This window comes from Pelobates fuscus, chromosome 5 (assembly GCF_036172605.1).
Source record: "Pelobates fuscus isolate aPelFus1 chromosome 5, aPelFus1.pri, whole genome shotgun sequence".
In the NCBI taxonomy this organism is placed as follows: domain Eukaryota; kingdom Metazoa; phylum Chordata; class Amphibia; order Anura; family Pelobatidae; genus Pelobates; species Pelobates fuscus.
Window position 1 is genome coordinate 155149558 of NC_086321.1, and position 144179 is coordinate 155293736.

A 144179-nucleotide genomic window follows, 5' to 3' on the forward strand; every position below is an offset into this window, starting at 1 on the left:
AATGGATAAAAGGGCAGAAACCTCCTGTTCTGAAATCATATATCCTACTCCTATTTTGTAATGCATTTTGTTTGTCATCATGATTCACTCTTTGTGAAATAAACCCCTAAATCATTACCTCTTTATAAATGATGCTTTAAAGTTTATTAAAATAGCACAGGATTATATTTAAAAAAAAAAAAAAAAAAATGAAACACAGCTGATCATGTTTCTTCTGCTGGCTTATTTCTAAAGAGTACATTTCCATATTCTGATTGCTAATCCGCATTAATCTACCACACTTCAAAAGAACTTAAATCAACATGTAAAATATGGCCTAATTCTCATGACAAGTAAAGCAGGAGGAGGAAGAGAGAAGACACCAAGAAATGAACTATAAATAGAATAAAAGCTTACTGACGTATCTCTTCCTCAATAAAGACATGTTTCCAGTGGCTATTGTACTCCAGATAAGAGTCTGCAGTTCTTCTCCAGATGCCTAGTATTGTAAAATGGATCTGCTTGTATTTGCGAAAGCATGTTCCTCTATATCAAATACACGCTCTGAAATATCCTCATGGCTGAATGTATATAGAACAGACAGAATATTGCCTTTTCAAACATCAAAGGATTCCAGTGGACAATAGCTCCCACCACAACTTCAGACATTTGCTTGACATTTCATTTTAAATAGCATTTTAATCACCGGCACTTTCCATCTCTAAAGGAAAGTTATTTAGCATATCTTATGCCTTATGAATGGCTAAAGAAATTCTCTGAAATGTAATGAAGCTTGTAAATTTTTGTAAAAGATAGTAACAAAAAAGTGTTCTTTGTGCAGAATAGACGTTTTTCTTTTGCCTATTTGAAGATCCCTCTCGTGGACCATTACAAGCAATGCCAGATTATCATCATAGTTGAATCTTCAGGACCCCACTTTGAAATAGGCCCAGTCTGTCTTACTTGAGAGGTAAACTATAATCACCAAAACAACTTTAGCTTAATGAAGCCGTTTTGGTGTATAGAGCATGCCCCTGCAGTCTCACTGCTCAATTATCTGCCATTTAGAAGTTAAATCACTTTGTTTATGCAGCTTTAGGCACATCTCCCAGCATTTGACTTACACAGCCTTCCTAAACACTTCCTGTAAAGAGTCATCTAATGTTTACACTTCCTTTTCTGCAAATTCTAATTAATTAAAAAAATATATATTTCCTGCTCTATTAATAGCTTGCTACACCCTGCAGGAGCCTCCTGTATGTACTTAAAGTTACATTTATAGAACAGGAAATACAAACTTCTAAAGTAAGTTACATCTGAAAATAAAACCATTTTGTTTTCATGCAGACTGTGTCCAGGGGCGGTGTGGCTAGGGCTGCATAAACAGAAACAAAGTGATTTAACCCTAAATGGCAGATAATTGAGCAGTAAGACTTAAGAGGCATGCTCTATACACCAAAACTGCTTCATTAAGCTAAGTTGTTTTAGTGACTATAGTGTCCCTTTAATTCTTTATTTTACTTTGTTTAATGTGCTCAGTGCCTTGGTTGTGCAACGTGGGACACAATACGCATAAAGTGTCAAAGGTAAATTTCTGTTCCATGCTCATTGCACGTAGGCTTGCTGTGGCCCATAATTCATAAGGATGGATTCCATGTGATCATTGACCTATAGCAGTAACCCCTTGTAGCCGTTGCTCTCTCAGGAGATTTCTCTGTGGTTTAGCTTGTTAGTGAATGTTGATTTTTATGTGCTTGATATTTACTGTTTAGAAATCTGTGGGGATGGTTTCTATTTGGCTGCAATTTCTAATTGCAGACAGAAGTCTGGCCTATGATCTTAAGTGTTAAACATGAGTATCATGATGAATACAAATGTTGTAATTAGACCTACAGTATTTTCAGCTCCACACTCCTATAACCGCTAATCCAGCACTGATTGTAAATAAAACAAAAATTTAATTATTTAAGATTGAATTTTTGATGTGGCATGCTAGGCGGCACACCTCCAAAACAGCTTCTGTGAAATGCAGTAAAGAGAAGATGTGAGACGTTAATATGTTTTGTGCAAATTTGTAATTCATATTTTGAGCACCAGTATTCTGTACCTCAATATGTCACTAAAATGATAGATGCATCAAAAAACATCAGGTTAGAGTAGAGCGCATCATGTTTAGTACGTGGGTGTCTAGGTGAAGTACCATTTATTTATTTATAAAATATTTTACCAGGATGCGTACATTGAGATTTTTCTCGTTTTCAAGTGTGTCCTGGGTCCACAAAACATTGCATTGATACAATAGGGTACAATATTACAAAAATTCAAAATACAAACATATATATATATATATATATATATATATATATATATATATATACACACACACACACACACGGACCTCGGTTTACGAATTTAATGCGTTCTCCGGGACATTTCTTATTGCGAAAAATTTGTAAACCGAAATGCGGTTTCCCATAGCAAAGCATTGAAAAACAATTAATCAGTTCGTTCTGGAGGTAAAAAAAAGTCAAAATGAGCTGGCATGGAAACCAACATACAATAAAAGGCATGCAAACGACAAAGCTCAGCTCCCTACCTTTCCACAGCTTGAGAAATGCACCAAAATGTCTCAAAACAACTGCAAACAATTTCCAGAATGGCTCCAAAACTCGATGCAAAAGCTGCTCCAACACCTCCACACGCAATGTCACGTGCTACCCATAGGCTCCAGCATGCAGGGGGCGGTGCTATAAACCTCCCAGGCGCAATGTATCCTGGGGAAACTTGCTTTGTATTGCGAAAAAAATGTGTGAACCAAGGCATTATTTTCAATGGATTTTCATTTGTAAACCGAAAATTGTTAACGGTGTCGTTTGTAAATCGAGGTCCCACTGTGTGTGTGTGTATATATATAATGTCCTTTGTGTCCTTGCACACACACCCTTTAATGTAGTAATGCCTGGTGCACTTTAGCCAATGCCATAATTCATATACAAATATTGAGAAAGAGGCTTGCACTCACGGTCTTTGTTTCTTTAAAACGATTCCTTTTTATTTCATTTCTTTAAAATATGATCGACGTTTCAGCCAACATCCGTGGCTTTCATCAGGATCTTTACAGTTCAAACACACAATACAAATGTCATGCTTATATAGCTAGTCAAACTAATACTTCAATCAATAAAACACTCACCACCTGTAAGGCTGTTTCTCCTCCTCGGCGTCTTTCAGTTGCTACTATGCATGCGCCCATATGCCGCTACCCGGAAGTAGCGTATCGGCGTGCCCGTTGCTATGGTTACCCGGTATGCTTATCCGGCTCCATAGCAACTTAGCGATACAACTTGTCTCTATGTGCCGATCGTTCAGCCTTCTAACCTACTATTTCATATACAACATTTAAAACATTAAAATTCAATACTCCTGTCATCGAATCAGAGTTCCTCTACTCATGAATTTCTAATTACTTAACTCAACTCACACTGGTCTATATAAAGTATGTATAATTGCAAAACAATTCATAAAAACTAATCTACCATACTCTCCTTAGTTCTATTTTAAATGGACATAGCTTTACTCCATGCTTGGATCATATTCTATGTGTTATATGATAAAGTGATTTAGGTATTGTTATATACATTTAAGTGCAATATAGTGTATGTATTTAAAGTGATACATATGCTCATATATACATTAAAGTGCCAACGAGTGCTACGTGATCAATTGTATTTGCAATAATATGCTCAAAACTTATCTCATTACTTAAAGTGATACACGTGCTCTATATTTACATTAAAGTGCTGAAAAATGCCTCACATCACATTTATGTTAATATAATTGTTCTATTGTTTTTTCTTAAAGTGATGCATGTGCTGTTATGTACATTAAAGTGCTTGAAAGTGACATATTTCTAAAAGTGATACACGTGCTTATTATGTACAATAAAGTGCTACAAAAGTACTTCACATCAAATTTACATTAATATAGTAAACCTATAGTTTTATCTTAACGTGATGCATGTGCTGTTATGTACATTAAAGTGCTTTCTTAAAATAAAAGTGATATGTTCATATATATATATATATATATATATATATATATATATATATTGCTATTTACATTTACATTTAACCTAACCTATCCATTCCTTATATTTAAAGTACTTGATAGTGATAATCATATATCCAAGTTTATGGAGTAATACGTCTCTATAACTCTTACATGTCACTTAAATTAGGCTATTATTGCTCTATACTATACTATTCCACATAGGTTCATCTATATATATTAGTTATAATGTTCTCACTCCAATATCATGATATTAGAACATATATGATTCCACATACTGTCTTCCTCTAATCCTAGTAAAAGTATTTCTAATAAAAAAATAATTTTCTAACTCAACGGGGCCAGTTCATTCACTTAAGTTTGTTCATATAAATGGATGATATGTAATCATTTCATTTAATCCTCTAGGTGCAACAGTGTCCAATTCTTGTATCCAAAATGTCTCTCTTCTCAATAATGCATTGCCTCTATCTCCTCCTCTTCTGGAACACGGTATTCAATCTATTGCTACAAATTTTAACGTAGTCAAGGGGTGTTTGTGCTCTAAAAGGTGTTTTGCCACTGGTTTATCCGTATGTCCATCTCTGTACGCTGTCCTTATACTAGATCTGTGACCCCTAATCCGGTCACATAGTTGTTTCAGTTTTTCCTATGTAGACCAAGCCACACGGACATGATATTTTATATACTACTTAGGTCATTCTACATGTGATGGTATATCGTATCCTATAGGTCTTGTTTTTATGTGGATGGTTAAAATTTCGTGCTGGAACCATGTGGCTGCACGTCACACACCCTAGGCAGCGTACACTGCCCCTTACTTGTATTTTCTTTGGCTCAATGTAGCTCTCTTCCGGGTCTGTCCTCATTAGTATATCTTTTAAATTTTTATTTCTGCGATAACAAATTCTCGGCAATTCTTTAAATTCTTTCGGTAAGCTATTATCACATGCTAACATGTTCCAGTTTTTCTTCACAATGTTGGTTATTTTCTGTGATTTATTATGGAACGTCATAGGAAAAACTAGTTTGGGAGTTGTGGTGATGATGTCTTGTTGCGCATTCTTTTTTGCTTCCTCCAACGCTTTATTTAAGACTCTTTCACTATATCCTCTTTCTAGGAATGTCATCTTCATTTCAAGAATTTGTTGTTGTTTTGTTGTTTCTTTTGAGTTGTTTCTCATAACCCTGAGAAATTGAGCTCTAGGTATAGAATTTTTCAGACTTGATGGATGTGCACTGGTATAATGTAATATAGTGTTCCTATCCGTAGGTTTGGAGTAGAGACTATAAACAATTCTGTGATCTTCCACGGATACCTCTACATCTAAAAATTGCACTTTTTCTGTGCTTATATTTGCTGTCATCCGTATAGGTGTTGGTAGTTGGTTGATATATTCCACCATTTCATGGGCCTGTATTGTAGTTCCTCGCCATATTATCAAAATATCATCTATGAAGCGAAAATATTTTATAACATTTTGTTTAAATGGTTTCAATATATATTCTGTTTCAAAGACGTACATGTACGCATTGGCGTACATAGGCGCCATGTCATTTGATCCTGAGGAAGGTCCCTGTGAGGACCGAAACGTCGATTTTGCTACAACTTATGGAATAAATTTATATTTTTCTACTTAAGACCGTGAGTGCAGCCCAGTTACTTCTGCTTTTGCTCTATCTACATCCCCATGGGAATTGGCACCCGGCAAGTATCATTAATACAATTTATTAACGTTAAGCAAGAGTGCATGGACTTTTCTATTTTTTGTATATATATATATATATATATTTGTGGTCCAAATTTAATCGATTATGGAATGTGGTAGGTGGTGTAGTGTTGGTTGAGGTGTGCCGAAACCAACGAATGAGTAGGCCTGTAATAAAGCGGGCCTACTAAGGTAATTATAATATAATAAGTGAAGGGGGAAGGTGGGTTGGGTCAAACAGCGTGAGTGGCATAGATAAGTAGGAACCAGTTTTGCTAGCACATGTACAGATTATGAGAAAAACCTATTCAAAAATGGATTTTTCTCACAGCTGTCAGTCAATTCCTCACCCTTGCTGGGACATTGACTGACAAGGAAGAACAGAAAAGACCTCCCACAGGAAGTCCCTCTTATCTCCACCCATAGCAACCACAGTGCATGCGCTGTGGTTGCTATGGAAACTCAAAGAGCCTGCTAGGGAATGTACGGTGTCACTTCATTCCGACGCTAAGCTGGCGACGCTAAGCTGAGGAGATGTGCCCTGCTTGGGAATGCATCCCAAGAAGGGCAAATCAAAGAAGACTGCAGAGTAACACCCACAAAGCAGCACTGGAATGGAGGAAAAGTAAGTAAATCACTATATTTTACTTTAAGTACATCGTATGCAATGTATATGGGAGTGATTTCAGGTAAGTTAATTTTTTCATAACTGGTTCACTTTAATATCTATCCTTTATTTGTGTGTGTGTTAATTTAATAAAAAGCCAGTTTGCATGTATGGGAGAGACTAATATCAAGAACACACGACACGTCACGTTGTCTGTGCTGTAAATGGTTCAAGATATTTCTCTGCAGAATTAGCCATTTCTGTGGGAGCATATGTTTAGCTTAATCCATGCAAAAGAAGCAATTAAAAAGTGTTCTGTAATAACTAACAGATGCAAAAAAATACACAATGAAAAACATTGTGTGGAATTGAAATAAATATATTTATTTATAAAATAATTTACCAGGAAGGATACATTGAGATTTCTCTCTTTTTCAAGTATGTCCTGGGATATATGTAAAGACATAATAATTATTGTTAAAATATTATCAACCATCAGCAGAAAATATGAATATTGTTTTGTTTTATATATAGTGCATTGAGGGTTGAAAACTAATATAGGAATAAGGATTCATTGTCACTGCTATAATTTGAGCAGCCCATGACTATGTACACTTATCAGTCACAACGTTAAAACCACTGACAGGTGAACTCATTATCTCATTACAATGTTACCTGTCAAGGGGTGGGATACATAAGGCAGCAGGTGAAAAGTCAGTTCTTGAATTTCATGTGTTGGAAGCAGGAAAAAAGGGCAAGTTAAAAGATCTGAGTGATTTTGACAAGGACCAAATAATGATGGTTAGATGACTGGGTCAGAATGTCTCCAAAATGGCAAGTATTGTGGGGTGTTTCCCATTATGCAGTGGTTAGTAGCTACCAAAAGTGGTAAACTGACATCAGGGTCATAGGTATCCAAGGCTCATTGATGCAAGTGGGGAGAGAAGGCTAGTCCGCCTGCTGCGATCACACAGAAGAGCTACTGTAACTGAAGTTGCTGAAAACCTTAATCCTGGCCATGATAGTAAGGTGTCAGAGCCCGCAATGCATCACAGTTTGCTGTGTATCGGGCTGCGTTGACGCAGACCAGTCAGAGTGCCCATGATTACCCTTCTCCATCACTGAAAGTGCATTCATTGGGGACATGAACTTCAAAACTAGACCATGGAGCAATAGAAGAAGGTTATCTGGTCTGATGAACCACGTTTTCTTTTAGATCAGGTGGATGGCCAGGTGCCTGTGTGTCATTTTCTTGGGAAAGGTAGGGCAGCAGAGGATGCACTATGAAAAAAAGGCAGGCCGGTGGAGATAGTGTTATGCTCTGGGCAATGTTCTGCTGGGAAACCTTGGGTCTTGGCATTCATGTGAATGTTACTTTATTACATACTACAGACATCCCTTCATGGCAATGGTCTTCCCTGACCTTTTTCAGCAGGATAATGTACCCTGTCACACTGCAAAAATTGTTCAGGAATGGGTTGAGGAACATGTCAAAGATATCAAAGTGTTGGGTTGGCCTCCAAATTGCCTAGATCTCAATCCAATTGAGCTTCAGTGTGATGTGCTGGAACAACAAATCTGATACCCAGAGGCCCCACAATTCACAACTTGCAGGACTTAAAGGATCTGATGGTAATGTCTTGGTGCCAGTTAGCACTGGGCAAGTTCAGAGGCCTTGTGGATTCCATGCCTCAATGCATCAGAACTGTTTTGGTAGTATGAGGGAGACCTACACGATATTGGGCAGGTGGTTTTAATGTTGTGGCTCATTAATGTATTCAGTGTGTGTGTATGTGTATATATATATATATATATATTTTAAATTAATGTTTGTTTGTATTTAAATATATCGTATGAGTCAGATCAATAATTTAAGTCTGTATTAAAAACAGATGACATTATAAATCCTTGGTAATTTTTTATATATATATTATATATATATTTGTAAATGTCCCGCTTTTTTTTCTTTTTGTTGTTAGTTAAGTCATGGTGGTGCTGTGGTATTTTCTGTTTTCCTTTTAATATTGTTCTTGTTGTGTATGTATATCTATATAGGCTTCCTTGCCTTTTTCTTCTCTGTACCACATTACATCTGTTGGCTATTAAACAGTCATTGCACTATATATTCTCTTTTTGATGAGAGCTAAACATATGCTCTTGAGGAAACAGCAAGTTCTGTTGAGAACCGCGTTGAGCTGCTTATATCTTAGTTACCATGACAAGTGTGAAATTTAGAACAGATTCTGCAATGAGGTTCAGATGGTCCCTGTGTGTGCTGCCTTTGTATTTTACTTACATGGTGAGCTTGAGGTATTTTTAAATCTAACTTTTGCTATAGTAGGCAGAGATGTGCAATGAGTAAACATTTGTTTTCATGCCTTCTTGAACTTTTCACTCACATTCTGTGGAGGCAGAAAGTCAGACCCATATGCTGTTCTAGAATAGCTGGTTTATTTCTTTTCTTTTTTATAATATGTTTTGGATCATATATTTGTGTTTTTAAATCGAGTTCTGCTTTGGGAATGAGTTTAGAGTATTGTAGGTGACAATTATGAGACTTTGGATGATAGAAACATGGATTTCAACTGCAGATAAAAACAAATCTTATTGGTCTATCTCAAGATGTACCGTATATACTCGAGTATAAGCCGAGTTTTTTAGCACATTTTTTGTGCTAAAAAAACCCAACTCGGCTTATACTCGAGTCAATAGTCTGTATTATGGCAATTTGCATTGCCATAATACAGACTGGGGGAGAGGGGGGTTGGCAGAGCTGTAACTTACCTCTCCTGCAGCTCCTGTCAGCTCTCTCCTCCTCCGCGCCGTCCGTTCAGCACCTCGGTCAGCTCCCACTGTAAGTCTCGCGAGAGCCGCGGCTCTCGTGAGACTTACACTGGGAGCTGACAGAGGGAGCTGCACGGACGGCGCGGAGGAGGAGAGAGCTGACAGGAGCTGCAGGAGAGGTAAGTTACAGCTCTGCCAGCCCCCCCTTCCCCTCACTGAACTGACAATGCCACTGGACCACCAGGGAAGGAGAGCCCCCCTCCCTGCCATATATCAAGCAGGGAGGGGGGACTAAAAAAAATAATTAGTAACAATAAAAAAATAATAATAATTAAATAATAAAACAATAATAATAATAATAATTAAATTAAATAAATAAAAATAATAATAAAAAAATTAAAATAATTAATTAAAAAAAAATTGCCCACCCCCCACCAAGGCTCTACAACACACACACACACACACACACACACTGCACTCATACACACACACTGCATTCATACACACACACTGCACTCATACACTGCACTCATACACTCACACTGCATTCATATACACATGCTGCACTCATACACACATGCTGCACTCATACACACATGCTGCACTCATACACACACGCTGCATTCATACACTCACACTGCATTCATACACTCACGCTGCATTCATACACTCACACTGCATTCATACACTCACGCTGCATTCATACACTCACGCTGCATTCATACACTCACACTGCATTCATACACTCACACTGCATTCATACACTCACACTGCATTCATACACTCACACTGCATTCATACACACACACTGCATTCATACACACACACTGCATTCATTATACACACATTGTAAATAAATATTCAATTAATATATTTTTTTTAGGATCTAATTTTATTTAGAAATTTACCAGTAGCTGCTGCATTTCTCACCCTAGTCTTATACTCGAGTCAATACGTTTTCCCAGTTTTTGGGGGTAAAATTAGGGGCCTCGGCTTATATTCGGGTCGGCTTATACTCGAGTATATACGGTATTTAAAAAAAAATACAAAAACTGCTGATATGCATGCTATTGCCTGGTTCTCATGCAAGACACATCTTGCAGGCATGGCAGTCAGGCCCCGCCCCGAGAGATTGCATTTTTGATGTTTGATGGCTTATAGTGTCTGTCTTTTTTAGAATAGTACCATAAAATTATACATCATTAGAAAGATCATTTAATGTAGAATGTAATGTAGCACACTTTATTGAGACTCTTATTAAGACTTTATACACAGAAAAAACATCATATTGTGATTGTCAATTGTCTTTTATTCCTTGGTTGGTTCTGACTAACAAGTTTCTTTAATCGGCTTCACAGATTTTCTGTTGGATTCAGGTCAAAACTATTACCTAGCCATTCTAGCAGTGTAATATGATTTTTCCTGAAACCATTTTATGCACACAGGAACAATATGATAAGGAGCTGAATCCTGTTGAAAGAGTTACGTTTTATTATCCTGAAAGAGATCAAGAGCGGAAACCTTAATTTTTTTGTTCAAGTACAGTGATGGGAAAAAGAAAGTGCACCCTCTTTGAATTCCATGGTTTTACAAATCAGATATACCATTTTCCCCCGAGACCGGGTCTTATAGAAATTTTTGCCCCAAAAAATGCACCATGGCTTATTTTCGGGGATGTCTTAATTTTCTGGGAAAAACTGTAGCAAGCATGTGCAAGAAAGCAGGTCTACATTCACGGAAATTCCCCCAAACATAGACCAGTTCACTAGGGCTTGTAATTCTTCGAATCTATGTTCGGGGGAAATTCCCTGAATATAAATTAGCTTACTATCGCATGGAATCTCGCAAATCTATGTTCTGGAAACTTCCCCGAACATAAATTTAGTTTACTAGCGCATGGAATCCTGCAAATCTATGTTCAAGGAAAATTCCCCAAATATAGATAAGTGAACTAGCGACTAGGGCTTATTTTCTGGGTATGGCTTATATTACGAGCATCCCCCCAAAAATAAGCCCTGGCTTATTTTTGGGGGATGTCTTATTTTCGGGGAAAAACGGTAATAATAATCTGTTCCTTAGCCAATCTTAAGATTAGGTAAATACAACCTCAGATGATCAACACGACATATTACACTGTGTCATGAGTTATTTAACAAAAATAAAGTCAAAACAGAGAAGCAATGTGTGTAAACGAAGTACACTTTATGATTCAATAGCTTGTAGAACCACCTTTAGCAGCAGCAATAATAATAATAAAATACACTTAACCCCTTAAGGACCGAGGACGGTTCAGGACCGTCATCGGCATTTTTGCATTGCCGACCGGTGACGGTCCTGAACCGTCCTAACGGTCTTAGTTACTTACCCGATCGCCGTCGTTCCCCCGGCGGCGATCGGCGGTGCTCCCGGTGTGGGGAGACTGTCTGCAGCCCAGACAGTCTCCCCATGGCGGATTTGGACCCCTGGGGCCATGTGATCGCTCAACAGAGCGACCACATGGTCACAATAGGTGTCCATGTGTCTGCCTGCAGGGGGACTGTCTGTGCTGACAGGCAGTCTACCTGCTAGTGTAAAATCATTAAAAAAAAATAAAGTTAATGTTTATTAAAAAAAAGTAATAATTATATATGTGTGTATATATATATATATATATATATATGATATATAGACATATATTATACCTATATAATATATGTCTATATATCATATATATATAATGTCATGCTAAGCGTATTTTTATATTGATATGTACATATATTAATATAAAAATACACTTATAATTAAATTACACACGTGTATATATATCATATATATAATAACTATATATATTGTGTATATATATATTATAAAATACAAATAATAAGTAATTTAAATTAAATAAAAAAATTTAAAAATAATAAAAATTGAAAAAAAATTATATATCTATATGAAATTTTATTCTAACTGTATTTTGATATTAATATATATATATATATATTTATATCAAAATACACTTAGAATGAAATTGTATATATATCTATGTATATATAAATAAATAAAAAGAATACAAAATATATATATATATGTCCATATACAAAATTACATAAATAATTATATAAATATACATGTAGACTTCAAATATATAAATATGCATATATATTTAAATTCTACGTGTGTATTTATGTAATATTTTTACATAATTAAGTAATTTTATTGATTGAAATTTGAGGGACCTGCCTGCAAACCCAGGTCGAAAGTCCAGAGAATTTAATTTGCTAGCACTGTATTTTACCCTGTAACGTTCTACGACACCCTAAAACCTGTTCATGGGGGGTACTGTTTTACTCGGGAGACTTTGCTGAATACAAATATTAGTGATTCAAAACAGTAAAACATATCACAGCGATGATATTGTCAGTGAAAGTGACTTTTTTTTTGCATTTTTCACACACAAACAGCACTTTTACTGATGATATAATTGTTGTGATACATTTTCCAGTTTTGAAACACTAATATTTGTGTTCAGCAAAGTCTCCTGAGTATAACAGTACCCCCATGTACAGGTTTTATAGCGTTTTTGAAAGTTACAGGGTCAAATATATGGGTCAAATATTTTTACATTGAAAATGGCCAGGTTGGTTACGTTGCCTTTGAGAGCGTATGGTAGCCCATGAGAATTACCCCCATGATGGCATACCATTTGCAAAAGAAGACACCCCATTTGCAATACCTTGGGTTATGTCCAGTCGTTTTTAGTAACCACTTAGTCACAAACACTGGCCAAAATTAGCGTTCAATTTAGTTTTTTACTTTTTTCACACAATATGAACGCTAACTTTGGCCAGTGTTTGCGACTAAGTGGCTACTAAAAAAGTCTGGACATACCCCATATTGAATACCCTGGGTTGTCGAATTTAAAAAAAAAATATGTACATGTGGGGTGTTATTCAGAGATTTATGACAGATAATAGTGTTACAATGTCACTATTAATACATTTTAAAAATTTATGTTTTGAAACCGCAATATCCTACTTGTACTTATAGCCCTATAACATGCAACAAAATAGCAAAAATCATGTAAACACTGGATATTTTTAAACTCAGGACAACATTTTGAATCTATTTAGCAGTTTTATTTTATTCGCTTTTGTAGATAAGTAAAAGATTTTTCACATAAAAGTCAAAAAACATGTATTTCTTTCAATTTTTCATCATTTTTTTTTCATTTTTTTAAATTAAATTACATGAGATTATATAAATAATGGTATGTAAAGAAAGCCCCTTTTGTCCTGAAAAAAACAATATATAATTTGTATGGGAACAGTAAATGAGAGAGCGGAAAATTACAGCTAAACACAAACACCACAAAAGTGTAAAAAGAGGCCTGGTCGCAAATGTACAACATCGCAAAAACAGTCCGGTCCTTAAGGGGTTAAAATATATTTTTTGCTAACCTTACAATATTTGCCTTTCAAGCACTGGATTGTGAGATTAACAAATAAATCACAAATGTTTAAATCAATAATAAATTCTGGCTTTTGTTTCATTATTATTAGCAGTAAAATGGACTGTGAAGTTTGGATTGCATTAAACAATGTCACTCAATTCCAGTCGAAAGACAAAAAACATTTCTAGTACCCCAAAATTTAGTTGTAATATAATTTGTCATAATAAATTGTGAGAACACCTTTATTAAATTCTTCCCAGTGACCAGTGGGTCTTCACTGCATTGATAAAGGCAGTAGTTGCCTTGGTTCTAATGAATATGACGTATCTTCTAAACAAATGGAAATCCATTTATGGGTCCTGACCTTGAAATGAAAATCCACTACACTAATTCATCCAAGATAAAAAACAATTTTAAAAAAAGCCTTTTCCATTGTATTCTTTCTGTTCTTGTGGATCTACTGTTATTAAGATGAATTCTTATGAGAACTCAGATGTAGATGCAACTTTCTAACCTGAGACTTTAGTTCTAAAACCACTGTCTTGGTGGTCAGCCCCCCTTACCTCAGGTTAGACTTGCTCAACTTTTTACAGCACCGTGCGGGACTGCATCTGGTCAGGCCCCTGATCCGGCCCCTTGGCTGACCTCATCAGAATTGATGATCTCAGCCAATCACAATGCTTCCACGTAGGAAAGCATCGGATTGGCTAAAATAGTAAATTCTTAGATCTCAGACAAGAAAGCAGGGTGATGGGCAGAGCCAAACGCCGCCCTGGCCAAACAGCATCTCCTCATAAAGATGCATTGAATCAATGAATTTTCTCTGAAATGGCAGTGTTTACATTAAAAAAAGTTGGAAGGAACAGACTATACTCACAAGATCAACTGCAATAATCTGCAGTTTTTCTGCTGACTATAGTGTCCCTTTAAATATATGATTTATTACTTCATATATGTTGCACGCTTGTTATTCCCTGGCAAACGGTATCTTGTACCGAGAGTACTAACTTATTGATGAGTTAACAGTATAACTACATGTATGCATATTATTATTATTATTTTATTTATCTATACACCTCCTATTTAACTTAACAATAAATTGTGGCATTATTATGCCATTAAATCTGCTACTAACTTTGTCTGGCTCATCATTAAGCTTATGCTGCCAAATTCACTGTCTCTAATCTCCAAATGCTTTTCTTGCTTCTGTTAGGGATTGATATGCATGGCGTGCATATGTTCTGCATATGATAATAAATCTCCAGCTCCCTATCTAAATTGCAAAGAAGCTGCCCTCGGCTATAGACAAAGTAAAATGACAGCTTCATTTTCATTTCTTTAGCTAATTTACCGCTAACCTTGACAACCCAGTTTTTTGTGAACTAGATTTGTCTTAACATTGAACTGCAGTAAGAAACATAAAGGTTCTTTACAAAGCTAGAATTTTAACTTGCTTTTACTCTGCATTCAGGGTAGGTTTACATGACCACCAGATGACCTGTTTACATGATTACATGGCCTGTTCAGTTTACTGCCAAATCTGGATTTTGATACTCTTTACCCTGTGCAGCTGACTCTGTTCTTGATCTCGATTTTCTCTTGCAGATTACTCGCATTTATAGATATGGATTCTGTCTAACCTTCTAGTTCCAAGCCTTGCCTCACTTCATCTTTGTAGCAGTCTCCCTATGATTTTCTTTTGCCCTTTGCACTCAATTCTGGATCGGATAATAATTCTTTTGTGCGGTATAAAGTCTGCTCTGAATTCTAGACCACGATTGTTTCTCCCCTACTGTTTCTTAGGACATGACTTTGCTATTATCTGACCTGGCCTACTTATTCAGTAGTTTGCATGTGTTTGACAAGGGTCACCTGAATCCTGATCAGATCATGCTGACACTGCTCAGCAAACTAGAAACTGAGAGCTAAAAACAATGAAAGTCAATCCAGAGTCATTACAGAAGGAAAGGAGATACATCACATTAGGACACCTTGCAGATGCTGTGAACTTCTCCCATTTATTGATGCATAAATATTTAATATTTAGGTGCAAGGAGCACTGAGGCGAAAAAGCACCAGCATCCAATTTAGCCTTTGTAAAGACAAACTGATTTCAAGTCATTGTTCCACATGTTAATGTATATTGCATCCTTCTAATATGGCAGGTTTATGTTTGAAATATGTCTTAGTGTCAGGTTTCTTGCTCATTGTATGTGTCATTCTAGTACACATTGTAATGCTCTGCTACATTCCACTGGAAATACTGATAAAGGAAACTGGACTAGCCAGATGAGGCAGGTATAGCATTGCAAGCCAATTACGTTTTGGCTTTGCCAGGACTGGATTTATCCTCTCTACTGCCCCAATGCCAGTTTCCATGATGTAAAAGTAAATGATGAGCAGCCAGGAACTCGGGATAACTATACAAGAGCAATTGAAATAAAGGGAAACAAAATCCTGCCTGCTGCTTTTAATCATCTGAAATGTTCAATAAAATTCACAGCAATGTGTGGTGTGTAAGATTGTATCACAGACTTCCACAGCAATAGAACTAATCATGTGCCACACAGCATATAAACACACATACAGCCACAGTCAGACAAACACAAATACAGAGGCTTGTTCGTAAAGAAACATATACATAGTCATACAGACATACATAATATACACGTTTACTTCTGAATTTTAAAACACACAAATGTGAATAGACACAGATTACCCCCCCCCCCCCCCCAACCCCCTCTCATTATCTTCCCCTGTATCAACGTATCAACTGGATCTGCAAGGGAATGTGTGCCATGTTCTAGTTGTCTCACCGTTCTGTTTACTCTATCTCTTGACCTCGGCCTATCCTTTGATGATTCTTGCTTTGTGTTATAATGTTAAGCTCGGCCAGCTCTAAGAACTAGTAATATGTTGTATTTTACTAGCTTTCCTAGATTTGTATGTTGGGACGCTACCCTTCCTGACATTTAGTACATTGCTATTTCTACTTTAGATTTACTGTTATTTGAATATGTGGTTAGTGTCATGGGTGGCAGTCCCAAGATCGGGACCCCTGTACATGATGTAGTTGATGAGGAGTCTTCAGCGTGGTAGTGGATAAGTAGGGCCTGGTGCAGGGTAACCACACACCCCCTGGTGTTGAGCACAAGCGTTTGTGCGGCCACTTACCAAGACCCTGTGCAGCGTATACGGATGCGTGGAGCAGATGATATGCTGAAATGTATCCAGTACTAGAAACAAGGTAAGACTAGAATAGGCACCAAACAAGAAAACCAGACAAAACCAGTAGAACCCAGAACCAGAGAAGGATAGAAAGCAAAACCCAGAACACTTACACAATACATAAGGGAAACGGGGGCAGGACAGGACAGGACTGTACATGGACTAGGAATACAAAATAAAACAAGACAAGATATATAAGGCAACACAAGAGGAGACAAAACTAAGTACTATATATGTAAAACATTGAGATTTAGACATACATAAATGGCCAAGATGTATGCAGCCAACCACTGCGCCAAATGAATATTATCTACCAAAGTCCTATCTACCTAAATATGCATGACTAAATAAACAATAATAAAACACACACAGCACTTACCTGCAAGAAAGGGGCAGAGGACTTGTAGCAACCGCCTGCAGGAACCAACTGAAACAAAAGGGTACATGGAAAAGGAACGGGTGTGGCAACATAAAACAAACATAAAAAGGAAACCAGGAGACTGGGAATTCCAGAAATGGAATAAAAGAATGAACCCAGAAAACCCAGCATAAAGAAAACCAGACATAGAATAGAAAACAAGAAAAACCAAGGAAAACTAAACAAGAATTGTAAAAAGCGTACTGGATGACAGTTAGTTTTATTGTGTTTAGTCTCACCACAATCTTTCTGGGACCTAGCTATATGATCTCAGAGAGACTTCAATTTTATAAAGCATTAACTACGATGGAGATGGAATAGAGACTGAAAAACTGATATGTCCGGAGAAGCTACTAATGCGTAGTTAAAAACAAGTATGAATGTATATGCCCCAGCGTTGGGATCTGCATGAGTATGCATTAGTGATACCGGAGAAACTGACGGAAGCCAAGCACAGAGAGATGGACACAGGTTTCTTCAGGAAGGAAGAGATTCTTTATTGGATCACCGATCGGGACTCAGAGGGACTAGCGTCACCAAAATACAGCAAAGTCTGAGTACTGAATACATAGAGTACATTCCTTATATAGCACTGTAGCTCCTCCCACAATTAACTACACCCACACATACCCTTAACCTATTTAATAAATAGAGTCTAAACTCATCCATCCGGTCTAACCACGTGGCTCATCTGATACAAAGGAGAGGGACGCGTAATTCCAGTTCTTACATTCCTGCACCTGGTCAGTACAGTGATAACAGTATCTTAGCTACGTGTAATTAACTAACTGATACTACAAACACATATACATACATATGCCTTGTGGCAATCTTAGCCTGCTAAACTTGTATTTTACTGGAATTACATCACATTCCCCCCTTTGATGCCTCTGATATTTCACAATTACTTGAGGCATCACTTAACCTTGGTTTGCATATACCTCAGGTTACCATGAACCAGACCAGACTTATCTTATGATGTGAATCTTTTAACACTCATCTTCCTGCATTGGTTCTCCTTGATCTAGAGCCTTATACTTATATATCGCCATTATCTGTGCAGCAGCCTTCCTCTCTGCTATACTTCCTATCAGGCTTTGCACAGACCTAACTACTAAGGGTATAAGACACGGTAGGAGTAGACACAACAGTAAAATCAGTAGGACTCCACCTACCACTGCCTTAAGCCCTCCAAACCACTCATACCAGCTACCAAACCAACTACTTGGATTGTACCCTTTCCATACCTGAGTAGGCACATGCACTAGTTTAACCATATGGCTAGTAAGCTCAGCTATTGCTTGCCCTTCGTCATCTATTTGAAGACAGCAATTGCTCAGGTTAAACTTCCCACATACACCTCCCTCTACTGCCAAAAGGTAATCCAAGGCTAATCTATTTTGGTACACTGCTGTCCTCATCCTGGTATTATGCTTCGCTAGAAGATTGAGTGCTTGTGAGGTCTCATTAGTAATAATCTCAACCACCGCCTGTAATCTTATAATACGGTTGAGCATATAAATTGGGGTTCTATAACCAAAGGTACCATCTTCTGCCCACGTGGCTGGCCCATAATAATCTATGATACGCTGGGGAGGCCATTCATTATCTTCCCAGGTGCCTATCTCTAAGGGTCCCCTTTTCTTCCTATGATTCACATCATACACTTTAACACCTAAAGTCTCACCTGTTTCAATCGGTAACAAGAAGAAGGATGGTTTGAGCATACCCAACACACATGCCCCTTCCCAGTCCTGTGGCAACTCCGAATAGGCTTTCTTACCACAGATCCAGTACAAATTTGCTGGGGCTCTCCAGGTAGATGTGATGGATAAATCAAACCACACATCCTTTAAACTGGCATATCTAGCAAACGGGTTAGATGGTTCTGAGACATTTGAAGCCGACCACCAAGTTGTATTTTTAGTATCATCATCATAAGCTTTTTGCCCTAGACAAGTTAATTCTCCTACAGAAGTATTATACATTATTCCTTTCCTTGCTATGCAAACATAACCTATGATGGAGGTCTTTAATCTCCACTCAGATTTACCTCTAACACTCAAATGATAATCGGCTTGTGTAGATATTAGTTGGTCAACTGCCTCAGAACCGGACATTACCTCCTTTGCTTCCCAAGGCCATTGGTCTCCCATGTTAGTACCTCCACACACATAGCAGTTGGTAACATTAAGACTACCGGCAATACTTTCAGCTAGGTCAATGAACAGGTTTTTAGCGTTATGGGGGATCTTATTATCTATACTCATCTCTTCATAAAAGGAATGGTATACTTGATGAGTCTGGGAGGATACCGTATCAGTCTCTATTCCTATAAACAATAATGTCCCAGGATCTAAACCCGTCCCGTATATCTGAAACCCAAATAAATTTCCATACTTATCTAGGAACTTGTCGGGGTTATTAATAAGTATATGGACTGGGTTGCATTCCATAGACTTACAATAAGGGCTAGTCGGCAACTTAGTCACTATCATGTCTTTATCTACTGTCTGTCCCCAAGTCGCCCACCCCACACAAGACCAATATGGACAAAAGTTATAGTCTTTATTTGGGCATCTAGGACTCACATATTTATTTTTACTACTGGGACAAATATATTTATCATTAGACCCATACGTCCTCTCCCATCTAAGATCCCCACATACATTCCACGGTTTTCTACCACTTGATATCGCCTTACATGCATCAAATAGCAGAACACCCGAAGAATGTACGGATTCTAACACCGTCTTATTAATTAGGGTCCCCTGAGGATCTCCATTCCTGAGAGTCAACCAAATTGTACGAGGTTGATACTCTGGACTGAAGCACTTAGGTTCTCCTACTCCTAAATGGCACACACTATAGTCTATATTTAGGTATCTACATCTTGATACCTCTCCTTTACATTCGTATTGTGAATGCCAAATTAGGGTTTGGGAAATATGGTTACCTGTTCTCGTAGTCTTAATGCATACCTCACAGCTAGGAGTGTCGGTACCTCTACCTTCCTGAATATAAAAACACATATAAATAAACACAATCAAAAGCACATCTTTCGCCGTCATCCTCAGTCTTCGTCCGTGCGATGGAACCTCAGCTTCCAGGATGTGAGGGCTGCAGGGAATGGAGTTCTGCTCGTCTTCACAGGTGTCCCTTCGAGACTTTCCTGGCTTATACACTATGTGTTGGTAAGCGGACAGGCTTTATTATGGCCTTCTCACTCACACCTGTAACAATAAAATTTGTAATCCACAATAATTCCTCGTTACTCCGACTGAGTAGTGCGTTTCAACCGGATCTTGCAGGGATTCTCTGGATCTGCTGTAATTTGCCAAGAATCGACTGCTGCTGGTTTAACCCTGGAGTGATGTATCCACGGAGTTACTTCGGCTACTTTTATCGCTGTAGGGGTAGACAAAAGAACAACATAAGGACCTCTCCACTTGGGCCCTAACGGTACATTATTCCACTCTTTAATCCACACTTGGTCTCCTGGATGATAACTATGAACAGGGGGATAAATATTCACAGGTAATCTATCTTGTACCCATTTCTGTACCTCCTCCATAGTCTTACCCAACTCTACAACCTGCTGCCGGGTAATTCCTTCTCCCAACTGACTCAAGTCCCCCCTTAAGTTACCAAGTACGGGAGGTGGTCGCCCATACATGATTTCAAAAGGAGAGAGGCCCATCCTTCTGGTAGGGGTACTGCGGATTCGCAATAAAGCTATGGGTAAGAGAACGTTCCACTTAAGTTGGGTTTCCTGACACATTTTAGCCAACTGGTTCTTTATAGTTCTATTCATTCTCTCTACCTTACCAGAACTCTGGGGTCTATATGCAGTATGAAGCCTCCACTTTATACCAAGCATATGAGTCAGTTGTTGTAGGCACTGATGAACAAAAGCTGGACCATTGTCCGATCCTATAGAACAGGGTAGTCCATATCGGGGTATTATTTCTCGTAGCAGGAATCTTACAACTTCTCCTGCTTTCTCTGTACGAGTAGGACATGCTTCTACCCAGCCTGAATAGGTGCACACAATTACCAACAGGTAACGATGTCCACCCGATTTAGGCATTACTGTAAAGTCTATTTGTAGATCGGACATGGGGAGTCCCCCCATAAACTGGACTCCTGGTGGCTTTACTGGTCCTTGTCTTGCATTATTCTTAGCACACGTTACACATCTGCGTACAATGGCCTGAGTCAAGTTGGACAATCTTGGTATGTAGAAATGTTTCCTGAGAGATTCTTCAGTACTGTCTCTCCCAGAATGTGTCCCGTTGTGATAATTTTGGACAATTTCTACCGCTAGTGATGCTGGTATGACTATTCTTCCATCTTCTAGCTGATACCACTTGTTCTCCAAATACTTTCCCGGTTCAGTCTTTAACCACTCCTCTTCTTGAGCTGTATAAACTGGAGTCCATTGGGACAGTGGAGTTGGTATAAGAGCAGCTATATGCCCCACATACTCCTGTCTTCCTGATTCAGCAGCACGCTTAGCTGCACTATCTGCCATCCGATTTCCCTTGGTTACATCACCATCTCCTCTCAGATGCGCTCGACAATGTATGATACCGACTTCTTTCGGCTCCCACACTGCTTCCAATAGTTGTAGGATTTCAGCTGCGTACTTGATTTCTTTGCCTTCTGAATTCAGTAGTCCTCTTTCTTTATACAAAGCTCCGTGGGCATGAGTGGTTAAAAACGCATACTTAGAGTCCGTATAGATATTTACTCTTAAACCTTCAGCCAATTGTAACGCTCGTGTTAGTGCTATTAATTCTGCCTTTTGTGCTGATGTTCCTTTCGCCAGTGGCCGAGCTTCTATCACCTTGTCTATTGTTGTCACTGCATATCCTGCATAGCGGATCCCTTCTTTCACATAACTACTGCCGTCGGTGTAATATTGAACATCGGGGTTCTGGATGGGAAAATCACGAAGATCTGGTCTACTTGAAAATACTTCATCCATTACTTCCAAACAATCATGTTGACTTTCAGTAGGTTGCGGCAAAAGGGTAGCTGGATTTAAGGTGTTTACAGTCTCTAAATGCACTCTTGGGTTTTCACACAACATTGCTTGATACTTGGTCATACGGCTGTTACTAAACCAATGATTTCCTTTGTAATCCAACAACGTCTGTACTGCATGTGGGACTCGTACATAAAGTTCTTGACCCAGAGTGAGTTTATCGGCTTCAGCTACTAGCAGGGCGGCTGCAGCTACGGCTCTTAGACAAGGTGGAAGTCCGCTGGCCACTGCATCCAGTTGCTTAGACATGTAGGCAACAGGTCTTTGCCATGATCCCAAGTACTGTGTCAATACTCCCACAGCCATTCTTCTTTGCTCGTGTACATATAAGTAGAATGGTCGTGTGTGATCAGGTAGACCTAATGCTGGGGCACTCATCAAAGCCTTCTTCACATCTTCAAATGCCGTTTGCTGTTCTTGGGTCCATAAGAAGGGGTCGTGCTCTGTACCTTTGATGGCTGCGTACAGAGGTTTTGCCAGTATCGCATAGCTGGGAATCCATATCCTACAGAAGCCTGCTGCCCCCAAGAATTCTCGCACTTGTCTTCTATTCTTGGGTATTGGTATTTGGCAGACAGCTTCTTTTCTCTCTGGCCCCATAATCCTTTGACCTTCAGAGATATGGAATCCCAGATACTTGACAGTTGGCAAACACAACTGAGCCTTCTTCCTGGACACCTTGTATCCTGCCTTCCAGAGAATATGTAGTAGATCGTGCGTTGCTTGCTGACATTTTTCTTTTGTAACTGCTGCTATCAACAAGTCATCTACATATTGTAACAATACACATTCTCCTGGGATAGACTCGAAATCCAGTAGATCTTGACTTAGAGCTGAACCAAATAGGGTAGGTGAATTTTTAAACCCTTGGGGCAGTCTTGTCCAAGTCATTTGGCGTTTTGAGCCCGTTACAGCGTTCTCCCATTGGAAAGCGAAAATACATTGGCTTTCTGCGGCAATTCGGAGGCAAAAGAAGGCATCTTTGAGATCTAAGACTGTGAAGTAAGTAGCCCCGCCCGGAATTAAAGCAAGCAGGTTATATGGATTGGGTACAACTGGATGTATGCCAACAACCGCATCATTGACTGCTCTTAAGTCCTGTACAGGTCGATACTCATCTGTACCGGGCTTTTGAACAGGCAGCAATGGGGTGTTCCAGGGGGAAGTACAGAATTTTAGGATACCATACCGTATGAACTTATCCAGATAGGATTGGATGTTCTTCTTAGCCTTCTGCGGAATGTGATATTGTCTTAGGCTCACTGGATAAACCCCATGTTTCAGTTCAATTTTTATTGGTGGAATATTGCGGGCCAGTCCTGGTGGGTTGTTCTCTGCCCAAACTCCTGGTATGTTAAACAATGTCTCATCACTCCTAGGGTTTTGGCTAGTCAACACTGTATAAAGTCGCCACTCTTCTTCCTTTGGTACGGATAAAGTCATAATACCTGAAGGTCCATTAAACTTTAAGGATGTTGTTCCATTTGGTAGGAACGTAATCTGCGCTTGTAATTTTGATAGCATATCACGTCCCAGCAATTGGACTGGACATTCAGGCATATAAAGGAATTGGTGTTTTACTACGTGGCCTCCCAATGTACAGAGTCGACTTTTAAGAACCGGTTTTTCAGCACTTCTTCCAGTTGCTCCTATCACAGTAATAGTCCTTCCAGATGGAGGAGCAACTAGATTAGTCACCACTGAATGTTCAGCACCAGTGTCGATCATGAACGCACTCCTTTTCCCCCCTATTGATACATCGACCATAGGCTCCGCTCGACCAAGGGGGAAGGAGCCCGGTCGGTATCAATAGTCCTCCATGACAGTGTCAGCCAATCCTACAAAGTCCCTACCTTCTCTATCGCGGGACCTTTGCGCTGCTGGAATATACCTGTCTTCCCTAACACTTCCTCTGTTCCCATTACTCCCTCTATAACCATTACTCCCTCCGGGGCCTCCTCTACCTCTCGCTCTACCTCTAAAGTTTCCGTAGCCTGCCCTGGGTTGGTCTCTCTCGTACTGCTCTCTTTGCGGACATTCGTTCCTCCAATGCCCTTCTTCCTTGCAATACGCGCATTGATCCCTACTCAAAGGCTCCCTACTCCATCTATTATTGCCTCTATCTGGGCCCCGTTTATCTACGCCTGCGATCGCTACCGCTAGCATATCAGCCTTTTTACGCATCTTGCGCTCTTCCTCTTTCTTACTTTCTGTATCCCTGTTCATATAGACCTTATTTGCTACCTCCATTAGTTGGGTGATGGACATACCTGCAAACCCTTCTAACTTTTGTAGCTTGCGCTTAATATCTCCGTATGCTTGGCTGACAAAGGCGGAGTTAACCATTCGGGAATTGTCTGCGTCTTCCGGATTAAAGGGGGTATACAAGCGGTATGCCTCCAATAATCGGTCATAAAAGACACTGGGCGCTTCATCGCTTTTCTGGATCACCTCAACTGTCTTCGACATGTTAATGGCTTTCTTTCCTCCGGCTTTCATGCCAGCAATTATAGCGTCTCTATAGGCTCTGAGTTGAACCATATCAGCACCATTTACGTTCCAATCGGGATCGGTGTTGGGATAGTGTGTCGCGGCCCATGCTGCTGGATTGGCTTGGTTCAAAGCACGGGCTCTATCCTCTAATGCTTTAATGGCTGCTTGATTTATTCTTGTCCTTTCCTCATTGTTAAATAAAGTCATTAGTAACTGCTGGCAATCAGCCCATGTCGGATTATGCGTCTGTACTATTGAGGTGAACAGATCAGTCATAGCTTGTGGTTTCTCAGTATACGAGGAATTATGGGTCTTCCAGTTTAAAAGATCGGTTGTGGTAAATGGGACATATACGAAGACTGGGTCAGCGTGTGCCATTTGACCTGCGGCATCGATATAAGCTGACCCGGGATTCAGACGAAGAGGCATCTGATAGTGCTTTAATTGTTGGGCACCAGTCAACTGTCGGGTTTGGATGGGGCTACGTAGAGAGGCGTCAGTCATGGGTTCCGGTCGGGGAGAGATAGGGTATGGGGATGTGGGAGGTCGGTTTTGGGAAAAGGTCGTAAATAAAACACTTCGAGCCGAGCTAGATGAAGCTTGACCGGAAGTCTGAAGTGGCGCCAAATCAGGATATTCGTTTCTAATGGGGGTGGATTCTGGTTCCGGAAGGGGAGATTTAGTACGAGGGGGGGTGGATCCTGTACTGGAGGAGGAAGCGGAAGTGGATGAGGGTAATGAGGGGAGGGGTGCAGGACTTCCTGCGTTTGCGTCACTTCTTCTTAACGGAAAGTAAGGGGGCGGCAAAGGGATCTCGGACTCAGGGGGCGTGTCCAAAATGGGCCTAACACCAGTCCTAGTGGACGAGCAAGTCCTAGCTACCATGAGGCGACACTGCTCCTCGTGGCATGTCTGGAGCCATTTTGGCGAGTCATTTACGGCCTGTCTCCAACAGTCAATATAAGGAAACTGGCCGTAAAGTTCAGGCCTACCCGATACAGCCACGTGTAAGCGCTGTACCAGAGTTGGATCCAAACTGCCACGTGGCGGCCATGCCGCAACCAAAGTAGGCCACTCCCTAGTACACAAAGTGACCAAACGTACAGGAGACATCTTTACCCCAAAATCACAAACTTTGAATCCCTTTTTAAAATTCTTAACCATACATCCTAAGGGATCCGGAATCGTTGACTGCGACGCACCCATACTTAACAATGGAACGTCGTCGACAACGAATACTATACACGCGTACTATTCAACAGTCACACCCGTTTCCTCTGGCAACAGCACCACGTGGTACGGTTACCAAGTGAAACGTACACAATAACAATAAACACTCAGGGAATTCCCGTACACACACAGCTGTTACACCAGTCACTATATAATCAATATTATGCCCTTTGGCGTAACTATACAGTCACCCACGCTATAATTCTCTATATACGAATTACCCGTCTATAACACACCCCAGTAACATCGTCTTTTACAAATAGCGGTTACAGTACGGTTAGCATAGGTCAAAGCACAAGTTAAGGTCACAATACAATTATTAGTGGTTATGGTGTTAAACATGCAATGGACGACAATGATTAGTACTTATTATATAATGTCAGTAAATATACAGGGTTATGGTACCGTGCACTATAATACAGCAACACACTATTAACACTCTCGCTAGATGGCTGAGCTCGCGCTATCTAACAAGATATACACTTTACTAAAACAATCGTTAACACATTTACAATTCCCAACTAAACTATTGGCCAGTACCTTGAATGGACTACCTAAAACTATATACACCCGTTTTGGTTAGCCACACTGCCCAATCACCACATATATAGCGAGCTAGAGAACCGAATTTACACAGGCGCCTCTTAGTCGCACTATCAAAAGTCTAGTGGGTTCCAAATTTACACGCCTTCCCACTTAGCCCAGATAGGATGAGAACTAGCGAACCGAATTTACACAGGCGCCGCTTAGTCTCCCGGTCCCTCCGACCTAGCGAACGTAATATACACCCTAGAACGCTAGTCTAGACAAGACACCGGTGTCCGGCTAGGGCTATTTACACCAGGACCCCGCCTGACTAACCAAATCAAACGGTCTGACTAAAGAGCGTTCGATCGAGCGGTGCGCCTTCGCTCCTTCCCTCCGACAGAGGGGGCAGATACACAGATTCAAAACCCCTTTGGGCCTACCGCACAATCGGTATACCCCTAGTGGGTCCTGCCGTCTAAAACAGCAGTTGTCTTACCTCCTCGTTCCTGAACCTGAGTTCACACTCATCGACGGGGACACCCCAGCACTTCTCACGTAGAGGCCGATGATCTCCTGGACAACAGACCAGTGGCGCCGAGACGAAGGGAGGTCCACGCAGAAGTTCAGGGGTGCAGCCGTAGAGAACGTGGGCAAAGATAGACCGTCTCACGCCTCTGCCTCTCAGCTACCGTTGAACGATGAGCTTCCCGGCCAACGCACCAAATGATACCGGAGAAACTGACGGAAGCCAAGCACAGAGAGATGGACACAGGTTTCTTCAGGAAGGAAGAGATTCTTTATTGGATCACCGATCGGGACTCAGAGGGACTAGCGTCACCAAAATACAGCAAAGTCTGAGTACTGAATACATAGAGTACATTCCTTATATAGCACTGTAGCTCCTCCCACAATTAACTACACCCACACATACCCTTAACCTATTTAATAAATAGAGTCTAAACTCATCCATCCGGTCTAACCACGTGGCTCATCTGATACAAAGGAGAGGGACGCGTAATTCCAGTTCTTACATTCCTGCACCTGGTCAGTACAGTGATAACAGTATCTTAGCTACGTGTAATTAACTAACTGATACTACAAACACATATACATACATATGCCTTGTGGCAATCTTAGCCTGCTAAACTTGTATTTTACTGGAATTACATCACATTAGCATGAGAAGATATAGACCATGGAGATGAACAACATTAGGTAAACAAAGGATTATTAGGATCTTTATGAATAAAAATAGGAAAGCAATCTGGGAAATTGGAATCTTCCTACTAACTCTTCTCCCAGACCTGGAACATGAGCCACATGCTTTGTTGCCATTATCCCACGATTTGCATGTAATGCTGCATATGCACACTTCTTACCAGATGGCATAAAACAGTACAAATAAACAAAAACATTTTTGTATGGATGTGTACAGTATAGACACTCAATGTATACACAAAATAAATAAATGACTGTCCTCTTTATTTGTTTTACTTTTGTATATTTTTTTTGTGTGCAAGTTTTAGAGGACATTCGCTATAATGAATGATTTCAGGTTGGCAATGTAACGCGAGGACAGAGAGAGTTGTTCATTCTGACCATTGTTAGACAGTATAATCCCGGCGTGGATGGCTCCTTTCCTAGAGCGGCTCACAGATAAACACATTGAGATTATCAGACCAATTGGATAATGATGTCAGAGGGAGACGCTGACCTGCTGGAATGTATTGTAAATATTTCCTCTGTGTAAATCCATGTAACATAGAACTATGAGGTCCTGCCTGGAAATTCTGGATTTTTCAAACCAATGCCACAGACTCGGATGAGTGTCATCTGTTTGGCTTTTTTTTTTTTAAATTCTTTATTTTTCTTGTGCAAAGATGGACATCAGATTTGCAGAGCCACAACAGCATCCGCGGACATTTTTCATAACATTTCAATAGCGTGGCCGTTTAGACAGCACATTTTTATATTTTTTAACATGAGGAAAGCAGGCATTTAGACATTTATGTTTGATATGTTAGCATGTCAGGTTAAATCTGCATATCACAAAGCTAGTTGCGCTGATGTTTAAACTTATCTAGTGTTACATATTTTAAGATGTCCTATTAAATAGGACTAGTTAATAAAATGATGCATGAATGGTTACATTAAGCACACTGAAAGAGCTATAGCAAGAATGTCAAATTAAAGACTGTGTCGGTACAATTAACTGACATGCCGGGAGCAGTGATACATGAAAGCTTCTTATAAGTGTAGATTATTCCACCCCAGGTGAACCCCTCGATAGCCAGGTGACAGTCAAAGGTTTAGTGCCATGGGACCTGCCGTTAGAGAATGGTAGCAGGGACGAGAACTATGGTACTGCCATGTTAGACTCAGTCCAGGCGCATGGCAGGGTGATAGACTCCATGTAGTGTACCTGCGGTTTAGTCCCGTGTTTGTCACTGGTGGGCGCCATGTCCCTGTAGCTATGCTGGTTGCCGAACTGGACCTCGCCTGTGCGGGCAATCAGTCGTCCGTGGTGATCGGTGCCTGGTCGGTGCTCTGAGGGGATCTACTTGCAGGGCTTCAGCGCAGGGACAACGGCTTTTGCTGAGGGGACTCTTTCTGCAAGGACGCTTGTGTGAGCCTGCGTCTCCGTCTCCTCCGCTCATTCAGAGCCTGTGTGCGGTAGGTGCCGGTCTGGGGTTTGAAGTTGCTGGTCTGGGGATTGAGGCGCTTACCCCTGGTGTCGAGCCAGCTCCTACCCGTCAACTGCTTGTGGTGAGTTGGGTGAGGAGAGAGTGCCGGTCTTCCACCTAGCCACGTGGTCTCCGCCATTTTAGTTGCGGCCCTCGGGTGTTGTTTCATCCTGGCTTTATGTGGGGCTATGGAGTGTGGACCGGGATCACCCCCACCGGCCCAGAGGGGGGGGAAACGGGGCCAGGTCCACCCAGCTTCATATTTCTAGCGTGGCCCCAGTAGGCAGGATAGCGGGGCGGCGGCCGTCCACCCCGCTCACCGCCAGAGTAGGCCCCATTGTGGGCGGCAAGGATCACCTCCCGAGGGACTAAAACAGTCTCTGCAAGCCTCGCCTCAGTTCGGGTGTGCCTCCCTGCAATGTGCTGAATCTGTCAGTCGTCAGGTTTTTGCGAAATTCCGAGTTTTGTGCTTTAATCGTGGAAAGAGTGCAGGAGCCGCTCTCTTGTGCGACTGTTCAGCTCGGCGGCCTGGCCCCGCCCCCTGTTTGGCTTTTTAACAAGGTCAGACAGAATGATTTTCGTGACTTGCTTGTCAAGGACTCAAAGTCGGCAGGAATGAAACTCTAGATCAGAGTGTTACAGTTTCCCTTATCTGTACTCCAATGCTAGAAAATATCAGTGGATTTAATACAGTGGCACACAAAAAGTTACTACATATGTTGGGCTTTGGGAAAATGATGTGATAGGATTGGAAAGTAAATTCAAGGTGGATTATTGGAGACGCTAATTAAAAATTGTCATATTGGAGAAATGATAGAGTATCTTAGCATTTTCTCCTGGGTTTACCTCCCTTTGTGCTAAACAAATTATTTGTAGCAATGCAATAAGAAGAGAAAGCGGATTATAGGACAAAGGGAGAAATAACTAGGCATTTTAGACTGTCTCTTAGTATCTGTTCCTTCACAATTCGATTTTCTCCCCACAACCATCTCTCTTTATTTATTCCCAGTTTGTATACTTGGCAGTGTTGTTTTGTTATATAAAATCTGTTGTGATGGGAATCCAGCATGGTCAAAATTTAGTAGGCCGGGGGCGGAGCCTAGCTTCCTAGCAGGGTGGACGTGCTTCACAAGTGCTCCTGCACACCGCCGACTGAAACGGGGGATAAACCCCGATCCATCGCTCACCCACTGCTGGGAGGGTGCCTGCTGAATGGGGGAGACCGAGGGAATCGTTTTGAGGTCAGACACTCACCCGTGCCCCAGCGGATCCCCACAATCCCGACCTGAGGCCTAACTGCGACCGAGCCAGGGAGAGACGGCCGCTCTCCTGGATGGTAACCTCGCAGGTGATACCCACGCAGCACTCACCTCCAACCCCCCCCCCCCCTGGACCGGCGGGGGTCATCCCGGTCCCTGCTGGGGACGATCACCCCGACAGCACAGCCAGCACAACGACGACACGAAGAGAAAGTACTAGGCCCTAATCAAGATGGCGGCACAAGCACGGTCTTACAGAAACCGCATACTCCACACGCCACCCCAGCACATAGGGGTGTTCTTTGACAAGATTGGTGCCAGCCTGTGGACTACGCTACACACTCGGAGACCAGCCTACATGAGGGCAATACAGGAGGTGGCAACATGGATTCGCCCGGCAACACGACGCCGTTTGGGCGGGAATCCCCCTCCACGCAAATACAAACGAGGCAAAGCCCAATTAAGGCAACAGCTCCAGCACCCAAGCCGACTGTCACCTGCCAAGCCCCTGAAACAGCAGGCCGGCACATCCCGGACCGTCTGTCGGTCACCACTCTTATCCCCATCGTTAGGCAAGCAGCAGACCCGCTCATCACGGCGGGCAGGGGCAGAAAGAAAACATAGGATTAAACTCACAGATCCCAAGGACTGCTACTCCCATAACCACAATCTGGACGCTCTCAGATCCAAAAGCCCGCAACATCCGGCCTCACCCCGGGTTCCCATTACAGATCACCGGATTACAAGCAATATGAGCCAGCGGCAAAGCGTCTATACCCCCCTCCATAGACTGGGCATCGGTTAAGCGGGAGAAAAGACCCGGACCGCCTGCCAACCAGCTCCGGTGATGATGCCGTCATAGAAGACCCTGCAGAACACATTTAACCTGGCGAATATGTAAAATGAGCGGACGTTTATAATTTTGTAATTTTGTTTATCATTTTATAATCTTACATTAGTTTATATCACTACAGCAGTTAATCACTCTGCATACACATGTGTTAATTTCAGTCGAGGCCTGTTACCTCACATTGATTATTAATAGGCGCTCAACTAGTTCTCGATCTACTCTGAGGGTGCTGTTTGCGGTTGTAGACTGCCCCTACCGCATAACACATAACATGGAACTACAAGCGATGGCTCGGGCATTGGGACCCGTCATATGTTAGTTTAAGCGAGAATGCACGGTGATACGCAGTATATACAGTATAACCTGGAATGCCTGACATAAATATACATGCATAGTCTAAATACACATTAGGAGCCTAAACGATGAAAACCCTATGCTATTATGTCTGTAATTGCAGCACTCCAACTCTGTGTCTCTCCTATGTCTTTACCTGCTAATGTTAACCAGCCAGTTATCTTCAGTTTCAGAAATTCAAGCATCAGTATTGTTTTTGTTTTTTTTTACCTACTCACAATGTCAGTATATGTTCGGATCTTTATTGCTCTATAGTGCCTGTTACACTGACATGAGCTGCAGTTTAACCCTGAACCAAACATGACACTTATAAAAAAAAAAAATGTGCAGATGTAATCTATGTCGATTTAATGGCCGGCACCTGCTGTTGTGGCAGTGCTGGCATGTCTGTTATCACTATGCACGCCAAAATAAAGAATTTAAATAAAAAATTTAGTAGGCCGAAATCTCCACATGGCAAATGCTAATTAGTATCTGGTTACAAACAGTTGGATGAGTCATCAGTATACCGAGCATGTGTGGAAGTGGATAGTAAAATCCTTTGTCTTCAACAAGCCATGTGGTCTGCCATATAAGGAGATCCTGAATATCCTGTGTGCTCATTGGTCTGAGGAATATAGGATGGGGTTATACTGTATGGGAGGGGATATGCTGTTAACAAAAGTCCTGTACACAATGCTTTCTGCCTCTCAGATATTTTTGGAACAGGAGTTCATCTGAGACCCGATCGGTATGTGAATAAAGGCCTTTTACTTTCTGAAGACCTGTGTCCATATTTCTACGTGTGGCTTCTGCGGTTTGTTCCTGTTACTTCCCTTGTAACACTGTTATATAAATAAACTTGTATGATGCATGCCATTACTTATTTGCTACATACTATTGAACATTAGCTTTGCTGGAAATGCTGCCATTTAGGATGTTGTGAAACAGATGGGTAAGAGTTGCACATCATCATAAACAAGGTCATACAAATTGTAATGAATTCTGTTGGAGTCTATTTGGTTGGAGGCAATGGTTGAACCCTCAGGGTTATTTACTAATGTGGGAATCCAAAGTGATTTTCAAACTTCCCCTGTAACCTTACTTGGTGCATTGAGTCCGGGAACCTCATTGCATGGAAGCCTGTGTAGAGATTTGAGACGGTAATCTTTTACCAAATCCTCTATGCTGCACCCCTGGACTCCTACTGCGTGGACCTCCTTTCGTCTCGGCGCCACTGGCCTTTTGTCCAGGAGATCATCGGCTTCTACGCAGTGAGTACCGGGGTGACCCATCAATGAGAGTGAAGCCCAGGTCCAGAAACTAGAAGGTAAGATTAATACCATTAGAGCGGTAGGCTCACACGGGGTTTGTATTTGGAATTGGTTGTATGGAATCTGCCCTGTCCTTCGGGATGGACGAAGCAAAGGCGCACTGCTTATGTTGACATTAGACGCTCTGTAGTCAGCCCATCTAATACTGTGGTATTGGGTAGGACTGAAATTTGGTGTACATACTTTATGTCGGACACCGGTGTCCTGTCTTGACTAGCATGCTAGGTGTAAATCTTGGTTGGTAAGATAGTGATGGCTCTGATTCAGAGGTCAGAAAAGTGACCAATGAATAAGTGCCAAGAGCCCTAGAGATTACTCTCCCAGAATAGGGAATAACCCTCAAATATTATAAAAAGGAAAAGAAAGGAGGGGCTAGAGGAAGCCCATATGGAGAGTAATATTTTAAAGGGAAGTCCCTACCTTTAATAATCCTAAGGGAAAACAGTAGGTAATAAAATAGATAGACAGGAGGGTAGTGATAAGCCAGTCAGAGGGGAATATCTACAAAAACAGATGCTCACTATAAATGAAGCCAGCTGGGTAGTATCCTAATTTAAAGGTAAAAAGAATCCCCCCAGATACGAAACCTCACAATAAGTGGTTCAAAGTAGTTTTGAGAGAACTTGATAAAGCCAGACTTGAGTAAAAAGAAGTCTCTAAAAAGAGACACTAATAGATCCCAAATTCTGAGCCTAAACAGAGGCCCCTGTAGAGGGTGAACTGTCCCTAAGTACCTCAGCACAGTGGATAAACCACTAGTGCCTACTAGAACCCAAGTCCCTACCTGTCTAAATAACTTAAATAAATCAATTAAATTAATCCATAAGTGCTACCAATAAAGTGCAAAAATAAATAAACAAGAACTAGCTTGACGCGCGTTTCGGCGTTTCAGCACGCCGTCGTCAGGAGCAATGAACTGTTAGTGTTCCCTGTGGTTGTTTAAATACCTTTATGTGTAATGATAACTGTTGCCGGCTGTGTGTAGTCACATGGGCTGCCGCACGAGTTCGTTCGTTATTGGTCGGGCTACTCTCTGAGCTCCACCTACCCGCTGGCCGCGTCATGTGACGCGGTCCCTGTACAGACCGGGAGGTAATGCTGGGAGTAGGGTGTGTGTGTGATCCGTCCTGACGTCTCTAGTCGCGCCCCTTGTCAGCCGCGTCATATTACGCGGTATCTGACGTGGGCGGTGAGGCGTGCTGTAGGAGGTGCTCACACACGGACACGGAATAGTATCCGCCCCCAAAAATGGACTTTGATCGTCAAGATGGCTAAAATAACCTATACTTAATGTGTAGTGCTCAAGTACCATTTGGGGACATAATAGTCAGTACTAATGAGTGTACTTACAACAGTTTATACATCTAAAGGATTTAATGTCACCGCGTAATATGACGCGGCTGACAAGGGGCGCGGCTAGAGACGTCAGGACGGATCACACACACACCCTACTCCCAGCATTACCTCCCGGTCTGTACAGGGACCGCGTCAGATGACGCGGCCAGCGGGTAGGTGGAGCTCAGAGAGTAGCCCGACCAATAACGAACGAACTCGTGCGGCAGCCCATGTGACTACACACAGCCGGCAACAGTTATCATTACACATAAAGGTATTTAAACAGCCACAGGGAACACTAACAGTTCATTGCTCCTGACGACGGCGTGCTGAAACGCCGAAACGCGCGTCGAGCTAGTTCTTGTTTATTTATTTTTGCACTTTATTGGTAGCACTTATGGATTAACTTAATTGATTTATTTAAGTTATTTAGACAGGTAGGGACTTGGGTTCTAGTAGGCACTAGTGGTTTATCCACTGTGCTGAGGTACTTAGGGACAGTTCACCCTCTACAGGGGCCTCTGTTTAGGCTCAGAATTTGGGATCTATTAGTGTCTCTTTTTAGAGACTTCTTTTTACTCAAGTCTGGCTTTATCAAGTTCTCTCAAAACTAATTTGAACCACTTATTGTGAGGTTTCGTATCTGGGGGGATTCTTTTTACCTTTAAATTAGGATACTACCCAGCTGGCTTCATTTATAGTGAGCATCTGTTTTTGTAGATATTCCCCTCTGACTGGCTTATCACTACCCTCCTGTCTATCTATTTTATTACCTACTGTTTTCCCTTAGGATTATTAAAAGGTAGGGACTTCCCTTTACAATATTACTCTCCATATGGGCTTCCTCTAGCCCCTCCTTTCTTTTCCTTTTTGTAAATCTTGGTTGCTAGGTCGGGGAGGCCGGCGAGACCAGCGGATATTGGTGTATATTCCGTCCGCTAGATCTCACCTTATCTTTGCTAAGTGGTAGGCATGTAAATTTACACCACTAGACTATTGATAGCGTATTTAGACTAAATGGGTCCTGTTGTATATTCCGCTCATTAATTCGCTATATTGGTGTCTGGGCAGCGAAGACTTATCGAATCTTTGGTGTAAATTGATCGAAAGCTCTCGAAGTGCTGGCAGTTAGAGTAGTTGGGATTATTGTAAATGTTGTTAAATATACTGTAGTTGGTGAGTTGGCGAATTGGCGAATTGGTTAAATTGTATGTCCTGCTAGAAAGCTTGAGCTCTGCTGTCTAGTGGGAGTGTAAATTGTGTGTATAACTGTAAAATAGAGCACGGTACCATAACCACTAACATGTATTATAATTACTGACATTGTGTATTGTATAGAACTACTAGAAAACTGTTTGTTTTGTGTTATATGTTCAACACCATAACTGTTACTAATTTACCGGTGATTTAAAAACTGAACCATAACCACTTTAAAATACCATAACCACTTTGTAATACCATAACCACTTTAAAATACCATAAACACTTTAAAATACCATAACCACTTTAAAATACCATAACCACTTTTGTAATACCACAACTACTTCAAAGTACCATAACCACTGATATTACATTAACGACACAAATTACTGTTTAACATTGTATGTGTAACCCCTTAACTATTACTAATTGATAATGTAACTCTAACACCATAATTATCTAACTGTACAATTATTACTAACCGTACCATAACCACTGACTGTAGTGACAAAATTGTTGGAATGTTATGTGATCAGTTAGTTTATGTTGATTAATAGTGTGGATAATTGTATGGTTTGAATAATAGTTACATTTGATAAGTGTATAGTCTTTGGTGGTTTTTTGATTTAATTTCGTGTGTGCGACGTTGTGATATTGTTGAGTGTGTGAGGATCCTGTGCGTGTATGTTTGGCCTAGTAACTGTGTTATGTGGTGATGTTGCCAGGGAAAAGGGTGTGACTGCTGGAAGTGTGTTTGTTGTGTTTCTCTGAATTCGACGCTTCGTTGCTAAGTATGGGTGCGTCTGATTCAAAGATTGTTGATCCCTTGTCATGTATGTTAAACAATTTTGCAAAGGGATATAATGTTTGTGATTTTGGGGTAAAATTATCCCCAAAGCGTCTGACTACATTGTGTAGCAGAGAATGGCCTATTTTGGTGACCGCATGGCCTCCACGTGGTAGTCTTGATCCAAATCTAGTGCAGCGTGTACATGTGGCTGTATCTAGTAGGCCTGAATTTTACAATCAGTTTCCGTACATTGATTGTTGGAAACAGGTTGTGGAAGGATTGCCCAAATGGATTAAAGTATGCCACGAGGAGCAATGTCGCCTCATGGTGGCCAGGACTCGCCTGTCCATCAGGGCCGCAACTCCGACCATTTTAGATACGCCCACTGAGTCTGAGCTTCCTCTACCACCCCCTTACTCCTCCTCCAAGGCTAGAGGAGGTGTTGCCAGTGTTGCCACTTCCCCTACCCTAGTGTTTCCTCCCACTCATTCATCCAGCTCAGAGCCTAGCCTTCCTCTTCCGGTACCTGCCTCCATTAGTCCTGCATATCCGGATTTGACATCATTTCTGGTTCCTGGTCAGGCTCCTCCCAGCCCGACCCGGAATATTCTGTTAACTGACCTTTCATTTAGTAAAAATCAGTTGTCCCCATCTCCTTGTCTCACTACCCCTAGACCGGAATTTAATACTAAACAACCTCACCAAAGCCCTGTATTAACCCGACAGATGACTGGTACCCTCCAACCCCGACATTACCAAATGCCTCTCCGACTTACACCGGGCCCAACACACGTTGACGATAATGGTCAATTGCAACATGCAGACCCTGTATTTGTTTATGTTCCCTTCACTACAACTGATTTATTTAACCCCTTAAGACCGCAGGACGTACTATGCCGTCCTTATTTTGGTGGCTCTAAAAGCCGCAGGACGGCATAGTACGTCCTGCGATCTTATGTACTTACCCGGTCGCCGGCGATCCCACGCTGGCGATCGCGGTATGGGGGACTTACCTGGGAGCCCAGGGAGTCCCCCTGCGTCCTCTTCAGCCGCCCAGGGCCATGTGATCGCGAGGTCCTTGCGAGGACCCCGCGATCACATGGATGGCATAGCCGTCCAAGGCATTGCCAGCAGGGGGAGTGCTAAAACAGTGTAAAAATAAATTATATATACTTAGATCATAAATATATTTATTATATATATGATCTAAGTATATATATACACACATATACACACATACACATAAATATGCATACACTGTCTACGTGTATTTTAATATTAATATATACATAATTATATATATATATTAATATCAAAATACACGTACAATGATATTGATTAAATATATATATAATTTTCATTATATATATATATTTATATATAATAAAAAATAAATAAATATATAAATACGTTAAAAAAATAATAAAAAAAAATAGATAAAAAATATATAAACATGCGTAATTTCGTTCTAACTGTATTTTAAAATTAATATATATATATTGATATCAAAATACATGTAGAACGAAATAATATATATATCTATATACATAAGTATATACGTATATATCACTATGTATATACCTATATATAAATAAAAATAATTTAAAAAAATTATATACATATATATACACACATATATATATAATAATTCTACGCATATATTTATGTAATAATTTTACATAATTAGGTCATTTTATTAATTACAATTTGCAGGACCTGCCTGCCAACCGAGGCCAAAAATTCAGGGAATTACATTGTCTAGCACTATATTTAACTCTGTAACTTTCCAAGACACCATGAAACCTGTACATGGGGGGTACTGTTTTACTCGGAAGACTTCGCTGAACACAAATATTAGTGTTTCAAAACAGTAAAATATATTACAACGACGATATCGTCAGTGACAGTGACATTTTTTGCATTTTTCACACACAAATGGCACTTACACTGACGATATAATTGTTGTGATACGTTTTACTGTTTTGAAACACTAAAATTTGTGTTCAGCGAAGTCTCCTGAGTATAACAGTACCCCTCATGTACAGGTTTTATGGTGTTTTCAAAAGTTACAGAGTCAAATATAAGGTTTGCGTTTCAGTTTTTTCACATTAAAATTCGCCAGGTTGCCTTTGAGACCGTATGGTAGCCCAGGAATGAAAATTATCCCCATGATGGCATACCATTTGCAATAGTAGACAACCCAGGGTATTGCAAATAGGGTATGTTCAGTTTTTTTAGTAGCCACTTAGTCACAAACACTGGCCAAAATTTGCGTTCAAATTAGTTTTTTGCATTTTCAAATATTAACACTAACTTTGGCCAGTGTTTGTGACCAAGTGGCTACTAAAAAAGACTGGACATACTCAATTTGCAATACCTTAGGTTGTCTACTTTTGCAAATGGTATGCCATCATGGGGGTAATTCTTATTTCTGGGCTACCATATGGTCTCAAAGGCAACGTAACCAATCTGGCGAATTTCAATGTAAAAAAACTGAAATATGTAACACGCTATATTTGACCCTGTAACTTCCCAAAACACCATAAAACCTGTACATAGGGGGTACTGTTTTACATGCGAGACATCGCTGAATACAAATATGTGTATTGTATTGCAGTAAAAGCAAACAGTATTATGACATTCACAGTTAGAATGTCACGTAGAACTAAAAAAATTTAAAAAATTCTTATTTTCTCCCATTTTTTAAATATTTTTTTCATATTAAATTATGTTCCATACCTAAATATTTGATGTTAAACGAAAGCCCCGTTTCCCCTGAATAAAATGGTATATAATAATGGGGGGTGCATTTAATATGAAAGAGGTGAATTATGGTTGGACAGACATATAGCGCAAATGCCAGGTTTTGTTTACGTTTTTTTGGATCACAACTTGTACATTTGGCTGCGGTCTTAAGGGGTTAATTGGAAGACACATAACTCTTCATATACCGATAAGCCTCAAGCAATGACCGATTTGGTTGCCTCAATCATACAAACCCACAATCCTACTTGGGCTGATTGCAGCAATTACTATTGACTTTATTTAACAATGAGGAAAGGACTCGGATTAATCAAGCGGCTATTAAAGCGCTTGAGGAAGCGGCCCGTGTTCAGAACCAGGCCAATCCGGTTGCATGGGCTCCAGCCCATTACCCGAATGTGGATCCAAACTGGAATATTAATGGCGCTGATATGCCCCATTTAAGAGCTTATAGGGAAGCCATTATTGCTGGCATGAAGGCAGGAGGGAAAAAGGCAATCAATATGTCAAAGACGGCTGAGGTGTTTGATGAGTCACCTAGTGCCTTTTATGAAAGATTACTGGAGGCATACAGATTGTATACTCCTTTTAATCCAGAGGCTCCTGAGAATTCCCGAATGGTTAACTCAGCCTTTGTCAGCCAGGACCAAGGTGATATTAAGAGGAAATTACAGAAGTTAGAGGGATTTGTAGGGATGTCTATATCACAGTTGATGGAGATTGCGAATAAAGTATACATGAATAGAGAAACAGAGACAAAGAGGGAAGAAGAACGTAAAATGAGGAAGAAGGCAGATATGCTAGCGGTAGCTATTGCAAGTGTAGAGAGACAGGGAAGAGAGGTGAATAGAGGAGACGAGAATAGGCTGAGTAAGGGACCTTTAAGTAGGAATCAGTGTGCATACTGTAGAGAGGAAGGACATTGGAGGAATGAATGCCCACAGAGAGAGTATTATGAAAATGATCGACAAGAAGAGAGAAGAGTGCGGGGAGGTTATGGTGGTAACTATAGAGGAAGAGGAAGAGGAAGTTTTGGAAGAAATAGTGGGAATAATAGAGGAAGTGTTCAAGGGGACAGATATTATCCACCCACGCAGAGACCTAGAGAAAGAGAAGATAGAGATTTTGTGGGTCTGGCTGACACAGTTATGGAGGACTATTGATACCGACCGGGCTTCATCCCCCTTGGTCGAGCGGAGCCTATGGTCGATGTAGCAATAGGGGGAAAGAGGAGTTATTTTATGATAGACACTGGTGCTGAACATTCCGTGGTGACCAAATTAGTTGCTCCTCCTTCAGGAAAAACCATAACAGTAATAGGAGCAACTGGGAAGAGCGCTGCTAGACCGGTTCTTAAGAGTCGCACTTGCATTCTGGGAGGCCATTTGGTGAAGCATCAATTCCTATATATGCAGGAGTGTCCAGTTCAACTTCTGGGACGAGATCTATTATCAAAGCTTCAAGCTCAGATAACTTTTCTACCTAATGGATTAACGTCTCTGAGGTTTAATAAATCACCTGGCATAATAGCCGGTATTGGTGCCAAAAGAAGAAAAATGGCGTTTCTATTCTGTAATGACAAATGCGAACCCAAAGAGTGATGGATCTGTATTTGACATTCCAGGAGTGTGGGCAGAAAATAATCCTCCAGGACTTGCTCGTAACATCCCACTGATACATACTGAGTTAAAGCTCGGGGTGTATCCTGTTAGCCTTTGTATGTTGTTCTTTTATCTACCCCAACAGCTGTAAAGGTGGCAGAGGTGACTCCGTGGATTCATTACTCCAGGGTTAAATCAACGGCAGATTCCTGGCAAGCTAGTCCAGATCGTGAAAATCCTTGTAAGATCCGGTTGAAGCGGGTGACTCAGTTGGAGTGAGTGCAAAGTATTGGGACATCGTGGTTGAAAGTAACATCCGAGATCAGCAAGTAGGTGTTTTGACGGCCATAATAAAGCCTGACCACCTACCTACGTTTCATAGCCAGAGTGTCTCGAAGGGACCTCTGTGAAGGAAAGTGAGGATCAGAAGAACGCCAGTCCTTGCAGCCCTCACAATCGGGAGGCTGAGGTGCCATCGCACGGTCAAAGAAAAATGAGGATTTCAAGAATGTGTTTTATTATGTGTCTTAGTATTTTTATGATTTTTCAGGAGGGTAAAGGTAAGGATATTCCAGGCTGTGTTAGTTGTATTAAGACTTCGAAAATAAGTAATCAGATATCCCAGACCCTAATTTGGCACTCACACTATGAATATAAAGAATCTGTGTCTAGGTGTAGATACTTAGATACTGATAATAGTGTGTGTGTCAACCGATATCACTTGAGCCCAAGTGTTTTGATCCCCAATTCCAACCCCGTACAATTTGGTTGGTAATTCGGAATAGTAACTCTCAGGGGACCTTGATAAATAGGACGGTGATAAATACCATACATTCCACGGGTATTCTATTATTTGATGCATGTAAGGCGATTTCGGCTAGTGGAAAACCTTGGAATGTATGTGGTAATCTAAAGTGGGAACGAACTTATGGGTTCAATGACAAATATTTATGTCCCTAGTAAAAGATCTACTGATCCTGATTGCCCGAATAGAGATTTTAATTTCTGTCCATATTGGTCTTGTGTGGGATGGGCAACCTGGGGTAAAACAGTAGACCAAGATATGATTATCCAAAGGTTGCCTACCACACCATATTGTAAATCTATGGAGTGTAATCCGGTCCATATGACCATTTCTAATCCGCAACACTTCATTGATAAGTTTGGCAATCTCTTTGGGTTTCAAAATACATGGTACAGGAGTAGATCCAGGGACCATAATATATGTAGGTCTTGAAATGGAGACAGTAGCAACCCAGACTCATCAGGTTTTTCATTCCTTCTATGAGGAGATGAGTATTGAGGATAAAATGCCCCATACTGTTAAGAACCTATTTGTAGATTTAGCTGAGAGTATTGCGGGTAGCCTTAATGTAACTAACTGTTTTGTATGTGGAGGTACTAATATGGGAGACCAGTGGCCATGGGAAGCAAAGGAAGCATGGTACCCTGGTTCTGAGACAGATGAACAACAGATACTTTCTCAGTCTGATCATCAAGTAAGTACTAGAGGTAAATCAGAATGGCGGTTAAAACCTCTATTATAGGTCGTGTTTGTGTAGCTAGGAAAGGGACAATGTAAAACACGTCTGTAGGTGAGTTAACATGTTTGGGACAGAAGGCCTACAATGCCGATACTAAAGATACTACTTGGTGGTCAGCTTCAAATGTCTCGGAACCTACTAATCTGTTTGCCAATTACACCAATTTGAAAGAGTTGTGGTTTGACTTATCTGCTACATCTAATTGGAGAGCCCCATCGAATTTGTACTGGATTTGTGGTAAGAAGGCATATTCAGAGTTACCACAAGACTGGGAAGGGGCATGTGTACTAGGTATGGTCAAACCATCCTTCTTCTTGTTGCCAATCGAAACAGGAGAGACCTTGGGAGTTAAGGTTTATGATGTGAATCATAAAAAGAAGTGAGCATCTTTGAATATAGGTAGCTGGGAAGATGATGAGTGGCCTCCCCAACGTATCATTAATTATTATGGACTGGCTACTTGGGCGGAAGATGGTACTTATGGTTATAGAACCCAATATATATGCTCAACCGTATTATAAGATTACAGGCAGTGGTTGGGATTATCACCAATGAGACAGCACAAGCGCTCAATCTCCTAGCTAAACATAATATTCAAATGAGATCAGCCATCTATCAAAATAGATTAGCTTTGGACTACCTATTAGCAGTAGAAGGAGGTGTATGTGGGAAGTTTAATCTAAGTAACTGTTGTCTGCACATAGATGATGAAGGGCAGGCAGTGGCTGAACTTACAAGCCACATGGTTAAACTTGCGCATGTACCAACTCAGATCTGGAATGGGTATAACCCAAGTAGTTGGTTTGGAAGTTGGTATGAGCAGTTTGGAGGGATTAAGGCACTAGTAGGAGGAGGAGTATTTATTATATTCTTATGTCTCTTTCTGCCCTGCCTAATTCCATTAGTGGTCAGGTCTATACGTAGTATCATGGAGAGTACTATAGAGAGAAAGACAGCTACCCATGTAATGGCTGTCTGGAAGTATGAATCCCTAGCCCAAAGAGAACATATTCATGATGAGGAATGCTGAAGGAGTTTGTGATGGTGCTAAGATGCTTACTAGGTCTGTACTGGTTCATGGTTACTTGAGTGGTGTTGGCAAATTATGATTAGTGATGCATGTTATAATAATGTTATATCAGATGCATCAAAGGGGGGAATGTGATGGGAATCCAGCATGGTCAAAATTTAGTAGGCCGAAATCTCCACATGGCATATGCTAATTAGTATCTGGTTACAAACAGTTGGATGAGTCATCAGTATACTGAGCATGTGTGGAAGTGGATAGTAAAATCCTTTGTCTTCAACAAGCCATGTGGTCTGCCATATAAGGAGATCCTGAATATCCTGTGTGCTGATTGGTCTGAGGAATATAGGAGGGGTTATACTGTATGGGAGGGGATATGCTGTTAACAAAAGTCCTGTACACAATGCTTTCTGCCTCTCAGATATTTTTGGAACAGGAGTTCATCTGAGACCCGATCGGTATGTGAATAAAGGTCTTTTACTTTCTGAAGACCTGTGTCCATATTTCTACGTGTGGCTTCTGCGGTTTGTTCCTGTTACTTCCCCGGTAACACTGTTATATAAATAAACTTGTATGATGCATGCCATTACTTATTTGCTACATACTATAGAACATTAGCTTTGCTGGAAATGCTGCCATTTAGGATGTTGTGAAACAGATGGGTAAGAGTTGCACATCATCATAAACAAGGTCATACAAATTGTAATGAATTCTGTTGGAGTCTATTTGGTTGGGGGCAATGGTTGAACCCTCAGGGTTATTTACTAATGTGGGAATCCAAAGTGATTTTCAAATTTAAAGACATAGCTGCCTTGGAGATTATTTTCCTGTGCTGCTACTTTGGCCTTAAATTTGAAATTCAGTTTGAATTCCGATAGTTCTCATTTTAGTTAATAACCCTGTCTGAGTACTCGTGGAAGGAATATGTGTTCTGCTGTACTTCTCATGTTTGGTAATTCTGTGTATACTGGCTGAAACAGGCTATTCACCTCTGTGGCAAGCCCCAGAACACATGCCTTACTCAGAGCATTATATAAGAACACAGAATGGTTTAAAATACAACTTTAGAGCAACGTTAGTTATCTGGATAAAACGAGCAGGCCTGATCCAAATAAATTATGTGATAACATCATGTATTTTAAATAGCTTTTCTATAGAAAATCGTGATCGTGAACCAGAACCCCCGAAGGTGTTTTCAGTGCTAGTTGGATACAATATATGCTCTGGCCTGTGCAGAGACAGTACAGATCCATTCTATAATGAATACACAGTGTTGCATGTTTGTATTAATCAGTCCAGTATCCACTTAATTCCTATAACTCCAAACAAACCTTAAACCCCGCACAACCTCCTTACTACTTGTAATGTTAAAGACGCTTTAACCTCCCTCCCCCCGGCATAGTAAGAGCTCCATTGCCTTTAACTTTGCCCGGTATGGCCGCGATAATGCGCATGCGCATCAAACACCACAAACGCGTTAGGCCCTCCCTATAGGAGAGCATTGCTAGAATGCTTTCATATGGGGAATTGACTGCCGTTGGATATCCTCATACAGAGAATAGAAACCAAAAAAATGTAAGTGGATAGCGCACTTACAACAAATATAAAATGTGACAACAGATATGTGCACAGTGTTAGGAAAGTGTAATTACAAATATATATACATACACTTTAAAAAAACAAAAACTGTATCCAGAGGTATTTCTAAAAGAGAAAAGCTCACATAGGGCAATACAATCTGTATAGTGTCCACAATGTGAATCTTAAAAATATTTATTATAATTGCATCCTACTCACATTTTAATGAGCCTGCATAAAAACTGGCTTAAGTATATAAGCATAGGTAGGATGTAAAAATGAAGTTCCTCAGCTTATATAAGAAGCACAACAAGCTGCATGAAGAGATTTTTCCTTAAACAAGCACAACGCGTTTCAGCTGGATGCAGTCATCAGGTGCATACTAATACTGTCCTTCTGTCCCCTTTTTTATTTCAAAGTTTGGCGCCGAAAATCCTGGTAGACCCGTTCACTTCGGACGTGTCACTTCCGGCCAGTACTTCTGGTTTCGTCTATTTATCAGTCCTTCCTCCTGTGCCATCTTTAATGAGTTAAAGTGGTCTGTGTGCCTCTCGTGTCCTTTTAAATTTTGTAAAAAAATGTTCAAGAGATTTCCTTAACACAGCAAGTTTGATATTCATTTTCATTGACCTAGGAAGAATGAAAGTGCTGAATGAACCTGATGTTATATCCAGGCCATTGCAGCGTCTATTCTAACCACAACGCTAGGAATATGTCCATCAGCAAAAAAAAGTATTACAAATCTGACGTGATATTTACAAAGCCATTAAACATTAACAGAAATTATCTCCGCTTTTTGATTGCAGATACAATGATAAAGGATTTTTCAAGGACTTAAGATTGGCGGTGGATTTCATCTTTCCTGAAAGTCTGTTCGATGTTTGCCACTCTCTGTACAGGAAGGCTTCCTTTTTAATACGTGGCATTGGTAAGTGAGCTGCCGATGAACCTGAGGTTGTTATAGCAACATCTTGAGTGAGCGTACTACTCAGAGAGAGCGGACACTTCCTAGATCAGTGTTGATGACACCGGCAAGAAAGGTAAAATGTATATTTTTCAGTTTAATTCCCTTAAAGGGACACTCCTGACATTTATTGTAAAAGAATGCATATCTCCGATGAATAAAAAAATGACACACGGGAGGGCGGGGCCTGACTGTCATGGTGGACAGACGTGTATAGCTGGAGCTCCCTACTAAACCTGGCCAAAATGGCTAAAAATGCACGTCTTGACCGCCCTAAAATACAGCATGAGACCTCAAGCGACTTACTAAAGCCAAGTCCCCACGGTGAACCGGTAAAGCGGCCCATGAGTGGACGATGGACAGCAGATTGTACCCGCAAGGGCATGCGGCCCAGTGAGTGCCGGGCGGGAGAGGCGGCCGACCTCCCAGCCTGGAGCAATCCGGGGACCAACTGCCACAAACGGGCACCCCGCAACCCCCCCCTCGGACCGGTGGGGGTGATCCCAGTCCACCCCTGGGGGTCTCCCCAGACAAAAAGCATGAGAGAAACGAGAGGCCTACCTAAAATGGCGGAAGCCATGCTGCCTTCCAGCAAGCACGAGGCCCAACAAGAACCCGGGTCCAACCTGGATTGCATTTTCGCCGAATTCTGGCTTAAGCTCAAACACCGGCTGCAACAACGGGTCCCTAGACCACCCAGCTCACGTCGCCACCCTAGACAGCCTCCATCCGATCCGCAGCAACAAATCGTAGCACCGGTGGCATCTAAAACCACACCATGGCGGCGGAGAGGAGAGCACACACCTCGCACACACAAGGCGTCGAAGCAGAGGACACCGCAGAAGCCAAACGCAAGCCCACTACAAGCACTCACCGTATCAGGGATGACCCTACGACCCCACCAACTCCTGCCCACATACTGGTCCCAGACGGAGACCCAGACACCTCGACAGTCACCCCCTGATCCTCAACGGCGGGGAGCTGTGCCAGCGAAACACTCGACAAAAAAAAAAATGGCGTCGGAAAAGAAAGCGTGCACCTCGTACAGAACAACCCCACGGCAGAAACCGAGTAAGGGCCCGCTCCGGGCACCCGCAGCCGCAGGAACGACCCCACGAAGGCACCAGGGTACCAACCGCCCCCACCCACTCCCGACCACTTACCGCACCTAAGGGTAGATCCACGGGCACCCACAGCAGGGAACGACGAGGCATCGGGTGAACCAGCCAGGACGCACGGCAAACCGAGACCCATGACCGGGAGACTGAATAGGTTGCATGGCACTGCACTAAGGGAAATGATCTTACTAAAGCCGACCCGGCCAAAAAGGGACTCAATCCTGGGGAACCACAGGGGACTTTATTGTATTAACGTGCCCTGCACTAGATACGCAAAAGTTTAGTCTGCTTACTCAATTTCACTCTATGTATTTATCGTTCCACCGAGCATGCAACATGGCATAGTGCTGCACAAATCAACAGCTACACAACAGAACAAGGTAAAGGCTACACATAAGCAGAGAGTAGAGCATAACGTTGGTAAACCAGTCTGTTTATGAGACACCGATATACAGAGAGCTCAGGGCCCTACGATGCAAACGGTCACACTGCAGGCATTACCACAGGATTAGACACCATGACAAGCAACTCAAGGCCACTCTAGTACTCACCCACAGACCCAGGCACTCTAACACTGCTCAACAAGATATACTTTAACCTGTTATATGCCTAAGCCTGTTTAACCCTCACACTGCTCTTGAATTATGCGAACCCACCTAAACCTTACTAAATTGCTTCATCAGCTTGTTTCACCTATGTTGGACTTCTATTATATACGTATAAAAAAAAAGAAAGTGCAAGACTTAACATATACCCTACTGTTTCAAATGTTAATGAAAAGCATGAGGAATGCTGTCGGGGTACCGCATGCTCGCTTGTTATTTTTTCATGCACTGCAAAAATAAAGATTTAAAAAAAAAAAAAATGACACACAATGACTTGTAACAGGTTATGAATGACAGACATACATCCGAATTTATTTGTTGTTTTCTTTATTTTATTTTACATGATGCAAGATGCATGTTTTCTAATACTAAAAAAAGAAAATATTTTTTCCCATTGCCTGATTATTTCATCATTCGATTGTTTTCGTTTTTCCCACAATGAAAAAAAAAAGCTCAACGTTTCCCCATAAACCTCTGCAATACAACCTGCTCATTGCTCTCCAGCGAAAGCTGTTACTGCTTGACTGCCAGACATCATATTTCGATTTACAGTGTTTTCAACTATTTAACCCCCTGTAAACATGGAAAAACAACAGCTTTCAATACAAGACTGAAAGCTGTATGTTATATATTATAAATACATGCTGTGAAGGTGTCAGGATTGGCACCCAAACCTAGGAACACACAAACCTGGATTAAAACAAGGTAGGCTTGCATACTGGTCCTTAGAGTGTACAGGTTAAAATGAGAAATGCAAGCAGACACACAGTATAAACAATTAACAAGCCAAGGTCATGGATAATGGAGAATCAGGAAACAAGCCAAGGTCAGGGTTACAGAGAGCAAGAATTGTCAGACAAGCCATGGTTAGAAATCAGAATAAGAATAGTAATATTACGCGCTCTTGGGTGTACAGAAACCACGACAGTGCAATGAACTAGGAGCAACCCGGAAGTTAAATACACTATATGTGTAGTGATTGGTTACATGTATGTGTGATGTCATAAGGAGATGACGTCATAAAAAGGGACCTTGTATCTTTAAATATATATAGGGGCAGTGTGTGAGTATTCCGCGTTGTGTGAGTATTCCGCGTTATGTATGAGGTCCGGACTAGACATCGGGATGCGTTTGGAGCGTCGGAGGCCTAAAAAGCTGCAAAAACTCACTTTTGGACAGTGTGCTGGCAGCCGCTGAATCCTTCCATGATGCAGTCAACATCCTTGCTGATCTATGGTCCAATCAGATGCTTCTCATAAAGATGCATTGTGGACATAGCAAACAACACACTCAGCAAATCCAATGCTTCCCCTGAAGGTGTGTAAATTGTACAAGCAATGGAGTAACTTTGCTGTGTAACCAAAGAGAAGTAAAGCCCTCTGCATCTTTACCTCTACTCTCTTGCAATCAAGCTGTAAAACTGTCATATTTTGCTTTTTCACTGTACAAATTACTGTTGCATCTTCTTTTGAAATCGTTCTCCTTTCAAACATTTTCTTATCCGTACTAAAATAATAATGAATATTGGTTGACCTTTTTTTTATTTTTATCAGTTACTGGAGTGTATCACAGCGTGGTGTCTTATATAATGCTGTTCTATTGGTGTTGTGACAGGCAGAATTCTGGAATTAAAAGAAACCTGTCACAGGTTAATCTTAAAGAGTTACGCAAACCATCATATGTAGAATACCCCGCCACCATTCCCTGGTAAGAAAACGGTTTTACAAAGGTTTGTCCTTTGACCTTGGTCCCTCCTAGGTGCCCCTATATCCTGCTAGGTTACAACATCTCACCTTTGCAGAGCTGCAGAAGCCTAATGTCGATCCTGTCACTCCATTCCCATAGCAAGCATGACACATATTGTGATTGAAGCCTCTGCTTGTGTGTACAAGTGTTTACATTCTATTTCTTATTTTACACAGCGTCCCTTCAGCTAAGTACTTATGTGATCTATACCGACCTATTTTGAGCCCTTGTATTTTGTTTATTGAATATACCTTGTCCCCTTTACTCCAGTCTAGAACTTAAGTAATACTCCACTCTCTGTGTTTTACCAGCATGCATTGCTGTGTATCTAAACATTGTTTCCTGATGCTGTCTCTTGGTCCCAGATACAGATGCCTCTGCACCAAAGTCTGATTCTTGAAACGCCTGGGAGTCTGAGGGTTCTGCACAGTATCTTAGCTGTTTCTTACCTTATCTTTTGGACGGTGATCTCAGATGTTCTACATGAAAATTGTTGAAGCCACTCCCCCAATCTTAGGGTTATAGCCCTGAGTGCTCCTATCACAACTGGGACTACTACTGCCTTTTACTTTCCACATCATTTCTAGTTCCTCTTTCAGCCTTCTCATTTTACTTCTTGACGTTATGGCCACATCCACAACCACAGCAGTCTTCCATTTCTTGTTTACCACCACAATGTTGGATTGGTTGGTCAGTCGTAGGATGGATGATATGCTGTGGACTGCCATTGTTGATTTGCTGAGCTAAAGTCTGATGCTTGCATTTTGCCCTAGAGCAGGCATTGGCAAATTTTGGCGGACTACATCTCCCATGATGCCAGGATTATGGTTGTAAAGGCAAAATGTGAAATGTAGTCCAAACCATCTGGAGTGCCGACGTTTGCCTACCACTGCCATAGAGGACAGTGATTTTGAAGATCTGTGTAATATATATATGTATATATATATATATATATATTTTCCCTATTGATTTCACAATGTCACTTTTAGTCCAGACTGGAACCTAATCACAATTCCTTAACTTGAGCGCTATGCCAAACATCAGAAACTGCATTTTAATTCACTGAACCTGTGCCCCCCCCTCATTCCAGAAGAAGATGGATGGAACACCCAAAGCTAAGTATAGCAGAACTATTGACCGTGCTAATGTATTTATTCTATTAAGAAGGTCTAGTTGTGTGGCCAACCAAAGCTTTCAGATGGCATGTGGTTGCCTTGCACCTGGTATTTATAGGCCACTACATAAACTCTGGGCTACTATTCAGATTTTTGAACAGCAGGCATATTCTGGTATTAAATGCTTTATTTGAAAGAACGTAACGCAACTTCAGTTATCACAGCTTCTGATCACTCAGCCATGTTCAATGTGCAAGGCATCTCTTTCTCCCACAACATGGAGGAAAGGAGAAATAGAACAAGAAAAAGTAACGTGATGCATTGGTGGGCCACTGTTATATAGTTTTGTGCATTTATGTTGCTTTAGGCACAGTATTCGAAATGTTTTACCTATTATTTAGCATTTTATTATTCTACAGAATGAGAGATTTTTCAGATTACTCTTAACTGGTATCTGACACGGTAATTTGGCATTTAATATATATATTTTATTTGTAGCTTTATATCCACCATCCGCATTGTGTTATATTGGTTAAATGTTTGAACAATACTTTTTTGTTGTGTTTGTCTCTCAGTTTATATATATATATATATATATGTTAATTAGGTAGCAGTCAGTAGAATACATACAACTTTTCCATTGCAGACCCACAAATACTGATAATGTTGATTATTTATTTAACTTTGTGGAAATTCGGGAAGCACATTCTAATCTATTATTGCACGAATCCTCTAAGAGTAAAGTCACACACAGGGGTCTGACTCATGCATAAAGAGGTCTGCTCTTTTTCATCATTTTGTAGGGATCTTCCTTAAGCCCAAAAGTCACAAAAAGGCCATGAAAGTTACCCCGCTGTTAGGGTCCATGCTGGGTTTGAAACTATATTTGTGGAACAGTACGATATGAATCAGAGCAGTTGAACATACAGCTGGAATCGTTTATGCAGGATTCCATAACCATCAAACAGAACATTTGGAGGTAACATGGGCACAGCCCCTCCAGGTGGGGACAGTATGGGTAACATGGGCACTGCCCATTCATGACAGGGATGTTAGGATACTGGTGCAGGCACTGCCTCTCCAGGGCAGGTATATCATTCAGATAACAGTCATTTATCTTCTGGTGTTCAACGTGACATCATCCGGACAAACTCTGTAAATAAATACTTAAAGTCAACATGTGTATATACACTAACCAAAGAACACAATCCTACCGAACAGTAGAACATAGTAACTCCATATACACTTTTCCTAACAAACAATGCAATAAGTAAACTACAATAGAATTTGTACTCTAGCAATTAGTAAGTACGGAAAATGAGTGTACACTCAGGGTCGGACTGTCCCACCGGGATATCGGGAAATTTCCCGGTGGGACGCGGCACCTTGGCTGACAGCCCTAATCATCACTGATCAGGCTCCTGTAATTTAAATGATTCTCCCCTTGGGTTGTGCCAGCCTGTGTCAGTCCGAGGGGAGTAATGAGGGAGGAGCTGGGGGCTGGAGCGGGCGCAATTTCTCTGCCTGCGGCCGGAGGGAGACCTGTCAGTCTCCCTGCACTATTTACCTTAATTTCGGCCATATATACCGCCTCCACACTTGAGCCCGGCCTCTCGAACACAAGCCCCTCCCCCAGACCTCGCTGGAATGAAGAGCTTTGTGTTTGTGCTAGTGAGTGAGCTTCTGTGTGTGTGTGTGTGTGTGTGTGTGTGTGTGTTTGCATCTGCTAGTGAGTGAGCTTCTGTTTGTGTGTGTTTGTGCATCTGCTAGTGAGTGAGCCTCTGTGTGTGTGTGTGTGTACCAGCTAGTGAATGCGCTTGTGTGTTTGTACCTGCTAGTGAGTGAGCTTCTGTCTGCGTGTGTGCATCTGCTAGTGAGTGAGCTTCTGTGTGTGTGTGTTAGTAAGGGAGCTTCTGTGTGTGTGTGCTAGTGAGGGAGTTTCTGTGTGTGTGTGCTAGTGAGGGAGCTTCTATTTGTGTGTGTGCCTGCTAGTGAGTGAGTTTGTGTGTGTGTGTGTGTACCTGCTAGTAAGTGAGCTTGTGTGTGTGTGTCAGTGAGCTTGTCTGTAGGGATCATGTGTGTGCGTGTTGGTGAGATTGTCTGTAAGGGCATGAGTCTGTCTGAGCTTGTCTGTAGTGATCATGTGTGTGCAGTGAGCTTGTCTGTAGTGACCGTATGTGTCAGTGAGCGTGTCTGTAGGGAGCATGTGTGTGTCAATGGGCTTGTCTGTAGGGAGAGTGTGTGTGCATCAGTGAGCTTGTCTGTAGTGAGCTGTGTGTGTGTGACAGTGAGCTTATGTATATCAGTGAGATTGTCTGTGAGCCTGTGTATCAATGAGCTTGTGTCAGTAATATTGTCTGTGTCTGCATGTGAGTATGCTTTACTGTATAATTTAATTACCCTGAAAGGTCTAATATTTTTAATTAGAAAAAGAAATATACCAATAATATATATATTAAAACACACACACACTACATAGCACAATGACTTATGGGGCTGGCATAGATTTTTTTTTCCAGGGCTGCTTTGTATTCCCAGTCCGGCCCTGTGTACACTGTTGTAATGTATTGATTTTCTTATAGAAAAAACAAAACCAGTGCAAAATGATGACTACTTTTCATTCTTTTCAGAATAGTGTATAACATTTTTTTTGTCAATCTTTGTTTTATTGAGGCAAGTTTACAGGCATTTAGAGTTCACAGAATAACTTGAGAAAAAACACAAATGTGTAACATTGACAATTTTAAGCAGTCAACATTAGCATGCCTCTTTTACTTTTTTTTCTGTGTGTATATCAGTTGGAGCTGTGTGTTATGATTCGTATCTGTTAGCCGTGTTAGGTGTGGGTACCTCTTAGGTGGGTGGTAGGATGATCAATTGACTGTAACGGGCTAGTCTGACACCGGGCCACCATGATAGTGGTGTTCTATTCTCATGTAGGCAAGTCGGGTGTTACTTTAAATGACACCTCTGTTGGCATGTTGGGTACCTGTCATTTGTAACTGGTAGATGAATGACCCCTAACCAAGGGGGACACGGAGGGGGGATTAGTGAACCTTCTCATGGGTCTGGGTACTATCGTAGCTGTGATGGCCCGTCTTGGGGCAGAACTGTGTGAATAGACTAGGCCTAGTTAGGCATTAAATTACTTAACGTTGTGTTAAGGCATGAGAGAAAAGATTAAATTAACGGTTATAATACTGAACAAAAATATAATTAAAGAATACAGTGTGAGACAGAGAGGGTGATTCAGGTTGCTGCACCCGGCTTCTCAGCCCTTCCAGGTATGAACGGCTTTGTTCGGGCTGGATCCCAGGACTGAGTATTGGAGGAGGTATTAGGCTCGTCTGGATGTGGGCTTAGTCCCACTATTTGAGGGAATGATGCAGCATCTGTTATGGAGGTGATTCTCCTCAATCTGCCATCCGCTGTAGTAGCTGTAAGGGATCTCGATAGAGTCCAGCGTTATTCCACTCCAGCTTCTCTTAATTGACCCGTGACTGTGCCAAGGGACTTCCAGCATTGTAGAATATTCCTGGTGATATCTTGAAAAAAATGTCAGCTTGGAAGCCTCAAAGTCCAATGGGGTTTTGCTCTTTACTGCTGCTAAAATGCGGTTCTTGTACGACAATGAATGACCGTGTGGCATTGGACGGAGGCTGTCTGGATTTATTGATCCTGTAGCAGTCGTTAAACTGGAGCTTTTTAGCCTGAGGGTGAGGTAGGAGTGTTTCTGTCAGACGCCTTAAGTAGTGTGGCAGTTTGGCCTGACCTAACGAGTCCCGGACGCTTTGGATTTTAATATTTGCGCGTCTATTGTGACCTTCAGTGTGTCAGGATTACAAGTTGATCCAGCACGCAGTACTGTGTCACACCTAGGACTAAGGATAACATATAACCAGACCTTAGAATCTCCAAGAATAGTCAAAATACTTGCCAATGTCAGGGACACAGAAGACACAAAGATGAGGGAAAGCCAAATATCAAGGATACCAGATATCAGGGAAGTCAAAACAAAGCCAAAGTCAAATACCAGAAAATCAAGATCAGGAACGCACTCTCGGATAACCATAGGCATAAAACCACGACAAGGCAATGAGCAAGAGGAGAATTGAGTTTAAATACCCCTCTTGTGGATCCGATAGGCTGTTACTGGCCTTTGACCCCAAAGGCAATTACCAGGTTTCTATGTGCATGATTGCTGCTCAGCACAAACCCTCCTGTGGATTTGATTGGCCATGACCGGCCTTTGACCCCAAAAGTAATTACCAGGTTTCCATGTGCATGAATGCTGCTCGGCACAACTTTTCCTGTCAGGACGGTAATGTTGCTCGGCACAACTTTTTCTGTCAGGACAGTAAATGCCGTTAACCACATTTTTATGTGCGGGTGAATACGTGACAGTGATATCTACCCTCTGTGTCAGGGAAGTCCTATGTAGGCTCTGCATTTGGTCTTTCAGCCCTTGTACCTCTCGCTTGAGCTCCAGGACTTCTTCCTCTGTAGCTTGTGTGCGTGACACTGTCTGCACTTCGGTGTGGACTGCATCCAGGTCCGTCGCTGACATCTGTCTTAGCTCCCCTTAAGAGGTTAGCAATATCCTGTTTAGTTGCTGGGGCTAGCGGGTCTTTTTCTGCCATTTCTTCTAGGAGTGTCGTGGGAGAGATTGTGTCCCCAGATACAGTCGGGTCTGCTTGGTAATCTGCCCTGTTCACTCCGCTGTCTGACTGGGCTGCCATCTTGGAGGCTGCTGGGCGTTGTAGCACTGCCCCAATGTCATGAGAGTCTTTGCTGGAGCTAGGCTGCGGTTTTTGGGATCTACGTCCCATGGCGTCTATCTGATGAGAGGATTGTCAGGCAGCCAAGGGGAGCTAAAGAGCTCAGCAATCTCGGCCTCAAGGTCCCGTGTGGTGGCCCTTGTGGCTGAATACTCTAAATAGGCCCCGGATATGCGGCGAGCCTTCTTGCCTGATTTCGGGTACAAGAAAGGGGTCTGTTGCTCACCCTCTCCTGATGATGTTGGGTGCAGGTAAGTGCTCAGATGGCGGCGGGGTACCCCAGATTTTGTCGGATTATTAGTCAAATATCTGGAGCTAGGGTTGACAGCGTCTGTTCGGCTCAGGCGCTAAGCTCTGCTCCCTAGTGTAACCTTTTTTGAGTGAAATTATGCATATTCCCTTACTCAATCCCAGTTGATTATATGGGCACCCTAAACTTTCTAAAAGGTTTCCATGCTTCATGCGTGGACAAAGTAAGACATGGTTAACACTATGCATACAAGCATGCTGACATGATCTCTGCAACCAAGTCTTGAACACAGCCTTGCTCCTAAATATCTCATTTGTATTGTCATTTGATCTTCAGTTTACAATTCAGCAAGAAAAAATGCTTCTAGCAAAAAGTGGCTCCACTTTGTTTCTGCTCAATCAATAATGTTTATTGCACTTGATTTTTTTTTTCTTCCAAAATGTAATAATACTTTCTAGATTGCCCAGGCTCCTTTATATTTACCTTCAAAGTCCACCTGGCCATCACCATTGAGATCAACATCACGTATAATATCTTCAATGTCCCTGTGGCCAACCTGTTGTCCGAGGAGCTTTTTCATTGCTTCACGGAGTTCACTTGTACTGATCTCTCCATCACCATTAGTATCAAACTGGCATATTAGAGAAAATACAATACACAACAGTAATTATGATTGTAACAACCTCATTAAAACAAATGGACAAGCAATTCTTAATGATGTCAGATGTTAATTACTAGAGCGTGAAATATTACTAACAAACTACACAGCTGCACTAACTTTCCATGCATTAATTATCCACATAAAATAATTTTCTGTTTCATTAATACTGCAAATGTCTTATTTCCAACAAAGGGGAAGGTGAGCTATCCACACAACCAGGGAACAAACTCTTACATATATCCACCACAGTATTTACTAATGAATGTGGTCACAGCTGGCCTGGGCCTTTTAAGCAATTTTAGGTGGCAGGACCTTTCTCAATCTACAATCAGGATTTATTTAATACTCTGTCTAGAGAGTGATATGAGGTCACATTAAGAATGTTGATTAGCTAGATACGGAATACATATGGTGTCAGGAATTTATGTTTACCTCTTTGAAAGCATCTCGAAGCTCCTTTACTCCAATCATATCTGCTGTCTCAGCAAGAAGCTTGGGTCCCATCAATTCCACAAAATCATCAAAATCTACATGGCCTCCAACTAGGAAACAAGGAAGTAAGTTTAAAGATTGTTACTAAGTTCATGGTTACCAAGGAGATTTCTCCTGAAATTACGATTATGATGGGGAGCTGGACTCACGGTTCATGTTGATCTGCTGTGACAACTCAATAAGCTCCATCTCAGTTGGCATGTACCCCATGGTCCTCATACAGTCTCCCAAGTCTTTGCAGCTTATGTAGCCATCTTTATCTTTGTCAAACTCTTTAAATGCTTCTCTGAGCTCTGCAGAAAAACCCAGAAGTTATCCGAAATAACTTACACTATGCCTCCTGGAGCATGTAACATACTTTCATTCAAAACATACTTCCATTATAACTCACACCCTGACACCTATTCTATATTTCTTATGTAAAATATACCTCTCTTTAAACATATTAGACACCCCCTTTTGCAGACAGCTATCCCAAGCCACATTAAACCCCCACTGTTAACATACAGTATTTTTACACACTTGTCACATTACTATCAGTCCACAATGGTACCCAGGGACGGACTGGGAAAAAGATTTGACCCGGCATTTAAAGGTTGAGCAGACCGATCTCTGGGAGATCTTTTATCTCCCCACCAACCATGAAAGGGACTAAGTTCTTTCTTTTGGCCACACTCACTGAAAGTTGGCCCTGCATGGGCTGGCCAGGGAGAACCTTTAATCTATCTAGTCGGCCTCAGCTCGTCAGCGAGTCTGGGCCTGCCTATATCCTATCCAGAGAAGGATTAAGACCCAAGGCTCAAGGCAGGTTACCAGTGCCAACACTTTCATTCTTTTATAAGGATGGTTAATGGGGCCAAACAAACTCATGCTTCCGGGGACCCTGATACTCCATATTCATGCTCCAGTCTGTTATAGTGATATATTTTATAATATTACTGCACTCTGACTTCCAATAATCAAGCAAGCAATGTAGTCCATAGTTAAAGCATTTACCTTCTATCTCTTCTGGGCGTAATTCTCTGTCCTAAAACAAGGCATATTGAGACAAAGATTAGATCAAAACAATTGTGTACTTAAGACAGAGAGCGAGCAGGATTAGTGGGTTGAACTAAAATAATCTAAAATAATCACACACAAGAGTAACGACGACATAAGGTAAAAGGGCAGGATGGGAGGGGGTGTATGTGACAGCTCTTAGATCGCAATGTCTGTGCACTCATATTCTTTGTATTTTATTACGGTGGGAAGGATTTTCTATTATGGCCATAAAGAAAGCAGCACTGCATCATTAAACTGTTTATTGTGGGCTGTTGCCTTGGGCCTGATAGGTTTCATGTAGCTGTTCCACCCAATACTATGGGAATAGTGAGGGGTTAAGAAACATTGCTTGATTTTGTAAATTAGGTCTTCAGTTCAGAACAATGCACCATTTTTTATTTTTTTTAGCAAGGATTTGCATTTTCACTCAATGCAATGTTTATTTTGAAGCTGTAAGAGGGTATTCCACTTATCTCCACATGTGCCTCCAACTTGCAAAATTCATTTATAATTGCTGAATTTGACGAGAATTCACAGTTTGAAAAGTACAATTAACCTCTTAAGCACTGAGCCAAATGTACACGTTTTGATCAAAATTAAACGTGAACAAAACTTGGAATTTAACTATATGTCTATATGTCTGTTCAACCATAATTCACCTCTTTCATATTAAGTGCATCCACACGTATTATATATAATTTTATTCAGGAGAAATAGGGCTTTCATTTAACATAAAATATTTAGCTATAAAACAGAATTTAATAGGAATAAAATATAAATAAATTTGAGAAATTAAGACATTTTGTTATTTTTTTAGTTCTGCATGACATTTTAACTGTGAATGTCCTAATACTGTTTGCTTTTACTGCAAAAAAATACACATATTTGTATTCAGCGATGTCTCACGTGTAAAACAGTACCCCCTCTGTATAGGTTATATGGTGTTTTGGGAAGTTACAGGGTCAAATATAGCATGTTACATTTTTTAGTTTTTTCACATTGAAATTCGCCAGATTGGTTACGTTGCCTTTGAGACCGTATGGTAGCCCAGGAATAAGAATTACCCCCCATGATGGCATATGGGGTATGACCAGTCTTTTTTAGTAGCCACCTAGTCACAAACACTGGCCAAAGTTAGCGTTAATATTTGTTTGTTTGGGAAAAATGCAAAAAAACTAATTTGAACGAAAATTTGGGCCAGTGTTTGTAACGAAGTGGCTACTAAAAAAGACTGGACATACCCCAATCTGGTGAATTTCAATGTGAATAAACTGAACCACAAGCCTTATATTTGACTCTGTAACTTTTGAAAACACCATAAAACCTGTACATGAGGGGTACTGTTATACTCAGGAGACTTCGCTGAACACAAATATTAGTGTTTCAAAACCGTAAAACGTATCACAACAATTATATCGTCAGTGTAAGTTACGTTTGTGTGTGAAAAATGCAAAAAAGTCACTTACACGGATAATATCATCTTTGTAATACATTTTACTGTTTTGAAACACTAATATTTGTGTTCAGCGAAGTCTTCCAAGTAAAACAGAACCCCCTCATGTACAGGTTTTATGGTGTCTTGGAAAGTTATAGGGTTACATATAGTGCTAGCAAATTAAATTCTCTTGACTTTCTGTCTGGGTTATCAGGCAGGTCCCGCAAATTGTAATGAATCAAATTACTTAATTATGTAAAAATATTACATAAATATATACATAGAAATAAAAAAATATATATATTTAAAAAATAAATAAAAATAAATATATATAATTTTTTAAAATTATTTTTATTTGTATATAGGTATATATATATAGTCATATATACATATAAATTTATGTATATAGATAGATATATTATTTCGTTGTAAGTGTATTTTGATATCAGTATATATAAATATATCAAAACACAGTTAGAATGAAATTACACATATATATAGAGATTTTTTAAATGATTTATTTAGTATTTTTCATTTTTAACGTATTTATATATTTATACATATATTTAATATCATTCTATGTGTATTTTGATATTTTTATATATATATATATAAAAATATTAAAATACACTTAGACAGTGTATGTGTATGTATGTAAAGTGTATGTGTGTATATATATATATATATATACTTATAGATCATATATATATAATATTATATATATGATCTAAGTATAATATATTATTTAATTCTAAACTGTGTTTAAACTTTATTAAACTTTTCTACAGGCAGCAGGAGGACTACCTGCCATTCCTGGCACTCTCCCTGCTGGCACTGCTATGGACTGCTATTCCGTCAATGTTAACGTCAGGTCCTCGCAAGGACCTCGCGATCACATGGCCCAGTAGGGCCGGATCGGCAGCAGGGGGACTCCCTGGGATGCCAGGTAAGTCCCCCCAACACGATAGCCGGCGTGGGATCGCTGGCGAGCAGGTAAGTGGCCAGGACGGTGTGGACATGCTATGCCGCCCGCCGGCATTTAAAGCCGGGTCCCCAAGGACGGCATTGCCATCTTTGTTGAGTACAGAGGCGGGGCTAAAATGCTTTGTGGGACTGCAGCGGCCTGCATTCATTAAAATGCCTCACCGGCCGGCAATCACTCCACGAGGGTGCTGGATGGCAAGCTGACTTGCTTCAGGTCAGTATTTTATAATTTATTTTTTGTGAATATCATTTTTTTTTTTTCGTTATTCAAGTTTAGGAAACCGTGAGACTCGCAGGTCTCCAAGGTGAGTTACTATAAGAAGAAAATGTTAATATCTGTTCGGGCTCGCAGGCCCACAATGTTGACGGACTCGCAGGTCCCTGTTATCGGGTTTTATGCACCTCTTATGATACATGTATTTGTACATGTTATAATTGAAGTAAACCACATTTACAATATCCATCTTTGTTTAAGGTTAGAGAGTAATATGAATGTTTTCGGAATATATAGAATGAGATCCGTTAACTGCGACCTTTAGGAAAAAAGTAAAACTAAGCACCTTTTTCTATTTCTTTTGTCCCCCCCGTATCATGGCTCTTGCCCTATACCCTGTCTTTCTACAAGAGGCCAGGATGGGTTGATGGGATAGAGCCCAACCCCATGCAAGGTGGCACCGCGACATGTACAGCACAGAGCCGGGAGAGACCCAATCCGCACGGCTTAGGAACAACCGGGCTTTGCCGCTCTTTGTGGTATTTAGCAGATAGGATGGGTTCGGCTACAGATCCGGCACCTCCCCCGACTGTACGACAGTAGCAGGTAATGGTGTGTAGTGGGGGTCCACTATCAGTTTACATAACTGAGCAAAGGGGCACCTGTTTCAACCAGGGCTCCTCGGCGTTTTCACAGTATCGCTAATACCTTTCACAGAATTAAACAATGCTCCGGTGCTCATGAGCTATTATTCGGTTCTTATATATCAGTTGTGGTTCGTACTTTATATGTGCTGGGGCTCGCAGGCCTCCATTCCAACCTCTACTGTTAGGCGACTCGCAGGTCCCTTCGCTCTGGGTTGTGCAGTTTTGCCTGGGTTGGGTTTGTGTGTCCCTCACGTTAACTTCTTGTGTGTCGTGCATGTATTTAGGGGTGTGTCTGTGTCGTGGGTTTTGGCTTCCGCGGTTCCGGATGGGTGGTTGTGTGCATTATGTGTTACTCCCGGGATTTTCGTAAGTTATCATGTTTGTTCGTCGTGTGTGCTACAGGGGTTGTATTCCCGTTAAGTCGGGGGGGTTCCGTGCGGTTCCATGTATACCTCTGTTCAGGGCTTGAGTATCCCTTGTAGGGGTAGGTGTATTTGAGTGGGTTGGGGTAGTTGTACAGCGTGGGTCGTTGGGGAGGGGGGGGAGAGGATAGTCGGGGGGATCTAGGTTGGTCAACTGTCGTCCGGAGTGTGGGTTCTGGGTCTTATCTGTCTGTGTTGTGGTATCTGTCGGTTCTGAGTTCCAGTTGGAATCCTTCCTTTGCTGCCTCAAGGATTCAGTACGTCCATATGTCCGTGTAGGTCGTTGGAGTGGTATTGGCTGTCATAGTCAGTTCCTCTATTGTCCTGAGTTCCTCCATTTGGCCAAACCAGGTTGTGAGCGGAGGTGTTACGCTTTGTTTCCAGTATTGGGGGAGCACTTGTTTGGCTACATAGGTCAGTATTTTTTACACAGCGTGACCGCAGCGATCGGATATGGCCACGCTGTATGGAGGTGAGGGGGATGTGACACATAGCATAAGGGTAAATAAAAACTTTAACAATGCCTAGACCACTTGACATTAGTAGTGCTCTCATCCACACAATCTAGTTAAACATATTACACAATCATGTTGTTTCTTTTTTCCTGGGACTAAGCACCCATTTGCCCAAACAAAACTGGAATGCAGAGAACTCTCAGTGGGCACATGAAACATAAGCTTGCCACATCTTTTTATAACTAAGCAATTCCCTTTTGCTTCCTACCATCCTGGGCTAGGACTATGCTAGGTACAGCACTCAGCCTTACTCCACCTCAGGTTTGTGACAGGCATATAGTGAAGCAGTCTGAAGTGTGGGTAGCCCAGAATTTTAAAATGGAAAGGCTGTCACTGTATTGTGACTTCCCACTCCCAATAGCACTCTCCGAGAACATATTCTCAATCCTCTGCCGCTATTTCTTGTCTACATAGTACATAAATACATAGCTCGAAAGAGACTTGCGTCCATCAGGTTCATCCTTTTTCACATTTGTTTTTGCTGTTGATCCAAAAGAAGGCAACCCCCCCCCCCCAAAAAAAAAGTTTAAAGCACTACCAATTTTGCAACAAACTAGGAAAAAAAAAACAACCTTCTTGACCCCAGAATGGCAGTCAGATCTCTCCTTGCATCAAGAAGCTAATTAAAAATTATATTCCTGAATATTATGTTTGCAATTATATATCCAATTGCGGTTTAAACATCTGTATAGATTCTGATAAAGCCACCTCTCCAGGCAGAGAATTACACATCTTTATTCTTACTATAAAAAAAAAACTTTTCCTTTGCCTTAGACCAAATCTCCTTTCTTCAAGTCTAATTGTGTGACCTTATATATAATCATTTATGAATAGATTTTAAGACAATGGTTTGTATTGGCCCAGAATACATTTGTATAATGCAATTATATCCTGTCTCAGGTGCTGATTTTCTAAACTAATGTCATCACATTGGATCTCTGGCCAGGAGAAAAAGGTCCTTTTCATGCCACGTTTCCTGTCACCCTTGGGGCTAGTGATGGGGAGAAAGTGTTAAGCCATGTGTAGGTACATGGAAAGCCTACTTTAACTACTGCCACTGATGTCATTACTTAGAGCTAGCGATCTGGAGAAGGTGTTGGTAAGCCATGTGTTAGAGCATGGGAAGACTACTGTAACCCCTGCCACTTTTGTCATTGCCCAGGGCTAGTGATGGGAGTGTATCCTGTGCAGGAAACAAAGCGTCAAGGGTGCTCAGAAAACACTAGAATACTTTTCCTGCTAGCTATGTATGCACAATAATAAACAGATTCATCAGAGCGCTCAACTATATGGGTCACACAGTAATAGGTATATAAGATCTCTATAGGGTGCTAAATGGGAGAATCCTATGACCAAATAAGGAAAAATTATAGACCAGAAAAAAGAAATCCAAAACACACCTTATCTAATATAGAAACGATTTTCTTTATACATCCGGTCACCCAAAATGGCCCCAATAAAGTGCTTTTTTGGTCCCGATGCCCTGGTCAGTATACCTTCAGTTACATTGTAGGTTCGATATGTATGCACTTTAACTTGATATGTATGTCTGGTATATTATTTTTACATATAGTGATATATTTATACATGCAATATGCACTTTATTGGTACCATTTTGGGGGGAATAATGTATAAGTAAAATATGTTCTATAATATATATATATATAGTGTGCTATATATATTGCTATGTATGGATGGCCTACTTATTTATTGCATTTTCTTATGGAGATAGTTCAAGCTAATAAATCCAGACTGGTTGTTGATCGTCATATTTTAAGATGATATTGTATTTCATGATTTTCATCCGCCTCTGTGTGATTTTCCCTTTATTTTCTACTATAATTAGGACATTTAGAAGTTTACCCTAGATGTATTCCAGCCATGGTGGCCTAGCTGTAAATCTGATTGTACTGCCATTATTCTGTGCTTTGATTTAAATAATAACACTTGGACAGAGCCTACTAGTTTACACGTAGTAGGCTCTGTCCAAGTGTTATTATTTAAATCAAAGCACAGAATAATGGAAGTACGATCAGTTTTGCGTCATTTTCTCTGCAAGTTGTTTCTGCTTCTGTAGACTCTGTGTGCTTTGTTAAAATTTTTGAAAGCCAAGAGTCTGACGAACGCAAACGTTACTAGGCAAATTCCCCCTCACATCCTATTTAAAGGTACAGTGGTATCGTCCCCCCGTATCCCCCCCAGCAATAAACATCTTTATGTTTAAGAGGTGTGTACAGCACATTACAAACTAAAGTAAGAGTTACATTTTAATTAAGACCAGCTGCTACAATCCTCTACATTCCAGAACAATACACTGCCTACCCCTTTAGCACTCAACATTAATGGCTACGTCCAGGGCCGGATTAACATAGGGGCTGATGGAGCTGCAGCTCCAGGCCCAGGCCCATGGAATAGGCCCATTGAAAAAAAAAAATTAAAAAATTTATTTTTTTTTTACATTTTTTTTTTTTTTTTTTACACACACACTACTCTTAGGTTTGCCACCTGACTGGTATTTTACTGGCACAGCCGGTATTTGAGACTGCCTGGCCGTGCCGGTATTGCAGTAATACTGGCAATACAAATGCAGGTATTTTTCTCAGAATAAGTGGAGATTACTCTGCAATACCAGCACCGGCCAGTAGGGGTCACTGTGTGTGGAGAGAGGCTGGGATAGGAAGTTACAGCATATCCCCATAGATATATAATACCTAGACGCCGCATTGACCTCGGGGGGCCATGAAATGCGGGCACCCGGTGTGGTATTATATGTCTATATATTAGGACTTCTGTCCCTATTTTTTTTAATTTACTTTGCCTTAGTGACAAATCTCACTTTAGTAAATAGTGATGTGATTGTTTGATTTCTCCTATTCTCTTTATGCTATCTCCATGCGGACTTCAAAGTGCAAAAGACAGAGCTCACAATAATAAAGAGTTGTAGATATCTATATTTTATTTTGCACTGTTCCAAAATCCATATTAGTTAAAAATAGGTGAAAAGTAAATACATTACAAATCAGGCAAAGATCCAGTCCCAGTTTAAAACATGTATATTAAGATGATAGATTGTGGGGTTAGTTCACTAAACTTATAATTTTAGCAAACCTAAATCCAAATGCAACGCATAGTTTCAATCTGGAAATTCAAATAATTTCAATGTATTGAGTAAACTTAGTCGATAACGTAAATAACCACAGAGGTCTTAAAGCAGCAAATGTCAGTTAATTTTATTTAATATCCCAGGATTAAACATCATGCTACTGGATCTATACACCCTCCAGGTGGATTTTAAGACTAACCATGTTTACTTTCAGGACCTTGCTCTGCAGATCATAGACATATATATTCTATATATGTCTATGCTGCAGATCACACTGTGACCGATCCAAGATGGCGGCCCCGCAGCTCATCAGCGCTAATAGGAAGTAGCAGTCAATGCGGCGTCTAGTATTTTATGTCTATGCATATCCCTGCCTCTCTGTACTACTCACTGATCCGTGGGGACCAGCAACACAGCACAGAGTCCAGAAAGCAGCTCTACAGCTCAGATAAGTGAGGGATGGGGGGGAAAGGCAGCAGGGACACATGGGGACACTGAGACACTAGGGGACACATGTGGACACTGAGACACATGTGGACACTGAGACACTAGGGAACATATGGGGACAATGAGACACTAGGAGACACATGGGGACACAGACACTAGGACACATGGGGACACAGACACTGGGAGACCTGGGAACACTGAGACACTTGGGGACACTGAGACACATGGGGATGCTGAGACACATGGGGACGCTGTTTCTCCCAGTGTCCCCCATCCAGTGTCTCAGTGTCCCCAAGTCTCCCAGTGTCTGTGTCCCATGTCTCTGTGTGCCTAGTGTCACCATGTCTAAGTCCACAACTGTCCCCATGTCTCCCAGTGTCCCCAAGTGTCTGTCTCCCAGCCAGTGTCCCCTAGTCTCCCAGTGTCCCCTAGTCTCCCAGTGTCCCCTAGTCTCCCAGTGTCCCATAGTCTCCCAGTGTCCCTAGTGTCTTAGTGTCCCGAAATGTTTCAATGTCCCCATGTCTCCCAGTGTCTGTGTCCCTAGTGTCTGTGTCCCCATTTCTCCCAGTTTCCCTAAATGTCTGTGTCCCCATGTCTCCCAGTGTCCCCGGGTCTCTCAGTGTCCCCGGGTCTCTCAGTGTCCCCGGGTCTCTCAGTGTCCCCAGGTCTCAGTGTCCCCATGTCTCTCAGTGTCCTAGTGACATGGGGACCCACTGAGAAACTGGGAGAAATTGGGACACTGAGACACTGGGAGACTAGGGGACTGGGCGACATGGGGACACTGACACTGTGATACATAGGGACACTGAGACACTGGGTGACTTGCGAGACTGAGACACTGGGAGCAATCCATCTATACAGCATAATCAAACTGTGAGTAGTTTGTTGGTGATTTTACAGAATTTTCTCTGATGTCACTCCTTGTGATTATACAAAGGATTAAGGCTGGTATTTTGTTCCAAGAAAGGTGGCAACCTTAACTACTCTTCACATACTCTTGCTTAAAGTAGCACTATAGGGTCAGGAACACAATCATGTATTTCTGACCCTATTATGTTAAAAACACCACCCTGCCCCCTTCTTGCCTCCCTAAGTATAGTAAAATATAACTTGTATTCAAGTCTGCAGCTGCTAGCTCTGCCTCTGAACTGACTGTCTGCTGACATCATCAGAAGTGGTGGTCTGAGCAAATTACAATACTTCCCCATAGGATTGTCTGAGACTGTCAACTAGGCAGATCAGGGGCAGAGCCAGCACAAGTCATAGCCCTGGCCAATCAGCATCTCCACATAAAGATAAATTTAATCAATGCATCTCTATGAGGAAAGTTCAGTGTCTGCATGCCGAGGGTGGAGACACTGAATGGCAGTGCTGCACACTAGGCAGTACTGCCCCAGGAAGCACCTCTAGCAGCCATCTAAGGAGTGGCCAGTGGAGTTATTTTCTCTGAAAAGACAGTGTTTACTGCAAAAGGCCTGAATGGAATGATTCTACTAACCAGAACAAATACAATAAGCTGTAGTTGTTCTGGTGACTATAGTCTCCCTTTAAGTTTGGAAGCTTAAGAGGGATGTGTGGGAACAAAACTTGTGTGGACTGGCTGACAATAAAATTAGTTTAGGTAATGCAGACGTTGGTCTCTCTAACACTGTGGCATGTCCCCATTCATCTACACTCACTACATACACCTTTTATCTGTCTCAGACTATATACCAGGAACTTCTGCCTGCTAGTAAGAAGGCAAGGAGACAAGTGGACCAGCGAGTGCTAGGGGACAGTCCTTAGAAAGCATTGAGTGAGCGCATCATTAGACGCATTTATGTTAAGCTCAGGGTGCTGCCTGCATAGTATGCCCTTAGTTGGACAGCCTGCATGATTGGCGGGCAGCCTGACATGCATTCATGCCAGGCTGTCCTTCAAATTCTTTGGACAGACATGCCCCCTTTTTGGGCATGTTCTCCCCTTTTGGCAGGTCTGGTCACGTGATTCGCACCAGTGGCCAGGGGAGGGCTGGCAGCCTTAAGCCTGGGGGGCAAAACCAGTCAAGTGGCCCATTGCGCCACCAAATCAGTTCACCATCCATGCCCACCTTTTCCTGGTTTTATAACGGATATTGATGTTATGCTAATCAGTAGCTCTTTGCCATACCCGCTCCTTCACGGCTCTGACTTTCAATGTTGTCAGAGCACAGGCTGAGAATCTCTGAGCCTGTGCTTTGACTCACTAACTGAGCGCCGGAACCACGAGGGAGAGGATATGATCTGACTGCACCTACTGCTGGTGCGCACCAGTGGACCACCAGCGAATCGTTTAAATTAAATATGCTGGTGTACCCAACTTGTGAGCTGTGTTGGCCGCCGGGCGCCTCTATTGTCATGGCACCCTGCGTGACCACACAGCTTGCCTACCCCAACGGCTGGCCCTGCTGACACACACTGATGTTACTACTTAGACATCCCTCAATATTAATACAGAGATGAGAGTAAACACCAATAAACTGTGGAAACAGAGCTGATCCCCCAAATTTATAAAGGTTTGCTTAGAGGATTTATTCAAGATTAAATCATGCCTCCTCCTCTCTCCCCCATGCGCTGCTCTGTAGGCTGGGAGGAAGTGAAGAGTAATCACAGTCTCCCAGCACAACGCCACCTGTGGCTGCATGGGGAACAGCTGTTTAATGTAATGCTTGCAGGACGGCCAGCTGCCGCAGAACCTCTTTGTTTCCGTCTCTGCAAAGGGCTCTAGGCACTGCTTGTTGTGAGTGTGAGCCACTGTAAATTAGGGGTGGAGGGCACTTGCACTGCGGTCAAGACGGGTCTGGGCAGGAGGAGAGTGCAGTGCAATCAGTGCACTCCCCTCCTGTGGGTCACCAGTAGACTGGTGCGCCTGCCCAGGATCAGAGCCGGTGCAAGGATTTTTGCCGCCCTAGACAAAATATAAATTTGCCCCCCCCATATGATCTGCCATATGAACTAACGCCAGTGCTGCACACAGTGTGTGTTTACATTAAAAAGCCTACAGGGACCAGCTATAGACACCAGAACCACTTCATTAAGCTATAGTGTCCCTTTAATGTGATGTAAATTATAGATTAGTGTCACTAATAATATACTAGATTGCCTACTTACAATTAGATGAGGATGATGATGGGCTGGAGTTTGGCTCCACTGGTCTGGTGTAGAACAGGACCTCTGGAGGCTGTTTGCAACTGTGGTCACAAAATTCAACGTTCTGGGAGAATTTGAAGCAGCTCCATTTTTTGGGGCCTCTTACACAGCTCAAGGTCTGGGCCCCAGTGCCTGACGGTGAGTATGCCCATAAGGCCCACTCATAAGTCCACTTATATGTTCCACCCACCCATGAGCTCGCTCACAGGGAGTGGAGTGTGTAGGGGATGTGTTATGTGTTATCTAATATGTGTGCTTATGGTATGTAGTGTATAGGGATACCAGTTTGTGCAGGTGATGCAGTGTGTTTGTGTGTAGTGGAAGCAGTGTGTATTTGTGTATGAGGGATGTATTATGTGTTTCTGGTTGTGTGTGAGGGATGCATTGTGTGAATCTGTGTTTGTATGCATAAGGGATGCAAGGTGTGTGTCTGTATGTGTGTGCATTGAGTGTAAGAGATGCATTGTGTTTCTGTGTGTATGTAAGAAAAACAGTGTGTGTGTTTGCATGTGTGTGTAAGGGTTTGCATTGTATGTTTCTGTGTATGTGTGCAAATGATGCATTGTCTTTGTGTGTAAGGGTTGCATTGTGTGTGTGTGTGTGTGTAATGGATGCATTGTGTGTTTCTCTGTGTGTAAGGGAAGCATGTTCTGTTTCTGTGTATGTATAGGGATGCATTGTGTGTTTCTGTGTATGTATAGGGGTGCATTGTGTGTTTCTGTGTATGTATAGGAATGCATTGTGTGTGTGTGCGCGTAGTGTTAAAGAGCTCCCTGTCTTGCCCCCTGTCCTATAGAGCTGTCCCTTCTGTCCCTTAGAGCTCTCCTCTCCCCCATCCTCCCCTAGCGGTCTCTTCTCACCCTTACCCACCCTCCCTGTGCTCTTCTCATCCCCCCTCCACCCTCCCTGTGTTCTTCTCACTCATCCCTCTGTGTGTTCTCACCCCCCCTGTGTTCTTCTTACTCCCCCCCCTTGTTCTGCTTACCCCCTTCTTCTTATTACTCCCCCCTTCTTCTTATTACTCCCCCCTTCTGCTTACCCCCCTTCTTCTTCTTACCCCCTCTTCTTCTTCTTACCCCTTCCTTCTTCTTCTTCCCCCTTCCTTCTTCTTACCCCCTTCTTCTTACTCCCCCCTCTTCTAATTACTCCCCACTCTTTTTCTTATCTCCCCTCCTTCTTACTTCCCCCTTCTTCTTAGTCCCCCCTCTTATTATCCCCACTCCCCTCTTCTTACTCCCCCCCTCCCCTCTTCTTACTCTCCCCCCTCCCCTCTTTTTACTCTCTCCCCCCCTCCCCTCTTTTTACTCTCCCCCCCCTCTTTTTACTCTCTCCCCCCCCTCCCCTCTTTTTACTCTCTCCCCCCCTCCCCTCTTTTTACTCTCCCCCCCCCTTTTTACTCTCTCCCCCCCCTTTTTACTCTCTCCCCCCTCCCCTCTTTTTACTCTCTCCCCCCCTCCCCTCTTTTTACTCTCTCCCCCCCTTTTTACTCTCTCCCCCCCTTTTTACTCTCTCCCCCCCTCTTTTTACTTTCTCCCCCCCCCCCTCTTTTTACTCTATCCCCCCCTCCCCTCTTTTTACTCTCCCCCCCTCCCCTCTTTTTACTCTCCCCCCCTCTTTTTACTCTCCCCCCTCCCCTCTTTTTACTCTCTCCCCCCCTCTTTTTACTCTCTCCCCCCCTCCCCTCTTTTTACTCTCTCTCCCCCCCCTCCCCCTCCCCTCTTTTTACTCTCTCCCACCCCCCTCCCCTCTTTTTACTCTCTCCCACCCCCCTCCCCTCTTCTTACTCCCCCCCCCTCTTTTTACTCCCCCCCCCCTCCCCTCTTTTTACTCTCTCCCCCCCTCTTTTTACTCTCTCCCCCCCTCTTTTTACTCTCTCCCCCCTCTTTTTACTCTCTCCCCCCCTCTTACTCTCTCTCCCCCCTCCCCTCTTTTTACTCTCTCCCCCCCTCCCCTCTTTTTACTCTCCCCCCCTCCCCTCTTTTTACTCTCCCCCCTCCCCTCTTTTTACTCTCTCTCCCCCCCTCCCCTCTTTTTACTCTCTCTCCCCCCTCCCCCTCCCCTCTTTTTACTCTCTCCCACCCCCCTCCCCTCTTTTTACTCTCTCCCACCCCCCCTCCCCTCTTTTTACTCTCTCCCACCCCCCCTCCCCTCTTTTTACTCTCTCCCACCCCCCCTCCCCTCTTTTTACTCTCTCCCACCCCCCACCTCTCTTTTTACTCTCTCCCACCCCCCCCCCCTCCCCTTCTTCTTTCCCCCTCCCCTGTAGGTGGCCGAGCTGAACTCCAGTCCGCGGTCCCAGCCGGAGTGATAGGAAGGTGCTCAGTGTGCACCTTCCTGTCAGTCCGGCCGGGTACAGGAAACAGAAACTCCTGTTCCGCGCGGAACAGGAGTTTCTGTTTCCTGTACCCGGCCGGACTGACAGGAAGTGCACACTCAGTGTGCACCTTCCCATCACTCCGGCCGGGACCGCGGACCGGAGTTCAGCTCGGCCACCTACAGGGGAGGGGAGGTGAGAAGCAGCTGCAGCCGTCTGAGCGCTCTTTACAGAGCGCTCGGCGGCTGCAGCATTTAAAGGGCCGGCCCGCCGCGGCCGGTCCTAAAAGAATTTCGGGCGGCCTGGGGGGCAATTGCCTCCCTGCCCCCCGGCCCAGCCCGCCCCTGCCAGTGGCCACCCTTTTACCCTGCCCATTGACTGCCTGCTTCACTGGACACTGCTGTTAAGGGTTATGGATTTAATTGAAAGATGAAAGCATAAATTAGAGAGAGATTAGCATAGAGTATGTGTTTTCTTATAGCTGCATCCTATGAGTTTCCCTCCAGCACCATCTCCATCAGATACATGACGCTTGGGAGGTATGACTGTTTTAGTGTTTTTGGTCAATAAGATTCCGTAATTAGGCCCATCATAATTGTCAGCACCAGGCCCAGTGTGCTCTTAATCCGGCCCTGGCTACGTCAGCTAATACAATTATTCCTTAACCCTTTCAGGACCAATGGCATTTTGTGCCATCATCACACTATGGACTGTACAGACCATTTTCCAACGCTGAAGTTTTTCGTTTTTTTTTAAATATTAGCAGGTATATAGATTCCTAACATTGGTTCCTAATGGGTTAACTGCTATGGCATTTATTTTATAGATTCCATGTAACACAACCCTGGGTGCTTTATAGGGACTGGTAGAATCACCCTGTTTAGAATGTATTCTCTCCAGTTTAGCAGTTTATTTGCCACACATAATGCTATGTTTTAGTATACAAACACAAGCTTCTGTTTTCTGCCCAACATAAATCTGTAAGATTAAAGATAAATTCAACAACACCAGATGTATGGCAAGGACAAAGTTCAGTGCGATCCGGCGTGCTATCAAGCTTGCACTGATTCTATTCTCTGAAATGGTGTGTAACAATGCACTTCATTATATCCAGATGCAAAAAGCAACGTGGAGGCAGATAGATCGATTGCTGTGTTATCTTAAAAAAGGCTATATGAAGAAGAAGAGAGTTTTGCTTTATAAAAGTTATGTATTATTTTACAGGAATTCATGTTAACAAGCTTCACAAAATAACAATTTCACTCTCCACTTGTTCACCGCGGATGGAGTATTGCCTAAACAATAAATGAGAATTTCACAATTGTGTGATCTAGACATTTGTTTCATATTTTTATGTCCAATACTTATTAACATGTTAACAGTGCTAAAATGATTGTGATCCCACTTTTACGATATTTCTTTTTTACATCATGTTCACCATTATGATAGGTGAAAAACCTTACAATAAGCCTGCACGTTTTGGCAATCACAATTAGTTATTAACACAATGAGTTATCAACACTTTAATGGAACCAGTGATTTCAATATTTAAAGAGACTTGAAAATAACAAGTCTTTGTCGATAACAAAAAATCTGCATGTACAATATCTGAGATGTCTGGTTAGTGGTACCTAAAAGAAAAACTCACATTGCAATGTCCATATGGAACATACTGGGTCATTTATGGTACACCTATCACCTATTGGCATCACCAATGCACTTGGCTGTCCATAGTCTAAATCTGTGATGCAATCGAAAACACAGAATAAGTGACAATTTGTTTTCCTCTTTAACCTTATGATAGCGGCAAAACAAGCTTCAAATTGCAATATTAATGATGACATTACTGTAGATGTATAAGCTTTGTTTAAATTTGATAACTCTGTCTAACGTCAGCTGCATTACTATCAGAAAAAAGGTTTGTGACATTTGGAATGTGATGTCACATGATACTGGTCGATCAGTTACTGGCAGATTGTTATTTAGGTCTCAATTTGGCAAAATTGTTTACAACCTACAACATCTCACAGTTCATTAAGCAGAACCCTCAAATATCACATTGCACAAGTGACCAGGGGTTTTCTTATGCATTTTCTTCAACACATTTGCTCAACTACAATTAAACCTAGTTGGTTTTGCTGTAGACTGCATGCACACTATTAAAAGGCAGCTTGTATGAGATACACATGCAATGCGCACATATGTAAATGTGACAATGTTTCAAAAATTGCCAGCAGGGAGATCACACGAGGTGGGGTGAAAGGTTGCATGATGTAGGGTCAGAAGCAGGTAAATGAAAGGTGGCTCTGTTGACAAAATGGATGGAAGGGCAAAAGGGGTCAGAACTCACGTACAGGCTGTCGATTCTCAGCGAATCCTTTGCGCAGAAAAATACAGGCTGGGCCCAGCAGGTTGTGCATCACTGCGCAGTTTTGAGCCAAAAGCATAAGGGGTCCCTGAGCACCCTCTTCCCCTGACTGTGCCGGTCTGAGGCAGCTCCGCTCGTCTTGGTGCATCTTATAACACACAGATTGTTATTGGGACAGTACAGGAGGGGGGGGCAGAATTGTATGGTGGGTGGAGGAATATATGACTTACATAACTTTGCTAAGTGCCCAAAGCATTCAATGGTTTATCATCTCCAACCCCCCAAATTTAAAGTATTATACTGCTATTCCTGGTTCTGTTACCATGAATATCTCTCTGTTCCCTGTCTGTGTCTTAGTTCGTTGTTAATTCCTGTCCTTTGTTTGTTACAGCCACACTGTAAAGTCTACAGATCTATTTTGCCATCTATTTCCCCAGCCACTCTTTCTCCCTCCCTTCCTCTTTCTTACTCTCTCTATATAAGGAGCTGTTTTTAGTATGGTTCTATCGGACCCCACTACATTCCCACGCCTTTATAAGACATCATTCCACTTGCTGTCTCTTTCAGTCCCTTGGGATTGTACTTTCAAGTTCAGAGGCCATACCACAAGCCTAGCATAGTATTACAGCTTAAAGAAGTAAATATTCATGAAACGTAAGTTTAACGAATATATAATAATATCAATAACTGCCCATATAACCCATATGTATGCACACAGCAAATATGAGGCATTTTGGAGAAAGACAGCAAATGCGTCTATTTCTTTTTTTTAAACTGTGGTTTATTTACTGGATAATTTGGATTACATTGTGCAGTTTGGTTGTTAACTCATTGCATCTGACTGCTTACTGAGTAAGACCCTGAATATGTTACTGTGTGGGGTGACAGATGACTATTGTAGCTGATCTCCAGTAAAGGGTTTATCAGCACAATGCTTCTAGATCTCTCCTTTAACTCCCACTATCTCACACTGACTTATGGTCATTTGTATCATCTGTGGTTGGGTGACATACCTTCTGCGAGAGGTTACGAAGAGGTGACTTCACGCAATTGCCCATAATACTCAGAAAAGAGCGGAGGACCAGCTTTCCCGTGGGGAGAGAGTGAGAGGGTGGCATGCATTGAGGCATCCCGCAGAGTGAGTGTCTCTGAGCCTTGGGGGCAGAGAGCAATGTCCCTCAGATTAGACCATTTGAGCCGCAGATTGTTTCCCTGATAGATCCTCTGATTACAGCAGATAAACTGCAGCAGAAACTAGTCTCTGATGAGCTCAGAGAATCCAGCTAATTTGGAGCTTGTTCCCCCTTCCCCCCATGAGCCTTGGAGCTTTTCAATGACATGATGTGGGACAGATCATCTGGAGGCGGACACAGAATTCATGACACTGATGTCGGCTCAGAACAGCACCTAATCTACTGATTTCACAGAAAACATTGTGTCTGGGATTGTTAAACCTTTTCACCAGCAATTAACTATCTTCTTGAAAAGGGTTAAAATTTTATCATTGACATTTTCCCATGATATGTCTTTGACCTTGTTCAAGCCAGCATGACAGCCCACCAACAATGGGAAATATACACTAGTAAATCCATCAGGGCTGTCATCTGAACTACAGATTTTCACTGTGATGTCGATGTCATTTTAGATAAATATATCCATATATAAATAAACTATGCTGTTTGCAATAATATCTATTGAAAGTCAATCCCAGTCCATCATCTCTAACAGATGTAAAGCCACACAAGGCATTTACTAGAATAATGAAAATTCCATGTTTATAGACATGCAAAGGCCTAATCTGGGAGAAGAGATGGAAATAGTCCACAAAATCAGAAATGCAAAGATAACATGGCTTTTAATCAAGCAAGGCATGTGTCAAAGATAAAGTGAAGATACTAGAAACCAAGAAAATTGAACTGCACTCAATCCATTAATAAAAGCTTGGGTGCATTGAAACCTGGGGCCAGCACCAAGGCTCATAAGTAGTTAGTGGTCACCAGAGAAAGGAAAAGGTCCAGGCACTCCAAGGCTTAGATAGGCGTTTTTGTATTTGAACTAGAGTGTCCAAGCTCAAAAAAGACCTTTGGTTCAAAACCTTGCTCCTGGAAACTCTAGTTCAAATAAAAATTCCATTCTAAGCAGCTTGAAAAAAACTCTTTGGGTCGAAACGTTGCTGCTGGACACTAGTTCACAGAAAAAATGCCTATCTAAGCATCTTGAAAAAGACCTTTGGGTCAAAACGTTACTGCTGGATAAAGATAAAGTGAATGTCTGGGAGTTCAAACAGAATCCTAGTCACAGTGGCCAAGTCAATCAGATGCAATCCAGATTGATGTAATTTTGAGATATACTATGAAACTGGGGAGAGCTGGTCATCAAACATCTCATTCTATAATTATAGTCTTGAACCCTGGCGTTCCTACCACGGTCGCAGGGGTCGCAGGGGTCGCAGCTGTGACCGGACCCCTCACTCCAGGGGGCCCGACTGCAGCCGCGACCCCGACCCCTGCAACTGTGGGCCACCTGTATTCCTTATGGGCTGGTGCACAGCCGCACCGGCCTGGGTCCGCGGTTCCCAGAGGTCTGGAAGGAAGGGAGAGCTGCACTGTGCTGCTCCCCTCCTGCTTGTGTGTTGTGTGGCCAAGCGTTCTGAGAGGAAATGCTTACTGTGAGAGCACTTCCTGTCAGACCTGGAACCGCAGCCAGTAAGGTACAGGAGAGGAGGGGGGAGAGAGAGAGAGGGTATGGGATACAGGGAGGGGAGAGGGGAGAAATGAAGGGTATGGGACACAGGGAGGAGAGGAGGGAGAAATGGAGGGTATGGGACACCTGGAGGGAAGGGGGGGAGGAAATGGAGAGCATGGGACACCTGGAGGGGAGGGGGAAAGAGGGAGAAATGATACACAAGGAGGGGAGGGGGGAGAGAAAGATCAATGGGACACCTGGAGAGGAGAGAGGGAGGGTATGGGACAGGGGGGGGGGAGAGGGATGGGGGGTATGAGACACCTGGAGGGAACGGGGGAGAAGGAGAAATGGGGCACAGGGAGGGGAGAGAGGGAACAATGGGACACATGGAGGGGAGAGAAGGAGGGTATGGGACACAGGGAGGGAAGGGGGGAGAGAGGAAGGGTATGGGACACAGGGTGGGAAGGGGGGGAGAGAGGAAGGGTATGGGACACAGGGTGGGAAGGGGGGAGAGAGGAAGGGTATGGGACACAGGGTGGGAAGGGGGAGAGAGGAAGGGTATGTGATACAGGGAGGGGAGAGAGATGAAGGGTATGGGAAACAGGGAGGGGAGGGGGAGGAGATGGGGGTATAGGACACAGGGAGAGGAAGGGTGAGAGAGGGAGAAATGGGACACCTGGAGGGGAGGGGAAAGAGAGGGAACAATGGGACACATGGCACTGGGTATTGTGACCATTGGCATGTCTGTCTGCCTAGCCATGGAAATCCATTTCACAAAGTTTCTCATGAACAACTCTTTAATTGATTTTGATTCCAAAGATAGTGAGGAGCATAGCAATGAGAGCAGCAAACGAGGATAACCAATTTTAGCATCTAGTTCCATGTGCTTGTGTGTCCAAAACATGACTGAGCTGTTGCTTTTAAACGTTTCCAGTTCACAATATCAGCACGTATTTGACAGCTCTAGCATGGAAAATATCTAGTACATTCCCTTAGTTAGAAAGGTAGCATCATATAACCTTGGCACAAAGTCACCGAGCATTTCAATATGAGCCCTTCTACTGCCAATATATATATATTTTTTATCTGTTGATATTGCATGGCTGGTTGCCTCTCAAGCAATAGAAATATTAAGGTTTAAGTACAGATATTGGTTATATAAAAGGACAAATCCAGATATGTTACACATAGGGAAGTAAATGCAATCCAGTACTATAATCTGTGTGCAATAGATGCATTTAGATGTAAGTGCAATTATTGGTTATAGATAAGCATTCGTGTAGATATTACAAGAGTCAGCACAGCTATACATCTTGCTAGCCCACTCTCTCCCCACATAATGTTTATTTTAAAGTATTAAAATGCTTGCTACTGTAAAAACCTGTTCATAATTTATAAAAACAATTCCTGGCCAAAGTTCTAAAACTGGAGCAGTCACCATGGAAACCATAGAGACTATTTTTGTCTGGTCAGTATTTAGAACCTTGACCTAGAAATGCTGTTTATAAATAACCCCTCTATAGCACAAAATAGCACAATGTATGCTTGATTGTGACAATGTACGTCACATCATCGTTAAAGAAAAAAACAAAACAACAGAATTCAGTATGAATTATATATGGGCTAAAGGCCATGCACAACCTCAGGGTGCTCTACACGATTAATACTTCCTTTTAACATAGACAGTAATATAAAGTCACATTATACAAACACGTTTATTAATAGAAGTATAAATATGTATGTGGATGTGGTAAATATGAAATATGCCGAGTTTTATTTTTATCGCTGGAGGAAGTCTACATTTTATAGTACGCAGAAAAATGCAATTATTTTATTCCCATCTGACTGGAAGTTAGACATGAATACTATTGATAAATGTACTAGGATCAAATCAGAACAGAGGTTTCAATGAAAATGTGTCTTATTTTTGCTTTGTATCTCAATGGAATACTCTTTGATCGATTGCTCTAAAACTAGAACTTAAATTGGGATTTTGTTAATAGCAAAACAAATCAGGCAATTTTCTCTATTACATTCATATTTTTCTATTTCATATAAAGAACTATTTGTATTTAGACATTATTGCCCAATTAACAATGCATAAAAAAGTAGTCTTATTAAAGGTGAGTTAACAGTACTATGGATTAGATTTATGGGTAATAAATTGGTAAATGCAGACTTGCATGTCCCCAAATTGATGGATAAGGTCATTTGAGTCATCCAGAGATACAGCAGTGGGCTATATTTAATTAATTCTGATGAATGTTACTGCGCAAATGACAGCAAACTGAAATCCTTGGTCATAGAGAAATATGCTTCGAATTTAAAGAAAAACAGACAGTATGTTAGAAGGTGCCCTTAAACCTGACAGGCAATTAAAATCGTTAACCGATGAAATAAGAAAACAAGCTATACCAGTTTCTGGCTACTTATAGATCGACCTAGTCATTCATTCTGTTTCAGGCTTTGTAAAGAAACGTGTCACATTTCACCAAAACTGGTGCGGCTCTCACACAGTGTATGAGTTTCAGGGGATTGTAAAGAAGCGCTAAATATAAATTCCGAAAATTAGCATCACTTTGAAGTCATTGTATAAAGAGTAATTTTAGAACATGGTTCTAAATGTGCAGCAATGCACAGGTACATTCCATTGTTGCCATGGAGATTGCTACAGATTTACCAATTTGCCCTCTTTCTACATTATAAAGGAGAATTAACTACTAGTTTGCCCAGGTCAATAAGTCTCAAACCAATTGTTAAATTGTCTAGATTAATCAATTCTGTTTCAATAGGTATGTTGTTAAAACCTGGACATTTGTTGTCCTTGAAAGATGAATTGAGAACTGTGAATGAATGATCTGTGCAACTGCCTAAGGTGAGGGTGGGCAAACAGAAGCTCCCAAGATAAACTGGAACTTGATGATGCTTTGCCATTCTAAAGGTGTCACGATTCGGGGAACCCAACACGCTAACACACACACACAGACACAGAAAAGGTGCAGTACCAGACCTTAGAGTGGCCGGGCTAAGCACACACAGAATAGTCAGGAGACAAGCCGAGTAGGGGGAGCCAGAAAACGGGAGAACGAGAAACAAGCTGAGGTCAAAGGGATGGAGAATACAGGAGAGTCGGAGAAACAAGCCAAATAATCGGTAACCAGAGAGAACTACAAGCAAACAGCAATACAGGTATCAAAGACCACAACAGGGCACTGAGGGGCAGGGAAGGTAAGAATATAAACCCTGAGGTTAATTCTGATTGGATAACTTCCAATCAGAATTAACAATCACACGTGGGAGATATCTATACCTCCCACTGTAATTGTTATACTGTGACTTTAACGCCGGGTCACGTGGCTGACCCCGGCGTTTGCATAAATGTGCTGTCTCCCAGCGTGCAGCGTTATACACGCTGCCGCCGGGGGACGAGAAGGAGGATGCGAGCGGCATGCGAGGCAGTGAGGACGCCGCTCGCCGACATACACAGGAGGAGGAGGAGAACCCTGACAAAAGGCTAGAAACGTACCATGGCAGGTGTGTCTAGGCACACCTTATTGAGGGCAATTATCTCCCCTGCCCTGTTTAGGTTTTTTGTAGGATACTCTTCACTGAGTTTGGGTTAGCGTGTTATATTTATTACGTTTATAAAATGTGTATTTTGAACCTTTTTTTTTTTTTAGTATTTTTAAAGTGAAGTTTTTATGGTACTTTTGTCTAGGTGCAAACGCTAATGTTATATACGGAGCACACCTATGATCCTGTGAGTTTGGTAGCTTAGAAGGCACTGTTGCTCTGAGCACAGATTCTGCTCCTGAACACAGTAATTCTGTATGACTGGATGTAAAAATTAACATCAATCTCCACTGACATGTTACAATTATCTCATACCTCTTCGGCTCAAAGGATTACCAGATTCCACATAGGGCATTTAGGAAATTGCTTATTGTATATTACTCTAAGCTGCAATTTATACATTACATACCACAGTTTCAACCCAATGGATTTCCAGTATGGCAGCACAATTAATTGTCATAATTAATCTCTACAACAACACACAATACTGTTTCATATCAATAATCAAGAATCGTCAACCTACGGCACTCCGGATGTTTTGGACTACACCTCCCATGATGCTTTGCCAGCATAATGGGTGTAAGAGCATTATGGGGGATGTAGTCCACAACATCTGGAGTGCCGAAGGTTGCCTATCCCTAATCTACTGTAATGTTGACCCTTTATTGGGGCCCAGAATGAATGTGTCAGAAGCTATATGCCGTATGGGAAGACTTTTTATAGGAACAAGCCTTTGTTTATAAATGGTATATTGAATGTATTTCTCTGCATTTGCACTGGTGACATTAGAAAGACTTAATGATATAATGATATCACATCACTAAAACTGGACACTTCAAATTCCAGTTCTCTCTATTATAAAGGAATGGGCATCAATAAAGCTGTGGATAGCATTTTGTGTTTTAGAGTGACCTAGAAAATGTAAAAAAAATCTAACGATATACTGGGGTGTTCCCCCTATTGTACAACTAACACCCCTATGATGTGTTGCCAACGCGGAGAGGAGAATACATTCTGGCCAGCCCTGCTTATTCATTATTAGTGACAAAATCCCCCACCCCCACCCCCAAATTCTTTTAATGAAACAAAAAGGATGATTCTCTAAACTTTGAGTAAACAGCGTGGGGTGGTGGGGATTCAGATCTAGAAATTGTCATTTCACTCTGACTAAATACTGATGCATTTGCCTGCTCTCTGCTTGCAGAAAATTGTCACTGATAGCTAAATTAGCTAAATTAAAATAGACAGGCATTGCTCGAACCACTTTAAATCCACTGTACCTTTTAATCAACATACAAATCTTGTTCCATATCTAAATGCTTTATGGTGGATGCAAGCACAAAATATTTACCGGAGAGGATTAATTACACGTAGGGAAGTTTCATTACACAGCTCAAATATAGCAATGTGTCAAGCAAAGCGACTCACTGACAATGAACATCCACCATTCCTTCAGAACTTCTAAATAAATCTGTAAATCTAATGCTAGCTGACTTTAGAAGGCAGCTGGGACAGACATATCCACCAGCACACGTTCCTCTAAAATAACATGGCTTGCTCCTGGGGCAAACTGTGGGCATTATAGTATTTTGTGTTATAGATTTGCCTGTGATTTGTTGCCTTTTACCAACCAAGAATCAAAGGATAGGTATGTGAAGATACTAATTGCTTTACTTAGTCTGCACAGGACACACTTTTCATACAAGACATTATTATTCAAAGCCACACTGATTGCAACGCATTTACACATAGACATAGATGTTTATAGCTGAGAACAGCAAGCATGCCCATTAACTAATCTAAATAGACATGATTTATTTTTTTCTTCTGCTTCTTGCTTAATGCAGTATTGTGTCTATCCAACGCTTATTTAACCCCTTAAGGACACGTGTGACATGTCATGATTCCCTTTTATTCCAGAAGTTTGGTCCTTAAGGGGTTAAGCTCTTTAACTCTACATGTGCTCTAATGCTCTTCTATGCATCTACTTCTTTGTAAAAGAAAATTATTTTTTTCCCCTAATGTTTTCCTATATTTCCTCTGTCCCTTTTACAATACATTATTTTGTGCTCTTTGTATAGGGTCGTATTGTGTAGTATTGTGTCAGCCCCAAAATGTTATCTTGGCCAAGTGATATGATTTTTGTCTTTCTGTCTTTATATTATTATTAGTTGATGTCCTTCTGGCAATAAAAGCTTCAGAGTTATACGCAATATTTTACATGAAATTTTACGAATGATCAATAAACTGTAGAGAGACACTTAATTTTCTTGGTACTAATTGCAGTTTCCGTATATACAAAATTGAACTGTGTCACTTTTTTTCAAGCTATCCTCCGTAAACCTCAATATTCAGTTTTTCCGTACATTTAGTTTTGGTAGTATAATCGCACAAATCAAGTGAACTAAGTACAAAGTTAAAGACATATTCCCTGCCACTGCTTCATGTTCGTGATTTATCCTCTCTTATGTCTGTCTGGGAGACAAAGGTCAGAGGAATTGCTAGCCTTCTCCAGCGGTACCCTAAGAAGATTAATGTACTTCAGTTGCAGATTTGTCTGGGACACCCATTTTAACCATCTCTTGTAGAATATTTCTTATTTTATTTACTCATTTCCTGCATTATTCATTCTGCAATTCTTTTTAGATTCCACAGAGCTGAAAATTCACTCAACTAAAATGCCCATTAATTTTATTAACAATCAAAGAAATGTCAGCCATGTGGAATCATATATGTTAAGTTATACTATCATTTTCAAAGTATTTGCAATGTTACTAAAGAATATAATAACGAAAACTGGCCCCAAAACTGATACTTGAAGAAAATCACTCCTAATCTTTTCTCCAGACTACACCTTCACCTCAACTCGTTGTCATCTGTTTTCAAGCCAGTTTTTATCCAATCAGCAATCCTAATTAGCAATCCCAACTGTTACAAACTATTAGCATGTTTCGTGTGTTTATAAACGTTTTAACTTCTTACTGCCAACTGGCCCATTGCATCTGCTATTCTGACGCTGCATACTAGTTTTGTTTAATTTACCTAATTGTTTTTAAGGATATTCAGAATTCTTTAATTTCCCTTAGTTTTCCTTCAATATTTCATTAGAAGGCTGTTTCTATCTCTATTTGGCATAATGCATATTTCCTCATTCTCTGATTCTCAAACAAGTCACTTCGAATTCTACCATTTTCTATTGCTGCATTCTGATATTTTTCTTTCTTTCTGTTTAACAAGATATATTGGCTTGGAATTCACTTCAAAAACAATCTCTTACAATGAGAAAATGTGCTTTTTATGTTCTCGTAATATATATATATATATATTTCCAATATATATTCCAGATATATACAACCAAAGGAAAAAAAAAAAGAAATCGGGGTGGGGCCTGATTGCAGAACGAGATGGATACGTGTTGTGGGCGCTTCTCTGTGTAAACCTGATTTTAAGCAATTTAACCATCATCTTGAGTTATTTTAGTCTGTAATACCAGTTCTATATGAAGGGTACGCTGTAGCACACACGGTGAGTCCCTCTAGTCTGCATTTAGCTCCCTTGACTGGGAGGACTACCACGGCGGCTTACTGGCGGGTTTTGGTCAGAGGAAGTGGCGATCTTCTGTACTGACCCGCGCATGATCGCTTTTGTGCCTTGTCTCCCTTCTGTACCCTGTCTAATGAAGACCGGGGGTTTGCATTTTGGCCACTGGACTTGGGTTGGGCTGTGAGGCCGCAGTTCTGGATCAGAGCAGAGTTCTGGGCTAGTGGGGGGCCAAGCTGGGAACCTTTGGGCTCATGTTCTACCGCTGACATGTGTCTCGCCTAGACCGCACAGGCTGAACTGCCACCTTGGTGTTACTTGACCCCCCCTTATGCTCTCATGGCCTTCTCCTGTTCACATAAATACTCTGTTTTCTTATTCTTTCTTTTTATGCTAGCAGTGTGTTTACCTTCTCGTATATTCTAAGTGCATAAGATTTGCTTGCTTATTTTTCTGCAGTCTCTCAAACCTAGAACTGTGTTTTTCTGGCTGTGCTATTACTTCTACCCGTTTTAACTATGAACATGTCTCTTTATGCAGCCTCCTGAGTGTATGGGACAATAGGCATGTTATTCCTAAGTAAATTAAAAAATGTTAAAAATAAAAATAAATGCTACACGAATCCTGCACTAAAACACAGCTGTAGACATGTACCCAGCTAATGCTGCTTCTTCATCTCTTCAAAGTCAAATCTGTCTTGGATACAGAGGTCAGAAGAATTTTAAATTCTTTCTTGCAAGTGGTATAACAAGCTTTCGATGCATTGGGTGAACTAATTTAATGGCCTCCTGCAGGCTGTCATTTATACAATAAGCTATCAGCCGTTAAAAATACAAAATGAGCAGCCAATTCGAAAAAGCAGACTCGGTATATGCTGTATATGTTATATGCACCTTGATCTTTCAGATCCATAGTGTGTGTGGCAGTCTGTGGATTAATAAAGCACAGCCCGCAGGCATGATACTGCAGAGCAAATGTCTGGCCAGCAGAGAAACATTCCAACACATGTACTGAGGGTGCAATACCTAGAGTGCACGCTAGAGAGCATGACTGTTACATGTTACACATTGCATGGTTGTACTAGTTTCAGAGTGCTGGGATATAGACTTAGGTAATGACTCTGCGTGTAAGAAAAACATAGAGACAAAGGAAATATGCAATTAGATTAATATCTAATGCAAATAAAAAGGTTTGGCAAAACTTTTCCAATGTGATGCTTTTAAGAAAGTTAAAGAGATTACATTTTGGCTAGAGTGTCTTAAAGGGAAACGCCAACCACCATAATACTACTGCAGCATATTGTACTTGCTGTTATAGAAAAATTATATGGATTCTGATCCTCCCTGCTCCCCTCTCTGTAGGTTATTGCCATATCAGACTCTACTGGTATGGCCCTTATAGTTTCATTTTAAAAATGTCCAAGTAATTTTAGAAAAACAAAATTAAAATCCCAAGCACTCAAGTCCACTCTACATCTTGAATATGAGCCAGCTACACCTTCCTCAATTTACATGCAAAAATGCACCACAAATAGTAGAACCCTAGCCATGGAATTACTGCTAATGCAGCTATGGCACGGCTGTCCACTATAGGGAGTCCTGAGATCCGCAGTACCATGCAAGTTAGTAACAACTGACTTACTGCAGCCTATGACTACCATCAGTACACATAGCAGATCACATGGTACATTCAGCTGCGATTTCTCCAAAGGACTAGAGTTAGGCTAAAGGAGATCACATGTAGAGGACAGTAACGGCAACTAAAGGGTATTTGGTGACTTCACTCGGGTTAGAAATGTTATGCCACATACACCTCAATTTAAGACACTTTGCAAATGATTCCATACTGTTCAAAGAACTTTCCAAATGATTAAGTCACCATTAAAGTCTATAGGGATTTTTGTAGATAAATCATTTGAAAAGTTGTTCTAGCAGTGTTGAGTCATTTGGAAAGTGCTTTACATTGAGGCCATAATTAGAAATGGAACCACGGGAGTGACAGGGATGCTCAAAGTTAAAAATAAATACTACAGTCTGGAATAATAGTGACTAAAAATGATGGGAGGAGGCAAGTAAGGTGGGTTTCATCCTGGATATGCCACCAAGGCAACAAGAAGAACCTAATAAACCATAAATGGAGCAGGATAACAAGACCATACAATGGGGGAGGTAGGGCATCAAAAATAAAAAGGAAAAGTGAGATACTGGAGAAGAATTAGAGATTCTAAGAGGGAAGAAAGAGATGACAAGGGGAGATGAGGAAAACAAAGAAGGCATCAGAGGGTTATATGGAGGAACAAAACCCCATGAAACCACAAAGGAGAAACAAAAATAGACCAGGTTTACAGATCCATTGGTAGTAATTATGACATACTCTCTGAGGTTGATCACTTTATATCAATTGCAATTTAAATTAGATTAATTATAGCAGTTAGGAGGCTGTATTTGTATACATGGTTGGTAACTGTATTATATTCTAACAATATATTGTACATTAAAGGGACACTATAGTCCCCAAAACAACTTTAGCTCAATGAAGCAATTTGGGTGCATAGATCATGCCCTTGCAATCTCACTGCTTAATTCTCTGCCATTTAGGAGGTAAACCCCTTTTATTTCTGTTTATCCGCACCGCCCCTAACTGTGACTGACACATTCTGCATGAAAAACACTTTCATTTTCAATCAGATGTTAACTTGTGTTAGAAGTTTTTATCCCCTTCTCTGTAAATTGAACTTTAATTAAATACAGATTGCTCCGGCAGGGTTTAGTAGCCTATTAACAGAGCAGAACATTCTAAATGAAACAGATTGTGCAATAAAGGAAGTTTAAACATTAGATCTCTCATTATAGGAAGTGTTAAGTAAGGTTGTGTAAGTCACATGCAGGGATGTGTGACTAGAGCGTTAAAAAAACAAAGTGATTTAACATCTAAATGTCAGAGAATTGGGCAATGACACTGCATGGATATGATCTATACACCAAAACTGCATCATTAAACTAAAGTTGTTTTGGTGCCTATAGTGTCCCTTTAAAACCTGGGTTGTCAGTGATAGACATCATAGATTAAACATTTATTTGTGCAGTGATTCATTATTAGTTTTTTTTTTCTCCTATTTTAATTTAACTTGTGGCATGGGAAATTATGTATTATTGATCATATTGTGTCATGATGATGATCGAATGTTTTATCAAATTGCAAGCTCATTCGCCAACAAGATACTCTATTTTTCTATTAAGGCTCTGTCTTAAAACTGCATGGAAATAATACAAATCTTATTGCATGCTTAAGAATTTAACTTCATCTAAACTCAGTAAAATGTAAAAGTTCATATTATTATTATTATTATTATTTATAAAGCACAAAGAAATTCTGCAGTGCCGTACAAAGTTCATGCCCATGTCCCTGGTGAACAGGTTGGAGATTATATTATATTGTGTGAGGTGTTATTAAAAACCTGTGGAGCACCTACCCTATCTTGTTCCTACATAGGTACGGTACCCACATCTAAGCATAGCTGACAGGATGTGCTATGGGCATTCTTACACCAAGCCCTAATATTGCTGTGTGGACAAAATGGCAGACAGTTAAGTAAAGTAATACATTATATCTATGGAGTTATAATGTATAAAACAGCACAGGGGAGTGGTTGGTAAAGATAGCTGTTGTGTGAATTAGTAAATTAAGTATTGGGAATTATATTAAGTACTGAATGGTCTTTGTCTCATCCTCATTTCAATGCTAAATGTTCCTGAAAATGAGGAGATGGACAACTTCAAATAAGCTGTCACGTATTACGTAAATGATTGTATACAGAGCAAGGAGAGGGATTATGGGGACTTTTATATGTTGTGTTATTAGGAGTCACAAATCACTTCTATATGGCAAACTGTAAGCTGTCCATAGCAGTGACATGATGTTGTGTGAAGCATGGTCATTTTTGGTGGTTAGTTGTTATATGGAGATATAGAAAGGGTTTTATGAAGATTGTGTTTGTTGTTATAGCTATATGGTTTCCGGAGTAGCAATTAAAAATCCAGGTTGTGATTAATGTAATTAAATTAAGCTAGTGAGTAACCCTAAAGGGACATACATGACAGTAGACCACCAAGGCGAGACTGTCCAGGAGATCAGGTGACACTAGCAGCAGGACTGCTCTCCCTGTCTGGGCAGGTCTAATAAAGGTATTAAATGTGAAAACGTATGTACAAGGACGCTGTCAAACATTCAATGTCATGGATACAATGTGCTTACTATGCAACATGTGAATATGGATCTGATCGACAAGTGCACTTTTACCCCCACCGTCCCCTCTTTTTTATTCTGTACCCCAAGAAAATAAATAAAAATTGTCAAATTTAAAAAAAAAATAAGCTAGTGGTCTTCTGAATGTAATAGAAGAAATCATCTCCCATGTTTTGTTGTTGTGTTCAGAAATACATGTAGAGGAAATGTATTTGTGAGGTTAGAACTCACAGATTATTAACATATATTTTATATAAATACATATATACATGAATTTGGATGTCTAGATAGTTTCAATCCACTGTACATGTCAATAAGAGCGATTGAGATTACATTATTCCACTTGCTGTCCTGATTTACATGGGTTTCCCTGCTAATGATCTTTAAAAAAACGCAAAAGAATGAACTGGTTTCTTCTGGTTTCTACAGGAGAAAGTCATAAACTGAGAATCAAGGGCATTTGTCGAATGAACTATCTGTTCGGCATATACTATAGTCTGACTCTCTCAGAATAATGGCCTTATTTATTACAGCAGATAAAGATCTATCGTTTCTGGTCTTCTCTTATTGATATTTGGACCAGAAATATTCACAGTCTTGTCCTTCAACATTACCAGGGTTATTCACTAATTATTTATCATCCAAATGTTAGCTCAAAACGAAAGTCTCCAACTTGGCTTTTTCCCCCCTAACGTTGCTGGTTTTAACTAAAATGTGCGATTTCCAGGGTAAAATCCAACTAGTTACAGACAATTCCTGACTTATAATGTATCAAAATGTAATCAAAGATCAGAGCTGTGAATCCTTTTGGTCTAGAAGGGGCATGAAAGGGTACTATGAAAGAAGAAAGGATAAAGGAGATTAGTATACTTCAATCAGCTATAAGCAGGAGGGCAACCAAAAAAGCAGTCCGAAACCTAATTTATTACGTCTTGAGCACAGTGGAGGGAAAAAAAGTGCAAATATATAATATAACAGTGTTTTTGGGGCATTGTTAAATACATCACAAAAAGAACATTGTAATAAGAATGGTATCATATTCATAAATATGGAGTAGTAGTCATATAAAAAAATTAACAAGATTTACCAAAATATATCAGTCCCTATAAAAAGGGCAAATATATAGTATTGCTATAAAACAACCTAATGCATTTGTAGCACTATAGCTACTTAACTATAGTGCCCAATGAAGGTGCTATATAAATAAATGGTAATGCTATGCATGAATGCTATATTTGTGTCCTTGGAAAGATAGCATTTTCATCCAATATACAACACTGTACGTAATAGTTAATCATGGTGCAAGGTACAAAAAAAGAGTCAGCATATATTATGTACTCATGGGAAATCTAATAATGTTAAATTTCATTTCCATTAATGTTGATTAATATTAATAATAAAGGATCATTTTTATTTGACATTCTTGTACATAAAGGACACACTCTGGAATTATTGATCACAGCTATCAAACGTCATTATCATGACTCAAGGCAGTGATTTTCAAACCAATCCTAGACCATCAACCATCAATTTTGTCCAAATGACCATACTGCATTAGGTGACCTCTTTACTGGGAAAACTGTTAGATAATTACTAAAACAAGGGAGAATTGCTGTAATAAAGGCATGAGCTTCACGTTGCTGGGTTGTAGGCATCCCAAGGGGTTCCACCAGGAACATCCATCAAATAGTAACAGTGGACTTGGTAAATGAAATGCGGAATGCTTGGGACATGCATAAGACTATCGGGAGGTAGAAACAAGCAGAACAAATGAAATATGTCACTATGGATAGAATCTCTATTTCTGTTCTGTGTTTCAGCAAGCCATGGTCTTTTCATGGTCTTTATCAAGGGTAGGCAACCACTCCAGATGTTGTGTACTACATCTCCCATAATGCTGCTACTGCCATAATATTGACAGAGCTTCATGGAAGGTGTAGTCCAAAACTTCTAGAGTACCGAAGGTTGCCTACCCCTAGTCTGTATGGTTCACTTTTATAAGCACAGTTTTAAAATATTGTATGCTTAATAACTGCCCCATTTATGGTGGACCCACTCTGTCCACCCTGGCATTAAAGATTGTTTGTGAATTTATGTGAAAACAGGTCAGCTGTATGTAGCAGATCAATAAAGTTTGTTTAATGATTGCCCATAATTAAAATTAAAAATGTTACATTTAATATGTTTTTGGGATATGATTATGTGATACCCTAGCATTGTTTAAAATGTTAAATCAGACAGTGATGTTACTGTATGTCCCCTCACTGTGTTAGATGGCCTGTGGGAATGGAATGCTGATACATTTGCTGAACTATGGTGTAGAAATTAGATGACATTTAGAGATGCACTTTAGAGAAAGGTTAGTAGCTGGCAGGCATAGTTTAAGTGGACATTATGATAGAAAGGGGGGAAATAGGTGAAGGGTTCAGGAACTCACCTGGCCAAACACAGAGCTGAGGATAGGGTGCAGCTCCACAAACAGGGGTTCAGCTTCAGGGTCACTGTCACTGCTTTTGGTTGGGGGTAGTTCACTTGGCTTAGCAGACTGGGTGGGGGCTCCATCTGCCCCTTTCATGGACTCTTTCCTCTTCAGCCTCTGTTCCCCTGCAGAGTCTGGCTGTTCCCTGGGGCTATGAGGAAGCTGCCTGGGGCTTGGAGGGAGCTCTCTGGGACTGGGTGGGCAATTCCTTGGGCTTGGTGGGAGGTACTCCCTGGAGTTGTGGGTATGATGCCTGGGGCTGGGAACTTGCTGTTTTGGACTAGAAGATTGAGGTCTATGGCTGTGGGGTGCCATGTGCTGATGAGCAGGGGGGTAGTGGTTTTGGCTGAGATGTGGCTGGTGGTGAGTGGGAGTGTGGGGGTGATGGCTCTGGAAGTTGGGGTGGTGCTGGATGTGGCCATGGTCAGGAGAGGTGCTATGGTGCTGGTAGTTAGTGGAGGCATGCTGGGGATGAATGGGGGGATGCCTGTGGTGGCTGCTGGGGTGCTGGTGGTGGTGTGGGTTGCTTGGGTGCCTAGACCTCCTGATCCCTTCGTGTGGCGGGATTCTCCTGGCTACTGGGGGGCTCTCCTCTGTGCATGGGGACTGGCGCCTCCTGCTGCCCCCTAACCCGCTTTCTCTGGGGTGACAAAGAGGCCTCCTGAAACTGGTATCAGTCTCGTGTGTCAGCTGGTGTCTATGGTGGGTTCTCCTGCTCTCCCCGGCCGGCAGGAGGGAGCTGCTGGTGTCGCTCATGTCCTCCCGGTCCTGCCTGTGCCGCAGACTGCTCAGTGATGGCCAATCCCAGCTCCAGGCATCTTCTGTCGGCCGCGTCTGTTCAGCACCACAAAGCCTGTGACAGCTCCTGAGATCCACTAGTATGGGAGGGAGGAGAGAGAGGACAGTCACGGAGGGAGGAGAGAGAATGGCGGGGAGGGAGGAGAGAGAGAGAGGTCTGCCAGGGAGAGAGAGAGAACTGACAGAGAGAGAAAGTAGACTGACAGATAGGGAGAGAAGTCTGCCAGGGAGAACGAGAGAGAACTGACAGAGAGAGGACTGATTGGAAGAGAGAGGGCTGCCAGGGAGAACGAGAGAGACAGAGAGAGGAACTGCAAGAGACAGAGAGAACTGTCAAGGATGGGGGGGGGGGGGGGGGCGGGGGGACTGCCGGGGAGTGAGAAGATTGAGAGGGAGAAAGATAGAGAGGGGGCAACAAGTGACGGGGGGGGGGGGTGTGACTGCCTGGGAGATTGGAGTGCAGGAGAGGAAATTGGGAGAGAATGGTTAAGACTCACCCAGGAAGGTAGAGGCTGACTTCTACAACCATAAACATTTTTAAACGTGTTCACCTACTGCCCATTCACTGACCCAGTCATTAGTGTAAATGCACTCACTAACTTGTAATACCAATGCCTTAATTTAGTTACTGCACGTACACTGAGACCATCATTCACTTACTGCGCCTAGACTGAATCCATCATTACTGCATATTCCATCACTCACTTACTGCGCCTACACTGAGCCCATCATTACTCTATATGCCATCATTCACTTACTGCGCCTACACTGAATCCATAATTACTATATATACCACCATTCACTTACTGCGCCTACACTGAATCCATCATTACTATATATACCACCATTCACTTACTGCACCTACACTGAATCCATCATTCACTTACTGCACCTACACTGAATCCATTATTACTGTATATACCACCATTCACTTACTGCACCTACACTGAATCCATCATTACTGTATATGCCATCATTCACTTACTGCACCTGCACTGAATCCATTATTACTGTATATTCCATCATTCACTTACTGCTCCTACACTGAGCCCATCATTACTGTATATGCCATAATTCACTTACTGCGCCTACACTGAATCCATAATTACTATATATACCACCATTCACTTACTGCGCCTACACTGAATCCATCATTACTATATATACCACCATTCACTTGCTGCACCTACACTAAATCCATTATTACTGTATATGCCATCATTCACTTACTGCGCCTACACTGAGCCCATCATTACTGTATATGCCATCATTCACTTACGGCACCTACACTGAATCCATCATTACTGTAACATAGAAACATAGAATGTGACGGCAGATAAGAACCATTCGGCCCATCTAGTCTGCCCAATTTTCTAAATACTTTCATTAGTCCCTGGCATTATCTTATAGTTAGGATAGCCTTATGCCAATCCCACGCATGCTTAAACTCCTTTACTGTGTTAACCTCTACCACTTCAGCTGGAAGGCTATTCATCATTACTGAATCCATCATTACTGTATATTCCATCATTTACTTACTGCGCCTACACTGAATCCATCATTAGTATATATACCACCATTCACTTACTGCACCTACACTGAGCCCATCATTACTGTATATGCCATCATTCATTTACAGCACCTACACTGAATCCATCATTACTGTATATTCCATCATTCACTTACTGTTCCTACACTGAATCCATTATTACTGTATATTCCATCATTCACTTACTGTTCCTACACTGAGCCCATCATTACTGTATATTCCATCATTCACTTACTGTTCCTACACTGAATCCCTCATTACTATATATACCATTCACTGACTGCACCTACACTGAATCCATCATTACTATATATGCCATCATTCACTTACTGTTCCTACACTGAGCCTATCATTACTGTAAATGCCTTCATTCACTTACTGCCCCTACACTGAGCCCATCATTATTGTATATGTCATCATTCACTTACTGCGCCTACACTGAATCCATAATTACTATATATACCACCATTCACTTACTGCGCCTACACTGAATTAATCATTACTGCATATTCCATCACTCACTTACTGCGCCTACACTGAGCCCATCATTACTGTATATGCCATCATTCACTTACTGCACCCAAACTGAATCCATCATTACTATATATACCACCATTCACTTACTGCGCCTACACTGAATCCATCATTACTGTATATACCACCATTCACTTACAGCACCTACACTGAATCCATCATTACTGTATATTCCATCATTCACTTACTGTTCCTACACTGAGCCCATCATTACTGTATATGCCATCATTCACTTACTGCGCCTACACTAAATCCAACATTACTGTATATGCCATCATTCACTTACAGCACCTACACTGAATCCATCATTACTGTATATGCCATCATTCACTTACTGTCCCTACACTGAGCCCATCATTATTGTATATGTCATCATTCACTTACTACACCTACACTGAGCCCATCATTATTGTATATGTCATTATTCACTTACTGTCCCTACACTGACGCAATAATTACCAAAAGTCTTGCTAATACAGTGCAGTGCTTGCCTACGATACAGATAATGTTTATTGCTCTTACACTGATTTCCCCACTTATACTCCTACACTGTCTCCGTTATGCCCATCCTCTGTTTCTCTTATATGCTCATGAGTACTCCGTTGTACCATGCTGTGTAATATGATGGCACTTAAGAAATTATAAGTAATAATATTTTACAAAAAAATTGAAATAGAATCCTTAGCACTTACAAAATTTGATGCAATGATGGTTTATTCAGTCACCATAGAGAGGCAATGTTTAGACATGCTGGGTGTCTTTTTAAAGACATGAGTCAAAATGTGGTCTTTTTCAGTTTTATACTTTGAAGTCATGTGGTACCAGGATCTTACCTAAGCTGGCACAGGCGGCCAATACAGGCAAAATCATTTATTACACATTACCTGATTATTTTCAAAAGTAATGTTCCATCAGTATCTCAAAGTATTGCATCATATATTGTAGATTTAGCCATCCACCAAATGGTGCACTTACTTGCATCCTATAGCTGAAATTCCTCATTTACCACAAATGTGAACTTAGTAAGAAAGTCTTTAATCTTCAATTTTATCACATGACAGGAGGCTTCATATTTTGCATAATCTTCCTTTACTACTCCATACCAGCAAAGACATATAGAGAAAAAAGGAACCAATCAGAGACAGGCAGAGAGTATAAGATACTCCTTCCATTGAGTCACTTCCTCTTTCTTTTCTGCTCCATCATAAGTCAGGTCAGAATATTGTGTGCCTAAACTTTGTTGGCTCGTCTTGTTATATTTACTTAATTTTACTTATTTACTTGATTGATTTCTTTCTTTTCTTACTGTATATGTATTTATGTAGGGTTTTATCTGAGAGTGGGAACGCTGGGTTTGTTTTGCAGGGTATAGAGTTGTGATGTCTGTGTACCTACTTTATTCCTTTTATTCCCTGTCAGTTTTTTTTTTATCTTACAGTTTATGTCAGTTCATGATACTGATTTTATTATTAGAGGGTAAGCCCCTCTCATAAAATGTTCTCCTTGTGGCTATGCTTATATAGCATATATGTTCATACTTAGGAAATTGAGCTTACTAGGGCAGTGACGATTTTTACTTTCAGTATTTTCACCTACTGAGCCTCTTTGGTGAGGTCTTTAGAAGTCCTCCTATCACTTTCAAGTTATTCTATCATAGGACGATTATTATCCTGTACTTATACCCCACTTTTTCTCAATTAGGGCGATATATAGATTTTCTACTATATCTATTCCCTGAGGGGACCCGAGATCATTAGACTACGGATTTATTCTCCCGACGAATTTTGGCCACAGATCAAGGCATATTAGTAGTTCTTTGTCTCTGGCTGTACCCTCATTTTATGATAGATATCTACTAATTCAGTTATCTTCCTCTATGGGCGATATCTATCTATATTTAGTATTAACCCTTGAGGGGCTTGTTAGTACAGTGATTTAGCTTCTCTCCCCTGCACACCAAATAGCTACTGTGGTTACTGAGACATTGTTACAAACCATATGATTATATTTCTACATTGTCTGTCCCAGAAACCTACTTATTAGCTTTGTATTAAAAAGGTGCACGGAACATATAGCAAACAATAGACAATTCCTGTATTCCTGATGTTTTGTTTTATCACTGTTTATACACATTTTCACAGATTTTTTCACCTGTTATTATTTATTTTCTCCCTGAGAGGGATTAATAAAAAAATATTATTTTCTTTATATTTCATTCAAGTTCTATACGGGCATTTTTTTTTTGCCATTTAATTATGAACAAGTGTCTCTTTGGGGTATAGGGACTGAGAATTGGGAGGATTCCATTCTAATCCCTGTTCAGTCTCTTTCTCTTTTCTCCCTCTCACTTTAACTAGTGGCTCCACCATTGTGATAACGCACAGGTCAGAGAGCATGGCAGCCATCTTGAGTCAGTGAGTGTGATGCAGTGCTGCACAGAGGATGTTTAATTCCTGTGTTTCTGTCAGTTATAAAAAGACTGATTATACATAACCATAACATCCCGCAAACGCATTTCGCAGTTTTTTCCCGGCCACTTCGGATCCCGCTTTGTGAGATCCGCGGTGGCCATTTAACCTTTGCCGGTTGATAGCAATTAAACAGGGCTGAGCCCCTGATTTATAAATGTACCCTAGCTTATGCTAGCTGCTGCTTTTACTTGAATACATCTCTGCTAATATTACTTGGGGTGAGCCCCACATCCCCCATCATATTGTTACATACCCTGGTACCTTACCTTGCCAGAAAATATTGGCTATTTGATCTGTCTGTCATTGTTACAGCTCCTATGATTTGCCTGTCTGTGCCACTGTACCTCCCTGCGGGATATACTCCTGCAGGTTTTATTATTACTGGGTGAGCCAAGTTATTACAGATATATATATTGGAATCCGTGCAGGAATTGGCTTCTATTCACCTTGCCTGATACAGGGACCTGTCAAGGTTAGTATTAACCTAGAGGGGGATCAGCCGGTCAGGTTTATACCTAGTAACCCGGTTCGGGGTGAGCCCCCATATACCACTGCCGAGTGGAGCTGTGCTTTTAGTCTCCTTTTACCTGCGTGACCCGCAGCATTACCTATACATACATTACTATGGGTCGCATTCTTGACACCATAACCCCTAGCAGTCCCTGCTACCAATTTGCCTATTTACTCACGAATCTATTGGGTGAACCCCAAGTATAATGGGTGTTAATAATGGAAGACTTTAATAATGGAAGACTCAGATGCCCTCACACCTCCAGGCAGTAATCAACTCAGCACTTGCCACTTCTGTGGAAAAGGCCTTAGCCAAAGTGTTCCAACCACTCAAGACGCAACCAAAGCGCCCGCTAAACGCTCCCAACAGAGAGACGTCTCGGAGGAGTCCGATTCCAAGGAGCAAGGCTGCCCTGCTAAGTGCCACTGGATATGCAAAGGGTCAAAAATCTTCATCCACTAAGGGTAAAACTACCCTAAAGAAGGGAAAACATATCCGGCCTGTAAACCCTCCAACTTATGATGCTTCCTCGGATGAGGAGCAGGAGGTCCCACCATCACTATCATTTATCGATGAGTGGCAAGCAGAAGATCCCCATTCTGATCACGGGGCATTGGGGTCCCAACTCCTTTGTGAAGGAGTCCTTTCTGGGTGAGCCCCAGCATGTGGGTGATATGGAGGAAGAGCTGGTTTTGGCGCAGCCAGATGGTGAACTCTTTTTTTACGCCACGGGCCAACATTTTTTGACCCAAGAAATATTCGCCACCCATGCTCGGGGGATTGGAAACATGCACTTCTGGCTATGGAAGGCACTGTACAAGTAGGTCTGCAAGTGACTGAGATCAGAGTGTAATCTTATAAGGTCGCCCATACCCCAGAATTTGACCAGATGATGCTGACCCTCATGGCACGAGGGGGTAGAGACCCAGGGAAAGGGGTCGAGAAAGGGTAAAAGGGAGCCCAGGATAAGCTCCTCGATGTTGTCAGGCCTCTTGCCCGGGTTCTGACCCTAACGGATGTGGCATACACCCAGGCTGACTCCTTTCAGCAGACAACGCGCGTGACGGGCGCACAATGTTCGTGAGTGGACCCAGAGAGGTTTAGCTTTCTGGGCAATGCAAATGTGGCCCTCTTTTCGGAGAGACGACTTATTCCGAATTGATGGCAAATTGGTAAACCTCGGCACTAAAGAATTGGGCCCACAGGCACTAGGAAATTATTCATGCTTAGTCAGAAGAATCTGCTACAGTGGAAAGGCAGCGGGAGATTAGAGAGGTTAATGCGTGGCTGAAGTCTTGGTGCAGGAAGGAGGGTTTTGGGTTTTTAGAGCACTGGGCCGACTTTGCGATTGGGTACAACCTATATAGTAGTGATGGATTGCACCTAAACGGAAGGGGGTCTGCAGTGCTGGGGGATAGGGTGGCTAGAAGGTTGGAGGAGATTTTAAACTAGTAGTAGGGGGGGAGGGTCATAGCAATCTACAAAATGGAGATAGGACAGAAAGGAGATGGGCTTTAGAACAGTATAAGGAGGGTGGAGACGGGGGGAGGGGCAAGCTCAGAACAGAGAAGCTATGTAATGTTGGTAATTCACAAAATAAACAAGAGACGCATGATATTAAATGTATGCTTACTAATGCAAGGAGCCTAAATAACAAAATGGGGGAACTAGAGGCATTAGCATACACTAAACAATATGATATAATAGGCATAACTGAAACATGGTGGGATGAGACACATGACTGGGCAGTTAACTTAAATGGGTACACATTATTTAGGAAGGATAGGAAAAACAAGAAGGGTGGTGGGGTATGTTTGTATGTCAACCATGATTTAAAGCCAAATCTTAAGCAAATTGAATGCGATGAGGAAAATGTGGAAGCTTTATGGGTAAATATCTGCTTGGGGGAAAAGAAGGGAAACCAACTATTGGTTGGGATATGTTATAAACCACCTAATGTTAATATTGACGAGGAACAACAGCTGTTTGAGCAAATTGAGAAAGCTGCAAATCTTGGTAACACTTTAATTATTGGAGATTTTAATTACCCAGACATAAATTGGGACATAGGGACTAGTAGCTCAGCAAAGGGAATTAGGTTTTTAAACTTGTTAAATGACAACTTCATGTCACAACTTGTACAAGCACCAACTAGAATGGACGCTTGTCTGGACCTGGTTTTAACAAACAACGTTGATCTTTTGACCAACATTCAAGTAGGTGAGCACTTGGGAAATAGTGATCACAATATAGTGTCCTTTGAAATAAACTCAAAAAAACAAAAGCACATGGGGTATACTAAAACATATAATTTTAAAAAGGCCAATTTCAATAAGATAAGGGAAGCTTTACAATATATTGACTGGCATAAACTCTTTAGTGAAAAGAACACTGAGGATAAATGGATCATCTTCCAACAAATATTAGAAAGGTACATTTCTCAGTATGTACCATTGGGAAATAAGTATAAAAGAAACAAATTAAAACCAATGTGGCTTAGTAGAGAAGTAAAACAAGAGATTAAAAATAAGAAAAGGGCATTTAAAGCATTTAAATCAGACAAATCAGATGCATCTTATAAAAGATATAAGAAAGCAAATAATGCGTGCAAAAAGGCAATTAAACTTGCTAAACTTCAAAATGAAAAAATGATAGCTAAAGAGAGCAAAACCAACCCCAAAGCATTTTTTAAGTACATAAATTCCAAAAAACCCAAAAATGAAAGTATAGGTACACTTAAAACTGAAACGGGGGTGTTAGTTAATGAAGACCAAGAAAAGGCAGGAATTCTAAATAACTATTTCTCCTCCGTATATATTAAAGAAGAACCCATGGCAATAGATGTGCAAATGATTGCTACTAAAAACTTGCAGAATAATTGTAATTGGTTAACTCAAGACAATGTGCTGCAGCAACTAAAGAAAGTTAATATAAACAAAGCTCCAGGGCCTGACGGTATCCATCCACGTGTACTTAAGGAACTAAGTGTAGAAATAAGTGAATCTCTGTTTTTAATCTTTCAAGATTCTTTTCTTTCAGGAAGTGTTCCGGAGGATTGGAGGAAGGCAGATGTGGTTCCTATATTCAAAAAGGGTTCAAAATCCTTGCCTGGAAATTATAGACCTGTGAGCTTAACTTCTGTGGCTGGTAAAATATTTGAAAGGTTATTAAGGGATAATATTCAAGAATTCCTTGAGAAGAATATGGTTATCAGCAAAAATCAGCACGGTTTTATGAAGCACAGGTCATGTCAAACTAACTTGATTGCGTTCTACGAAGAAGTAAGTAGAAGTATAGATCAGGGTGTTGCAGTGGATGTGATCTATTTGGATTTTGCCAAGGCATTTGATACAGTTCCACACAAAAGATTAGTGTTCAAACTCAAGGAAATCGGTCTCGATGAAAATGCTTGTTCTTGGGTAGAACATTGGCTTAAAAACAGAATACAAAGAGTTGTCGTTAATGGTAAATTTTCAAGCTGGACAGAGGTGGCAAGTGGTGTCCCTCAGGGGTCTGTTCTGGGACCCCTTCTATTTAACATTTTTATAAATGATCTTGAAGACAGCATTGAAAGTCATGTTTCAGTGTTTGCAGATGACACAAAACTTTGTAAAATAATACAATGTGAGCAAGATATTACTTTGCTGCAGAAGGATTTAGATAGACTGGAGGACTGGGCACTCAAATGGCAGATGAAATTTAATGTTGAAAAATGCAAAGTTATGCACTTCGGCGTAAAGAATACACAAGCAACGTATACCCTTAATGGAAGCGAATTAGGGATAACAACACACGAAAAGGACTTGGGAATTGTTATAGACAACAAACTATGCAACAATGTGCAATGTCAATCAGCAGTGGCCAAGGCCAGTAAGGTATTGTCATGCTTGAAAAAGGGCATTCATTCTCGGGACGAGAATATCATTTTGCCTCTCTATAAATCACTGGTAAGACCACATATTGAATATGCTGTGCAATTTTGGGCACCTGTTCTAAAGAAGGATATCATGGCACTAGAAAAAGTGCAGAGGCGGGCTACAAAATTAATAAAAGGAATGGAACATATCAGCTATGAAGAAAGGTTAACAAATTTAAACCTATTTAGTTTAGAAAAACGTCGCCTGAGAGGGGATATGATAACATTATACAAATATATTCGGGGCCAATACAAACCATTGTGTGGAAATCTATTCACAAACCGGACTTTACATAGGACACGAGGCCATGCGTTTAGACTGGAAGAAAGAAGATTTCGTCTAAGGCAAAGGAAAGGGTTTTTTACTGTAAGAACAATCAGGATGTGGAATTCTCTGCCTGAAGAAGTGGTTTTATCAGAGTCCATACAGATGTTCAAACAGCTACTAGATGCATACTTGCAAAGACAGAATATTCAAGGATATAATCTTTCAATGTAGGGTAATAACTGCTTGATTCAAGGATAAATCTGACTGCCATTCTGGGGTCAAGAAGGAATTTTTTGTCCTAGCTTGTTGCAAAATTGTGCTTCAAACTGTGTTTTTTTTTTTTTTTTTTTTTTTTTTTCTTTTGGATCAACAGCAAAAAACAGGTGTGAGGAAGGCTGAACTTGATGGACGCAAGTCTCTTTTCAGCTATCTAACTATGTAACTATGTAATCTACTTAACCCTTGGGGGTCACAAGTTCAATTCCCCAGCAGGGTTGACTCAGCCCTTTAGCCCTTTAAGGCAGATAAAATGAATACCATTAAATTGGGTAAAAGTTACATCAATAGGATGCACTTGGAAACCAGAAAATATCTGAATGTCTCTTTCCTGGTTAAACATTTTTACATACCAGTATCCATCTATTGCAGCACCTCTGGCAAGGAGGAGACTGGTTTACCCGCCTGGACTTAAAGACGCTTACCTGCATGTACCAGTAGACAATGGCAGTCATCCCTTCTTATGGTTCCTCTGGAACGGGACACCATGGCAATTCACCTGCCTCCCCTTTGGGGTCAGTTCGGCACCACAGTGCTTTATGAATGTTTCTGAAACCAGTGATGGCTCACTTACGGGGTCAAGGCATACGATGCCTGGCTTACCTGGACGACATTCTACTCTCCGACCAGAATCGCAACCACCTTCTTTCACCGGTACCCATGATGTAAGAAATCCGACATGAACTTCGATGGTGGCTCGATGGTATACATGCCTGGAATTGTTGGCAGGGGCCTCAGCTATTCGAATCTAATCAAAGGGAGATCCGTTTGTTGTATCCTGCTATGCATGGACAATTTCTCCGCAGTTCGTCACATCAACCACTTAGGTGGCATTTGTTCTCAGACACTGATGCACCTTACGAAGGAAATCTTCGACTATTGCCTACTATACAATACCACATTGATGGCAGAACATCTTACAGGGGAAACCTCTCGATACTGGAGGAACAACAATGATTGGCACCTAGCTCCACACATATTGGCAACACTGAACAACCCGAGAGGTCCACTCACGATCGACTTTTCGCGTCTAGCACCAACCGCCAACTAACTACAGCTGATTACCAGACCTTGGAGGGTGCAGCGGTAGACTCATTCCTGCAGGCATGACCGACTGAAGGGGATATGCATTTCCACCCTTTGCAATGGTCGCAAGAGTGGTTCACCACATCAGATCACTGGAAGTGGCAAGCCCAGTGGTGACGCCCTGGTGGCAGAGTCAACTTTGGTCCCCAGATCTCCTCGCACTGTCATACCAGGACCCTCCGCTATTAACAGACGATGAGAGGATACTCACGGATTCCATGGGGAACCCTCATCCCATGCTACATGAAGGACATCTCTCTTTAGTGGCCTGGAGTCTTTCGGGGGTGTTTGATGCACCGATGACTTATCGTCAATGGCTAGAGATATACTCACAGCTTAGAATTCACGGGTCAATTGGTCGGAATTCGGACATTCGAGCATTCCACATGGACGCCTTCTCGTTTTCTCCGGAAGGTGTTACTCTTTGGGTGTCACAACGTACAAGACAGACTCAACTTTGTTTTTTTACCCATTTTTTTCATCGGAACCCAACTTTTCGTGGTACAGCTATGGCCATGCTACAATTACTTCTTCCCGACAATTATTGGTGTCCTATGTTAAGCCACATGGGCAAATCTCAGTTACCACCTTGACCCACTGGGTACGATGGCTTTTATCTCTTGCCGGGATTGACCCTTCCTTCGGCGCACACTCGGTTCGGGATGCGGCGGCCTCTTCCGCCTTCACAGCAGGGGCCTCCTTATCAGATATATTGCTCTCGGCAGACTGGTGATGAGAAATCACCTTTCGGACATTTTACTCTCACCTGTCCTCCATTGTTACTTTCTCTCTATTACCTTAGCGCTAAAAATGCAAACTATGAAGCCTCCTGTCATGATAATATTGAAGATTATGCTAGCTTTAGTGTACTAATAATCTTAATTTTAATAATGACAGGAGGCGAGTATTTTCTCCCCCTATTGAATTTTCTCCCATTGAGGTGGGTTTGCTTCTCCAGGTCCAGGTAGGTGATGTATGTTATCAATATAGTACTGGTCATTTTCTTGTGACTATGTAATTGACTCTATTCACTCTAGATGAAGAGATGGGGTTGTTTTTTTTATACATAGTTGATATATGTATTGATATTCTATATTAGGTAGCTATGTTATGGTACCTAGGTTAAATTTTATAGATCACGATAGATTGTGATAGTACCGAATAATTGTGCACCTTTTATGTGAGGGTTACTCATATTGTTCAGGTTTACATTTCATATCACTAAAACGGTCTTGGTCTCGTTCAGCTTAAAAGACACAAAGAGATCTTCTACATCAGTTTTGAATGAATCCAGACGTTCTTCATTGTTCCTGGAATTTGAACTGTCTTCGTTATTCCGTATGGTTCTTCAGCTGATAGTGTGACTTGTGATGCCGCCGTTACCAAGAGGAAGTGACGCAGTAGAAGGCATATCTTACTATCTGCTTTCCCTGATTGGTTCCTTTTTTTTCTCTATATGTCTTTGCTGCTAATTCCGTAGCGCTGTACAATGGGTGGACTAACATACATGTAATTGTAACCAGAGAACTGGACGTACAGGAACAGAGGTGTGGAGGGCCCTGCTCCATGAGCTTACATTCTAGAGGGAGTGGGGTATAGTGACACAGAGGGTAAAAGTAGGGGTACGAAGTAGGTTGTTAGAAAAGCATTAATTGAGGGCTTAGTAGGTAATTTTTGACAGTTGCAGGAGAGGAGTCATGGGGGTGGGGGATGAAAACCTGCTAACAGTTTAATTGATATGCTTTCTTGAAGAAGTGAGTTTTCAATGATTTTTTGAATGAGTGGAGACTGGGTGAAATTCTTACTGAGAGGGGAAGGGAGTTCCACAGAAGAGGTGCAGCCCTGGAAAAGTCTTGGAGGCGAGCGTTAGAGGTGGGAGTACGGACAGAGGATATACATAGGTCTTTGGCAGAGCGTAGGGGCCTTGACGGGACATACTTGTGTATTAGGGAGGATAGGTAGGTTGGAGCAGCATTATGTAGGGACTTGTAAGCAAGCACCCGAATTTTAAATTGAGCCCTATATCTTACTGGAAGCCAATGCAGGGACTTACAGAGAGGTGCGGGTGGACAGGAAAATGAACCTCTCCGCCGCATTCATTATAGAGTCCAGTGGTGCAATCTGGGAACACGTAAGACCACTGAGAAGAGTATTGCAGTCGTCCAGGCGAGAGAGAACAAGAGCATGGACCAGCACCTAAGCCGCATCCGGGGTTAAATAGGGGCGGATGTGCGCTATGTTTTTGAGATGGAAGCGACAGAATATGGCAATTGATTGGACATGAGGGGTGAAGGAGAGGTTGGAGTCCAAAAGAACACCCAGGCATCGAGTCTACAAGGTAGAGGTGATGGTAGCACCGTTGACTTGAAGGGAGAGAGACACGGGAGTAGTAACACTTGAGAGAAAGACCAGAAGTTCTGTTTTGGACAGGTTGAGTTTAAGGAAGTGAGCAGCCATCCATTTGGAAATCGAAGAGAGGCAGTCAGAGACACGAGTCAAGATGGGCGGAGAGAGATCAGGAGAGGACAGGTAGATTTGCGTGTCATCCGCATAGAAATTATAACAGAAGCCAAAGGAGCTGATGAGTGTACCTGCCTTCTATAGTTTTGCTAGTGTTTCTATTACTCCCTGTGATCTATTCTATTAGTGTTTCTAAACTCCCTGTGATCCCCCACCCGAATTCCCATTCCTCCCTCCCCGCCAACCCTTATTGATTTTACTATATATTCTAATCTATCGTTTTACTTTATCCCTTTTCTTTGGAGAGGGAGATGAGATCTCTCCAAAGCCAAGAATAAGAGTTGACTTCATCCTTGTGTTGAACTTGAACTTGTTGAATGGTGAGCAAACAATAACAGTGTCTGTATTATGAGGGGTGGCTCCTGGTCCTGTACAATGATCTAATTTTCTATGATATATAGCCATATATATGACCATGATAAAGAACAGACATCAGAACTACTGACTCCCATGGGATCACAGCCAGTACCATTAATGATGCCTCACTCTGTTTAAGATGACATGCTTTGTACGAGTTTCTTTCTCTAAACTTACTTAGACTTATTCTAGAAAATGATTCATCAGGGGGGCGTGTCCTGGACGCAGACCGGAGCAGCCGCATGTAAGTGGAGCTCCGTGCCGCGGCGGCTATTAAAGGCGGAATACTAAGCCCATCACGCGACGAAACGCTACAAAAACTTACCTCCAACTAATATGTCTCAGACTAAAGGCAAACGGGCGGGTGAGAAGGGAGAGAAGGCAAATTTTTTCGCCGCACGGACGGCGCAGGGGAAGGCCCCAAGCCAGGCTGAACATTTCCAAGATGGCGCCGAAGGAGAATCTGAAGCAGAAACGGGCGACCAGGAAAACCCACTGACACACAACTCCCTGAAAAAACTGCTGGAGGAGATGTCAGACAAGATAGTGGGTAAGCTGGACACCGCTATTAAAGACCTGCAAAAAGAAATCCAAGATATAGGCCAGCGCACGTCGCACGCCGAGGATCAGCTTGCAGACTTGGCAGAGGCCCACAACTCCCTAGCAGACACGGTAGAGGCCCTGGCTGGAAGGTTAAATGATCACGACCTAAAGATAGCCGACATGGAAGATCGGGCGCGCCGCAACAACCTGCGGATAAGAGGAGTAGCGGAAACGGTGAAAACTGAGGATCTCTCTGCACACATCACGGGCCTACTACGAGAATTAGCCCCAGACCTGCCGCAAGATTTACTCCTGCTAGACAGAATCCACAGGACAGCCAAACCCACATTTCTACCTCCATCCACTCCGAGAGATATCTTGCTCAGGATGCATTATTATCATGCTAAGGAGGCGATTCTCACTGCCTGCAGAAAACGGAGGGAGATGCCACCGGCTTACAAAGACATAGCCATATATGCGGACATTTCCTCTTACACACTCAAGAGGAGACGAGACTTCAGAGAGGTAACCACCCGACTCAGGGAGAACCACTTGCCATACCGATGGGGATATCCCACCAAACTCCTGCTCAGAACACTACAGATTCCACTACCTCACATATACCTCCGAAAGCTGCAAAACACCCTCATTAGCTTCGTATGGGCGCACAAAAAAGTGAGGGTAGCCACAAAGATCCTTACCAGACAGGTGTCGCAGGGAGGGCTGGGTTTGCCAGAGGTCCAGACATACTACAGAGCAGCACTGCTGACTACGGCACTACAGGCACACACGACACAAAACCCACCACAATGGGTGGAGATGGAGTCCACATGGACATGTCCCAAAGGCCTCAAATATCTCTTCTGGGTACCTCATGGGAAACGCCCGGCGCTCCCTGAGATGCCCACCACAACCGATACCTTACTGAGGATATGGGACAAAGCAAGACCTCAACTGGGCACACCCCAATTTTGACCACCGGGGATGGACTGAGAAAGGGTGCACACTGGTTACTCACCTGTTTAGCCATGGACTCCTAAAACAATTCCCTGACTTACAAGCTGAGTTTGACCTACCACAGCGGTTGATATTCTCCTACCTCCAATTAAAAGGCATACTGTCGCACGACACCACCACAACCATTCCGACACAAGCGAAAAGCATAGAAAAGGCATGTACGACTATGACCATGCCCACAAAGCCGCTGTCACTTATGTATGCCGCTCTCATTGACTCCACAGACCAACCACAAAAGGACAATTATAGAGACGCCTGGCATAGGGAATTAGGCATGACACTTACAGTTGAGCAATGGAACAAGGCATTCATTGCACACAAAGGCAGGTCCAGATGCGCCTCCCACCTAGAGCTCCTCCGCAAGCTGCAATACAGATGGTACCTGGTACCAACCAGATTAGCCAACATATACCCAGGCACTTCCAGGCTTTGCTGGAGATGCTCCAAAGCAGAAGGCACAATGCTCCACACCTGGTGGGCCTGCACGGCTCTCAAAGAATATTGGAGCGGGGTAGAAGGGACCATCAATGGAGCGCTACACTTAGACACCAAGCTAAATCCAGAAACAGCTTTACTGTTCATGTCGCTAGAAACCTACACTAACTCACAAGCCAGCCTAATATTCCACATACTAATGGCAGCTAACCTCTTGATAGCTAGGAATTGGAAACAAACGCAAGCACCTATAAGATCTAATGTCATCCAGCAAACCACACTGAACCTGACGTATGAGACTGGGACCTACCAGGGGTTCCACCCATCGAAGCACATGATACAGGCCAAGAAAGACTGGGAGGCATACATAGAGAGGGACAAAGAGCTGAACCCCTAAGAAGATAGAGACAAGCGTTACCTCCACACAAAGGGAATCACTAAAGAGAAAAAAAAAAAAAAAAAACAGGTAGAAGGGAGGACAAGAAAACACTAAGACAGGAGTAATAGACAAACCAAACAATCAGGAACGAGCGTCCACATTCGGGAGAAGAAGGCGAGGATTATAAGGTCAACGGCCCGAAAGAAAGAGAGGCAGGCAATATACCCACTATGTACACATTTATAGCGAAGTAAGGTACCCCGTTCTCATCTCCCCCTCTCCTACAGCCCCACCCTCCCCAGGAGTACACGGTAAAACCAACTGGGAGATAGCCCACACAGATGTGCCCATGATAAAGCACCAGTAGCATGCATAAGTATATTCCGATTGTGACTTTGAAAATGTATCACTGTAAATGGAATGTCGCATTGTAAGTGTCTTCTTTACCCACCCCTTTTTTCCTTCTGTATCCCAGTTTTGATATTTGGACATGAAAAATAAAAATTGTCAAATTGAAAAAAAAGAAAATGATTCATCAGAACATAATACACTTTTTTCTGCTGCTCAGTGGCTCTGATTGTATGCTTTTTAAAACAGGTGTGTATCTGCATAATTTGGCATTAATAAAGGGTTGTCCAAATGACAGTGTAAAGTCTACTTTAGCAGATATTTATTAATTGATCCCCCAGGATTTAAATCTGTGATATTTTCAAGGATATACCTTTACAACATTTAACAACTATTCTATGGCATGTCTGTCTCTCCTTTTCACCGAGCTTTGACTCATCAGCACTGTTGTTCCTAATGCAAATACAAACATTTTTTAGGCTTTACCCTTCTCTCAAACGTTTTTTTCAGGGTTTTTTTAGTTCCCGTGACAAACGCACCTGCAGTATAGCCTGACTACTGATGTCTTTGGAATTCCATTAGTTTTATGTTAGCTTTGAAAACCTGCATATCAAAGTGTGAAATCTAACCTCTTTTATAGTCGATGCACTCTTTTAAGTTAATATGACTGAAGCTTGCAGCAGATTTTGTAGTTGTGACTTATCTTTTTCAAGGTAAGCAGGTTCACTGTTTGCCAGGATTCTGACATCTGCTGAACTCCTTTCATTGACCTTTAGGTAATTTGACTGAGCGGGTTGGGATTTGCTGTCTGTGTCTGCTGACATTGCTTTCTGGATATAGGGTTACCATTTTCATAAGTGAGAATGGCATTTAGTGGGAAGGCAATAAGACAAAGAAATCTATGTAGCATCTAAAAGCGTATTTATTTACCATAATAAACTCACACAATCCAAGCTGGAATGTAGCTGTACTGGAGAATATTTCCATATTGGCTATTTTGGCGTAAAATTCTATTTTTCTTTGTTAATTCTTGATTCAGTGAATCCCTATCCGTATGATTGGTTACAGAGCTGGAACCATTATTGTCAGTCTGTGCGTCTCGCACTGTTGTGTGTTGTATAATCAATGCAGTCATCTCTGATCAATAAATTCCTACAGCTCATTTATTAAATGCGTCACACTCAGGTAAATATCCCACTTGGGATGCAGAACATTTTTGTCTCTTTGCACGTTCAAGCACACTGGGATGTGACTATATACAAATACCGTTCTAGATGTATCACACACTTGAAAGAAAAAGACTTTTAATGAGGTAGGAAAATGACTGCATCCTTTATTAGAACCTGGGAAGGTTTGTCAGCTATGTGATTAAAGCAATAAACAAAAACAGCGACAAGAGAGATTAAAAAGAATTGACAGCACAGAAAGAGAGGGGAACAGGGAGATGGGCTATGTGACGGCAAAGAGAGAGAAGACGTGACAGTACAAAGAGAAGACTGTACAGAGAGACGAGCAAAGTGACATTTCAAAGAGACAGTAGGGGATGAGTGATGAGACAGCAAAGACAAACAGAGATTACAGAGACAGGAGAAATCTGATAATACAATAAGAAGGAAAGTGACACAAAAGAGAGAGGAGAACTGTGTCCATACAAGGAAATCCAGAGCAGATAAAATGAAAGAGAAAATGTAGAGAGTTGTGGCCGATTGTTGTCTAGGGTACTCTCTCTTTTTCTCCTATGTGTGATTTCGCATTACACATCTTATACTGTTTCTCCCTGTCTCTATGCTTGGTAACATGTCACCTCTTGCGTAACTATCTAATTTCTTCTCTCTGTATTTTTACATTTGTCCTTTCTGCACAGACTCTTTCCTTCATTATAGTATTATTACACTAGTCCTCTCTCTGTGCTGTCTCTTTTCCGATGTCCTTACTGTCACATTACGTCTCTTTCGACGCTGTCTCATTACGGATGGTACAGGCACATACTAGTCATGTCACAATAAGATACTCGCTGTAGATTGCCTGTTCCAATGCAATGGGTGCCCTTATGACAAAGGGAAGATAGTAATCAAGGTGTTTTACATAATTTCTTTTTGTACATATAATATCACAATTCTAGAATGGGTCACCAAGCTAACATTCTAAATAAAATTTGAGTCCATCTGATTTATGCTAGTACTGCTGTTATAATAAAATATTGCTATAAAATTACTAAGATTTACTATTACATGTGTAATGAGCATTGCTTTAGTACCCTCACAGCTATACTTTACAGAGTAATTTTATCTGATGATGTCACTGAAAGTTAGTTAAGATCTACTTAGTCATGTGTAGTTATTAAAGGATCACTATAGTGTCAGGAAAACAAAGCGGTTTTCCTGACACTAAAGTGCCCTGAGGGTGCCCCCACCCTCAGGGTCCCCCTCCTGTGGTGCTGAAGGGGTTAAAACCCCTTCAGCATCTTACCTTTATCCAGCGCCAGGCTCCCTCAGCGCTGGTGACCTCTCCTCCCCCGCCAACGTCAGCTCTCGAGTGGAGCGGAATGCGCATGCGCGGCAAGTGCCGCGTACATTCTAACTGTCTATAGGAAAGCATTTCTCAAAGCCTCCCTATGGGCGCTGTGCGCGATGGACGCGAATTTCGACAGCCACTAGAGGTTGGATTAACCCTGCTTCTCTAAAACTGCTATCTTTACATGTGAAGGGTTAAAACCTGTGGGACCTGGCACCCAAACCACTTCATTGAGCTGAAAAAAAAGGAAAGGATTTTCCAACTTGATCTGATTTCATGGGACACAATATTATTGAATACTGGGATCTGTTTATTTACCACAAATAAAGCAAAAAATAAACAAACAAACAAACACACAAGTCATATCCTCCATTAATGATAGCATTATAATATAATGTAACTTGTTACATTACTATAAATGTAATATTATTTTATAGGCCACTTCTTTTAACAACTCCAAATTAAAAGGTAATGAGGGATGCAGAAGAGCCATATTGGAACAATAAATGTGGGAAAGGCAGATAGAAGAGATGAAGGTACAGATGATGGATATGAGAAAGAGATGTACGGGAGAGAGATAAAAAGGAAGGCAGGTACTGGAGAGAGACTAAAATCGCAACAGTGCAAATTTAAATACAGTAAAGTAAAGTAGACTGATAGCAGAGAGCAACGTACAGGAGACCAAAAGGAGAGTAAGTTTGAGAAGTTAAAGTTCACTGTCACCATCTGGGGAGGTTGCATAATTTGACCCCCCATAGGTGAAATTGCTATTGGTGGTTCAATGGACAGGAGGAGAGGGAGGGCAGGAAAAGGTGAGATTTACTTACCTGAACTTGACCCTCGCAGGCGCCACCATATTCTTCCAGACGGTCCTCCTAAGCACTTGGCGCTTTGCGCAAGCACCAGAGAACAGCATTGAGGACTATGGAGGATCTTGTGGCCTCCACAGATACAGCTAATATGTAGTAAAATATTGAGGAAGAGTAGTCCCTACTTTGTTTCAGTATATCTATTAACTGGGTTTAGAATTTCATTAACATTACAACACAGTCAGTATGGGTATTTCATAAAGATTGTATTTGCATGGGGAGGTACGACAGTGCTGTAAAGGAGACGGGAGAAGAGAGAGGGAGGTAGAGGAGACTGATAAGTCAAAGAACATTAATTGCAATTACCGACGTTGGTTTAGCTGGCAGACTAGCAAATATCAACCTCACTTGTTCTAGTTCCTTATTTCTTTCATATACATTTCATTTCCTATATCCAAGGTTTTATTTGTATCTTCATCTTTACTTAAAGGGAAGTTTTTGTGACCTTGCATTAAATCATCTTCATATTATATATGTTCCTTTGAAGTCATGTTCTTTATACCATTTTGTTCTTATATGGCTCATTTCATTAAAAATGCTAAACTTTGTTTAATCCTTGGTGAATATTAAGAGACTGAAATTAAGTGGATGGTAGGTGCCATAAAAAAAGTATAGCTTAGTGTCATAAAGAATAAAATTGAAAGAGAAGGGATAAGGAAATACAGTATATGGTAGAGGAATCTATGAGCAATGAATATCAATAGGTAAGATTAGGATATTACAGATCTGGGCCCGGGCATTCACTGTATAGGGCAATATGGGTGAATTGCCTCTCCCCAAAAACAGCCCTTTGATTTAAATATAGTGTCTAGAAAACACCTGTAAACACCTCTGGAGGTGGGTAGGGAAGGCATATAAACGAGAGGTAGTTAGGTGATGGGAAAAAAAGAAAAAGAATGTAAGCTATTCAAGTAGGGAAGGGAAGGTTTGAGAGACAGACAGTGTAGAGGAATAGAAAGGAAGGTAGGAGGGGATGGGAGGGTTTGTAATAAAGGCAAAGAGGAAGGAATTGAAACAGAACAGTTAAAGGAAGGGACTGTGGTAAGAAAGATAGGTGGCAGAATGGAACGAATGAGTATCTGATGCGAAATAGGAAGGTAAGATAAGAAATAGAATGGTGGGATAGATAACTAGAGGAGAAGAAGATGGGACAGATTGACAGGAAGCAGTTGAGATTGGGAGCAGGAAGAATGGGACTACATAGGATATAGGACAAGTAATGGAAAAGAAGAATCAGAAATATGAAAACAAGAGAGAAAGGCAGGCAAATTCCAAGATATGGTCCGGAGAACCATAGCTAGAGGAGGAAGTAAAGAAGGTAAATAATTAAGGCAGATGACTATAGTAGAGACTGATTTAAGAGAGTACTTAATGAATACAATAGGATATGGGAGGGTAGCTATGACAGGTGGAAGGAATACCAGATATAAAGGTGAGTTATAGACACATAGCAATGCAGCAAGACAGATAGTATAGAACATACAGAGATGCTTGGAGACAGGATTGCCAGTGCACAGATAGTTAATGAGGAAGTGCCTATTAGTAGATAGAAGACGAGCTAACAATGGGCTGTAGTTATGTGATTTGTATGTATATAATCAGTTATTTAATCCCTTAGTGTGTCATTAGCTACAAAATAGCACAGGCTGCCTGGAACCCTGCCAGCTTCATTTAGCAGTACAGGGGCCGTGCATCGGCGTGTGTGTGCTCATGTCATCATTTCCAAACATGTATGCAATCAGGTGTACGGAATGTGTTCATGCTTTGTGGATATTCAGTGAACACACACAGAGGAGCCTGCGACCTGTACTCATCTATAAATAGTTAGCTGCTGCTTTCAAATCCATTATATAAAGCTCTGTTTTTGACACTTTGGGGCCTCAGGCAGTCAAAGTGACTTTAACGTATTCAGACCTGCATAGCGAGAGAAGGTGAAAATCGAAAAAGGTGTATAGGACGATGGGAAGTCAAATTAATAGTGATTTAGATAAGGACAGAAAGAGACAAGCATTACTGGAACAAAGTTGTACAATTATACCTACTTTAAGAAAACAAACAACCCCCCAGCTTTCTGTTAAATAATGTAAGCGAAGCAAAACAGGGATTAATAAGGAAAAAATAGGTAAAAAGCAGCCTAAAATGAAAAGTCTAAAGTTTCCGTTTTTGGTTTTCCTTACTTACTATGTTGATGTTCTACAAACCGTACCTGATGCAAGGATACACCAAGAGTGCACAGATACGTCATTACCTCTCTATATATAAATAGATATATGTAAATCATGTAATAACAGGTTTTTCTTTGTGCCATTCTTATTTTTTATAAGTCACAGACATATCCGACAGTGCTTTAAAATGGGCAGACAAAATAAACGATAAAAACACAAATATGTAGTAAATGGATCTCACCAATCCAAATAAAGAATACCTTCTTGTCTTCTTTTTAAGTTAAAGTTTAAAGAGTAAAACAGATGTAGATAGAACAGTCAAATAAATCGCAGATCTTATAAAGTTCAATGAATATAACACATAGGCTGTAGTAATAATACAGCATTTTCAGGAAACAGGCAATCACTTATTTCAGTTTTCATTATAATGAGAAAAGGTTAAAGGGGAAATAGACGGTGGAGAAATGGGTCGTTAGGAATGTGAACTGGTAAATAAATTCCTAAAACCAAGAGAAAAGAGCAGTAAGTAAGACAAGAAAAAAGAAAGATTTAATTATTTATAAACTATGTTACCAGGATGGATACATTGAGATTTTGCTCGTTTTCAAGTAGAGAAGAATTACAGGGGACGGCAGAGAAAGAGAGAGCACAATGAGAAGAATGTCAAAGAAAGGACATTCTATGAGAACAGGACATAGATTGCACACAATATTTGTGGATTCTAGGGTAGTCCTTAACAACCAGTTAATAGCTGACCAATACCCTTTACATTGAACCATGGGGATATTTAGCATTATTAGCAGGTGGTGGATTTTTCACAAAGGTGAAAGTGTAAAAATGTTTGTCTGCAAATAGAAACCAATTCAGATTCTTGTGATGTAAAGAAGAATACACACAAGTGACAATGCCATTATAAGTGAGCAGTATTTGACATTTCACCGGCTCCAGCGCTCAACTCCTTCTTTTGTTATGTTCCAGTGAGAGACCAGTAAAGCAAGAGAGAGAAAAACATTCAAGGAGGTTTATAGAGGGAGAGACATCTAAGGGAGAGAGAGACAATTAAGGAAGGCTAGGGGAGAGAGACATCTAATGGGCACATTGCACACAAGAACATATTGATAGTGTGTACACACAAAGCAACACCAACATATATACATTTTGATATTGCACACACAGGAACACAAATATACACAAATGCTGCCATTGCACACACACACAACAACCCCAATATGCACATACGCTGCCATACAGGAACACTGATATTTCTGACAGTTTGCACACATAAATTATATTACATATGTTGACACCACACACAATATGCAATGACATTGACGAAGAAAGACATTCACATGTGTACATTCACAATCTCTACACACAGATACCGTCACATGCACAAATATTGTACGAGTTATCATTTTTTTATTATCTAAAACCACTCGTGACATTTGCATGCACTCAAACCATTTTAAATGTGTGTCTGAGAGATGTGAGCGGGTACATCGGAAAATCGCAATAAAAACTAGAATTACAAAAGCTATTTTACATTACTCTACAATTTTTGTTATATGAAAAGAAATAAAACAACAACAAAATAAAAAACATAAAAGAAGAGAGGTAAACAAAGAAGGAGGTGGAAAAAAGGGTGAAGAAGGGCAGAAAAGAAGGGTATGCAAACATGGGATCCTAATAACACAAATAATACCAAGTTTAGAAAGAAAATAATTTTGTGGAGCAAAAAACGGGGCGCAAGAGAATACTGATGAGCCAACTCGTAAAAAGGCCATACTAGATTTAGCATTAACAAATGAGATCTGGTATCAGATATTACTGTAGGTGAAAGTTTAGGATCCAGTTATCATCAGTCAGTGTGGCTTAATATAAGAACAGTGACTGAGTCACACCACACAAAAACAAAAGTTTTAGACTTTAGAAAAACAGACTTTTCTAAAATTCGGATATGTGTAAAGGTGTCCTTATCAGACTGGAGCAATTTAAATGGAGTCCAAGAGAAATTGGATTACTTAAAAGTTGCACTGCTGAAGGCAACAGAAAATTGCATTAGGCTTGTCTGTAAAAGCAAAAAATTCAAGAAACCATTGTGGTACTCCGCAGATGTGGCCAAAAAAGTAAAAAACAAAAAGTTAGCATTTAGTAATTACAAAAAAAAACCAGAGAGAGGAAAACAAAATGATCTATAAGATTAGGCAGAAAGAGGCTAAGCAAGTTATAAGAGCTTCCAAATCACACACAGAAGAGAAAATAGCACAGTCAGTAAAAAAAAAGGTGACAAAACATTTTTTAGATACATAAATGAGAAAAGAAAAGTAAAACAAGGATTATTTAGATTAAAAACAAAATAAGTAAGGTATGTAGAAGAGGATAAAAGTCTAATTGATTGCCTCAATTAATATTTTTGTTCAGTATTTACAGATGAAAATGAAGGAAAGGGGCCTCAGTTAGGAAAAAGGACAAATTAGTTATTTATTGCACGTGAGTTTACAGAGGAAAAGGTTATATTTCAACTGTCAAACGTACAGATAAATAAGTCAATGGGACCTGATGGAATACACCCAAAGCTATTAAAAGAGCTTAGTGGTGTACTATGAAAACCATTAACAGATTTATTTAACCAATCATTGATAACAGGAGTAGTCCCGGAAGATTGGAAGTTAGCAAATGTTGTGCCCATTCACAAGAAAGGTAATAGGGAGGAATCGGGCAACTATAGGCCAGTATGCCTTACTTCAGTAGTGGGGAAAGTAATGGAAACCATGTTAAAGGATAGGATTGTTGAACATCTAAAATCACATGGATTTCAAGATCAGAGACAACATGGGTTATGTCAGGGAGATCATGCCAAACTAATCTTATTGATTTTTTTGATTGGGTAACTAAAATAATAGATCAGGGTGGTGCAGTGGACATTGCTGACCTAGATTACAGTAAGGCTTTTGACACTGTTGCAGATAGAAGGCTTATCAATAAACTGCAATCTTTAAGTTTGGATTCCAATATTGTTGAATGGGTAAGGCAGTGGCTGAGTGACAGGCAACAGAGGGTTGTAGTCAATGGAGTCAATCAATCTGTACTTGGACCCATTCTCTTTAATATTTTTATCAGTGATATTGCAGAAGGTCTTGATGGTAAGGTATGTCTTTTTTCTGATGATACTAAGATATGTAACAGGGTTGATGTTCCAGGAGGGATAAGCCAAATGGCAAATGATTTAGGTAAACTAGAAAAATGGTCAGAGTTGTGGCAACTGACATTTAATGTGGATAAGTGCAAGATAATGCATCTTGGACGTAAAAACCCAAGGGTAGAGTACAGAATATTTGATAGAGTCCTAACCTCAACATCTGAGGAAAGGGATTTAGGGGTGATTATTTCTGATGACTTAAAGGTAGGCAGACAATGTAATAGAGCAGCAGGAAATGCTGGCAGAATGCTTGGCTGTATAGGGAGAGGTATTAGCAGTAGAAAGAGGGAAGTGCTCATGCCATTGTACAGAACACAGGTGAGACCTAACTTGGAGTATTGTACGCAGTACTGGAGACCGTATCTCCAGAAGGATATTGATACTTTAGAGAGAGTTCAGAGAAGGGCTACTAAACTGGTTCATGGATTGCAGGATAAAACTTACAAGGAAAGGTTAAAGGATCTTAATATGTATAGCTTGGAGGAAAGACGAGACAGGGGGGATATGATAGAAACATTTAAATACTTAAAGGGAATCAACACAGTAAAGGAGGAGACTATATTTAAAAGAGGAAAAACTACCACAACAAGAGGACATAGTCTTAAATTAGAGGGGCAGAGGTTTAAAAATAATATCAGGAAGTATTACTTTACTGAGAGGGTAGTGGATGCATGAAATAGCCTTCCAGCTGAAGTGGTAGAGGTTAACACAGTAAAGGAGTTTAAGCATGCGTGGGATAGGCATAAGGCTATCCTAACTATAAGATAAGGCCAGGGACTAATGAAAGTATTTAGAAAATTGGGCAGACTACATGGGCCGAATGGTTCTTATCTGCCGTCACATTCTATGTTTCTAATGTTAGCTGTCAGTTACATTAAATGAGTATATTTAAATGACTGCTCTAAACATCTAAAGCATTAAAGCTCGCTAAATTGTTTCATGTGTTAATTGTGTCCTCTTTTTAAGGCTGCAAAAAGTACAGATTCCAATAAATTCCCACTTTTATAAATTAACTTGGTTACGTACCCACAGGAACCCATATTTTTAGATTGAGTACATCTTTCTAGAAGGGTGTCATTCCCCCATTATTCTAAATACCAGTGCCCTCAAAGTCTCAACTTTTCCCTTGCAAAAAATATTTAGACCACCTAAAAGGGATTTTCTAGATTACAAACTCATCATTTTAAAGCTATAATTCAATATTTCTGAGTAAATATTAAATAGAAAAGCTAAAATATGCTGTTTGAATAAATCTCAGACTCTCATATTATTATTTAGCCATGCCACCTTTTGTTGTAATAAACAGCACGCACATAAAAATGCAATTTTAAATTTTACTGTGACGTACTGGTGGGCTTAACACAATATGGCCATATAGTGGAACTGAATCCCCACATTTGTTTGCTGAGATAGGGGATTTTAAGTACGGTAGCCTTATAAAATGTAAAGCTGTGTTTTTATGTGTGCGCTGTTCATTAATCTGTATTTTGTTTAAATTGTAGTCTATACGGCAGCAATGCATGTTCCGGGTCTGCTCCCAATTCCCTTTTATTCTTTTTATTGTGTTGCAATAAGACACTGTCTGGGAGTTTTTTTTCCCCTATTCTTCTTGGCAGATTGCCAGGTGGCTCAGATTGGTTGTGGACTACAAATTTAAAATAGTGCCACAGATTGTAAATAGGATTTAGATTCGGACTGGACGTCTATAAGTCTATAAATTATTCCCAGAAAATACAGGGATTTAAAACATAACCTTTAATAATGAGGTTAAAAAGCTTGCATATAATAAGGTCATATTTTGCATTTGAACTTTGAAATGCTGAGAGGGCTAATGTAATCATAGGTAGAGCCATAGAGCTGTATGTAGCAGTAAACAGCAGGGGGGATACATTTAGAAAGAAAGGGGGAAGTATAGGTGGACCTATAAAACATACTAAACTAGTATTTTATGAAAAAATGATATAGTGCCAAAGTAAAGATAAAATAGATAAACTATTTATATCACACAAAGATAACTGTACCTAATGTAGAGGGCACCTATCACAGAGGTGATAGCCACACAGCGTAACTAGATCGAGCTAAACTTACCCCTCAGTATACAATATAAACACAAATTATTTAGTTAGCAAGAAGTGCAATTAGCAAAAAAATGTTGGTGTCAAAAAATGCATCCAAAATATATCTGAACAAAATAATAAAAAAAAGGTGAATTTAGAAAGCAAAAAACCAAAATCAGAAAACCCCTGATTTACATTTCACCAATCAGTTTTTTTTTGTTTTTTTTAATTCTTTATTTTTTTGTGCATTGATAGGTACATGCTTGCAATGCCACATTAGCGGGTACAGGCAATTTGAAAAACAGACATAGTTACAACATTTGTGTGACAGTCATGGAGAAGCACTTTTTAGTATATTTTATAGGACAAGCTGTGTACAGGCTGACTGCATGTGTCGATCGTAACTCTTCGGTTTCATCAGGTTTGTGGCAATGGACCTGTAGTGTTTTCTGAGTGCTTGCATGGGGCTATGTGTAGGCTTCCCAGCCTCATCTATCAGGATGGGCGTCTTGGTGTGGTACGTTTGGGCTTAAGGGAGCGTATGTTTTTATGGTGGAGATGGAGTGTTGAGGGACTTATGGGAATTTAGCCCCAGCTGCTTTACTACAAGAGGTGTCGCTCTGCTGGAGCGTGCTTACTACTATCCTGCGAGGTGTGCTAGTATTTGCCTGAGTGGCGCGGTGCTGGTGGTGTTGTACAGGGTACATGGAGTACATCCTCGGGGTACCAAGCGTGTATGGGTGTGTGTGCTCCGCAGTGAACCTACTTGTTTGGTGAGTGTGTTCTAGATCCTAGGTGTAATTACTCCTGACCAAGGGAGTTCCAGGGGGTAGGAGGGGTGCTTTCGTTGTTCCGCTACAAAGTGTGAGTGTATATGTGGGAGTACTGCCGTGCCCGGTCGATTTGAGGTGGGCTATGCAGTGCATCTAGTGTCAGTTGGTGCTAAATATTTGCAGATTCTATCATGGAGAGTAGTAACCTAGAGGCAACATGTAAGCCAAGTCATTCAACGTTAAATATTAGATAGGGCAGGCAAAGAGGAAAAAAAAAAAGGAAGGAAGGAAGGAAGGAAGAAAGAAAAAGAGAGAAAAGAAAAAAAAAAAAACTTTTGGTGGTAGTAGGATTTGCAAAGATTATGCTTGAGTCCTGGATATGCTTCCGCTGGGGGGATTAGGTGCCCTGCGTCAAACCAGTCTCCAGAGGCTGTCGCTGTTCCGTGATCTGGGAGCTCCCTGCCCGTGGGACAAAGGGAGTGATGTGTTCTGGGTCCCAGTTATTTGTGGTTGTTCTCCGAGGTGGATTGGCAGCGATCGGAATGTCCAGTCCCAGTGTTTCCAGGAACGCGGGTGCGCCTTCCATTGAGGTGAGTGTGTGTTGAGTTCCGTTACGTTTCACTGTTAGTGAACCATTGGTCCCCCACCTGTATTCGATGCTCGCCGATCTCAAGCTACTGGTGAGAGAAGAGAAGGTTTTTGTCCAGGCGAGGGTGGCTCTCGTGAGGTCCTGGAAGAAATTCAATGTAGTTCCCTCGAAAGCCAGTGGTGTTCTCCCTTTGAGAGCCGCCATGAGCTGTATTTTGTCCTGTACTGTTGGACATTTAAGTATCACGTCTCGAGCTATGTTTGTTGGTGCTCTAGCGGATGAGGGTAGGCGATAGGACCAATCAGTTTTTGCCTTCTTAATTTGCTAATTCCCAGCATTTGTTTAGCTGGTATATGTGCTGCAGTGAGGCTGTTGGAATGGTTTAGGCATAGGCAACCTTCGGCACTCCAGATGTTTTTGGACTACACCTCCCATGATGCTTTGCCAGCATTATGAGTGTAAGAGCATTATGGGAGATGTAGTCCACATCATCTGAAGTGTCAAAGGTTGCCTATCCCTGGTTTAAGGCATAAGAAGAATTTGCAAAGTAAACTGTCCAGGCTAAAGAAAATATAAGCAGATTGTAGCACGTGCAGCAAGAAGTAAGATAAGATATATTTCTATAAGCAGAATCCTTCTCAGTAATGAGGATCTTTTTGCCGTGCTCACCTCAAGGCATTACTCATTGCCAATATTGCACACACTGATGGGAATGGGACATTGAAAAGTACTGTTTATTTAGAGAGATTCTCTTGTTGCATGATGTGGCAATTAAAGGAAGATTATAGGGTTGATGGTAATGTGAGAGGGAGGGGGGTAATGTGAGAGTGAGAGGGGGGGGTAATATGAGAGTGAGAGGGAGGGGGTAATGTGAGAGTGAGGGTAATGTGAGAGTGAGAGGGGGGTAATGTGAGAGTGAGAGGGGGGGTAATGTGAGAGTGAGAGGGGGGTAATGTGAGAGTGAGAGGGGGGGTTATGTGAGAGTGAGAGGGGGGGTAATGTGAGAGTGAGAGGGGGGTAATGTGAGAGTGAGAGGGGGTTATGTGAGAGTGGGAGGGGGGTAATGTGAGAGTGAGAGGGGGGTGATGTGAGAAGGAGGGGGGTGATGTGAGAAGGAGGGGGTGATGGTGAGTGGGGTGAGGCTAAAACACAACATTTCAACTGTACAGGCCTTAATCGTGTTTATTATGAGCCACCGCGTCATAAAATAAAACCGTGAATTTAGTTGGTTACTTGGTTTTGCCTTTGGGATCTTGGTTATCTCAGACACTTTAAACAAATTAATACTATTAACAAATGCATGCACAATTTTGCAATCAAATAGAAGAATATAGAGGCACGTTACAAAATACATTCTATGCTGGCTAATGATTACAGCCATTGTACAGCGCTACAGAATCTGAAGGCGCTATATAAATAATAAAATAATAATAATACAAGTCTAATGACTATGTGTCTGTTGGCACCAGTACTCATGTAAACCTGAATGACATGCCCCTTTGAAAAATCCCGTCCCCTGTTGGGCACCTGGATATTGTAATTAGCTGGGAGGAAGGCAGTTATAGTTCTGGAGCTCCTTAAACCCAGACGGTTAAAGTCAACACTCATCGTGCTTTCACGTGGAGGGCTCCTTCTTTCCCAACACTTAGCCTCTCTCAGCAAGCTGTGCTTATTATCTCAAGTGTAATCAGCTTCCTATTACAGGTGCCATCGGGCTGATGAATGAATGCGATCATCATTAGTGTTGATTGCACCAAAGTGGAGACATCCGTGCATGGAAAAGGTGGCTTTCTCACATACAAAAAAAAATGTTCAAAAAATGAAGCATAATCATTGTTACACAAGGTGTTAGTTTTAGTTCTGTGTAGTGTGCATTTTACTTTGTGGGCATACAATGATTTGTCTTTTGCTAATGTCCTTTCCCTTCCAACTTCACCACTGTAATCTTATTTATAGATGTTTGGATGTGAACACGAGTTCACTCCTTAGGCAGCCATTTTGAAATTTCCACCATTGGTTGAAGAATATAGACTGTATGGGGGAGGGGGAGAGGCTGTGGCTTCAAAAGATTGTTCACAGTGCTAGTGAAGTGCTAGGAAGCTGGTCCAAAAAAAACATATGCTTTAAATCATTGCTTTATATTCAAGTTAATCTGCAGCATGTGTACTCGGAACTCTTTACTCTTGATGTCATATGAGGAAGAATTGCTTCCGAATTCCAGAGTCGAAGCCCTTGCATGGAGTGACTATGCAATGCCTGCCCAGACTCTGAAAGGAAGGATATCTCATTTACAGGACTTGAGTATGTGCACACTCTGTGTGTTCCCAGCCTGTCATGAACGTCATTACAGGGCTGATTGGGAAGCAATACTTCTCCATGTGAGGTCAGTGGGAAATCCATGGTGTGTAGACATTTCATATTGACCTGAAAATAAAACTGTTATTTTCAGGTTAATATGGGGCAGTTTCCAAAAAAAGAAAATCATTGCAATATGTTGTTGTGGTTATAGGTGGGGTGTTTCTCTAAAAAGCTAAAGCATTTAACATTTGCTTCTTTAGAATTTTCTTTCTCAAATATACGGCTGTTGTTTTACAAATTATGTATAAATAAGTAAATAGAAGAATGATAAGGTGTGTATCACAAATGCTTTTTTTTTTTTTTTTTTTAAACTTGAGGATTTTCAAGAAGAAACAGCAACAGCAGCAGCTCAAAGATACAGCTTTCAATGTAATCATAATGTACTCCAATAAGAAAAAACAGCAAATATGTGACATAAACATGTATCTCAAACAAGGAGTCTTGATCTTGCTATCTCTAGGAATATCTTACTTATAAACACACAGACTATAAATCAACTGCGAGTATTTGTTAGCAGGGAGAGGAGAAAGTAGAGGGGAAAGCGAAAGATCAGAACAGAAGAACACAATAGTTTAAGAAATGGGCATTATAGTGGTAAATAAGGGAACCACCTGCGGTTACAGAAGGGCTGGGGGGACAAGGAGACACACAGAGGGAATGAGAAAGGGGAAAAAGAGACACACAAAGAGGCTGAGGGAAGAAAGAGACACACAACGGGGCTGGGGGGACTATGAGACACACTGAAGAGCAGGGGGAATAAATAGGCCATCCACACCAGTGTGCCAGCCGCAGCCAGCCTACCACAACAGCCAGCCTGCCTGCCAGCTAACCACAGCAGTCAGCAACAGTAATTAAGATTTGGGCTCTGCATAATGACAGCTGTAGATCACAGTGGGGAACCTTAAAATGGAGGGGCATGTAGTTTTAGTATGGAAATGTGTAATAGTTATTTTCCCCAGCTTAAAGGGACATTGCACCTCGACCACTTTAATGAGCTGAAGTGGTCTGGGTGCCCACAGTGTCCCTTTAAAGGGACACTCCGGACAGTGGCGTACACACGATCCATGGGGCCCCGGTGCGAAAAATTATCCGTGGGCCCCACCGATGCTTACACTGCGCGGGCACGGGGCCGCAACACATGGCGGCGGGCACCTGGTCGCAGGGCTGCAACCCCTGCGACCGCGGTATGTACGCCAGTGCATGCAGGTACACATATGCTCAATGAAGTGGTCTGGGTGCCAGGTCCCTCTAGTTTTAACCCTGCAGCTGAAAACATAGCAGTTTCTCTGAAACTGCTATGTTTCACTGAGGGTTAATCCAGCCTCTAGTAGCTGTCTCACTGACAGCCGCTAGAGGCGCTTCAGCGATTCTCACTGTGAAAATCACAGTGAGAAGACGCTGGACGTACATAGGAAAGCATTAAGTAATGCTTTCCTTTGTGTGGTTTGAATGTGCGCGCGGCTCTTGCCGCGCATGTGCATTCGGAGCTGAGAGGCGGATCGGGGCGGAGAGATCCCCAGTGCCAAGGGAGCCTGGTGCTGGAGAAAGGCAAGTACTAAAGGGGTTTTAACCCCTTTAGCCCAGCGGGAGGGGGGCCACAAGGGTGGGGGGGACCTAAGGACTATATAGTGCCAGGAAAATTAGTTTGTTTTCCTGGCACTATAGTGGTCCTTTAATGACAAACATTCAGATACACATACAGACAAACAGATATCCATGCAGACCAAGAGATACACATACAGACCCACATACAGACACACACACACATACAGACACACACTCATAGTGACAGACCCACATACACACTCACTGACAAACACATATACACTCTCACTAACAAACACACACTCACTAACAGACAAGCATACACACACTCACTAACACACACCCACACTCTCACGAACAGACGCATACACACTAGCTAATAGACACACACATTTACTGACTGACACACACTCAGTGACAGACAGACACACATACACACTCACATACAAAACATACACTCTCACTGACAAACACACACTCACTAACAGACAGCAAACAGACTCACTAACAGACACACACTCAATAACAGACACACACTAACAGACACACACAAACTAACACACTCAGTAACAGACACACACACAGTAACACACTCACTGACACACACACGCACTCACTGACACACAAAAACTAACACACTCACTCGCAGACACACATTCAAAAACAGACACACACAAACTAACACACTAGTAACAGACACTCACACACACACAGTAACATACACACACATACTCACTGACTCACTGGTGCAGCATTCTGGGGCCCGGAGTGTCCCTTTACGTGGCTCACCCCTCGCCAATAGTTATCTCACCACCAATCACCACTGGTGGAATTTAGAATTTGTACCGAATCCTCTGTAGTTGACCGATCACTTGATATGCCTAAATTCAGACAAAACGCAGTTCTGACCAAATTGAATCTGCAAGCCTAGCAGGAGGAGCCTGGAGCTCCTAATTCTTGAGAAACTTTTAGATATCTGGAAATAGTAACAGACCTAAATAACTTAAATCTTGGGGAGATGGTTCATTTTAATGGTTCAAAGTCTCCCAGTAAGAAAAAGGTTGCAATTGCCCATATATGCAGAAGGCTTTTAGGTCATGTGATAAGGGGAAGGCAATTAGCAGAATAGATTTGAGAAATTGTGGGTGTGATGTTTATACCTAGAAACATAATCGGATCAGATTTCCAGGAATATGAAAAGGAGTCACTGAGCAAAGAGGCACTCTTGCAGGATCGAAAGGTTAAGTGCCTCACAATTAAAGGAACAATATAGCGTTAGGAGCACAAACGTGTACCTAACACTATAGTGTTAAAATTAATTTTTTTAATAGGAAAGCACAGGGAGGCTAGTGCGTATGCGTGACAAAATACTGCGCCAATCATATGGTCTTAGTGTGAAAACCATCACAGGCTTATTAACCCTGCAAAGAAACTATTACCCTTCCTGCAAAACGGCAATGGTTTTATCTTCAGGGCTATGGCACCCAAACCATCATCTCATTGATATGTAGTGATCTGAGTGCCTATAGTGGTCATTGAACCTGGAATTACAACAGACGTTTAAATTCCATAGCAGAATTTGCAAATTGGGAAACAAAGTCAAATGTAGATGAAATGTCTGTAAAAAGACTGAGTTGATATGGCCATGCATCTATAGTTTTAATGTATTGAGGTTTTATTTAAGAAAGCGATGATTCATTACATTCTGGTGCACTAGAATATTTTGGACTATATTGTAAATATGTTTTTTTCCTTATTGTCATCATTGATCCACGTTGTGATCATTTTTATATAATTACATATAAAACGGTCCTTTATACATGGACAATGTGAGTACCTTCACGGGTATTGAAGCAAGCAAAACAAAAGTTTTTTTTATTGGATTTATTAAAACAGTATATAATATTAGCAGTAGATCACAAAAACAAAATATAATTCTCATTACAAAAGCAATTAGAAGTGAACAGTGTAAAATCCCTCATCTTTGTATTCCTAGAATGCTACCTTATGATATCAATAACTTTCTCAACGCCTCCTTTTAACGCCAGCGAAAGCGTCTTCTGTTCTCATTAAAAATGAAAATGGAAAGAGGGGATCGTATTCTGGGGAAAACTTCCTCTCTTTGCAAGGTGATCCCACCCATAAATCTTTCATATGACTGTAATGAGAGGACAAGAGGAGGTCAGGATGCTAAGGAATCGCGGGCAGAATGGAGACACGTAGAAAGAAGCTAATGCTATCACCATTGTGCATGTAGATCAAGCCTTTTAGGGTTATTTACTAAAGTGAGAATTCAAAGTAAATTTCACATCTAATGCCAGATAAGCCGAAATGAAAGTCTTGCTGAGAATTTTGCCAGTTTGGCTATTTTGACCTTAAATTTTAAATTTGAACTTTGAATTCTCACTTTAGTGAATAGGCCTGTGTGTGAATTGCTGGTATGAGTATAGAAGTGGTGGAGGAGTGGTCAAGCAAGAGCCGCCACATATAAATTGAGAGGTAATAGAAAATCGAGATGAATCAGATGATGTCAAGGATTTGTAACAGATGGCTTCCAAAAAACATGAACTTTTTTTTTTTTTTCAGTGCAAACCACAAGGGCCAGTTCTGTGGTTTACAGACAAAACAAAAACCTGCAGTACAACATTGATGTATGTGATTGATATATGTATTCTGAGATCACTGAGGTACTTGACTTGTGTTGCGAAATTACAAAAATAGAATAAATTAAATCCAAAAAGATAGAAGACCATTCTTACAGCAAAGGCTAGCAAAATGTAGATCCTCAACTACTCAGCATCTCTCCATACCTTTATCCCCTCATTTATTCCCCATCAAACATCCTATCCTTCTACATTCCTTCCGTAAGACTGTCTCTCTATATTATTCTCCCCTACCTGGCTATCAATATCTCCCACCTGGCTCTCAATATCTCCCACCTGGCTCTCAATATCCCCCACCTGTCTCTCCGTATTGTCTAACACAGCTTTGTGTCCCCTCCCCCATCTCTCCATTTCTTCAGCTGAATCTGTGATCTTTTTCCTTTCACTGGAGTATATTGTAGTCATGCCATGTAGCATTGATAAGACTGTGTACCCTCTTCACAGGGGCATCTTGTGTAGATAGAGAGGCAGGCATTTTATTTTTCAATCTGATCTTAAATATTTACAGAGATGGCAATGTATCCCTTCACACCATACAAGTGTATAATAAAAATATATATGTGCGGCTTCGCAAGGCTCCTTCCCTGTTGGTGACCTGATACAAAAACGATATAGTACAGAAAATATGGGATACAGCTGTATATCTGAAAATTCAAATAACAAGCAATAGTGTCGAATCTGGTGCCCATGCCCATTTAACTGAAACCAGAATAAAATGCTTAATTCCCGGTTCCAAACTCGTGTCTTCCTCCAGAAAACCAGTAATGGCTTCCAACCCTAGTTCACATATGCAAAGATGTAACATCTAGGGTGGCCCAGCTGTAACTCTCTTCCCATTCTATATTTTTTAGTTCCTAGAGGATGGATTTGGTATCTTTTATATAAGATCTTGCTCTCTGTGCGGATTGATGTAAAAAGGAATCTATAAAAGCTTTAATAACTGTAAGACTGCAATAATAACAGGAGCTTATTTTTTCCAGACAACTTATACATCATGTTACGACTTACATTGATGTATATGTGATTCCCTCTTTCTCTCCAACTCCTCTTCTGGTGTTTTGGATGCCGAACGCTGCCCTTCAGCCTCTTCTTATGATGGGGCGCTCACGCACTGGTGTCATGATGTAAATGACATGCATTCATTTCGTTCTCAATGCAACCTTCCATGGTGGTGTTGCTATGTCAAATCACTTAGATGCCAAAACCAATGTCCCTTACCCAGGGGCGTACCTAGAGCATTTGGCACCCGGGCGGGTCCTATTTTTAGCACCCCCCGAGTCTCCCCCTCAACTTAAACCCTTTAAGACCGGAGGGCGTACAATTACGTCCTTTTTTAAGCGGCTCTAAACGCCGCCGGGCGTAATTGTACGCCCTCCGTTTTTTTCCTACTTACCCGGTCGCCGGCGATCCCATGCTGGCGATCGCGGTTGGGGGTCTCCCAGGGAGCCCCCCGCAGCACGTCCGCCCTCCAGCAGCCCCCCCGGCCATGTGAGAGTGAGGTCCTTGCGAGGACCTCACAATCACATGGCCGGGTTAGCTGGCTGCTGCATTGCCAGCAGGGGGACTGCCTGTAATGACAGGTAGTCCCCCTGCTGGCTGGAAATAAATTTAATTAAAAGTTAATCATTGTAAAAAAAAATATATATATATACTTCGATCATATATATATATATATATATATATATATATTACTGTCTAGGTGTATTTTACTATTAATATATATATAATTATATATATATTAATATCAAATTACACGTAGACTGATACTGATTAAATATATATATATAATTATTGTTATATATATTTATATATAATATAAAAAACAAATATGTAAATACGTAAAAAAATAAAATTAAAAAAATTATTAAAAATAAATAATTAAAAAATATATAGATGTGTGTTATTTCGTTCTAACTGTATTGTGATAATATATATATATTTATATCAAACTACACGTAGAACAAAATAATATATATATCTATATACATAAATATATACATATATATCACTATATATATACCTATATATAAATAAAAATATTTTTAAAAAATTATATATATATATATATACATATATATATACACATATGTATATATATATACACATATATTAATTCTACACATATATTTATGTAATATTTTTACATAATTAGGTATCCTAATTAATTACAATTAGCGGGACCTGCCTGACAACCCATGCCGAAAGTATAGGGAATTTTATTTGCTAGCACTATATTTAACCCTATAACTTTCCAAGACACCATAAAACCTGTACATGGGGGGTACTGATTTACTCGGGAGACTTCGCTGAACACAAATATTAGTGTTTCAAAACAGTAACATATATTACAACTATGATATCACCAGTAAAAGTGAATTTATTTTGCATTTTTCACGCACAAACAGCACTTACACGGACGATATTATTTCTGCGATACTTTTTACTGTTTTGAAACACAAATATTTGTGTTCAGCAAAGTCTCCCGAGTACAACAGTACCCCTCATGTACAGGTTGTATGGTGTTTTCAAAAGTTACAGCGTCAAATATAAGGCTTGTGTTTCATTTTTTTCACATTAAAATTCGCCAGATTTCTTACGTTGCCTTTGTGACCCTATGGTAGCCCAAGAATGAAAATTACCCCTATGATGGCATACCATTTGCAATAGTAGACAACCCAAGGTATTGCAAATGGGGTATGTCCAGTCTTTTTTAGTAGCCACTTAGTCACAAACACTGGCCAAAATTGGCGTTTTTTGCATGTTTCACACACAAACAAATACTAACGCTAACTTTGGCTAGTGTTTGTGACCAAATGGCTACTAAAAAAGACTGGACATACCCAATTTGCAATACCTTGGGTTGACTACTATTGCAAATGGTATGCCATTATGGGTGTAAATTTATTTCCTGGGCTACTATACAGTCTCAAAGGCAACGTAACCAATCTGGCGAATTTCAATTTCAAATGTAACACGCTATATTTGACCCTGTAACTTCCCAAAACACCATAAAACCTGTACATAGGGGTACTGTTTTACACGTGAGACTTTGCTGAATACAAATATGTGTATGTTATTGCAGTAAAAGCAAACAGTATTATTACATTGACAGTTAAAATGTCATGTAGAACTAAAGAAATAACAACATTATTTTTTCATATTAAATTATGTTTCATAGCTAAATATTTGATATTAAATGAAAGCCCTGTTTCCCCTGAATAAAATGATATATAATAAGGGGGGGGGGGGGGGGGGTTGCATTTAATATGAAAGAGGGGAATTACGGTTGGACAGACATGTAGCGCAAATGCCAGGTTTGTTTACGTTTTGTTCTGTTCACAACGTGTACATTTGGCTCAGTCCTTAAATAGAAAAACAACCAAAACTTTTTTTTATGTATTTAGCACTAAGCAGTGTTTGTGTGTTTGAATGTATGCATGTTTTTGTATGGAGTATATGTGAGTGAATGTAGCGGTGTGTTTGTATGTAGTGTTGGCGTTTGAATGCAAGCATTTGTGTGTTGTGTGGTATTTGAATGCAGTGGTATGGTTATATATAATGGTGGGGTTTGTATGTAGTCTTGACGTTGAAATGCATGAGTGTATTTGTGTGTAGTGTTGGCAAGATTTTTAGATGTCTGCACATATACACACACACGGACATACACACATGCAGATACATATACACACAAACACAGTCACACACAGGCATTGACACACATGCAGACATCGTGGCGACTCTAGGAACAATATATATGGGGGGGCCACAGTCAAAACTGGAGGTGGAGGGGGAGCAGTAAAACTTCTCACTAGAGGATGGGGTAATATGCTGCCATTGGCTGTCTGATGCCAGCATGCTGGCATCTGACTACACATTTGCATATAATTCATATAAGCCAGATTTATTGTTGTGGACTGGCAGACAACTCTTAATTTAAATCTTTGTTTAGCAGATAACTCCTCTATTTTATATCCTTTGTGGGATTGCCATATTTAAGGAAACCAAATAAGGTGCTATCTGCTAAACAGCACAGTCATTTGGTATATTTAAATATGGAAATCTCACATACGGGCACCAATTCAGGGAATGATCTACTAAACAGCTAAAGGATTAAAAAAAACACCCTTTTCTTATTTTCAGTTGTTTAGTAGATAAATCCCTTATTTGTTATCCTTATGTGGGATTGCAATATTTAAGGACAGGAAATAAGGGAGCTATCTACTAAACACATACGCAGAGATACACACAATCACACACATAATCACAGATATACACAAACACAATCACTGACCCACACACATACGATCACATACACACACAAACGTTACATACATACATACATTTAATAATTAAGAGGTCCACCCAGCCTCCCTACCTTGCTCTAGAAGGGCTGGAGTAGATCCTCAGTCCCTGGTGGTCAGTGGTTGCTGCTGGGATCTATGTGTTCTTTCTGCACAGTTCCATCGCACGCCCTGTAATGACGCCGAGGCCGCAATGACATCATATCCTGGCTGCCAGCTCACTGCAGGGTGAAGACCATCAGACACAGTCAGATGCACACAGTCCCACACACAGTCACTCACACACAGTAACAGGCAGTCAAACACGCCGGCAATCCCACAGGCAGACAGTCACACGTACACACACAGATTCACACACACACACACACACACAATCACAGGCAGACAGTCACACATACACACAACACAGTCACAGACAGTCACACACACACACAATCACAGGCAGACACACACACACAAACACACACACACACACACAGTCACTCACACACACACACAATCACAGGCAGACAGTCTCTCTCACACACAGAGTCACATAGACAATCACAGGCAGACAGTGACACACACACAGTGACACACACACACACAATCACAGGCAGACAGTCACACATACACACAACACAATCACAGACAGTCACACACATACAATCAGAGGCAGACAGTCACACACACACACACACACACAGTCAGAGACAGTCACTCACACACACACACACAATCACAGGCAGACAGTCACACACATACGCACGCACACACACACACACACACACACAGGCAGACAGTGTCACACACACACACAGAGGCAGACAATCACAGTCAAAGACAGTCACAATCACAGTTACACACACACACACACACAGTCAAAGACAGTCACAATCACAGTTACACACAGCACACACTCTCTCACTTACAGTAAGCTTGGGCTGGAGGAGGAGTGGATTCAGTCCCTCCTGTGCTGTAGTTGGGGAAGCAGGGACTCCTTCCTGCTTCCCCTCTGTGTGCAGCAGTATGACACTGCTTTTAGCTCCGCCCCCACATCTGGCGTGGCTCCGCCCCATGGCCGCCCCCAAATCTCCATGCAGGTTTCCTGCTTTCTCCCAGCCCCTGCGTGTGTCGGCTGCCCGGCGCCCCTGCTGCTATGGCACCCGGTGCAGCCACACAGCTCACTGAACCCCAAGCATGGCCAGCCCTGGTGGCACCCCCCTGCCTGATGGCACCCGGGGCGGACCGCCTCCCCCCTTAGTACGCCACTGCCCTTAGCCTATTGTGATTCCTTGATCCCTTTAGTGCGTTAGTGTTCTTTACTGTGATTTTTACCCAGCTATCCTTCTGACCATTCTGACCACTGTTAACGTTATCCCGGCTTAGTTTTCTAATTGACTTACTTTCTGGAATCCCTTAATCTTGACTATTACTCTGTCATTCATGAAGCCTGGCCACCTCTAAGGACTGGTAACACTTTTTATCCTGTTATTTTCTGGGTATCATACAGTGTTTGGGTTACGATTACCATGACATTGGGCCAGTGACGCAACTTTATCACTGGTGCCGCTAAAGCAGACCGTCTATCCAGAAAGCACAATTGCACGCCTGACCAACATTCAGGTCAGCCCACTGAGGGCAGAATTGTAACAGTGCCAACAAGTTCCATAGCGCTATACAATGGGTAGACTCACAGACAAGTATTTGTTACCAGACGAGTTGGACACACAGGAACAGAAGGATTGAGGGCCCTGCTCAATGAGCTTACAACCTAGAGGGAGTGGGGTAATGTGACACAAAAGGTAAGGGTAGGGTAGAAAAGTAGGTTGCTATCAGTGTTCATTGAGTTCATAGGTTGCTAGGATAGTGTTCATTGTTTTGATGACAGTTGCAGAAGAGGAATCAGGGTGCGGGAAGGGAATGCTGTTCACAGTTTAATTGATATGCTTTTCTAAAGAAGTACGTTTTCAAAGATTTTTTGAAGGATTGGAGATTGGGTGAAAAAGTCTAACAGAGAGGGGAAGGGCGTTCCATAGGAACTGTGCAGCCCTAGAGAAGTCTTTAAGGTGAGCATCAGAGGTAGGAGTACGAACAGAGGTTAGGCGTAGGGGCTTAGATGGGACATATTTGTGTAATAGTGAGGATAAGTAGGTTGGAGCAGCATTGTGTAGATATTTGTAAGCAAGTATCAGGATTTTAAATTGAGTCCTATATCTTACGGGAAGTGAATGTAGGGACTGGCAAAGGGGGAGGCGTGGGAGGACAGGAAGATGAGCCTCGCTGCCACATTCATTATACACTGTAACAGGGCAAATTGGGAACATGTAAGACCACTAAGAAGTGGATTGCAGTAGTCAAGGCGAGAGAGGACGGTGGCATGGACCAGCAACTTAGCCACATCTGGCGTTAAATAGGGTCGGATGCGCGCAATATTTTTGAGATGGAAGCGGATGATTGGACATGAGGGGTAAAGGAGAGGTCGGAGTCAAAGACAACACCTAGGCAGCGAGCCTTAGAGGTAGAGCGGATGGAAGTGCCAATGACACGGAGAGACACAGACAAGGGAGTAGCAACACTTGAGGGAGGAAAGACCAGAAATTATGTTTTGGACAGGTTCAGTTTAAGGAAATGAGCAGCCATCCAGTTGGAAATGACAGAGAGGCAGTCAGAAACACGAGTCAAGGTGGGTGGAGAGAGATCAGGGGAGGACAGATAAATTTGTGTGTCATCCACATAGAAATGATACTGGAAGCGAAAGGAGCTGATGAGTTTACTAAGGGAGACAGTGTAGATTGAGAACAATAAGGGACCAAGGATAGACCCTTGGGGAACACCAACATGGATTGGGGAGAAGAGGCAGAGCCCGAGAAAGAAGCACTGAATGAGCACTGGGAGAGGTAGGAAGAACACCAGGAGAGAGCGGTATCTCGGATACCGAGATTAAGGAGGATGAGAAGAAGCTGTTGATGATCAACAGTGTCAAAAGCAGCAGAACGGTCAAAGAGAATTAGGATAGAGTAGTGCTCATGGGATTTTGCAGTGATAAGATCATTGGATACTTTGGTAACAGCTGTTTCAACAAAATGACGAGCGCGGAATCCAGATTGAAGCAGGTCAAGCAGAGACTTGGATTTGAGGAAGTCTGTCAATCTTGCATACACAACTCTCCCATGGATCTTGGAGACAAACGGCAGTAGCGAGATAGGGCGGTAGTTGTACGGGGAATTAGGGTCAGGGTTGGGCTTTTTCAGAATTGGGGTTACGGCTGTATGTTTGAAGGATAGAGGAAATGTGCCAGAGGAGAGGGAGAGATTAAACATTTTAGTAAGAGGCAGAGCAAGAGAAGGAGACAAAGTGCGGATGAGATATGAGGGAATAGGATCGAGGGAACAGGTGGTGGGGCGGGAGGAATGGAGCAGAGCTGCTGTAGTGAGTGCAAATTAGCATAGGACAGCAGGTTAGAGGAAATGCCCTGATTCCCTGAGCATTGTGTTCTCAAATTGGGGAAAACCAGAGAACTCAAAGTCTGGAGAGAACGCAAAAAATGGGATTGTCCCACCGACATCAAGACAGTTGGGAGGCCTGGTGCCTCTTTAATAGCACATTGAGCATTGCTTAACCCCTTACTTACTAAGGACCAAACTTCTGGAATAAAAGGGAATCATGACATGTCACACATGTCATGTGTCCTTAAGGGCTTAAATAAATACAATATAGTGCTCCATAACAATTTTTTTTTTATTGCTTAAAATTGTTAGAGGGAAGATTTGGATTCCAAGGCTCCACTTTTTAGTAAAACCCTTTACTCACCTGTATTCTAGCGCCAAGGCAACACTTTTGTCTGTGGATATCATTAGGCTTGTCCAATTGTTTACTTAATAAGCGGCAATTGTGACATTCAAATGCTTGTTTTAGAGAAGTATTGAATTAACATTTGACTTTCTCATGCACTGCACAAAGATGTAGAATATTAAAGGAACACTATGTTCACCTTAACAACTTTAGCTTAATTAAGTAGTTTCAGGTTTTATTTTTTTGTTTGTTTTTTCGTCAATCTCTTTTTTATTGAGGCAGAAAATCATGAGGGTACAGAATGAGAGAGGGGAGACAATAAGGTTTCATACAAGACGGGTAAAATACAATGCAGTTTATATCATCTCTGTGTTTATAACAGTATGAGTGGTATAGATACATTTTACTGATTGTTAATTCAAGCTAGGGCTAAACGATTATTTAATTGCTGATTATTTAAATGCAAGGTAAACTGTGGTACATTAGAATGAATGGAAACAGGCTGAATTCTAGTAGCTAGCATCTGCTATGCATATTCCACTGAGACTCCCCTGCCCCGTATTGCTAATAGCTATACATGCGTGGGCAAGTAGGTAAGTTAGGCGATGCCCAGTCTCGCGCTAAGAATATTTACTTAAAAACATTTAAAAAAAAAAAAAATACATTGAACAGGCCCATGTGGTCTTAGGTCGCATCCTCGATGACAACAGTGTCCCTCAGACTCAGCAGCTCGGTTAGGTACATGCAAGTATTGTGAAGTAGCTTTAACGCTGAGTAAAACATGCTAGGTTTAACTTTTGTGTGAGAGTAGGTAGTGTTTCCTCAATCTGAGCTTTTCACGGAAAACATATAATAGGGTAAACATGCTGAACTACAATAGCAGACATTATAAGCGTGATATCGCATATAAATGGACAATGCACCTTTTAGTTTATCATAATAGGAGAAACAGACAGTGAGGAGATAGGACATATTATAAGGGACAAGTTTATCTTACGATCTAAGATGCCGATGTTAGTTACTGTCCAATATGTATGGTACGCGTTGTAGAAATAAATGCCTCACTGAGAGAGACAAAACCATAAACTCAGAGGGCATATAAGTCACGGAGTCCCCGCATATCCACGCGTAACTGAGGTTGCCGCTTAAAGTAGGTCTTGCACCATTTATACCCACAGGTTAGTGGCACAGTAATGCAGGTGGTTGATGGTGGCCACATGGAAAACAGCCTAGGGTGGCTGGGGACCAGTCCTGCGGCGTGAGTCTAGCGTCAACCGATGCCGGCGCTCGGGGGCCTGTTGAAACTGTTGTGGTGCGGTGGAAAGTAGGTGCAATGATCAGTGTCCCTCCAGCCCCAGGCTCTGATGAGAGTTCGCATCTCCGCTCCACGGATTCGGTGGCTCGTCTTGGAGTCCGGATCCTTCCCATGTTGGGTATAGCTGGAGCCCGTGATGTTTCTTCGCCGCCTGCGGCGTCGGAGTCTCCGCTTCTGTGGACGATGCTGGGAGTTTACCTCCCTGTGCGCTTTCTTCCTGGGTGGGCCAGTACATACTGGTACTAGTGGAGACTTGATAGTTGCGCCCTGAGGGGGCCTGCTTACTCCCCGCGTCGCTCCGCTCACCTTTCCGGTCCAGGACCGGCTCCACCAGAGTGTAAGCCTCAAGTTGCGCCCAGAAGCGGTCGAAGGCTGTGTCTATGCGTTGCATTAGGGTATCCAGTGTGCTCTCTGGGTTTGGTGCCGACCTCGTGGTCGCGCGTTGTGTTAGACCGGCCGCCATTTTGCATTTTGCATCTGTGTTCGGTGCTTGTGTCATTATAGCAGGATTTAGCTAATCTGGGCGTGCAGGGAGAGTCAGCGGAGACCGGGATAACCCCCACCGGTCCAAAGGGGGGGGACAGCGTCGAGCAGGGACTGCTCCTCCGGCCTAGGAATTGGTGGAGCGGCCGCCTCCCCTCAGTTCCAGTTCTGATAGGCCGCAAGCCTCAAGTCGGGCAATTCAGCAAGGGGGAACCTTGTAGCAGGTACCCCCGGGTACAGCGTTGTCCCGTGATCAAGAAGGCTATGGACTGCGGTCAGTTAGAGCGAGTGGACCGGGATTAGTCCACATTAATCAGCGCAAGTCTTGGGAGCTCTTGCAGAACACATCTAGGCAGCATGGCAGCCAAGCTCCGCCCCCTAGTTTCAGTTTTAGTGTATAGATCATACCCCTCCGGTATTACTGCTCAATTCACTGCCATTTAGGAGTTAAATCACTTCGTTTCTGTTTAAGCAGCCCTTGTCACACCTCCCCTGACTCTGATTGATACAGCCTGCATGAAAAAAACTGGTTTCCCTTTCAATCAGATGTAATTTACCTTAAACAACTTTATCTCCTGCTCTGTAAACTGAACTTTAATTACATGCAGGAGACTCTTGTAGGGTCTAGCAAGCTATTAACATCGCAGGGGATAAGAAAATCTAAATGAAATAGAACTTGTAATAAAGAAAGGATACACTTTAGATGACTCTTTACAGGAAGTGTTTAGAAAGGCTGTGCAAGTCACATGCATGCAGGTGTGACTAGGGTTCCTAAACAAAGTTATTTAACCCCTCAATGGCATAGAATTGAGCAGTGAGGCTGCAGGGGCATGTTCTATACATCAAAACTGCTTCATTAAGCTAAAGTTGTTTTAGTGACTACAGTGCCCCTTTAAGAACCAAGTCAAACTCAGCTCTGGACACAGAAGCACCATCTAGTAGCTTCTGTGTTCACTAGACACTAGAGGTGTTTATTATTTTTAGCATCTATATGGGGCCAACATATTCTGCAGCAATTTACAATTATAGAAAGGGGAACAGATGAAGAAAGCTCTGCTCCAACAACCTGTTTATCATCGGAAACAACACAAACTGCCACAAACTGCTTCATTGAGATATTTAAAGTGTCCCTTCAAAAATCTCAACAATGAGTAACTCTACAACAAGATTCCAGTTGTATAGTGACACCCAGTGGTGGCTCTGAGTAAACATGGGAGGACTTCTGCTATTATAACAAAATGACTGTATTTTTTTTTTTTTTACCTATATCATTGGTGTAACTACCATTCTAAATTAACTTTTTTTTTTTTTTACTAACATCCCTTTAAATATGTTCCAAAATGACTTTCTAGACATACCGTGATATTAAAAAGGACATGCTAAGCACCTGAACAACTTTAACCCCTTAAGGACACATGACGTGTGTGACACGTCATGATTCCCTTTTATTCCAGAAGTTTGGTCCTTAAGGGGTTAAAGTAGTTTAAAGGGACACTATAGTCAACCGACCAACTACAGCTTAACTACAGCATAGATCCAGTGGCTATTGCCTGTCCTTGCAGGTATTTTAATGTAAACACTGACACTTAGACTGCCACTAGATGTGCTTCCTGGGTCAGTGCTGCACGACGTTCAGGGTCTCCACGCTCTGCATTGCTGTATACACATACAATATTTTATGGGGCGCAAGAGAATACTGAGAACGGGCAGCAGCTGAAATAGCCTGCCCTTCAGTGGGTCCCCGCTCAGTTCTCAAGCTGGTTTTAGCTCATCTTGTGCCATTACAGAGAGAACATCTCTGAAACATATCAGACTGGTCCCACCCATATGGGCAGTCCAGATCCGAAATGCCAGCAAGTTCTCTCTGCACGAGAGACACAGCAACCCCAGACGATCGTTTCAGCCTTGTTAGGCATCATCAGTGAGGCATAGCTGATATCTCTCTAGGCACCGTGAGCAAGGGGTCCACGTCTGGATTACCCTTTAAACTTATGGAGAGCAAAAACCGGGGCACAAGAGAATATATATACAATATTTTATGCAACACTATCGTGACAAATTCATTAACTATTGTAAAGTATATTTCCTATTTTTTTTTTTTTTTATTCTTTATTTTTATTGTGCTTGAATCAACAATACAGGCTTGTCTAGCCACAACAAGCTTAGTTACAACAAGTATTAGTGGTATTGTGGCATATCTGGTAGCATTGCACATTTTATAATAACATGAGGCATTTAAACATGAGTTAAGTAGCTTATAAGTAAATAACATAGAATATCGGTCCTGCAAGCATATCAGGTGCATGCGGCTAGTCATACATTGGTAAGGCGAATAAGAGGCAGTGCTTGTTATACGGGAACTATGAAGCTGTAAAGAGAGCTACAACCTGTGCGCTTGCCATGGACAGCATGGTAGACCTGGCTGTCAGGAGTTTGATGAGACAAATAGCAATATAACATAGGTAGCAGACTAGGCTAAACAGGTAGGTTAGATAAGGTGGTACATGGATGGCCATTAGTTACTCTAGGTAGGGGAAAACATAGGGTATTATAGACAACTCTGTAGGGGGCAACCCGGTGGTGGCTAGGGGGCAACCAATACTCTGTGTGTTGGCCACTTGTTAAGAGTCATGAGAGTTGGAGTCATAGTTCGACCCAGCGTGTAGAGCTGGCAGGGTATTGTCTCGGGAGACTGGTAAGTCTTTGGAGTTCCTGCCGTCTGGCTGCTGGGTGCTTTAGCCGATTCCTACAGGAGGAGGCATGGTTACCCTTAGGTGTGGCGGTAGTAGGCAGCGGGGAGGGGTGCTGTTGACAGTCCCAGTGGGTCTTAGGTTATTCCATGCCCTCTCACCCTTACCAGCCTGGGTCGTGTAGGGGTCCCGTGCTTGATGAGGAGGGGTCCGCCGGCTTGGCGCTGTAAGGTGGAAGTACCGTGATCTCGGGTGGCGGTAGTTTCTCCGCTTACGCAGTCTGTAGGCTTGTGTTTGGGGCCGCTTGATCCTCCGTTTGGGAGTAGGTCGCCGCGCCAGAGCTCCGCCTGTCGGGTGTGACTCAGGGGCGAATATGGTTGGCTGCTGCTTCCGTGCCTCCACTCTCCTCAAAAACCGCTGGCAGATGTCGTTGAACTTTTCCAGGAATCTGGTTTCCCAGTCTGGGGCGAGTACCCCTGTATCATTCTTCGTGACTGGGTAGTTGGCCGCCATCTTGAGCCGCGTGGGTGCTGCTTCAGCCAGGCTACTCTGTGCAGGGAGTTGAGGTTTGTCTCTGCTTGGACCGGGATAACCCCCACCGGTCTGAGGGGGGGGAACGGGTGCCCTTCTCGGGAGTCTACGTCAATTGCAGCGGCGGGGGAGCGGCCGCCTCTCCCGCGCTGATCAGGTTTGTAGGCCGCAGGGGCCGCGTGGCATGGGTCAGCAAGGAATCAGCCTAGTTTGGTATGAGTCGGTAGCTTATGCCGTCACCTGGCTCCCGGTAGCCGGTTTTGTGCTCGTGGGAGCGTATTTCATTCGGTTGATGGGTAAAAATCACCCTCGGGAGCAGGAGCTGTGGAACCATGCGGCTGCTCTGCTCCGAGGTCAGGCCCCGCCCCCCATATTTCCTATTTTTTGTGTCTATAATTAGTTTTATATTACATGATATACACAGTTATCAGTTTTTATGCATTGAAAGGAGGAATTATTTATATATCAGTTGATCAATACTCTTATTTTGTTTTACTTTTTGTGCACCATTGTTAGCATTTGTCTGTAAATTCATTGCCAGGATTCTGAATGGTTGCTGCCCTTGGCATATTTTATATGGTGATACACTATTAAATAGGCTTAATATACAATTATTTTTTTTAAGGGATACTTGCACTGTAACACTTCTTGTTCGATTGTCGTAGTTCTACCTACTTCCCCAAACTCAGGCCCTCCAGATGTTGCTGAACTACAAACTCCCATGATTCTCAGGCTATTTCATTCATAGAATCATCATAGAGTTGTAGTTCAGCAACATCTGGAGGGCCGGAGTTTGGGGAAGCCTGTACAAGGGTATCACCAGTGAGGAGGGTCACCACTGGCTATGCAACCCCTCAAGCCCACCCATCCATCTTTATCTCATACCCCTCAGTTGTGGGACTCGTGTTAAAAGAACAATCCAGGATAAAACTGTCCAATTATTATGTTTATACACTGCACAATGTATTAAAATGATAATGCATAAAAATACAAGAAAATTATAAATAAAAATACTGAGAACTCCGTAAACGCTTGCTGGAGTTAAGATCAGAACTTATGAAAAGCATGTGAGGGCCCTGACCATTTTAATGCATTTTATTTAACATGTTTAAGAAATTGATGGTATTGTATGCAGACAGTTACAATATGCAATGCTAGTACATGAAGTAGGCGGTGGGACGGGGGGGTGCAAGGGTATGGAAATATTACCATAAACGACTCCTGTCAGGTAGGCACAGCAGACTGATACTGCACGTGCGCAGTAACTGGTAGGGAAATCTTATAGATATTTGTTCTGTGAAATTTCCCTGATCACGTGCTGTGTATGATCATCAGAAGGATCATACTTGATGCATGTACAAAGTAGACATTAAATATTATCTTACCAATATTGAAAAATGCACAAGTTACTCTTAAACTTGATGTAACGGAATGTAACAAATTTGTACCTTCTACTAGTTGTGTTCAAACCAACAGTGTTATGTACTAAGATGTATCCTTGTACTTTCTCAATGTTCTAATTGTTAACATTGTAATTTTACATGTGAATACGAAAATAAAATAAAAACTTTAAATGAAACAAATAATAATATTATATTATATGGATAGTGGGATGGGCAATTTATGAAAAAAATAACACTGTGCATATCTCAATGGATATTACTTCGTATCACATGATACAGAGAGAGCTGATATGGGAGGTCCCTATGGGTGCGGATCTCCCTGAGGGTGCAATGGGTGCTCATGTCCCTATAAGTTCTGATTTTGATGATATGGGTGTTATTTTTCCAAGCCCTAGTCAAAAGGATTCAAGGCCTCTTACGATTATCGAGTGGCTAACTCTTTATAGGCCACATGCACAATTATTCTGTATCCAAGGATGGACAACATACTTTTTGGGGAAATTCAAAATGAGCAAAAATATTTGACCATTTTTTATACTGCCACTTCTAAACCAATTAAAATGAACAATTTTGGGGTTTACAGTAATTTGTATGTGCAGTGAAATGTGTATCTGGAATTAAATGTGTGGGACACTGGAGAGCAATCCTGGGTTCATAAAACATAAACCCCAAACTGGGACTGTCCCAACCAATCCAGGACTGTTAATAAATATCGCTTTGTAACAACCTATGCAAATTTATGGTGCAAATGGTCCCCTTATCACTGTGCCCATGCATAGTTTAGAACTGAGGACTTCCAAAAGCTAGCAATAAGCAGAGTAAGACAGGCACCCTTACCACTTCATCTCATTGAAGTGGTCTAGGTGCAGTGTGCCCGTCCCCTTAACCCTGCAATGTTCTGATAAGCTTCAATATTTACTTTGGAGGGTTAACTCAACCTCGAGTGGCTGTGTACAAAACAGCCACTAGAGACACTTTCGGGTGAAATCATGCTTTGCATGAGGGCATCCAGCTTCTTGAAAAACCCCATAGAAAAGCACTCAATGCTTTCCTATAGGGAATCCTGAAAGTGCAGCAGGTACCTGATGTCAGCAGAGAAGGAGCCTGACCCAATGCAGAGGGAGATCCATGCTGGAATCAGGTAAGTGACAAAAAGGGTTTAACTTATTTATTTATTTTTAACTAGGGGGGTGAGGGTTGGCAGAGGGCACTATAGTGTTAGGAATACAGTTTCATATTACTCTATAGTTTTCCTTTAAAACAAAGAGACTTTACCTTATTTATAAATTTATATAGGGCCCACCAAAAATGTACAACACCATTCAGGCACTCTAATCTCCAAGAGAAACTGAGGCTTTTTGTGTTTTGCCATCTGAAACCCACTAGCTCACATGGCTGTTTCACCAGCCCAGGTATAGAATTGCAGTGATGTCATAGACTAGAACATAAGTGCTGCTATTTTTTCTTTGACATTTTTACTTTTTATTTAGATTCAATCATGGTGCATCAACAATTTAACAAGGGCAGATAATCCAATTGTAAATACAGAGAAATTACATAATTTCCATATGTAAAATGATAAACTTTGCTTATAGCTTTTATGAACATCACGCCTAATAGTCTAATTTTCCAAACTTGGGAGATCGGAGGGGTGTGAGGGGGATGGGGGGGAGCAATGCTATCATTTCCTAGTCTCTTTTTTGCCATGGTGTGGGAATTAACTGCCATATGTGTCCTATTGAGTATCTCACACGCACTCATTTCATGTAACCCCTATGAATACAGGCCCAATCTGGGCTAGATTTGGATGGGCAGAACTGTCGGACCCAGTGCTCGTTTTGGGCTGTGTGATTATGCATGGTTCCTTGCGAACCCATCCCATTTTTCCCAGGCGTCTCCCAGTAATGTTGTTAGTTGGGGTGTTTGCGCTTGGGTGGTGTATTTTGTTTCCTGAATGCTAACTCATACAGACTTGTTTGGTTAATGTGATGCAGGTACATTTCTATTGTAGGGATTTGCGGTGTAGTCCAATTTCAAGCTATGGATGAAAGAGCTTCTATTAGGATATGGAACATCAGTTATTGGTCTGGCTTGGGTATTATAGGTGGATAAGTTGAATAGTATAAAGTTTTCCATCAGGTAGGGTAAATGTATATCCGTGCAATCCTTTATCACTTCTGCTATAGCTCGCCAAAAGCCACTAAGCTTTGGGCAGCTCCACCAGATGTGCGACATAGTCCCAGTGCCCGATGCACATCTCCAACATTGTGTAGATTTGGTTGGGCGATTTAGGCGAGTCGGTGTTAAGTACCGCCTGTAGCTTAATTTTTTGGCTAGTTATTGGTGTCTGGAACACAATGTGAATGTTTTGGGGAATGTAAGCCTGTGTTCCCACGTTTGTTCAGGGAGTGACTTATCTAATTTGTTTTCCCACGCTTTGACCATGCGTTGTTCTTTGAGTTTTAGAGGTATGGCTGCATAAACACATGCGTTTAATGTCCGTCAGCTCTTGCCCATTTGCAGCGAGAACATTATATAAATTAAATTTTTTGATCCATGAACCCAGTTGCAAGTACGAGTCGTGCGCTATAGTCGGTTGTTTGTGGTTTTGTTGGAACTCAGCAAAGGTCATGAAAATGCGATTTGTTATATAGTTGGTGGAGAAAGTAAAAACCGTGCCTCTCCTACATTCTGTGGTTGAAGTCCGGCATTAGTGTTATCGCTCTGAGTGGCATAGCTAGGGATAAAGGTCTTTGTGTTGTCAACCGTTTAGAGTAACTGTCCCATATGGATAGCGTTAAGGAGGTGGTTTGTAAGCAATTTGCTGTGCGTGGTCTACTCGGGGGGAGAGCCATGCCATAACATCCAGTGCAGTGTTGTGTGCCCAACTGTACTCTTTCTGCTTCCATTGTGGTTCTTGTGAGGAAGTTTTGGTTTGAAGGATGCTACTTAGAATAGCTGCGTGGTAGTACCATTTAAAATTGGGGAGGCTCCTTCTCAAGTGTGACAATGAATCATTTTGAGAGCTATGCGGGGTCTTTTCCCATTCCATACAAATTTAGATACCCAGTATTGCAGTGTGTTAAAGTATGCGGAGGGAACCTTTATTGGTAATTATCGGAACATGTATTGCAGTTTTAGGAGTATTATCATTTTGGTGGCTGCAATGTGCTCGGTCCATGAGATGAATATGGGTTTCCATTCCTGCAATAGTAGTTTAATTTCCCCCAAGAGTTTGCCGTAATTGGCCTGAAAGAAGTTGGCAAGTTTCTTTGGGAATGCAATTCCTAAAAAGGTGATGTGGTCTGTTCGCCAGTCATAGTTATATGTCCGTTTCAGTATTTGTAAGGTGTCTAATGAGATACCCTTACACAATGCTTGGGTCTTGGATACATTCAATTTATAGTAGGAGTGATGCTATTTTTTAATCAATTAACACAAACTGCATGTCAACGTGTCTGCAATATACTTTATTTCTTAAGTTAATGTGGAGCTTAGACAGAAAGTCTATGTATTATATAATAAAAACATTTTTGAAAAAGCACAAAAAAAAAGTCAGACACCTGCTTTGTGTATCCTCATAACAGAGAAAGTTCAAGCACCTGTGGCTTGAAAAAAGGCAGTATCTTTATAATAAATTGGTCTCTCTGGTTGGTCAGCGATCCTTAATCACTGGAAGAGGAAGGTTACATCATGTCTGCAGCATGTGTTCTGAAGCAGCCAAAAGAAAGAGGAAGTTTTTTGTAGCAGGAGGTTATCTCTTCTGTTTCAGCAGGTCGGGGTTAATGGTGGCTTGATCTCGGTCACTGGAACAATCAGTAAAGGAGAGCATCTCCATGCTTTTACCACAAATCTAAGAAAACACAAAACAGAAGATTGAGGATGGTGGTTAAATTAAAGAAGCTTCAAACAAAACGTTAAAAAAATGTTTATGAAATGTTTATCCTATGGTTCCCCCTCATAATAAACGTGCGGTTGCAGCAGGTCACATTGTAAGCCCTGACTGGGTGATTTCCAAATGGCTGAGACTTGCTTGCAAGGCAATCATGCAATCCCTGGAACTCCTGGGAGAGTACCATGCACAGGGTAAGCGGTTAAGTATTTGTTCTGTCTCAAATTAGTTTGTCTTTGTAGCGGAGCTCCCTGTGCGAGGACCACTTGATAGCTGGAACCAGGGGAAATTGCCACTCTTCAGCCCCAGTCACCATGCCTTGAC

At 41.6% G+C, this 144179-nt stretch overlaps 1 protein-coding gene across 3 annotated transcripts; it reads right to left on the bottom strand.

Annotated features, from left to right (window-relative positions):
- Positions 1–51021: 51021 nt before the first annotated feature.
- Positions 51022–90692, bottom strand: CABP1 (calcium binding protein 1). Of its 3 annotated transcripts, XM_063454590.1 has the most exons (7): positions 74218–74467; positions 73191–73352; positions 57544–57574; positions 56697–56840; positions 56488–56597; positions 55878–56025; positions 51022–51519 (listed from the first exon to the last, which is right to left on the bottom strand). In XM_063454590.1, exons 1-7 carry the CDS (start codon positions 74332–74334, stop codon positions 51494–51496), a joined length of 738 nt encoding a protein of 245 aa, XP_063310660.1. In that variant the 5' UTR covers positions 74335–74467; the 3' UTR covers positions 51022–51493. The 3 variants fall into 3 exon arrangements, with proteins under 3 accessions (XP_063310660.1, XP_063310659.1, XP_063310661.1); XM_063454589.1 differs by lacking the exons at positions 73191–73352; positions 74218–74467 and adding an exon at positions 89685–90692; XM_063454591.1 differs by lacking the exon at positions 73191–73352 and having other exon boundaries at positions 74218–74458.
- Positions 90693–144179: the final 53487 nt, after the last annotated feature.

Excerpts from the sequence above, each read along its gene's own strand:
- CABP1 (XM_063454589.1), bottom strand. The coding sequence starts at position 90,482 with ATGAGCGACACCAGCAGCTCCCTCCTGCCGGCCGGGGAGAGCAGGAGA. Across the intron at positions 57,575-89,684 it reads TCAGCTCTGTGTTTGGCCAG|GACAGAGAATTACGCCCAGA; the intron begins GTGAGTTCCTGA and ends GCCTTGTTTTAG. Across the intron at positions 56,026-56,487 it reads TTCGAGATGCTTTCAAAGAG|TTTGATACTAATGGTGATGG; the intron begins GTAAACATAAAT and ends CTAATATGCCAG.